Genomic DNA, 142853 nt, shown 5'->3' with positions numbered 1-142853 from the left:
CGTCCACGTGCACCTGTGATGCGTCCACAACCCCCGTCCACGTGCACCTGTGATGTGTCCACGACCCCCGTCCACGTGCACCTGCGGTGCGTCCACGACCCCCGTCCACGTGCACCTGCGGTGCGGGCACAGCCCCACTGGTGTCTGTCTGTGTCTGTGCACACTGATCTGGACCTGGATGTGCATGAACACATCCATGTGTTTGGGGCTGTTCTTGAGGTTGAAGCAGAACATAGAACTGTAAGTGGTGATTTTTTAAATGTGATGCTTTAAAAAAAATACCCATGTGTTAATTATTCCCACAATTGTGTCCTAGGCTGTTAATTACAAACAGCTTCTCTCTGCCTCAGGTCTTCTGAGCCCCTTCCTGCCTCTGTGCCCATGAGCATGGGAACTTTGTCCAGCGTGGATCACACATATGGCCCAAGACAAACCTAGAAACCTGGGGGACAGGTTGCTGGGTCAGGTGTTCATGGGATACAGCTGAATCCTCAGGTGGGTGGGAATCACGGTCAAGGAGGGTAGCGAGTGGGAGGAAGCCAGAGGGCGGGGGGGCAGGCTGTCAGCAGGAGGTAGGTAAGATCAGGGCAGAGCCAGTGGTCCAGGAAGAGGATACTCAAGACCAGCAGAAGCATCCTTCACCCCTCTGCCTGCACGCATCCTTAGCGGTCTAAATCAACCCAAGGGACCAGTGCCCGCCAGCTACCAGCTGACTTCATCACTCAAAACAAATGGCATTTTCTGGGCTCCAAATACGTTTGCTGGTGGGCAGAGGCCCAGAGAGAGGCTTGATTCTAGTTGGCCAGGGAGAGACTGAGTTTCCAGAAAGGAAAGTGGAGCTACTGTGCCTCTTGGTGTCTCCAATGCAGGCCAATCTCTCCACTCACCTTGTCCCCACGACTCCCTCCTCTCTCTCCTTCCCTTCTCCCCCCGCCCCCACGGCCCTTTCCCTGCTTAGCTCACTATGTCCATTACTGGCCAAGGTTCTCCCAGAGGATTGCTTGCCACTTGTTCCCACATGTAAATGTAAGTGTTCGTGTGCACAAGCCGTGTGCATGCCTGTGTGCACTCCTGTGTGCCTGGATGTGTACGAACACACCTGGGTGTGCCTACACCTGAAGGAATCCTCCTTTCCGGGTGTTACTTTGCCGGTATTCCATATATTACGTGCACTGTGCGTTAAAATGACAGTCACTTACAACCGAAAAGTCCCTTGGAAGGCATTTCATTCAATCCTACGGGTGCTTCTCAGAGGGTCATTATTGTGTTTGGGTGGGGACAATTCCTGGATGGAACCAGCTCCCAACCCCACTGGTCCCGGAGCTCTAACAGGCGCAAAACGTTAGGGGCACCCCACGTCACTGCAGCGACCAGAAATGGCCTCGCATGTCTCCAGCGTCTGCTGCAGGTGACGCAGTAGGTCTCCAGGTCTCGGTGGCTATTTTCTCCACAGGGTCCTGCCTCTGTCTTAAAGTCCCAGGGATTGTAGCTGGCGACCTCCTGAAGCCACCTGCCTCATCTACAGACAGAAGCACCTGAGAGAAAGCCCCACCTCACCAGTCCCTGTTCCTCGCTGGGGGGACCCCAAGCGCTGACCCCACAGCGCTCCTACGAGGCCAGCTCTGGAGGCCGGAACTGCTGCGTGCTGGACCCCACAAACCAGAGATGCAGGCGTGTCTGGGAGGCTGATGGGGTTCTCGAAGACTCAAGGGGCTCACCCCAGAAGAGAAGAAGCCTGTCTGACCAGCTAGAAAGCTGCAGAAACAAAGTGCACAGTTCTGAGCTTGGCCAGGTGGTGTCCACAGGTACGGAAAGCTTGCCTTTCCGGCCTGCTGTTCCTCCACTCAGGTGAGGGGAGCCCTGCAGCCAGCGGCTGGTGGTGGGGTGCTGGGCGGCGTGGGGCGGTGAGGGCATGGGTGGGGTAGGGTGCCCAGGGGGGCTGGGGATGCATGCTGGGCATGTCCTTTGGCGGCCCTACGCACTCTGTTGCCTTGGGTGTTGCTGAAGAGTGCAGGTGCGGGTTACGGAGTGGGCTGTGCATGGATGCTTCCCAGCGCGGTATGCTGGTCCCAACTCCACTCCCCACCGCTCTGCACAGTAGTCCAATGGCTCCTTGGCCCCAGGGCACCTCTTACAGATGAGACCCAGAGGACCCGGTCTCACTGTGCAAATCGTCCCAGGCCTCACCTGGGGCAGAACTTTGCGCCTGATGAAAGTCCTTGACCCTTCCCTTATTAGCATTCCTGATCAGAGGACCTGGGTGGTTTTAAGTAGGCTTTATTGAGATGAAGACTTCCTCTGGAAGTTAGAGCTATGCACAACTCTAGCCTTCCTTCTGGAAACAGGCCAATGATGCTTACCCAGATTTTTAACATCCAGTCTGACAATGATTATCTCATTGTTTTTTCCATATTAAAAATTTCTACTCAGAGGACATCCTTCGACTGAATCTTTCCAAAGCATCTCCCTTTGCAGCAGCTTTGAAATAAAACTGAAACTTGTGGTCATTCCAGTGTCCTCATGCACCTTCCCACGGGGCCACTTAGAGGACAGAGCGAGATAAGAAGGCGAAGTTACCAAACAGATTGTGCGGGAAGATGATGCACAGCCGCATGGCTTCGCTTGCTTGTCTATAGCTTTTCAGTAAAGTTCCTGGGTTCCTGGTGGCCTGAAGTACCCCCCACCCCACCCCCAGCTTCCTGTGACACATTAAAAGGAGAAGCAAAACTCAAAACTCACCTATTCAGCAGCCTCCGCCAACTGCAGGTGAGACATTGAGGTAAAGGATCTGAAAATAAGGTTCAATTTACTTAAGTCTCATTTTGACCAGATTTCTCAGGCCTTCCCATGCAGCCCTAACATGCCATGAAGTGTTGCCCACTGGGGGATTGCCCCCTGGGGTGTCCCAGGTGTAGCCGTGACCCCACCCTTTGCGGGTGGCTGGGAGCCTCTACCCCAGGAGTGTGAAAGGGGGTGGAGAAGGGAGGGGACAGGCCTGGGTCTCTACACCCGGAGTGTGGATGGAGGGTGAGGGGCGTGGGTCTCTACCCCTGCAGCAGGGCCGGTGGGAGGGGGTGCAGATCTCTACCCCAGGAGTGCGGATGGGGGGAAAGGGCAGGTCTGGGTCTCTGACCCAGGAGCTCGGATCTGGGGAGGGGGCAGGTCTCTACCCAGAGGGGCTGGCTTTCCAAATCACCTTGAACGCCCCAGTGCCACCTCCTGTCTGTTCCATGCGGGGCCTCAGACGGTTCGCCTTCTCCTCCTGCCTTAGCAGCAGTTGGAAACCTGGCCCTGAGGCCCCAATCCGAGTGGGTGCTGGCCAGGAGCTTAGATTCTGGAGAGGAGGGGCGAGGGACGAGACTCCCCCCAGAAAGGGGCGTGAAGGCCCCCCGCGGAGTGTGGTCGTGAGACCCGAGGACGTGAAGCCCTGGGCGCTCCCGTGAGGTGGCGGTTCCTCTAGAGGACCAGGCCTGTGAGTGGTCAGGCAGGGGTCTGTCTCCCCCCTGCTGTGGGAGGGCTGGCATGGTTGCCAGAGTTGGCACATTTCAGAAAAGGACACCCAATTAAATTTGAATTTCAGATAAGCAACTTTTTAAAAAGTATAAATATGTCCCATGCAATATTTGGGATATACTTATACTAACAGATTATTCATGATCTGAAATTGAAATTGATCTGTCAACCCTACCAGAGAGACTAAGGTGCTTATCGTCGGTGCTCCTTCATTTGGGATTGGGACTGTGGGAGAGAGCGGCGGCTGAAAGAAACATGGGCCAAAGTCAGAGAAGGATCTAGAACACAGAGACCTGGAATGGGCAACGGCCTCCAGGTCTGGTTGGCTACCTTCTGCTCTCAGGCGAGCAGCAAACACACCCTAGAATCCTGATTGGAGCCTGAGGTCAGTGGAGCCCCGTCTCCCCGTCCCCCCCGCCCCCCGACACCCGCTTCCAATTCACTGCTCTTTCTCCAGCTCCAGCTGGTCTGGCCACCAGGCCAGCAGCCCACTCCCCAGTCCACGCTTCCCTGAGCCAGAGGGATGGGAGGAGGTGCCACGGAAGCAGTGAGACCAGGGTGGTTGATCAGGAGTAAAGCTACTCTGTGTTCACTGTTCTCCAGGAAACCAGGAGCAGGACACACCCCAGAGATGCTTTAACCTGCTGTGGCCAGACCAGCTGAGTTAATCATCCCTCAGTTGGCCATGTGACCGCTCCAGTCCTGTGGCCACTAGGAAGACATTCACCCCACAAACATTTCCTCATCTCCTCCGTCCATACCACAAGCAAACTCCAGCTCACTCGTCTTCCGCCCTCACTTCCTCTCCCCTGACTGCCTCTCTCCCTCCTCCACCTCCCCCCATCAGTCCTGCATGGCCACCTCTGATGTATCTCAGCCTCTGTGTCCCCAGGCCCCACGGCTTGGCTCACCCTAACTGCTGCAGCCCCCTCCCCACCCCGTATCTACCCCAGCTCTACTTCCCATAAAAGCAGGTCTCATCTCACCACTCCCCTGCTGCAAATCCCTCCTTTGCATCTGAGGCCAAGTCCCAGCCCTCAGGGACAGAAGAGCAGGACAAACCAGGGTGCCTGAATAAAGCAAGCCTCTTTAGGCACCCAGGAGAAACTGTTACTCATCCCGGGTGAGGGGGCGGGGAAGCTGGCTCTCGGGAGGGCTGAGAGAGGGCCAAGCTGCTCAGCCACCTCGCATCCGCTGGGGCGGGGGAGGGGGAGCACAGTGGCGCAGTCTGGGGTGGGGGCCAGACCCGACTCCATGCACAAAACTGTCCTCTGGGTTTCTATCTTAGATGCTCAGCCTCATCCATAATATAAGAAATGTAAATTAAAACGACAAGGTACCATTTTTCACCTATCAGGTTGGCAAAGCAAAAAACAACAGAAGTGAATGCACAGGGGTCTGAAAACAGGCTCCACCACACGTTATTAGTGGGGAGTTACCGGTACAACCCTTTGGAGGGCAAATGGTGATTTCGATAAAACATATAAATTCTGTCCAATTCCAATTCCAAATTCCAGAAATTCACCTCAAACGTATACGGGTGCCCAAAGACATACACCGTCTGCAAGAGGATCTTCACGGAACCGTTTTTCTCAAGCTCAGAACCTAAATAGGAGGCTAGTCAAAAAAATTGTGCTCCAGTCATACAATTAAATATTATGTATTATTGGGGCGCCTGGGTGGCTCAGTCGTTAAGCATCTGCCTTCGGCTCAGGTCATGATATCAGGGTCCTGGGATCGAGCCCCACATCGGGCTCCCTGCTCAGCGGGGAGCCTGCTTCTCCCTCTCCCACTCCCCCTGCTTGTGTTCCCTCTCTCGCTGTCTCTCTCTGTCAAATAAATAAATAAAATCTTTAAAAAAATAAATAAATATTATGTATTATTAAAAAGAATGAGGCTGGGAGGTACTAAAATTAAATGATATAATCAAGATTTGTTATGTGCAAAACCAAAGCACAGAGCAGCGGGTCCAGCACACAAAGTTCGTGCTTTTTTTTCCCTAGATTTTATTTATTTATTTATTTTTAAAGCTTTTATTTATTTATTTGACAGAGAGAGACACAGTGAGAGAGGGAACACAAGCAGGGGGAACGGGAGGGGGAGAAGCAGGCTTCCCGCTGAGCAGGGAGCCCGATGTGGGGCTTGATCCCAGGACGCTGGGATCATGACCTGAGCCAAAGGCAGACGCTTAACGGCTGAGCCACCCAGGCGCCCCCAAAGTTTGTGCTTTAAAAAAAAGGAACCATGGCAGTGCATCCTGGGTTGGCGTAGCCAGGGCGGCTCGTGTCCTTTCCGCTGGTGTCCACTCACTGCCCACAGCCTTCGCGCCACTGCCCCGGGTCCCCACGCCGGCCGCTCAGCATCACCCGGTGCCCTGCAGGGGCAGGACGAGGCCTGGGGCCCTACGGCCAGCCTCGGCGCTCCCGCAGTTTCCAGGCACACAGTGGTACCGCCAGGATCGTGATGCACCCCCTTTGACGTTAGAGGGAATCATGACCGCGTTCTTTACGTCCTGAAACTCTATGACAAGACTGACCCAGAAAAGCTCTCGGTCAATTCCCACTTTGTGAAAGACCTGGGCTTAGACAGTTTGGACCAAGTGGAGATTGTCATGGCCGTGGAGGACGAATTTAGGTCTGAAATTCCTGATACAGATGCAGAGAAGTTAATGGGTCCACAAGAAATTATAGATCACATTGCAGATAAGAAGGATGTATATGAATAAAATGTCAGACCCCCTTTTTTCACTGAGAGAAGAGTCAGAAGATGCTGGTGGGTGTCTGGAAGTGACAACACGTTTTGGCATTATTGCTGCCTTTGACAGTAATTCTGTTTAGACTTGTATTTAACTTGTCTGTTTTTCCCTTTGAAAATAAAATAAATTTAAAAAATAAAAACAAGTAATTGTCAGAGCAGGTCAAACAAACAAATAAAAGTAACTGTTTGCTACGTATCAAATATATCCCTGGAGGGATAAATAAGAAACAGCCTGGGTCCTAGCCGGTGCTGAGAGATAGCAATGGGAAAGAGATTTCCTTTAGTATTTTGTGAAATACTATCAAATTAAGCAAAATATTAGAAATTCATATTTCATATATGTGTGTCGTGTATGTGTGTGTAAAATAATTTAAAAAGTAGGTTACTTTTCTATCACAGCGTGCCGTGACAGAAGGTGATGAGCACGTAATACTGCACGGCCCAGGGTAGGCCCTGTCTCTTACAGACCTCAGGTTCCCGTCTATACGGTGGGAGTTTGGGACCAGATGATGATTCCTGCACTATTCCTAAATCTGAAGCTAAGCAACCGAGTAAGTACTGGGGGACGGTACAGAATGGCCTTGAGGAGACCGGGATGCAGCGCGTATCAGCTGAGGGACAGGGCGGTCTGGCTCCAGAGCAGTGGACCGACAGTCTGCCTTCCTGGCCTGAGAAGCCGGCCATCTCCTGCAGATGTCAGTTCCCCAGGGCTGAGCAGCGTCTTCCCTCCCGTCACCTCTCTGCCCACCTGCCTCTGCCCGAGAGGCCCTGGGCGGGCCCTGGGGAGGAGCTAAAGACAGCAGCCTAACAGGTCCTGTGGGGCAGAGGGAAGGTGCTTACTTCCCCTTTGACGGAGGTCCTGGCCTCCCTGTGGCTCCCTCCCTGCAGGATTAGGCTCTGCCCCTTTATAGGTCGCCCGGGCCCTCCCTCGCTCCTCCCTAAGCCATTCAAAGGAGGCAGCTCTCCTGACTCACCCAGCTCCTTCCTCTAAGGAGGATGTCTGTGCGGGAAGCCGGGAGGCCTGAGGTGCCCTGTGCACTGAGCCTCCCCGGGAGGCAAGAGGAAGAAACCTGAGCTTCAGACTACTCTCAGAGGCCCCACCTCCCTCCACAGGCCCCTGCCAGGGCCAGTCCTGGGCTTTGCTTTTCTTTTACTGATGGGAACCAGACGGAGATGACAATAAAAATTAGGAGAGTCAAAGCCAGACTTGTTTCCTGCCCCGCATTCTCTCTCCTTTCTGTCTGGTTTTAGAATCGGAGGGCCTGTGTTTCTGTCCTAGGTCGGCCCTGGCTCCCTGACACAGTCCCTCTCCAGGGGCTTGGGTGGGCTGCATGCTCCCAGGTGCCCCCCGGGGTGTTCTGATGCAGGTGGTTGATGGACATTCCTGCTGAGTCTGCTCCCAGAAGCCAGGGGTCCGAAGGGAGCAAGTAGGAGGCTGGGAAATTGTCTTGGCACATAGAGCACGGGTTCTCAAGAGATGCTGGGTGACCACAACATTAACGAGGTCCACTATAAACCCTGTTTGGGAAAGATTATTATTTATAGCAGTTCACAGTTGAGCAAACTGAGGCTCAAGGAAATTGAACCACTTACCCGTGGTTAGCCAGCCGAGCCTCCCCCTGGCTTTGGAGCGGCGTCCTCACAGCGTGAGCCAGGGCAGGTGAGAGGGATGGCGGAAGCGGTCCCCTCGCCGGCCCCTGTCCCGTTCTGACATTGCCCTCTCTCTGACCCAGCAGGAAAACCCTGTAGCTGTCAGGGACAGGCTAGGCCGCAGCGCAGAAGCACCTGCCAAGTCAGCCACGGAAGTTACAAAAGGTGAGTCACAGTTCTCTGTCCCATGACGATGGGACTGTCACAGCTTTCTTTTAATCAAAATAGAAACTAGAAAATAAAGAAAATCAGCCTGTGTGCCTCCTGATGGAAGTTCCCAATACCCACATGAAGAAGTCTCAGAACAAACTTAAACCCCAATCTGATCAAATCTCTAGATCTGATCACCACTTTAGGGAACACAGAGGAACAGGAGCACGTGTGAAATGATACCATGATGACACGATCAGTGAGACCCAGACCTCAGGAAGTTTCATAGGAACAAATGACCACATTTCCTCAACAAGTAACTTGCAAGGAAAGACAAAAAGAGAGGGAGGGCAGCCTATCAACTGAAGAAGACTTGAGAGACATGTAACCAGTCAGAAGAGATGGATCTTATTTAAATTATAATTCAGCAAACTGTGAACTAGCAGTTTACAGTCTTACTTTATTTTTTTAAGATTTTATTTATTTACTTAAGAGAGCGTGCGCACGTGCACAAGCAGTGAGAGGGGCAGAGGGATAGGGAGAAGCAGTGGGGACACTGAGCGGGGACCCTGATGTGGGGCTTGATCCCAGGACCCCCGGATCATGACCTGAGTGGAAGGCAGACATTCAACCGACTGAGCCACCCAGGCGCCCCAATAGTTTATAGTTTTAAATAGTAACAATGAGAAACTATAAATAGTAGTAATGATAATGAGAGAGTTGGGGATGTTTGAACACTGAATATTTGGTGATGCTAAGGAACTATTATTTTTAGATACGATAATGATGTTATGCTTATGCTTATTAAAAAAAGAGTCCTTATGTTTTAGAGATACTGAATCCTACCGGTGAAATAATGTATTTGGGTTTTGCTCCAAGGTGATTTGAGGTGGAGAGGGGAGAGGTGGCTGGGATACAGACAAAATAAGTGTTGGCTATGAGCTGATCGTTGCCAAACCTGCTGCCGGGCACGTAGCGGCTCATCATCCTATTGTGTTTACTTTTGTTTATGTTCGGGATTTTCCACAGTGAGAAGTTATAAGCCAACAACGAACTTCGTGGCGTGGACAACGGCATTCCTATCAGTGTGCACTCAATGCTCACCCCCAACTTTAGATGTGAAATCCTGTCTCTGCCTAAAAGAGTCAAAACTAAGGGAAAGAAGTAATGAAGTGTGCACCGAATTTGACCTGTCGTCCCCTTTCCTCCCACGAGGTTCGTGAAGAGTGAGGACAAAAGGCTTCAGAGTTTACCGTGAGGCTGGATTATTTTATGGGGGTAGGAGAGAGACTGTCTCTGATAACGAGAATCAGTTGGATTTCCAGGGGCCTTTGTTGATATTTGGCGATATGCCCCGTCCTCGTTTGGATTTGCCCGAAGCAGACCGGAGACAAAGATTTGAACGCCAGAGGTTTATTTTTCAGGAATACCTCTAGAGGAACTGGGGCGTAAAGTGGGGAACAGGCAGAAGGCACGAGCCAGTAAAAACAATGTCAGGCAGGTTACCTCTGGGGGCAACAGGGCTGATCCTGGGGCCTCTGGGGCTGGCGTAGAACGGGCCCCCCGGGAGTTCTCCTGCCTGAGGGCTGAGGAGCCGGGGCAAACCCCATCTCCTGCCAGCCACCGCTGAGAATGGCCAGGGCTGGGAAGGCGTGTTTCTGCCAAGCTGGCCAGGCCGCCTGCAGCTGGAGGAAGCTCCCTGACGGGGGGATGTGGGGTGCTGATGCCATGCCTCACCCCATCAGCCAGCGGGGCTTGGAGCGTCTGCTGCACTTCCTTTTGGAAGAATCACTGTTCGTGCTCCGATCATAGAATTATATCAACATACAGTGGCCACAGTGTAGGTCCTCAGGGTAGCCAGGCGCCATGATGCCTTTTTTGGAGGGTGGTGTCTTCGCTCATGGAGTGTCTGGGGGACCCTGTCAGAGATGATGGACGTGAGCTTGCTGTTCCGGCATTCAGCCCGCGCTGCCCAGAGCCACGCACTGTGCGGGGGCTCCCACTCCGGACCAGTCCTGCGGAAGAACTGGACAAATTGCGATCGGTCAGAACCTTTTAGGCCTGGTTTTCTTTGGGAACGATAACCTCTTTTTTTTTTTTTTTTTTAAAGATTTTATTTATTTATTTGACAGAGAGAGACACAGCGAGAGAGGGAACACAAGCAGGGGGAGCGGGAGAGGGAGAAACAGGCCTCCCGCTGAGCAGGGAGCCCGATGTGGGGCTCGATCCCAGGACCCTGGGATCGTGACCCGAGCCAAAGGCAGACACTCAACAACTGAGCCACCCAGGCGCCCCGGGAATGATAACCTCTTAAGGGCACGATTTAGGTCTGGGGTTAGGGCAGTTCTGATGGCCTCTCACCTCTGCCCTGTCCTCATTTGCACACTCTGAATGAATGAGGAAGAAGTAAGTGAATGAATGAATAAACGTGATTGTCTGAAAGGCTAACAGAATGTTTAACTGTGTTGGGAATATAGTGGGGTCATTATCTATCAGCCTCCTCTGATCCCCTCGAAGTAAATGAATTTTTAAAATGGGTTCTTGTTTAGAGATGCTCAGTTCAGCTGCCACAGACCTCAGGTTTGAACGGTGAAGAAATCAGCTCACGGCTCTTCCTGGTCATCAAACTGTGTGTTTCCTTTATTCGTGTGTGTGTGTGTGTGTGTGTGTGTGTGTGTGTGTGTGTTTACCGCTGTCAAGAATGGGCCTTGGGATTCCAGGGAACGGTTGATTTTGTGTCCGGCGGGGGGTGAGGCATCGAGAGAGTTCATGCAGAAGACAACACTTGTGCTGGGCTTCCAGGGACCAAGCCAGCAGGGAATTTCTGAGCACCTCTGGTGTGCCCAGCCCCGTGCAGAGTTTTACCTGTGTTTTCACACTTAACCCGCACGGTAATCCTGTGAGCTTGCATTCCCTTTCCTGAGATGAGAAGATGCAGTTGGCAGGCAGGGAGGAAGGGGTCAGCTTTTCATAGCCGGCCTCTGGCCCCAGCACTGCTGGTCGGTGGCTCCTGCCCAAGTTCAGCTTCTCAGCAGATAGCTCCACGTGCCCTGGACAGACAGAAGCCCAGAGCCCCATGGGACGCCCCTCTGCCGGGGAGATGAGCCGCACCGCTGCTCCTTGGGCTTCTGTAGTCTGCGCAGACTCCAGGAGTCTGGGTGATTTTTCTAGTTCACATCGGACGGACGTTCCTGCCCACTGCAGTGTCCACAGCACATCTGTGGACCTGAGAGGTGGCATGAAATGCCGATGCCCCAGGCCACGGCCCCTGGCTTCAGTCCCTTGTCCCCCTTCAGAGTCAGACCCCCAGCCCTCTGGGAGCCACTGGCCTCCGTCATCTGCTCCCAGAGCCGGTCTTTGGGGGAGAAGCCGCGATTTCCTGCTACGTCCCCCACAGCAGGCACCATTGCCCAAGGCCCACATGTGCTGCTGGACTCAGGTCTGCTCATGAAAAGGCATGAAGATGTCTAGTAACCACCAGGAAATTGGTCAAAGGAAGCTTTGGTCAAGAATTCATACCGGGAGATTCACCGAGGGAGGAACGTTTTCCACATTCACACATTCATTCATGCAACTCGTATTTAAGCAGCCAGAACCGGGCATCGTTCCGGGCCTCGGGGATCCGCGGCGAGCAGGAAGGAGGACATGTCTGTGCCCCTGGAGACGTCCCTCTTCCTCGTGGTCAGCATCCCCAAATGGTCGTCAGCTGTAAATCATAGTACTTCTTGTAATGCACTTGAACAGGAGAGGACCTTATGGAAAGTTTTTGGTAGCTTGCTGGATGCCTGGGATGGCCAGACGGTCATGCTGGGAGGCCACTGATGGGCACTCTATCTGCTATCATACAGTGGCCACTGGCCACGTGAATCCCCGAACCGTGGCCAGTCTGAATTCAGGTGTACTTCATGCATTAAATACACACTGAATTTCAAAGATTTAGTGTAAAAAATAATACAAATGATCTCACGGATACTTTTTAATATTGAGTACATGTTGAAATAACATTTAGGATATATGGGGTTAAATCAAATATGCTATTAAAATGATCTCACCTTTAAAATTTTTTTAAATGTGGCTATTAAACAACTGAAAATTACTTCTGTGGCTCGCCCTCCCTGTCTGTTGGACAGCACTTCTCCAGAACTAGGGAGAATATGCCAATCACAGAGCTGGGCTGCTCCCAGGCGGGAGGTGGGTCTGTCCACCACTAGACATTTATCCGCACAGCGGCTCATGCTGAGAACCTTGCCAGCCCTGCCAACAAAGGGGGTCCTGCGAGGCAGATGGCACCTTCCTCATGGCTGTCTCCTGAGTTTAGTTCTGGAGGGTGGCCAGGTCCAACCTTTGCGGCCCTGGCTGCAAAGGAGGTCAGGCAGGCAGGTCCCAGAACCTACCTCTGGGAGGTGGGGAATTCCCAACATAAAAGTAGTGGGTTCAGAAGATGCTGGGGAGCTACCCAGAAAGCACACCCCATATGGGCACCAACAGCTTTCTGACGCAGTGTTCTATGCCTCATGGGGTCGTGAAGTTCCCAATCGTGGAAGGGGCACACACATTAAAAGAACCTAGTCTGGGGGCACCTGGAGGCTCGGTCGGCTGAGCATCCAGCTCTTGATCTCAGCTCAGGTCTCGATCTCAGGGTCGTGAGTTTGAGGCCCACGGTGGGCTCCACACTAGGCATGGAGCCTACTTTAAAATCAATCAATCACTCAATCAATCAATCATTCAGGCCTGGTCTGAGCTTCCCCACCAACCTGGAAGAACAGTGCCAACAAAACAGGTTGTTCTGATGTGAAGGCCGCTCATGTCCGCAGTAACTGGGGAGTCTGGTGAGTTACGCCCACGTGTGGGCGGGCGACCGTCTGTCACACTGGCCCCCGGTCATCCCCTATCTTTTCTGTCTCCATCTGGGCAGGTGAGCACCGCGGAGCAAAGTCTCACATCGGGGCACACCGGCACCGCTACACGTGTGTCCAGCGTCAACCGCGCTCCCCGGCGGCCTGGCCATCCAGCCTTCCTTGCTTCCCTGGTCAGCTGTCTCCACCATTCTCTAGTTCTTAAACCACCAGCACCCCATCCCCATCGTGGCCACAGCCGGGATCCTGCCTCCTGCCTCACACGGACAACCACCTGCTTGTGCTTCAGCTCCTTCTTCCCCTGGTTCCGAAGGAAGACCTTGTCTGCTTCCCGTGTAAAGCCCCTCCACCTGTGCCGTGAGCACACCTCTCCCCCCTCCAGGGCACCCTGCGCCGCCCACCGTCCTTTTGCTCTCTCCTTCACCGGCTCCTTGCTGTCAGCATCCAGCTCATTCTCAACTCCCTCATCCTAAGAGATAACACAACCGAAAACCAACAACAAACGCTTCTCCATTGGCCCCAGTTTCTAGCCACCGGCCGCGGTCTCTCAGCTCCCTGATGGTCATCTTTCTTGAAAAAGTCAGCTGTGCTCAGTCACTCTGCACGCTGCCTCATTCTCTGCGTGCCTGCTGGGATAAGCACCACCTTCCCTGTTGCTAAGGCTGGCAAACACCTGAGACAGGTGAGGGGGGCGGTCAGGCTTTCCGGAAGCTAGATCTGAGCGGGCTCTGAGACTCAGGATCACGTTTCTGGCCACAGTGTGTGTGCTCTGGGAGGACCGCGGCAAATCTGAGCCGAGCCTGACTCCCTGCGCCGGATTTCTCTCTGCCTCCTCGGGAGCTTGGGAGGCCCCTTCCCCTGTCCCATGGGACCGTCAGGGTTACTGTGAGGATCCCGGAGGGCCCTGAGGGTGGGTGGGCTGCTCTGGAGCCTGCAGGAAGCTTGGAGTCCTGGCAAACAGCTTCTCTGGGGGCCCAGAGGCCTTACACTCAGCACCTCCTGAAGGCACATAGGTTCCATGCCATTTTACACATGGAAGAACTAAGGGGTAAAGAAGCTAATTATCATTTAGGGGGAACTACAGGCGTCTATGTCATGATCAAACAAACAAACAAACAAACAAATGGGTTTGCCGCTCAAACCCGGGAGAGCAGCTGGGGGGGGGGGGGGGGGTTAAGGTGGGGGCACAGGTAACTGAGGACAAAGTCTCCGTCTTCTTCAGGGTTGTGCATACAGATTCCTTCCCCAAGCTCCTGTCCTGCCTCTTTTCTCTTTTATAGTCAAACTTCTGGAAAAAGAAGAGACTGCTCCAAACTTTCCACTGCAAGGAGAGTACAGTCCACTCCTGACCCTGTCCCGTGTCCCCTGTCCTCCTTCCTCGTGCCCCAGCCCCAAGCCTTCTTCATGGCCTTACACCACCAGCCTTGGGACTTCTCGCTGCTGCCTCCTCTTCTGGTCCCAGTTCAGATGTCGCTGCCTCAGAGAAGCCCTCCGTGACCCCCTTAGCTAGGGTCATCTCCAGGCCCATTGGCGATACCCCATCTTATTTTCCTCATAGCTCTTGTTAGTATCTGCAAGGATGTTTTGGTTGACAGGTCTACTGACTGTCAGGCCCCACTAGAACGTGAACTCCGTGCAGACTTGATTTATTTTTAAGATTTTATTTATTCTTGTGTGAGAGAGCAAGAGCGAGAGAGAGTGCAAACAAGCAGGGTGGGGGAGGAGCAGAGAGAGCATCTCAAGCAGGCTCCGTGCTCAGCGCAGAGCCCGATGCGGGGCTCGATCCCACGACCCTGAGATCATGACGGGCGCCAAAACCAAGAGTCGGACGCTCCACCGACTGAGCCACCCAGCTGCCCCTGTTCCTGCTCTTACACGAGGGTTTTCTGTGGTGGCCGTTTAATAGGTTGGGGAAGTTCCTGTCTATTTCTCGTGGATTATGACTTTATAAAAAGTGCATGTCCAATTCTATCAGATGTTTGTTCTGTGCCTACGTGCTTCTCCCCACCCTGCGCTTAATCTGTTAATGTGGCCGATTATACTTACTGACTTCCTGATGGTAACCCAACCTTACGCCCTGGACGAATCCATCTCAGACACAATGTACTGTTTTTTACATGTTTCCCTATTCAGTTCCCTAATTTTTTAAGGTTCTGCATTTATGTTCACGATTTACACTGATTTGCAATTGTTCTTTCTCAGACTGACCTTATCAGGTCTCGATACTCAGATTACGCTGATTTTATAACAGGTACCCTTGGCCCCTTACTTTCATTTGTGTAAGATTAGAATCAGTTGATCTTTGAAATTTGGTAAAACATATCAATAAAACCATCTGGGCCTCTGGTTTTCTTTGTAGGAAGACATTTAACTACCAATTCCACTTATTTAAAATAGCAATGGGATTATTTAGGCCTTCTGTTACCTTTTTTTTTTTCTTAAGATTTTATTTATTTACTTGACAGACAGAGAGAGAGAGCACAAGCAGGGGGAACAGCAGAGGGAGAGGGAGAAGCCGACTCTCTGCTGAGCAAGGAGCCCGACGCGGGGCTCAATCCCAGGACCCTGGGATCATGACCTGAGCCGAAGGCAGACGCCTCACCAACTGAGCCACCCAGGCGCCCCAGCCTTCTGTTACTTCTTTAGTAACTTTTGGTAAATTATATTTTTCTACGAAGTTATCCATTCCATCTGAGTTTTCAAATTTTTGATATAGAATTGTTCATAATTCTCTTGCTACCATTTTTTTAAAAAGATTTTATTTATTTATTTTAGAGAGAGAGCACGAGCAGGGGCAGTGGCAGAGGGAGAAGCAGGTTTCCCGCTGAGCAGGGAGCCCGATGTGGGACTTGATCCCAGGACCCCGGGATCATGACCTGAGCTGAAGGCAGACATTCAACCAACTGAGTCACCCAGGCATCCCTCTCTTGCTATCATTTTAATCCACGTGGTTTTGCTTCTTTTCATTCTTAATTTCATCTGTGCTTTCTTCTTTCTTTCTTCCTTTCTTCTTTCTTTCTTCCTTTCTTTCTTTTTTAAGATTTATTTATTTTAGAGAGAGAGAATGGGGAGGGCAGGGGGAGAGGGAGGGAGAGAATACCAAGCAGACCTCCTGCTGAGTGCTGAGCCCAATGCAGGGCTCGATCCCACGGCCCTGAACATCACGACCTGAGCCAAAACCAAGAGTCAGACGCTCAACTGACTACACCACCCAGGCACCCCCCTGCTTTCTCTTTTCTTGAGCAAGTTTGCCAGAGTCTTGTTAACTTTGTCAGCACTGTTTTTTGGCCTTGTTATTTCTCTTTACTGGTTTTCCTATTGTTTCCATTCTCTGTCTCATACTCTTGTTTCTGTTATTTTCTGATTTCTTTGGGTATATTTTTAATAACAGCTTTATTAAGGTATAATTTACATGCTATACAATTTATCCATGTAAAGTATACATAATCAAGGGGTTGTTAATACATTCACAGAGTTGTACAGCTATCACCACAATTACTTTTAAGACATTGTCATCTTTCTTAAAAGAATTCTCTACCCATTAGCTGTTCCTCTCCATACCCACCCTCCAGCCCCATCCCTAGGCAGCAACTCATTTACTTTCTCTCTATGGATTTGCCCTTTCTGGGTATTTCATGTAAATGGAATCATATAATATGTGGCCTTTTGTGTCTGGCTTCTTTTAGTTAGAATAATGTTTTCCAGGTTCATGCATGTTGGAGCATATAATCATGCTTTGTTCTTTTTTATGGCTGTATAATATTCCAATGCATGTATTTATCCTCTCATTAGTTGATGGACATTTGAGTTGTTTTCACCTTTTCACTATTATGAACAATGACGCTATGAACATTCCTGTGCAAGTTTTTGTGTGAACACGTTTTCATTTCTGTTGGGTATACACCTAGGAGTGGAGCTGCTGAGTCGTACGGAAATTCTATGTTGAACTTTGAGACTTGGCCTGAGTGCTGCACCTTTTCACACTTCTGCCGACCACGTACGAGGGTTCCGGTTTCCCCATATCCTTGGGAATGTTCGTTAGTACTTTTCTATCTGTCGAGGGGATGTGAGGCGGTATGTCCTCGTGGCTCTGTTTTGCGTTTCCCTCAAGGCTAATAATGTGGAGCTCCTTTCAAAGGGCTTATTGACCATTTGTCTGTCTCCTTTGGAGAGATGCCTATTCAGATCTTTTGCTCATTTTAAATTGGGTTGTTTATCTTTTTATTGAGTTGTAGGAGTTCTTTACATATCCTAGATATGAGTCCTTTAGTGGATATGTGATTTGTAAAATTTTTCTCCCATGTTTGGGGTTTTCTTCTCACCTTCTTCTTGGTGTCCTGTGAAGCACAAAGTTTTTAATTTATTTTTTTTGATGCTTGTGCTCATGGTGTCTAGGAACTGCTGTCTCATAAAAGATCACAAAGATTTCCTTCAGTGTTTGATAGAGTCAGCCCTTATCTTTACATGCCTGATCCATTTGGGGTTCATTTTCATATATGGCGTGAGGTAGGGGTCCAACTCCATGTGTTTTGTACCCGGGCTGTCTAGCTGCCTCAGTACCATTCTTTGGGTTTATTTTGCTTTTCTAACTTTTTACAATAAATGCTTAGTTTATGAAGTGTTCAGTCTTTCTTCCTTTCTAATATAAGCCTGTAAATTTATAGATTTATCTTTAAGTACTTTTTACTTTCTATCTAAAAAAAATGAGCCAGACTAACAGTCCAAGAGAGGCTTATTCTGTACCTTTAAGAACACCTTGGCACACCACCCTGTACCAGCCTGTGCCAGGCATACAAATCCGAACTTAATAAGCATCGGCCTAGAGTAATGTTGAAGGATGACCCTGTTATTAACTTAATAGAAAGAGGATCCTGTTGTTAACTTAATGGAGCCGACTTATCATCCAACAGATATTTATTGAGTGCTTACCATGCAGCGTTACTGCATTCAGTTCTGAGAACAGGGAAGAAACTGCCACCACAAGGCTTACAGACAAGTGAAAAGAAAAAACAACGCAAAACTGTATGATGACTGCTGGGATAGGACATGTAATACACGCTGGAAATAGGAAACAGAGAAGTAAGATTACTTTTGAGATTGAGAAAGGTTTTCTGGAGGAAATTGCTTCCTTCAGTGACTGAAAGATGACTTGGCAGGAGTTCTCCACGTGCCTAGCAGTAAAGAATGTTCTGGGCCCCTGCAACAGCAAAGGTAAAGACCCAGAGATGTAAAAAACAAAACCCAAACCCTTAACCTTTTGGAGGAAGGAAAAAAGTGTGGTCAGGAGCAGAGAGTGTTCACGAGAGGACCAGGCCTAACCCTAACCCTAACCCTTGGTGATCGGTCAGCTGTAGGGGCGAGGGGGGCACCAAGGCTGGCCTTCCTGTTTCTGACCCAGGTGAGTGAGCACCACTGCTCGTGACAGAGCAGGTCTGGGGAGGAGGGACTGAGCTTCAATCGGGGTGGTTCGAGGTACTTGTGGGTGCTCCTGTACCTCTGGGCCTCATGTACGGAGGCCTCGTGTCCCTCTCGAGGGAAGGCTGTTCCGCCGACACTCCACCAGTCTCTGTGTTGGCGGGCCTAGCCTCTGCTACTCCCATCACTGTTGTCCAGACGTTTCTCCTTTCCTTTCCCTGAACCCTAGCTCTTTTGAGGTCAATGCCATCTGGCGGGTCCACGGATTACTCCCTTCACTGCCAGTCCTGACGGACCCTGATGGATCCATTCACCAGTGACTTTGGCTCCTGCCTCACAGTCTGCCTTTCCATCCTCCTGCGGCCCTTGTCCTTGGGGACTTCATGACCCATGGCAATGACCTATCCAGTACTCTTGCCTGTCACCTCCTTGACTGTCTCCCTCCTTCCACCAGCCAGCCTGTCCCACATTCACGTGACACGGCCTCAGCGCCATTCACAGATCACAACGGAATTCTGGATTCCAAGCCGCCCACGCTGACCAGCATTTCCTGTCCTCCCAGCTCATTTGGTTTAGTGACTGCACCACACAATTCTTCAACCTCATCAAGACCCCATTATTTGTATCACTTTTTCACTACCCATCAGCTCCTTCTGGTTTTCACATCCTTCTCTACTCAGGCAAGATATAGTCACTCTCCTCACACACCCTCAACAAACTTGCCTGTCTCCATCTCTCTCTCCATTTACTGACGGATGCACCCAGCGATCATCCTTCTCCACGTGCACCCGAGCAGCTGAACATTACCAGAAAAAATATTACTGAGCTGGACCTATGGGCTCCACTTTCAGTTCATGACCACAAACTGCGTGTAAGCCCTCGGCACTGAGACCAGTGGCCTCGTGTCTCACTCAGCCTTCAGCCTACGGTGCTTGGCACGCTCTACCAAGGTTCTCCCAACAAGGTGAGCAACGGGTGCCCAGGTTTAAGATTCAGTGCACACTTCTCAGCCCACATCTTTCTCAGCAGCTCATGGCAGCTGACCATTCCTTCCTCCCGGGAACATGTCCTCCCATGTCGGGTTTTCTCCTTTTGTCCATTTTCTCAGCCTCTACTGCCGGTTCCTCCTTCTCTACCTGACCTCAGATGTCTGGGTGCTCAGATGTCTGGGCTTCTTTTTAGGCTTAAGAAAAAAAATCTTACCACATTTTCTCCCTAGGGAGCCTATGCTGCTCTCTCCAAATGTGTACCTGTAGCTTTGGCCTCTTCTCGCTCTTCTTTGCACACCAGGTGTAGGTATGTGTCTGCTAATTCAACATCTCTGTTTGGATGTCTAGTAAACAGCTAAAAAAGAAGTCATCCAAGTAGATACCCCTACACCAAAACCTATTTCCTCTTCCACCTTTTTCAAACCAACCCAGTTATTCCAGGAGTCATAAACCTAGGAATCATCTTACACAATAGTGTAAAAACTGTTGATTGATATAACAACTATTGATATAAAAGCTATTGATATAAATGTGATGATTTAATGATATTAGGAGAATAAAGGTTGGAAGGTAACATAAAAGTTAAATTCTCATCTGTTACAGCAAGAGTATAGAGGGTCTAAAATGGCTGAGTCAAGAAAAAGCATTAAAGTATCTTATTTAGAATAAATGGAGGTAACCACCAGAAGAAACTGCTTTGAGCGGTAAAGGCGATTGGCCGGGGCAAGCAGGATTTAGTGGTGGGGAAGGCATACACGAAGAATGTGTGTTTCCATAGAAGTCTTAGTACACTGAGTATGAACTATGTGTATTTACTACTTTGATAAAATCAAAAATTTATTTTAAAAGAAAGATCTCTAGTCCAGAAAGGAGGGGAGTTTTCGGACACTGATTTTTTTCTTTTTTTTAGGGTGGAGCTAAGGAAGCTTCAGGGCCCCCGTGAGGGCTGAAATTTCTTCTCGCTCTGTAGCATTTCTGAAAACCCGCCTCAAGAGATCCAGACAGAGGGGCCGCTCGCGGTGATTTACTTTCCCCCCTCTAAATAAATAGACATCTCCGAGCCTTCCTGGGTGCGCCTTTTCCTTAGGGAAACTGAGTCCACTTTAGGCCTCACCCAACCCGGTTTGTTCCCCTGGAGGTGCTGGAGTCAGGCTTCCCGTTCACGGTTCTAGGGGAGGGTGAGGCCAGTCTTCTCTGTAGTTCTTGCGATCCGGACGGAGCGGACTACCCGGAACCCGGAGACTAAGCCTTTGGAGGGGAGGAAGAGAGCTGAACATTCCCGCGTCTTCCCACGGTCCAGCTGCAAAAATCAGCGCAGGTTTAACAGGTATTCGTGGAATGCACAGGTGGATCCGAGCGCCCCGCGCCCCGCACCTCTGCCCCGCGGGCGCCTTTCTGGACGGCGTTTTGAGTTTGCTCATCTCAACTGCCCTTACTCATAGATCATTATCTGTGTTTGGTCGGTTCCTACTAGGAGAGGAGCAACATTTGTTGACTTCAGGAATCTTTTCGTGCATTCTTTCTGTAAAGTGAATTAGCAGCATACATTAAGTCTGTTTTGGGGGCTTACTTAAAATGGGGCACACCAGTAACTAAGTTCGGCTCTAACAACAACTGATTCGCAGCCGCCAACAACCAGGCATCCACAGGTGGCTCCTTCGGCTCCTGCGCTCCAGACCACCTGCTTCAACCCCGAGGGCGAAGTCCCGACGCTCCGCGACCTCTTCGTCATGGCGTCCACGGGGCGTCGGCCAGCGGCGGCCCCGCCCCGGCGTCTGTCACGCGAGACCTTCCCAAGATGGCGGCAGCCCGGGGGAGGGGAGCTGCGCGCAGGGGGCGGGGTTCCGCCGCTGGGGGCGGGGCCGGGCGGCCGGGGGGTCGGGCTTGCGGGCGGGCCGAGCCGAGGTGGGCAGCCCCAGCGCGCCTGCGCGGAGCGGCCCTGCGTGCAGTGAGGCAGTGGCGGGGGGAAGGCACCGGCGGGGCCGACGGGCGGCTTGAAGGAGGGAAGCGGGCTAGCGGAGTCCCAGTGCGCGCCGCGGCCGCCCGGGCGCCCTCCCCTTCCGGGCGTGAGGCGCTGTGTGGAGCCGAGCCGAGCGGACCCGCGCCGGCAGCGAGGCGCTGCTCCCGCCGCCCCAGCCCGGCCTCCCCCGGCTCCGGCGCTCCCGTCGCGGGGGCCCGCGTTCCTCAGCACACCCGGCTCCAGGCGCCCCCAGAGCCTGCGCTCGGCCCTCCGAAAGCCCCGGCGCTGGCCCGGGCCCTCGGCGGGAGGATGACGGAGCTGCAGTCGGCGCTGCTACTGCGAAGACAGCTGGCAGGTGAGCGCGGGCTGGCGGCGGGGCGCCGGCCGGGCCGGGCCGCGGGTAGCCGCGGCCGCCAAGTCCTCCCTCCTGCGGGCGGGCGGGCCACTGGCGAGCCCGGGGCGCCCGTCCGCCTGGGCCGGGCACTTGGCCGGCGTCGGGAGGGTGTCGGGGGCGGGGACGTGCCCCGCCGCGGGGACCGGGCCCGGCGCCCGCCCCCCTCCCCCACCGCCCATTGGGACGTTGCGGGGGAGGGGCCGCGGGTCCCCGGAGGGGCGGGCCCCGGGGCTCAGGTGCGGCCGGGGCCGGGGGCGGGGGGCCGCGGGACGCCGGGGGGCCGGGGGGGGCGTCTGGGCCCGCTGGCCGCGGGGGGCCGGGCCGGGCCGGGCGGGGCCCGGGCGGGTGGCGGGGCCCGGGCGGGCGAGGGGAGGCGGCCCCCCGGCCGCGGAGGGGAGGCGCGCAAAACTTCTGGCCGGCCGCGCGGCGCCGCGGAGTTGGGGCGGACAACAAAAGCGCCGGCCTGGGCGGCCGCGCCGCGCGGCTGTCGGCGAGGCGGGCGGGTGCGGGACGCCGCCTGGCCTGCCTCCGCCTGGCACGGGTCCCGCCGCCCGCCCGCCTCGCCCGCCCGCCGCGGAGGGTGGGAGCGGGCCGGGGAGCCGCTCGCGGCCGGCCCCGGGCTTTGTGCTCCGAGCGCCGCGGCCCCCCGCGCCGGCCTGCGGAGCCCGGGGGCTGCGGCCCACTGGCCTGGCCTGGGGCGGCGGCCCGGGCGGCCTCCCCGGAGGTGCCTGCGTCCCCCTCCCCCATTGTCCCGGCCTCCGGCCGTTTGCGGCTTCCAGGTTGACTTTTTAGGGGGTTGGCTCCGACTCCGCTAGGACTGTGCGAGCGGGGCATGCGCACTGGGGGCGGACGTGCGCGGAGTGCGCGGTGGGGGGGCGGGCTGGTGGCTTCACAATGCCGCCCCACGTGCTGCCAGATTTAAAGAGAAATGGGCCGGCGGCGAGCCCCGCGGCCCGCGCCCCGCCGGGTCCTCGCCGCCCCGCGCCCGAGCCCGGAGCGCGGACCTCAGCGCAGGAGGAGTTGGGCTGCTGCTTAAATCACCTTTATGGCTTCCTAAGGAAAAGGTTGTCAGCGGCTGTTCAGATTGTATAATTAGGTTTATTATTAGACCATGAGCAAGCAGGTTTGGACAAGTATAAAGTTCTGGGTGCTCATGGGGAATGACTTCAAGTGGATGGAGAAGTTCGGGTGATACTGATAATTCATCACGAATAATGTATCGGAAAAGCTGTGAAACAATAACCTTACTGCATCTTGTGTTTGCAAACGCATCTTATTTTTTGTGTCGCTTTTTCGTTTATTTTGTTTTGGAATTAAGATGTACTTTTGTCTCGCGAAGAATTCTTTAATGAGTTTTTATTATGCGGTGAACAGTGTTGGAATACTGAGTATGAAAACAGCATTCAGCTCTTACACAGTGGGAAACATACATTTTGAAAGGTGTAGAAGTTATAGGCAGTTACTAAGAAAGTATGACTAATAACAGTGTTAGCATTTCAAAAGTAGTTTCCTACTCAGCTCTGGATTTTGATGGCCCCTCGGTTCAATTTTGCACTTTTTGACAAGATTTATCTCAAATGTTGATAAAATATTTTCCAAAGTTTTCGTTCATGGTTGACTCTTTTAAGATTTTATTTTTAAGTAATCTCTATACCCCACATGGGACTCAAACCCACAACCCGGAGATCAGGATTCCTGCATGCTCCACTGACTAAGCCAGCCGGGCCCCCAGCGACGGGCTTTTTGATAAGGCCATTAGAACATGCTTTAAGCTGTGAGGAGAGAATGTATTGGTGTGTAATTTTTCAGGTCTCATTATAAAGTTACTTAACTGCTGATTAATTTTTCTTGCCTTCTTGATCAGAAACAATGGACTGGTCTTAATTTCTTAAAGATTTGGAGGATTTTAATTAACATGGACAAAATAGTACGCCAAGGCAGTGTATTAAGTGAAATGTAAAAATAACAACGTTCATTGGAAAGACTTGATAACTACTCACTAAAATAAAGGCCCTGTTGGATGTTAGTAGTACATTGTTTGAGCTTTGTGGTTCTTCAGATATCGTTTGAAAACAGGAAAGAATGGTAAACTGTAATCTCTTGAAATTTAGACTGAACTTTGAGAGGCTTAATGATAAATGCATTAAAAGTCCTGAAATGAATTGAATTGAGTAGACAAAGCTGTAAGCCATTCTAGGTGCTAGAATTTCAGAAACTTACAACAGCAGTGGTCCATAGTGGTTAGGTTTATTGAGGCTGACTTTTAAGGGTTTTACTTCATTACTCATTACTCCAGGGGAGAATTTATTGTGTGTGTGTGTGTGTCTGTGTCTGTTTTGTTGGTAACTGGAATGAAGAACCTCCTGGTTCCTTTCAGAGTGGGGCAGAATGGTTCCTTTGGTTGCAGAGTTTCTCAGACTCAGGACTACGGACATTTTGAAAATGGCAGATACTGTTGTGGGGGCCTATACTGTGCCTTATAGAATATTTAGCAGCATTCTTGGCCTCTACCCACCAGATGCCAGTAGTAGAATACCCCTTCAGTTGTGACAACCAGACACTGTTGCCAGTGTCCCCTGAGGGAGTAAAACCAACCTAGATTGAAAAATCACTGGTTTAAGGTGGTTGTTTGGTTAAGACCATGATGGCTATGGTGAAGCAAGTAAGAACACCTAACAGACTCACAAAATCAGATAGGCTGTGTATTTCTTTGTGGGTAGTATTAGACTCTGACTCCTTTGCGGGTTCAGCAGCAGTGCATAATACTAAACACTGAGAAATCCGACACACCAAATTTCACTTCAAAATTGTTTTATTTTTTTTGAGAAGGTATAAGCACTGGTTAAAAATACAGAGCACAAAATGGTATAGTCTTTCCACTCCCCCAAAGAACCCCAAGTTCTTTTCTTGGAAACAGCCATCATTGATAATTTCCTGTGTGCCTTTTCTGAGAGATTCCTGTATCTCAGTTTATGTGTATATGTATTTCCTGAGGACTAGCATGTACTGGGCCCTGTGTGGACTGCTTTACATGTATTATCTCATTTAATCCTCCTGATAAGGAAATCGTGCCTTCGAGATGTTGGGTTACTTGCTCAAAGTCAAGCTGTAGTAAGTAAGTGAGTGGTCCTGCTGCATTCAAATTGAGGGCCTTCTTATTTTGGAGACTTTGTTGTTTTTATTTACTTATTATTTTATTTTATTTTATTTTTGACTTTGTTTTTAATTGGCTATATTGCCTCCCAGGGAGCAGTAATTGCCACAAACATGAAATAGTATTTTATAAATTTTAATATTCAGAGTTAATTTATCCAGTAACTACCAAAATGATTGTGGAAATGTTCCTATCTTAATAAAATGTATCGTCAAAATACCACACATTAAAATCTAAGTGGATGGGGCGCCTGGGTGGCTCAGTCGTTAAGCGTCTGCCTTCGGCTCAGGTCATGATCCCAGGGTCCTGGGATCGAGCCCCGCATCGGGCTCCCTGCTCGGCGGGAAGCCTGCTTCTCCCTCTCCCACTCCCCCTGCTTGTGTTCCCTCTCTTGCTGTCTCTCTCTCTGTCAAATAAATAAATAAAATCTTTAAAAAAAAAAAAATAAATAAAATCTAAGTGGTCTTCTTCAGGTAATCGTAAAAAGATATTTTAGCCGTTGTGAGCTTAAGGCCAACATTCTGCAGAATCAGGGAATTAAAGTCATAAGCTGAAAGTATTGCTGAGCTTTTAGTGTTGGTGGTTAGCTATGAGAAAAATTTTGGACTAGTTGGGCTTGGAAATATTACTTATTTTTTTAAAGTAGTCTCCACACTCAGCAAGGAGCCCATTGGGGGGCTTGAACTCATGACCCTGAGCTCAAGAGTCAGATGCTTAACCAGCTGAGCCACCAAGGCGCCCCTTGGACTAGTTGGACTTACTCTACTCTTACCGTACTAAGTTTTATGATATGACAAGCATTTATAAGGAATACGAGGAAGTTTTTGCCCTTTTTTTTTTTAACATCGCTTGAGGGTGTTTGTTTTGTTTTGTTTTTTTTTAACATTGGTAGAATAGATTTTTCAAGAGTTAGGGTCTCGTAGGCACCTGTCATTCCAGAACTAGGAAGAAGAATTTTTTTATACAGTAGCAATAAAATAATTGAGCTTTTACTGTAGAAATTTTGATTGTGTATTTTAAAGTAATCTGGAAAATTCCCAAATCTTCATCTCCTTGACTACACATATAAGTAGGTTGTTGTGATGAGTTAGTTAAGTGTGGTTCTTAGACTTAATGTGCAGTGGAATCACTTGGGGAAATACAGATTCCTGGTCTCATCCCCAAAGAGTCTACGTATCTTGATGCCCAGGATAATCCACTTTTTAAAGGAGTTCTGTGGGTGGCTGTGAAGCCAGGGGCTCAGAGCCATACTGGAGTGGGTGCCCTGAGCTCTTTCCCCTGGAGGGCTCCCTGCAGTTCCTGGTTTTGTGCCGGGCTGTTTCATTAGCAGCCCTGGTGTTGGTAGGATATTCAAAGAATACGCTTAAAAGGAGGAGTTTGAAAGTTTTAATATTTCTTGGCCTTTCTAGAATATATTGACACTCTGACATACAATTCCATTAACAATTTTAAACAAGCAAAAATAGAATAATTGATTTTTGACGGGAATACCCTAGTGATAAAAGATTCTGGGTGATGAACATAGTGTTTATATATATACACACATATATATATATTTTTAAGTAGACTCCATGCCCAGTGTGGAACCCAGCACGGGGCTTGAACTCACAACCCCAAGATCAAGATGTGAGCTAAAATCAAGAGTTGGACGCTCCACCAACTGAGCCACCCAGGTGCCCCTTAATATTAAAAAAGATTTTATTTATTTATTTTAGAGAGAGAGTGCGTGAGAGCGTGTGTGTGCTTGAGAGCATGTGTGTGCTTGAGAAGCGTGCCCAGGAGCCGGTTTGGAACAGAGGGAAAGGGAGGAGGAGAAAGCAGACTCCCCCCTAGGGGTGGAGCTTGACACGGTAGATCTCAGGACCCATGAGATCATGACCTGAGTCAAAAGGAAGAGTCGGTCGCTTAACCAACTGAGCCCCCCCTTAATAGATGCTGTTAATATTCTTTTATTTTAAGATTAAAAAAATGTTTTTAAGGAATCTCTACACCCAACATGGGGTTCAGACTGACAGTCCCTAGATCAGGAGCTGTGGGCTCTACCAGCTCAGTAGGTAACAGGTGCCTCTTTTTTTTTTTTTTTCCTAAAGATTTTATTTATTTGACAGAGAGAGACACAGCGAGAGAGGGAACACAAGCAGGGGGAGTGGGAGAGGGAGAAGCAGGCTCCCCGCTGAGCAGGGAGCCCGATGCGGGGCTCGATCCCAGGACCCTGGAATCACGACCTGAGCCGAAGGCAGACGCTTAACGGCTGAGCCACCCAGGTGCCCCGGTAACAGGTGCCTCTTAACTATTAATATTCTTAATAGTTGTTAACTCATATGGAAGAAAATGTTTAAAAATATGGAAATGGAGGAGAAGTCTAAAAGTAAATTTATATTGCATCATACTAATAATCGTTTAACAGTCTGGGAATTTTTATATCCAGAAATAAATTCCTCTATTATAGAAATAGTGGAGCCTACTACATGTTTTACTGAATATGCTGTCAGAAAAAAAGCAAAGTGAGGGGCGCCTGGGTGGCTCAGTCTATAAGCGTCTGCCTTCGGCTAGGGTCATGATCTCAGGGTCCTGGGATCCAGTCCTGCAGCAGGGAGCCCGCTTCTCCCTCTCCCACTCCCCCTGCTTGTGTTCCCTCTCTTGCTGTCTCTCTCTCTCTGTCAAATAAATAAAATCTTAAAAAAAAAAAAAAAGCATAAATGAAACAAATACTGTGATTGAGGGAGGGGTGTTGGATAATTAACTACATTCCCTGTAGTGGAGAAATTGGATATCTGACATGTGGCATCACAGAATCTACAGTGTGTATATACGGCAAATCATTATGTTGTATGCCTTAAAAGTACACAGTGTTAGGTGTCAATTGTATCTCAATGAAACTGGGGGAAAGTCTGTGTTAATTTTTTTTTAAAGATTTTATTTATTAGAGAGAGAGCAAGTGAGTGCAATTTGTGGGGGAAGAGGGAGAGGGCGAAGCTGACTCCTCAGCTGGGTCCCAGGACCCCAGGACCATGACCTGAGCCAAAGGCAGGTACTTAAACTGACTGAGACACGCAGACGCCCCGATGGGGGAAAGTCTTAATATTTCAGTGAATAAGTGAATTTTCTTAACATTAGGGAGTAAATGATTTTTAAGTAAGAATTTGTCATTCAGTGAATATTTTTGATAATGCAATTAAATTTAGTTTTTTTATAAACAGCAGTAGTTTAATTTTCTATAAACTACTTCAGAATGAAACATACATTAGTCTTTTTTTTTCCTTTTTTAAAGATTTTATTCATTTGAGACACAGAGAGAGAGAGAGCATGAGCAGGGGGGGAGGCAGAAGCAGGCTTCCCGCTGAGCCAGGAGCCCGATGTGGGGCTTGATCCCAGGACCCCAGGATCATGACCTGAGCCGAAGGCAGACGCCCAACCATCTGAGCCACCCAGGCACCCCTACATTAGTCTTTTGTAATGGATGATCTCACTTTCTAAAATGCTGCTGAGCATATTAAAAGGTTGAAGTAAATTCTATAATCTGTAGATATTAGTATCTAGTATAGTCTGCATTTGCTGTAGTACTACCAGAGTATATAGTTTTATTATGTAGTTTCTGTGTTAATACACACTGTATTTCGGGATACTTCTGTAGTTGATCATGAAATGCAGATGCCTTGATTATTAATAGAGTGGTATCTGGTGTAGGAAACCTGGAAATTGGTCGACTATCACTATATTGCTGCTTTCTGATTTCCTTTTCTCAGGTGGAGTATTCGTTTACATTATCAAGATGAGTTTCAGTCCTTGGATTATTTGTTTTTGGGTCCTTCAGTGCAAGTTTTTGTTTTTTGTTTTTTTGAGGGGGATATACTAATTTTATGGTTAACTGTAGTGTGAATGTGTTCTTGCTTCAAGCAAGTGAATGCCAAGTATTCTTTTGTTTTAATGGACTCAGTTCCGTTCAGGATGAAAAGTTTTGCCTTTCTTAATTATTGAGAAATATTTTTGTTAGAATTTGAAACGTGAAATGACCTCCAAGGTTCTATTTAATGCCATCTTTGATTGGTTTGTAGGAAATAACTTCTCAGAGAAAAAGGCATAGAATATGCGTATGGAAACAGTCTGGCAAGGTAAACATAGTGTCGTTATATCAGGTTGGTGGCGTTGTTCAGATACAGTAAAGTACAGATAAGAAAAAGCAAACATTTTGCAAATTATGGTAATGAACAGATGAGAGGATAAGAATGAAATGCCTCTTTAGGAAATAAGATACATGCATGTTAAAATACAGCATTATAAAATTTTCCCCCTAGTGCACAGTAGTATTAGCCTTATTCAGGTAAGTCAGACATTTTTATCAGTGCTGTTCCCTCGTCAGATTTTGGCACTCCCGAGAAACAGCTGGGGGAAAATACCGTAATTTTTTGTTGTTGCTGTAGAGATATATACCTCTTTTTAAGATGTGCAGTTCTAGAAAATATGTGAAAAGTTAATTTGTTAGGAGGAAATTTTCCTTTTATTTGTTTTCTGTCGGTGCCTAATAGCTTAGAAAAACTGCTACTGCTCCTTCTCGACTCTTCTCCAGCTTTCTTGTCCATGTCCCTGTTGGTTAGGGGTCTGTTAAAAGTGTAAACAACAAAGAATCTATTTAAATTTTTACCTGGCAGTGAAAGTTTTTAAAGCTGTTTTTGCTTTAATCTTGTAAAGTAAGCATTGCTTTTAAAGAACAACTAATCACATTTAGGATTTTTTCCTAAATGTCCTTTATGTTAGGCACTGTGTGGATTTGCTTTTGAATGTGCTCACATCTTAACTGTGTGTGTTGTCATTTTCTTATTCTTATGTCTGGTGTACGTATTAGAGTTTCGGTTTCAAGACAGTGGGGTGCTAGGTGAAGAGTTTTTATGCACAGCACAGAAAGCACGGTCTATAAGAGGAATATTGGTAAACTGGGCATTACCAACTTTAAAAACGTAAGTTTGCGAGAGACAAATGAAAAGGCAAGCTACAAACTGGAAGAATGTATTTGCACACTACATATCTGGCAGAGAATCGATTGGTGTAGAATATATAAAGAACTCTCAAAACTCAGCAAAGGAAAACAGTCCTTTTAGAAAATGAACAGGAGATGTGAACAGACATTTCAGGTGGCGCATGAGCAAATGAAAAGATTATTAGACATTAGGGAAATGCACGTTTAAACCACACTAAGTTGTCACTCCATACCTACTACAATAGCTAAAAAAAAAACCAAACAAACCACCAAATGCTGTCCAGTGGATGCAGAGGAACTTGATCTGTCATACGTTGTTGGTGGGAATGTGAAATGGTACAGCCACTGTGGAGAAAGTTTGTAGTTTCTTGTAATACTGAGCATGCACTTACCTTACCACCCATCAAGTGCACATTTGGGCATTTAGAGAAATGAAACTTATGTCGTTGTAAAAACCTGTATGTGAACAGTCATAGTAGCTTATTAGTAATAACTAAAAACTGGAAGACGACGCAGATAGCCTTCCGTGGGTGAATAAACTGTGGTACATCCATACTGTGGAACATACTTCTCAGCAATGCAAATAAACACTACTGATACACAAAACAACTTGGATGCTCTCAGGGGAGTTACACTGAATGAAAGAAAACTAATCTCAAAAGGTTACATACTGTATGATTCCATTTATGTAAAATTCTTTTTATTGTGGTAAAAAACACAAAATTGGCCATCTTAACTATTTTTAAGTGTACAGTTCGGTAGTGTTAAGTGCATGCACATTGTTGTGGAATAGATCTCCAGAACTTTTTTATCTTGAAAAACTGTAACTGTTTACCCATTGAACAACAACTGTCCCTTTCCCCTTTCTCTTGCCCCTCGCTCGTAACCGTCATTTTACTTTCTGTTTTTGTTAATTTAATAACTTTACCTATCAGTGGAATCATACAGTATTTGTCTTTTTTTTTTTGTTGTTGTTGTTGTTCAAAATATTTGTCTTTTTCTGACTGACTTATTCACTTAGTGTGATGTCCTAAAGGTTTATCCATTCTGTAGCCTGTGATACGGGGTCCTTCCTTTTTAAAGCTACATCATGTTCGTCGTGTCTGCCTTATGTTGTTTATCCATTAGTCCATAGGTGTACAACTGGGTCACTTGCTGCTAGGAACATGGCTGTGCAAATATCTCTTCAAGATCCTGCTTTCAGTTTTTTTGGCTATAAATCCAGAAGTGGGATTGCTGGATCATATGGTAGTTCTGTTTTCTTTTTTTTTTTTTAATAGACTTTATTTTTAGAGCAGTTTAGGTTCACAGCAAAATTGAGCAAACACTACAGAGATTTCTCATACACTCTGCGCACACATATGCATAGTCCCCCTCCCCTGAAGATCAGCACCCTCCACGAGTGGTGCCTATTGTCACAGTTGATGAGCCAATGTTGAGTAGTTCTGTTTTTAATGTTTTTGAGGGACCTCCATATTTTCTGTAGTGGTAACACTATTTTACATTCCCACCAATAGTGCACAAGGGTTCCAAATTCTCCGCATCCTCGCCAACACTTGTTACTACCTTTTTGTTTGTTTTGAACTGTAGCTGTCCTGATGGGCATTAGATGATATCTTACAGTTTTGATTTGCATTTCTCTGATGATTCGTGATGTTGAGCCAACTTTTCATGTGCTCATTGGTCCTTTGAATAATCATCTTTGGAGAAATGTCCTTTCAAGTCTTTACCCATTTTTAACCGGGTTATTTGATTTTTTGTTAAATTGTGTGAGTTCTTCATGTACTCTTGGATATTAACCCTTTATTAGGTAATAAATATGATTTACGAGTATTCTCCCATTCCATAGGTTGCCTTTTCACTCTGGATTGTGTCCTTTGGCGTACAAAAGTTTTCAAGTTTGGTGCTCCATTTGTCTGTTTTTGCTTTTGTTGTCTGTGCTTTCGGTGTCGTACCCAGGAGTCCATTGCCAAGCCTGGTGTCATCAGGCGTTTCTCCTGTGTGCTCTCCTAGTAGTTCTATAGTTTCAGGTCTTATGTTTAGATCTTTTATCCATTTTGTACACAGTGTAAGATAAGGGTTCAACTTAAATCTTTGGCACACGGATATCCGGTTTTCTCATCACCGTTTTTTTTTTTTTTTTTTTAAGATTTTTTCATTTATTTGACAGAGAGAGACACAGCGAGAGAGAGCGCACAAGCAGGGGGAGCAGCAGAGGGAGAGGGAGATGCAGGCTTCGTGCCGAGCAGAGAGCCCGATGTGGGGCTCGATCCCAGGACCCTGGGATCATGACCGGAGCCGAAGGCGCCCCTCTCATCACCGTTTGTTGAAGAGACTGCCCTTTCCCACCTGAATGGTCTTGATACCCGTATAGAATTATTGAAATGATGCAATTATGGAGATAGAAAATGGATTGCTAGTGGTTTCCAGGGATTAGGGACAATGGTGGTGTGTGGCTATGGGGTTGTGGGAGCAGGAGGGGTCTTTGTGGTAATGGGACAGTTTTGTATCTTGTAGTGGTTACACAAATCTGCAAATGTGATAAAATTGTAAAGAGCTGGTAGAAACACTGAGTGATGAAATCTGTGTAGTGATGCAGGATGTCAGCACTGGGGAGAAAGTGGGTAAAGGGTATAGGAAGCCTTTCTGTATTTTGTTTTCTGTTGTCCTATAGATCTGTACTTCAAAATAAAAAGTTTTTAAAATGTCACTTGTAGCCAAAGCATTTTTATCAATGTTTTTTCATGTAGAGAACTCCCATTTTAAACTTACTATTCATAGTTGCAAGCAACAACATAATTGCCACATTAACACTTTCAAGGAACAGGAAGTTGAAAGAGAAATCTATAGCTTGACATAGAAATTCCATCTTAATTTTAAATAATCCTTACTTAAACGTCTTGTGCTGCCATTTGAAAATGAAAGAAAAATATACGAGTTGATTTATTGAGCTCTTGTGTGCAGTTGCGCTGAGAAATGTTGGGGGATGCAAAGACAATGTGGGATTCCTACCTTGAGGTGCTGTATGTTGTAGAGGTTGATGGACATGTAAACAAAAGTTTGTGGAAGGAAGAGTGATTAATTATGGGGGAGGGGGCACAGTGAGGTCAGGGAAGGCTTCCTAGGAAAAGGGCTAAATTTGGATACATCAGAATCAAGGTGTTCATTCCCTTACATTCTCTTAAGAGCATTAGGTTATACAATTTTAAGAAATCCTTTTTATCATGTAAAGAAAATAGTAATTAGAATAAATTGGCATGATGGGCTGAAATTTAAAGTTGAAAGATTTAAAACAAATAGGTGTTTCTGAGGGACAACTAACTCTGTTGACGATTTCCAAGAGTCTGAACACAACTTTCAAGGGATGGCAGCAATTTGTAATTTAAAAAAGCTTTAAAGGACCTAAGCCTGCTCACTTCACAGCTCTAGAAACTTAAATTTAAGAGAGGAGGACGGGAAGGAAGCAAATCATTGAGTGCTTGTCACGTACTCTTCCTGATCCCAGGACTTTCCATTTGTGGTCACATTCAGTTTTCACAGCAGATCTTTGAAGTAAATGTTACCACCTTTTTGAGATAAGGAAATTGAGGTTTATATTATATCTGGTAATTTCCTCAACTAACCCTGATGGAGCTGGGTGGCAGAAATAGGTCTGTCTGCTGATGAAACCTGAGCCCTTCCCTGAGCAGTGGCTTAAGACTCCTTTGACAATTTAATGAGTTAAAGACTATCTCCTGAGAGAAGTGTACCTACACAATTTTGGGTATAATTTCAGAGTATTCTGATCGCTTGAGTGAAGTTCATTTGTATATATGTAATGCTGTGTCTTAACATCATTCAGCAAATTTGATAACCTGTTTTTCGTGCTGTAGGGATGCCAGATGAATACAGTATTGTTCTTATGTTCCAGGAACTTGTATTTTGTAGAAAATCCCATAAGAGAGCTGCTTTAAAGTATTGGAGAATGTCAGGGAATGATTACTTCTGCCTGTCTGGTTCATGGAAGGGTTTGAGGAGTTGGCAGCATTTGACTTTAAAAGCATATGTAAAATTTGATGACACAGAAATAAGAAAGTATTTAACGTTCAGGGAAAAGAGCAAGCAAGACAGAGGTGTGTACTGAAAACAATTCATTGTGGTTGGAGCATATGATAAACTGATCTAGTGGGAAAACAATATCTGGAAAGCCTGGTATTTGTGGGAAATTTAAAAAATGTTAGAAGTTTTATTCTGTTTGAGGAGGGGCGAAGTGATGTGGTCAAAGTGCGTTGGACCCGTGCTTCTCAAATTATCTGTGATGAAAGCCCAGCTCTAAGGAAAATTCTAATTCATTATGTAATGATATTTAGAAAAATAATGAAAATGAGTTATTAGAGAAATTAAATTAAAAAGACATAAATTTGAGCCCATCCTTTATAATATTAGGTTCGTACGAAGTGACTGTCAAATTGCTGTATGAGTTTCTGAATCCTTGCTCTGGCTTCACATGTCACAGACCAGTAATGGTTTGGTGGATCGGCACCTGTTAATGGAGCATATTTTGAGTATCACTGCTCTGGAAAGGGTGCAGAATGATGTTGAGACTACATTCTCTCCATGAGGGCGGAGATATTTATTCAAGTGTAATTAACATACAGTGTTGTATTAGTTTCAGGCGTACAATATAGTGATTCAACAATCCTATACATTCCTCAGTGCTCATCAGGAGAAGTGTGCTCTTATCCCCAATATCTATTTCCCTCATCCCCCACTGAGCAGAGACTCTTGTTTTTCCTATTAACTGAGATCACAGGTGCCTACAAGGGTGACTGAAACTTAGCAGGCAACCAATAAATAGGTATTGAATGGACTAGAACTATTATACTAGATTTTTTTTTCCCCCTGAGGACTTAAGGACATGTGAACTAAATCTTTTAAGGTAGAAAGTAAAAGAAGGTACTTCCATTTAGTAAACATTTAATTTCTTCTGTATGCGTGGCCCTAGGAATAAATGATAGAATCCCTGGCTTGCCTTTCTAGTGGGGAAGGCAAAGTTTTATAGACAAATATTGGTTGATAATTAGAAGTAGATATTTCACACATCAGTATAGACACTGTTGCCCTTTTTACAAGTATAGCTTTGACCAAATGACTCTTGTTGGAACGCCTTCTGTGTCTCAGCACGGTTCTAATTTTTTCTCTCAAGGCAATTTCTTTAATGGACAGTTCTATCTACTATGGCTATAGTTTTCCGAATTCTTAATAATTTATAAATTGCCACAAAAATTAAAGGTTGTGCATCACCCCCCCCCCCCCCCCCCCAGCTTCTGGCTTTTCTCTACCTTTTTTTTTTTAATGTCTTCGGAGATTCTCTCTGGTCTTCTTTCTCCCTTAGCTATCTTAGGCTTTCTAACCCAGGTGGCTGACCACATTTTCCAGAAGAGGAAACTAGGTTTGACTTATTCACAATAGCAAAACCAAGACAACTAGATTTCATTAATCTCTGAGCCTGTCTTTAACAGTATTTAAATTAGATCTACATAGAGAATATAAAAATGAGTTGATTCAGTTATCCCTTTTCTACTTGAGTCTTAGGGTGTCTCTGGGGTCATATATTCCTTTGATTTTTTTACTTTTTTGAGGATGAGTCAGATGCATTTAAAGTAAATCTTAGGTAACCTAAATCAAGATATTAGAGGAAAATGTCATATGTATGTTTTAAAAGAACTTTACTAATTACAAATGAACATAATTATTGTAGATTTAGAAAAGATAAAACATATGTGATAGAAATATCAGCCATCCCTTTAAAGCTTCTGTTAACATTTGATTATTTTTCTTTTTGTTGTATTTTGCCTTTTTAGTAAACTGAAATTCTGGAAGGACCTTTAGTGTTAAGAATTTTAGCGAAAATCATACTCTTTGGAGTTGAGTTCATTGAAATTCCTTTTACATGCTTGATTCTCTTTAAGAAACCTAGCCCAAGATCAAGAAGATGTTTTTCCAAATTCATTTAGCAAGTAAATGGCAGCAATAGGTTTCAAACCCAGGTCACCTTATTACTAAGACTACTGCTTTTTAATGTAATAGCACGTTGTGTGTTAAATTCTGAAAACTGTGACTTTCGGAAGGTAAATTACTGTTGCTCATGGCCTCACCTGATATTTTGGGTTTGTTTCTCATCTTTTGTGTTGGAGGATTCTAAAACTAAAATGTCTCTTTCAAGACTTATGTAGAGAGGGATGTTACTCTGAGACTTTCCATAATACTCTTTTACCCTAGGTAAGTAGAGGATAATATATATATATATATTTTTATTTAGCACTGCATAGCGTAGTTTATATTGTCATCATCAGAAGTCTAGGACTTTAGAATGTGCTAACATCTTTTTTGAAACTGCTGTGAACATTTATGTTGTGGTGGTTCCCCTGGGAAATACTGTATTTTTCAGCGTCTTCTCTGGTTTCTACATCTCTCCCTTAGGATTATACCCTTGCTGCTGCTTCTACCCTAAGCATTTGCTTGGTGGAAACAGAACAAAACTGTCATCCAGTTTGGCTTATATTTAACTCTTGCAGGTGCAGCAGTGGCCTGGGTGAGAGTGCTGTATTTCCTGCCGCTCTCTTCGGGGTCCAAGGCATATGGTGCATGGCTGTTGGGGAAGCAATACCACTGTGATACGGTTTTTTCTTCTTTTTTTAAACTTTTAATTTTAGAACAGTTTTAGATTTATAGAAAAATTGCAGAGATAGTACGGAGAGTTCCTATATACTCTGTACCCAGCTCCCCTGTTGCTGACATCTTAGGTTAGTATAGTACATTTGTTACAGCCAGTGAACCAGTACTTACACATTATTATTAACACAAGTCCATACTTCAGTTTCTCGTCGTTTTTACCTGCCATCCAGGACACCACATTGCATCTAGTTGTCATGTCTTCCTAGTTTTCTAGGAAGTGTGCTCTGTTCTGTGAGTTTTCTGTTCTCAGAGTTTTCTTGTGTTTCATGGCTTTTACAGTTTTGAGGCATACTGGTTAGGTATATTGTAGAATGTCCCTCAAATTGGGTTTGTTTAATGTTTTTCTCATGATTAGACTGGGGTTATGGGTTTTCAGGAAGAATGCCTCAGACCGGTGGCCCATGGTAACCACATGACAGCACTGATTGTGTGGACCTTGGTCACTTGGTTAAGGCAATGTTGGTCAGGTTTCTCACTGTAAAGTTAGTTTTCCCCCTTTCCTGCCCTTTTCTTCGTAAGCTGTTCAGTCCAGCCCACACTCATGTGGGAAGGAGGGACTAGGCCCCCCACCTCATGTCAGAGAGAATATTTACTTAACGTTATTTGGAATTCTTCTATGAGGAAGACTTGTCACTTCTCCCCCATTTATTTGTTAATTCCGTCATGTATTGTGTATAGACCTGTGTGTGTGTGTGTTTAAATTTTAAGTAGGCTCCACAACCAGTGTGGGGCTTGAACTCCTGACCCTGGGGTAAAGAGGCACAGGCTCTACCAACTGAGCCAGCCAGGCGCCCACCGACTTGGATATTTTATTTCCTACTTTGGGTTAAAATCTGTATTAGTAGGGCTCTCCAGAGAAATGGCACCGATAGGAAGGGGATGTGTATGTGTATGTGTATCTGTATGTGACGGTAGAGGCCCACTCTTCCAAGATCTGCAGGGTGGCCTGGGGTTCTAGGGAAGAGCTGATGTTGCATTTCGACTCTGGGGGCAGTGTGCTGGCAGAATTTCCTCATGGGGGAGGTCAGTCTTCTAAAAAAAAATTAGAGCCTTCAGCTGACTGGATGAGGCCCACTTACATTATGGAGGGTAATCAGCTTTACTCAGAGTTGACTGATTTAGGGACGTTTGGGTGGCTCAGTCGGTTAAGCGTCTGCCTTCGGCTCAGGTCATGATCCCAGGGTCCTGGGATCGAGCCCCGCATGGGGCTCCCTGCTCGGCGGGGAGTCTGCTTCTCCCTCCCCCTCTGCTGCTGCTCCTGCTTGTGTTCCCTCTCTCTCTGTCAGATAAATAAATAAAATCTTAAAAAAAAAAGGTTACTGCTTTAAATTGTGATCGTGTCTGAAAACTACTTTCACAGAAACACCTGGAATAGTGTTTGATCAAATACCTGTGGCCTGGTCAAGTTGACACATAAAATGAACTGTCACATGTTTTGTTTCTTAGGTCATTTATTTTGTTCTCACATTGTTCCAGCGTTGGTCATTGAGAGTTCTTTCAGGTTGTCTGGTGTTCCTCTGACATGCACTCATCTTTTTAATTTTTGAGCACTTCCTTATTTTCTGATGACTCGAGAATGTATCAGATGTGTCTTGTATCTTCTCTAGCCCAGCCCAAGAATCAGCTGCTTTTCCAAGAATGTGAAATGTGGTATCTAGAAACCCAGGTCTGGGCGTTGGAAGTGCTTGTTGCTCCTGGAGGGTCATTTCTTTGTAGGAGGAGGTGGGCCCTCTGTGCGCATACACTTACCTGGGTGTGTATGTACGTACCTACAGTTTCTGTAGTCCATCTGTGTCTCTGCCAGGCCCCACCTCGCTTCCTCCTGATGTTTCCAACTCTGAGGAAGTACCAGCATGTCCCTTCTTGTTTCTGTCTAGCTCCCCTCTCTGACATCGAGAAACCAGCCCCCATCACTTAGGTGAAAGCAGTTCGAGAATTGCTGACTCTCCCCTCGTGGGGACAGATGGACAATAGGGGTGCAGCGCTTATGCACAGTTCTTGTCCTTACGTTTTCAGTTGAGAGTCACAACTTGGTTCCAGCGTTACTTAGGTCTGCTCCTTTCCCTGCCACCCCTTCAATGAGGTTTTGTCATGCATTAGTGATAGTTAATCATTCGTCATAGTCTCCATTCCATCCTTGTTGATTTTTCAAATTGATTTTGCATACGTCACAGTTCATTCTTTGAGGTAGACATTTCCCTGGGTTTGACAAGTGCATAAAATCACATATCCACCACTGCAGGACCCTAAGACTAGTTGTATTACCTAAAATTCCCCCAGATGTCCCCACTGCAGTCAGTCACTCCCCACTCCACCAGTCCTGGCTGACACTGATCTGTTTTCTGTCCCTATAGTTTTGCCCTTTCCAGAATATCATATGCAGCTTCTAGGGTCTGGCTTCTTTCACTTAGAAGTGTGCATTTAAAATTCATCCACGTTGGGCGCCTGGGTGGCTCAGATGGTTAAGTGTCTGCCTTCGGCTCAGGTCATGATTCCAGGGTCCTGGGATCGAGTCCCGCATCGGGCTCCCTGCTCAGCGGGGAGCCTGCTTCTCCCTCTGCCTCTCTCTCTGTCTCTTATGAATAAATAAAATCTTTAAAAAAAAAAAATTCATCCACGTTGTTGCATGAATCAGTAGCCTGTTCCTTTTTATCACTGAGTTGCATTCCCTTGTATACGCTTTTGCTGTGTGCATTCCTTTGGACCACAGTTTGCCTGTCCATTCCCATGTTGAAGGATATCTTGGTGTTTCCCAGTTTTTAGTGATTATGAATGAAGCTGCTGCAAACATTTGTGTACACATTTTTGTGTGAATAGAAGTTTTCTTCAGTTCACTTGGATAAATACCAAGGAGTATGATTGCTGATTGTATGGTGTAAGACTATGTTTAACTTGATAAGAAACTGCCAAATTGTCTTCTGAAGTCGCTATACCCCACATTTTATTTTAAACACGTACCATCTTAATGCTTTGTTCTTAATCTTGATTTTTCAGTGTAGCCATCTTTTTTTTTTTTTTTTTTTTTTGAGGGCGAGAGGTGGGTGAGGGGAAGGGAGCATCTTTTTTTTTTTTTTTTTTACAATTGATTAGAGTGCATGTGTGGGAGAGTGTGGTGGGGGAGGGGGAGGGCAGAGGGAGAGAGAATCCCAAGCGAACTCTGTGCCCAGTGCAGAGCTGGACCCAGGGCTCAAGCCCATGACCCTGAGATCATGACCTGAGCCGAAATAAAGAGTCGGACACTTAACCGACTGAGCTACCCAGGTGCCCCTCATGTATTTGCACATGGAGAACTTAATTTTGTTCTTTGAAATCTACACAGTATTCCACAGTATGGCTAAAACATAATTCTCTTTGTATTAAAACAATTCTTTAAATTATGAAAGTATTGCATATTCGTGGCAAAAAATTCGAGTTCTATCGAAGAGAGTTTATTGAAAAGTAAGTCTCTCATCCACTTCTCCTTTCTCCATTCACTGGAAGGGGATTTAGAGTTCATGTGCATGGTTACCACTATAATTTATATGAAAGATGAAGATTTTAATGTACTAACACTGCTTCCCTAATTCTTATTATATATTTGTAGCTCTTCTACTGGTTGTTTTTATTACTGTTAATGAAGTGATTTATCAACCTTACATAGGAGTCCCTGCTATGAAAGATAAAGAAATTAGCTCACTTACCTTCAAGTGATTTTTTTTTTTCCTCCTACAGATTTTGTTAATTATCTTATTTTTATATTGTTAGGGTTTATAACATTTATATTCTCTTTTATAACTGAAATAGTCTTCTGGGCTTATCTAGTCTCAAAAAAGGAAAACCAGGAAATAGCATTTATATGATTATGTTAATGTATTCACTGTAATACCAAATAATGACTCTGGATCTAAAGAGGGAGGTATAAACTCTCGTCAGTGAAACTTTGTTAGAGAATTTGTAAGTCCCCAACCCAAGTCTTCCTTCTGCTCTCACTCAGATGTTCGGCTCCTACTCAGCCCCCATTTCCTCCTAGCTTATGCTGTCCTCGTTAGAGTATTTCTTAATTTATTTTTTATTTTTTAGAGAGGGAGAGAGGTGGCAGCGGAGGGGGGAGGTGTGTGTGCAGAGAGATCGAATCTTAAGCTGGCTACGTTCCCAGTGCGGAGCCTGACGCCTGGCTCGATCCCACAAGCCCGAGATCATGGCCTGCGCTGAAATCCAGAGTCGGACACTCAACCAACTGAGCCACCCAGGCGCCCCTAGTATTTCTAAATTTTATAGAGTGTGTGGGTGGCAAACTGTGAGTCCTTGCATATTGAAAAATGCCTTTATTTTGTCCTAACATTTGATTGATAGGTTTTCTGGGAATTGTGCCTTCAACATCTTTTCTCCACAGAACTGGGCCGTCATGCCCCGTTGTCTGTGGTGACCAGAACTCCTCCTGAGCACACAGTCAGTCTCGTGTTTGTTCCTGTGGAGATGAGGTTGTCACCTTCTAAAGAGTTTCCTTTATACTTAGACTTACAGAATTTTACCCATGTGTGTCTCTTAAATATAACATTTTTTCATTCATTGTTTTAGACTCTCAGTGGGCTCTTCTGGGTTGTGGTCTTAGGTCTGTCTTTAGCTCAGAAATATCCTTGTTTTGCTCTTTTGTCATCTTCTGCATTCTCCAGCAGAACCCATTCTTTGGAACCTCTACTAGTCAGGTGTTGGAGCTCCTTAATCTCTTTTCTTTGCCTCTTTATTTTCATATTGTCCATTTTCTATCTTTTGTTAATATATTTTGGAGATTTTCTCTACTTTCCCCCCTATGTTAGTGACTTGGTTTTGTCATTTAGCTTGGCCACTTAATTTTTCATTGGGCAATTGTATTTCTAATTTCCAAGAACAACTTCTCTCCTTCCCCCCCCGAGAAGTTTATTTTTTAAACAGATTTATTTTGATTTAATTTGTGTGCCATAAAATCTCCTCGGTGTAGGTGTATAATTCTGTACTTCTAGTACATTTAGAGTTGCAACCATCATCACAATATAATTTTAGAATGTTTCTACCACCACAGAAAGAAACCCTGTGCCTGTGAGTGGTCACCTTCCCAGCCCCAGTCAACTGCTGATTTACTTTTTGCCCCTGTGAATTTGCCTTTTCTGGACATTTCATGTAAATGAGATAATATAATATGTGTTCTTTTGTATATGGCTTCTTTCACTTGCCGTATTATTTTTACGGTTGATCTGTGCTGTAGTATATTACATCTGTTGTTCGAGCATCATTTGTTGAAAACACTATCCTTTTGCTCTGAATTATCTTCGAACTTTTGTTGAAAATCTGTTGACCGACCTATTGTGCAGATCTCTTTGGGGATTCTCTAATTCTGTTACATTGGTCTATATGCCTGTCCTTCAGCCACTATCATAGTTTCTTGGATATCGTTATATAGTAAGTCTTGAAATTGTGTGGTGGAAGCCTTCCAACTTTGTTTTTCTTTTTAAAGATTGTTTTGGCGTGTTGAGGTCTTTTCAAGTCAGTTTGATGATTTCCACAAAAGAGCCTGCCGTGATTTTGAGTGGAATTACAGTGAACATGTAGGTTAATTTGCGGAGAGTTAACATCTTACCAGTCTGAGTCTTCCACCCTGCGAACGTGGCATATCTGTCCATTTATTTAGGTCTTTTTACATTTTAGCAAATTTGTTGTTTTCCATGTGTAGATCTTACACCTGCTTTATTGAGCGTATCCATCCATATTTCATGTTTTTTTTAATGTTGCCATAAGCTAAATCATCTAAGGGGCGCCTGGGTGGCTCAGTTGGTTAAGCGTCTGCCTTCGGCTCAGGTCATGATCCCGGGGTCCTGGGATCGAGCCCCACATCGGGCTCCCTGCTCCGCGGGGGACCTGCTTCTCCCTCTCCCTCTGCTGTTCCCCCTGCTTGTGCTCTCTCTGACAGATAAATAGATAAAATCTTAAAAAAGGTTAAATCCATCTAAAATTTTATTTTCCAATTATTCATTGCTTATATATAGAAATAAAACAGGGGCACCTGGGTGCCTCAGTTGGTTAAGTGTCCAATTCTTGATTTAGGCTCAGGTCATGATCTCAGGGGGTTTTGAGATCGAGCCCCAGGTCGGGCTCTGTGCTGTGTGTGGCACCTACTTAAGATTCTCTCCCTCTCTGGCACCCCCCTCTCCTCCCGCAGGCAATCTCTCTCTCTCTCTCTCTCTCTCAAAAAAAAAAAAAAAGTTTTTGGGCGCCTGGGTGGCTCAGTCGTTAAGCGTCTGCCTTCGGCTCAGGTCATGATCCCAGGGTCCTGGGATCGAGTCCCACATCGGGCTCCCTGCTCAGCGGGAAACCTGCTTCTCCCTCTCCCACTCCCCCTGCTTGTGTGTTCCTGCTCTCGCTGTCTCTCTCTCTTCAAATAAATAAATAAAATCTTTAAAAAAAAAAAAAAAGTTTTTGTATTTTGACCTTGTGTTGTGCAGCCTTGCTAAATTGAGTTAGCTTTTTCACGTTTTCTGTAGGGGTTTCTGCATATGCAATGGTCTGCAAATCAGCACGGTTTTACTTCTTTGATTTGTGTGCCTTTTATTTATTTTTATTTATTTTTTTAAATTTATTTTAGAGAGAGAGAATGAGCAAGAAGAGGCAGAAGCAGAATCCCCTGCTGAGCAGGGAACCTGATGCGGGGCTCGATCCCAGGACCCTGGGATCATGACCTGAGCCGAAGGCAGACGCTTAACTGACTGGGCCACCCACGCATCCCTATTTTTCTTATTACATTGCCTGTGATCTGCATTATAGTGTTGCAAGTACAAGTAATGTGGTGATTTCTCCTTGATTTCATCTTTCTGAATCCAGATAGCAGTTGCTGTACTCTGTTCTTGAACTCTTAGCTCCAGGGCTTGGGGGGGGGGGGGTCAGTTCTGTATTTCTCTGGTGGTCTTCCTGGAGGTTCCTTCTTTAACTCATTCTTTTAGCCCTTCTCGTAATTTTGTAAGCACCCAATTCCTCATTGAATTCCTTCTCCTTAAAACACCTAATCTATTTCCTGTTTTCTGCCCTGAACTTTGACCAATACACTTTAATTTACCATTTGGATCATTCTTAGGGCCCTTGGAAGACTATTTCTTTATGGGTCAAGTAATAATTAACATTAGAGTAGGAAAAATGAATGTGTTCTGGCCAGTGTCCTTTTTAATGGTTCCTGCATGATCTGATACCACTTTTGAGTGAATTATGTGGAAACATTTTCTCTGTAGAGAATGGGAAGGCAGCCTTATGTTGAAGATAGGTTATCTAAGAGTGGTTTAAATAAATAACAGTGTCCCTGCCATGTAATTATAAGTTGTTTCTTTCAGTCCCTAGGTGCACTTTTTACGAATAGATTAATTTGGAGAGTACAGCAGAAAGTAGCTGCTCAAAGCCAGACATTCTCTGAATGCTTTATTATTTATTTTGAAATGTTCAAGGTGGCATTTGGATTTAACTGCCTCGACCGTGTTCTCAGCTAGGCACCTGAGCCATATTATGTGAGAAAGAAGTTTGCTCATTTGTGTATCAGAAGGGAGATTATAAAATTTCCAGGTGAATTCACTTTTCACCGGAAGTAGTCTCCTTCTTCGGGTAAATATTTGAATGCTGACTTTAAATACAGTTGACCCTTGAGCAATGTAGGGGTTAGGGTGCCCACTCCCTGCACAGTTGAAAATCTCTGTGTGACTTTTCACTCCCCCGTAATGGCCTGTTGTTAACTGGAAGCCTTACCAATAATGTAAACAGTCAATTAACAGATATTTTGTATGTTGTATGTATTATATACTGTATCCTAACAACAAAGTGAGCTAAAGAAAATGTTACTAAGGAAATCATAAGAGAAGATACATTTATAGAACTGTATTTCTCCACGTTTCTGAAAAACATCCATGTGTAAGTGGACCTGTGCAGTTCAGGACCGTGTTGTTTAAGACCGTGCTGTCAGGCCTGGGAGACCCTGCAGAAACTGCTTCTCGTAGGAAGTGTGCCTGTTGAGCACGGAAGGTAGGCACGTTGTAATTGCCATAAAATGGTGAGGATCATACAGCAGGAGGAGTTGGGGACAGCATCACTGTGGAAGTGATAGCCAAGCTAAGACTAAAGAATGATTAATAGGAACCGGCCAGACCTCTGAAAAGGGTAGGGACAGGTGAAAAGCCTAACGAGCCTCATGATAGCTGGTTGCCCAGAATAGAATTTTAGTTCAGCTTTAACTAAGAGAGGTCCAGAGTGGTTGGGGCGGTGGTGGCAGTCTGGGAAGAGTATCAAGCTGTTGTAAGTGACCACTGAGAGGACATCTCCCCACGAGGGTTACTCTCCGTTGTCCACGTACAGTATACGTAACCCTAGGTTACGCGCTCTAGGTATTCAGCCAGTGTGTGCAGAGATCTGCTACCGTATTCAACTCTGCCTGGATTAAACTGTTTTTTTCAGGATTGACTAAAGGCTCTGCAATCCATCCCTTCTTCTGGAGGTCTTGGATGGACATTGCAGTCTGGAATCCCTTGAAATTGTATTCAAAATTGTGCATTTGGTGAAGGGAAGGGAGGATCTGTCCCTTTAATTAGATTCTCATAGGGTTTTGAAACCACCTACCTGCTGATCTCCCTTAACTGCCCCTGCCTCCTGCTGGGGTACCCTTAAGTGCTACTTCAGACTACGGAGAGCTGCACCCCTACCCTACATAGGGGGGTCTTGACTGATTTGTACTTTGGATGCCATCACTGCCATCTCCCACCTGGGGAGGTATGCTGTCAGCAGCAGTCCAGTGACACTCAGGTGGGTGTTAGGAAGATGTTGCATTACAGTGTCCTTTTTAAGGGGACCTTCAGGAGTAAATTCATTCTGTTTTTGCTAGCAATGCATATAACTCTTTAATCATTAAAATAATTTTTTTAACCTTAGTGGCACTTAGTTGTGGCTGTCCGATCATATTTCCTTTTTTTTTTTAAATAAAGATTTTATTTATTTATTTGACAGCGCATGCACACACAAGCAGGGGGAGTAGAGGGAGAGGGTGAAGGAGGCTCCCCTCAGAGCAGGGAGCCTGATGTGGGGTTCGATCCCAGGACCCTGGGATCATGACCTGCTTAACAGATTGAGCCACCCACGCCCTCCCCCCTTTTAAAACGATTTTATTTGTTTATTTGAGAGAGAGGGAGAGGGAAAGGAAAGAAAGAAAGAAAAAAGAAAAAAGAAAGAGGGAAGGAAGGAGCAGGGGGAATCATATGCATTTTTTAGAAAAATATTTATTTATTTGAGAGAGGGAGATCACGAGGGAGGGGAAGGGCAGATGGAGAGGGAGAAGCAGTCTCCAATCCCAGGACCCTGAGATCATAACCTGAGCCCGAGGCAGATGCTTAACCGACTGAGCCACCCAGGCGCTCCATCATATGCACTTTTAATGCATTTTTATAATGTCCATATTTCTGATTCCATTAAATGTCCTTCATGGTTTCTCTTTTTCTCATCTGTTTCTAACTTATTTTGTATTTTATGTAACTCTATAAAGCATATTCTACTTGGGGGGCAGGATAGGATATTTAAAAACACACCCCTCTATGTTCAGAGATTTCCTCTTTTGTTACATATTCCTTTCCCTATGTAACACATACTGTTTACTTGGGACTGTTCTTTTCTTTTTCCCATCTCTGCTTGGGAAAATAAACTCACCCTTTATGGTAAAGGACCAGTGGTTGAAATGTTTTTGCTGCTTGGACGTCTTCTCCAACACCCTAACCCTTGCGAAACAGTTTTTCAAGGCCGTTGGCATTGAGAATATGTCTAGATTAGGGCCTGACATATTTTTAGTGAACTTTTACCCTTTCTACTCAGTATTTTCTTTATCCTTAAGGCATTTATCATTTTGTACTTCACTATGATTTTTATGTAGGTGTTTGCCCTTGCCCCTTCGTGTGATATTAACTGGTTAGTCCATTATTAGTAGCCTATTTTGTAATGCCCATTCCTGTCCTCTCCTTCCTCAGTCATGTATAATCTTGGTAGTGATTCTACTAAAACACTTGGCAGAATGGTTCCTGGTAGCCAGTGAAAGATGGGATGCGTGTACAGTTGGACAGTTAAAACTGTCGTGGTGGTTGATTGGCTCAGATTAGTCACGATGGACATTCTGCTGGTTTGCCTCAGGGTTCCTGAACTTTGATTGATCAAATTCCAAAAAATAGTCACTTGAAGACATTACTGTATATCCTAAGTTTGTAGGAATCACAGAAATTGAATAGCCATTAGGTTAGTTGATAAAATTGGGATTTAGGAAGTTTTCTATAGTTGGGCAGAAAATTTGCTAAAATAGTAGATAGTAGTTACTTGTTTTTAAAAAAATTGCTAGTATGAGGTCAGGGAGACCTAGCTTAGCAGTAGGCAGCTTGTGAGAAAGAGACTATATTCATCACTTTTTATATTACAACGGGCTAGGTTATATTGTGGTTAAACACACATATACACACACACCCGAAAGTCCCAGTGGCTTAAAATACAAGGGTTTACATCTCATCGGCACAGGGCAGCAGAGGTCCTCCATAATAGTGCAGCCACCATCTCAGATGTTGCCAGGGAAGAAGGGCCAGCCGATAAAAGGTCTGGCCAGAAGTGAGTGGAGGCGCTTCCCTGTACAAGTCGTTGGCTAACTGTAGTCCCACGGTGCCTCCCGGACCGCAAGGGGGCCAAGAAAAGTCCTCTTACCCCTGTGCCCGACAGCAGGGCAGATGGCTGCTCCATCCTGTTCTAGTGCCCAGTACAGTAGTTGCTGGACAGGTATTGAGCACTCAGTCAATCTATGTTAGATGGATGCCATTGTTCAAGTCACTGCTAAGTTTAAATCTCTGTAAGGGTTGTTAGAAAGGGACTTCCTTGCAGATGATGTTAGAACTAGGCAATCTTTTTTTTTTTTTTTTTTTAAAGAGAGGGAGAGGCAGAGGGAGAGGCAGGGGGAGTGGCAGAGGGAGAAGCAGGCCCCAAGCTGAGCAAAGAGCCCGATGCGGGACTTGATCCAGGACCCTGAGATCATAACCTGAGCTGAAGGCAGACACTTTACCGACTGAGCCACCCAGGCGTCCCAGGAGAGAGAGAATCTTAAGCAGACTCCCCACCCAGCATGGGCTCAGCGTGGCCCAGGACTCCCTCTCACGACCCCGAGATCATGACCTGAGCTGAGATCATGACCTGAGCTGAGATCACGACCTGAGCCGAAACCGAGAGTTGGACGCTCAACCAACTGAGCCACCCAGGCGCGCCTAGGCAGTCTGTTCTTGAATTTCTGCAGTTGTGTTTGCTTCCTCATTGGTACCTTTTTCTCTGTTGATTCCTCCTTTCTTGACTCCTTTTGAAAGCATAAGCTGTGTAGATGAGATGCAGTGTCTTACTTTGAGGGACCATAAAAACTGTTTGACTATCCAATCCATATATTTAGGATTATTTTAGTTTAGGTCTGGATACATTGTTTATACTTACTCTTGACTAGCATTAATATTTGATGTTCATTGGGTTAGTATAAAGAGTGATTACATGTAAAGCCTTCTTTCAGTAGGTAGAAAATATACCTTAAGATGAGAATTAATGTTGGTCTTCATATTAATGGCAGTAGATGATATTTATATTTTAAGGGAAGTATAGTCATTTTTATAAAGAGGATAAATGGTAAGTTGCATAGCAATTCTGAATACTATGTTGTTGAAACATCAAGAGCAGATGTTACTGTCCTGTTAACAGTCCTAATCTAAAACTAGTTTGAAAAGTGCAGTCTTGAATTATTAAATACTTTGTATTCAAATTATGTGAAATACCATCCTTTTTTTGATTTTTGAGTAGTACCCTAGGTTGTTTTCTTAAATATGGTTTGCTGTGTTTTTCCTCCCCCTTCTCAATTTGAGTCTCTGGAGTCTGTTCTATTTTTACTTGTGGATCCTGCATACTGAAGCGGTCTCTGATTTCATGCTCTGTAGATCAACAGATCTCTTGTAAGATGAGAATTGGGTAATAGGTGACTATTAGCGGAGTAAACAGTTCTAGTAAGTTCGTAAACATTTATTGAGTGAGGTGTTTTCAGTAACAGCAATTCTTTACCAAATGTCTCTTGGTACTATGACTAAAGATAATTCCAGAATAAATGCAGTAGTTGGTTTTTTGCTGTGAGTAATTGCTAGAAGTGATTTTTTTTTTTTTTTTGGTAGTATTGTTGAAGCTCTATTTTTTATATGTTTAATTTTTTAAGTTTTTTTTAAGGGATCACTGAAAGTAATATATATGAAATATTTACAAATTGTTGGAAATAAGCCAGGACTGTTGAACTAAAAAAGTCTTGCAGATCAAACCACATCTTCATTATTAAATGAAAGTAAAACAGTACTGTTTAAAATTGAAATTGAGCAACATTTATTCTGTCCAAGGCATTAGAATCTGCTTGGGGCTGGGGTTGAATTATTTGATTATTTGTTAGATTCCCTTTGCTAAACATTGCAGAGAAGACCTAATGAGACGACCCCCCCCCCCCCCCCCCCAGCCAAAGTGATGAGCAGTAAGTTGCTTGTTAGGAGATTAGGGCTTTCTTGCATTTCTGGCCGTCTGGTGCTGTCATTCCAGTGGTTCCTTTTGGGTGTCTGGCCTAACAGGACATCGTATCAGACTTTAATTATGAGTCCATTTACTTTGCAAAGCTGATTTAAAATTTTCAGATAATTTTGTTTTCAAGGTGAAGTTTGATCTTTTATTTCTTGTGCACATGAATGCATATAGTAAAGCAAAACTTGTTTGTACTGGAGGAAATTTCTAAAGGCAGATAGAATACATTTTCCCACACTTGAACTCTTACCACTTTTACTTCTTAAATTCTGGTTTGTCTGTATATTCAGTTTGCTTTTTTTTTTTTTTTTTTAATTTATTTATTTGACAGAGAGAAAGAGAGAGAGCGAGAGAGGGAACACAAGCCGGGGGAGTGGGAGAGGGAGAAGCAGGCTTCCCGCGGAGCAGGGAGCCCGATGCGGGCCTCGATCCCAGGACCCCCGGGATCATGACCCGAGCCGAAGGCAGACGCTTAACGACTGAGCCACCCAGGCGCCCTCAGTTTGCTTTTTGACATTGGTGTACTCAGTCCTTTAGTTGTTTTTTTAAAGTTATGTCATTTTTTCCCCCTGAGTTTTGCCTGCTCCCCACTCTCCCTTTTTTCCTTAATCTGTGGTGAGTTAGACGTACTGGACTCGGGCAGATAGCCACATGGAACTTTGTCGGATAGGCGGTTGGTATTTATGTCAACACTGGAGCAACGTGGAGAAAAAGGACAGGGGATTTCAGGAGAAAGGCCCACAGGGTGTGATAACATATTTATTACTGGTTCTCACTACATGGAACCAGGGCTCCACAGAGAAATGGCTGATTTGTCTGGGATTGGAAATGTTCGGAACATCCTGTCTTCCGTACCAGAAAGCAAGAAAGCTATCAAAGGTCGATGGGCAGGCAACTTTATCACTGGGCAGGGTTCCCATTGGACAGATTCCTCTGTGGGACAGTTTGGGTGGATAAAATGAGTATTAATTATGGATTAAAACATAGTGTGTTAAAATCCATGACTTCATAATATGAAAGCCAGTGACAACAGCAAAACACCTTGACGGTCACCTTGGAAGGTGTGGAACCAGCGCACTCTAGGGTAAGAGTAAAGAATCAAGTATTTATCTTTCAGGACTTTCCCAGGTAACCCAGGAGTCGATAAAGAGAAGTTTTTGTTTATAATAGTAACCCAGCTAATAAATAAAAGAATTAGAATATCTCCATTTCACAGCCTAATGAAGTAGATAAAGGCAATGATCGTTAACAGCTGTGGAAGCCAGTAGGTTGAAGAGTGGCAGCTCCCACACCCAGAGATCGTAAGAGTAGGGACGGCCAAGACCTGCGTTTCCTGATGTGATGCAGTGGCACCAACCCGATTCTGAATCTGATCAAGCTTTTAGATCTGCCAATTTATAGGAAATAATAAGGTACAGAAGAACATGTTTAAAGACCCTGTGAGAGGATGCACTTGTAAAATCCAGAAATAAATTCTATAGGGCAGGTGTCTTGGTTTCAACAAATAAGTGTGACAAGAAAAGAAAACAGCTTAGGGAACCTATAAATTAAAGAGACATATTTACGTGGGGATCTTGTTTGGTTGGATCCTGGTTCTAACCGACTAATTGATTAGTCTTAAGGAGAGAAGGGAAAATTTGAGTGCTAGATAGGTGATGCTAACAAACTGTAAATCTTCCTTGGGATATGATAATATTGTGGTAATGTTGTAGAACTTGCATTGAAATATTGGTAGATGGGAGTATGACATCTGGCATTCCTTTTGTGCTGCGGCTGCAGCCGTGAGTGTGCTCAGGCTTCAGAAGAGGCTTGCCTCCAGTGCCCTCTGGTGTGGCAGAAAGAAGGTAGGGTTGGACCCCATGACACCAATGAAACCGCCAGTGCCCACTCGAGCCAGTAGATCTGGAAACCATTGCTGGCTCCGTGCTGGAAACCACTTCGGGCATTGGTAAGCAAAATGGTCCTGGAGTGCTCGAATGCCTGAGAAGGTGGCCTGGATGAGGAGGATGAGACCTCTGTGCTGGCTGCTCAGAAGATACTGTGAATCTCGGGCGCCTGGTGGCTCAGTTGGTGAAGCAACTGCCTCCGGCTCAGGTCATGATCCTGGAGTCCCGGGATCGAGTCCCATGTCGGTCTCCCCGCTCGGTGGGGAGTCTGCTTCTCCCTCTGACCCTTTCCCCTCTCATGCTCTCTCTCACTCTCTCTCTCTCCAATAAATAAATAAAATCTTAAAAAAAAAAAAAAAAGATACTGTGAATCTGAGAAGATAGGCTGCCACGTGTCGTAGCCCGTACCTGAAAGTGAAGGTCATGTGTTCAAAACAGGCAGACTCCCGTGGAACACATCCACAGTTGAAGGCGGACAAGGCTGGCTGAGGCCCACAGACTGAAGACCGAGGATGCCCATGAGCTCTGCAGGCCAAGAGGGAGGAGAGCATTAAGACTTTGTCCAAGAGGAGGGGACCAAGAAATGGAATCCCTCTCTTCTGTCTGTACGTAGTGGCCTCAGCGATTACTCAGATCAGTTATTCAATAAAACAAACATTTATCCCCCCCAATAAAGTATAACAGCTGGAATTTACTCTGAAATCTAGGTTGAGGTAGGGTTGGGGATATAGGTAAACAAGATGGGTCACATGCTGATGATTGAACCTGCATGGTGGGTACATGGTACATCATTTCACTATTCTACTTTTCTGCTGAAAATTTGCTGAGTTTTAAAAGTCATATATGTTGATGACTTGATCCTATCTGAATTGCATAAAATTCATTTACGTATGAGGAAAATTTGTTTTCTCAGTTGTTAAATTTTTTTCTTTTCTTTTTTGTTAAATTTTTTTCTTAAGCTATTTACTTGGACTAAGACCAGTAGAACTTTTTGGTGATGGTATTTCTAATTTGAATTATCTGTGAAACTTGAATTCATGCCTTATTTTTTCAAATGTAGGGTTACTCTAATTTATCATCAATTCCTGCTTGTCTAATGGTATACATTTTACTAGGGTATACCCAAAACTACAGGAAAAAAAATATGGTGTAAATATTCCTAACTATAGGTTTACCAGAAGATTCAAGAAAAACCGTGAATATTGAATTAAGCATGGACATATTACACAGTTAAAATGAAAACTTGCCCTAACATTTAAGATAAAAATGAGATTTGAAAGAAATTTATATTTGAGGATATTTATGTTCTCTGTAGTTAGAGTTTTTTATTTTGTCAACTTTCTAGTTTATTCATGGGTCTCCTGGTTGGGCTAAGGATTTTTTTTTTTTTAATATTAGGGTTAAAATTATTACTGAGACCCATTCCTTTTATTTAGACATTTGCTTGAGGTACTAGGGCAAGCTATGTTAAGAACCTTTTTCTCATATTTTTGACTGGGCTTCCTAGTTTTAAATTCTTTGAGGTACAAACTGTTAGGTGGTGTGCTCAATGTTGATAGCAGTAACTAGCTGCTCTTTATTGTTTATTTTCTTGTCATACTGTTTATTCCTCATAGTAACTTGCTTTAATGTTGAGGATAACCTCTACTCTGCCTTCAATATATGGAGGACTTAGTGCTGTTTTAGAAACTTGCTGGGGTACCAACGTATTTGTTTGCCTCAATTTTTTTCTTTTGGCTAAAAGTCTTTGCTACTTTTTTCCAGAGATGTCCCTGGAGCTTTAGTCTCCAGAGTTTATATCTGCTGCAACTGAAGAGAAATTTATGAGTAATACTTTTTTTTTTTTTTTTTTCCTTTCTGAAAAGTGGTTTGAAGAAGAGTATAGTATACCCTTACACAGGAAAAGAGGGCTTGACCTTGTTTGAAAATTTCATAGCTTTTAAGCCATAGGATCCTGTAAAAATTATATAACACTTAAAATGCTGACATATCACATTTAATTCTGTAGCCATTTAACAAATACTTGGGTACCTTTTTCTCTAAGAGTAATACTTAACATCATAGAACATAAAAGTCTTGCTGGCACAGCATTTACATTTAGTGTGGGAAGACAGATAATAAACTAGATAATTAAGTTAAAAATGTGGTGTGTTAGATTGTGATAAGTGCCCTGGAGAGAAAATAAGGCTGAGAGAGAATGAATGGTTGGGGGTGGCGTATTGATGTCTGGAGTGCTCTCCAGGCCTGTGGATTAAGGGCTGTGCTCTGAGGTGGGAAGAGAGTCTGATGAGGAGCACGGCGGGAAGTGGCAGCATAGTTTTTGTAGGTAAGGACTTTGGTTCTTACTCTGAGGTAAGACAAGCCATTAGAAGTTGTTCAGCATTGAGAGTGACATGATCTGGGGCACCTGGGTGGTGCAGTCGGTTAAGCGTCCAGCTCTTGGTTTCTGCTCAGTTCCTGACCTCAGGGTCCTGGGATCTGAGCCCCTCGTCGGGGCTCCATGCTCAGCGGGGAGTCTGCTTGAGATTTTCTCTCCCTCTCCCTCTGCTCCTGCTCTTGCGTGTGCGCGCACGCTCTCTTTCAAATCTAAAAAAAAAAAAAAAAAAGTGACATGATCTGACTCCTGTTTGAACAGGATCAGTCTTGGCTTGCAGTGTGAAAATATGGACTGCAGGGAGACGGGGGTAGAAATGAATACCTAGACTGGGTATGAGGCTTCAGCAGTAGGTCAGATGGGATGCCATATTGTCTTGGACCAGGATAGTGGCAGTGGAGATGATAAATGGTTGAATTCTTTTTCTACTTCTGAACAGAGCTGTCAGGATTTACTGGTGGATCAGATGTTTTTTGGAGTGGTGCATGTGTGAGAGAGAATGTTTCAGGACACCTTGGGGGTTGTTGGCCTGAGCAGCTGAAAGGATGGACGTGGCAGAGGGGTGGAAAGACATTACCAGAGGCTCCGTTTTGAACTGCCTGTTAGACATTGATGCAGAGGAGTCATGTAGACGGCTCGTCATGTATGAGCAGGAGTTCAGTGAAGAGCTTTGGCTCAGAGATGTGACTGGGAGTTGTATGTAGATTGTATATAAACCGTGAGGCTGGGTGGGGTCAGAGAGAAGAGTTTAGGTAAGGAGTAAGAGAAATTAGCAGAAACTAGTGAAGGGGGATATGAGGAAGAGTGGTCAGGGAGGTAAGTGAAAAACCAGAATATGGTAGCCTATAGGCCAACCAAAGAAAGTTTCAAGGAGGGAGGGAGATGACCTGTGTCAAACGAGAGGTCAGGTAAGATAAGGACTGACAGAGGATCACTAGAAGTGAATGGTGATTTTGAGAAGGACGGTTTCAAGGGGTGTGGTTGGGGCAAATGCCAGATCAGTGGGAGCTTGAGAGAATGGGAGGGGGTAATTGGGGGCATGGATACAGAGGAGCCTCTTAACATAGCCCACCTCCAAAGTTGGGCTGTGAAACGGGGGCAGAGAAATGGGACAGTAACTGGAATGTGCTTGGGCTTCATATTTCTTTTTGTAAAGGCTGGAGAAATGATAGCGTGTTTGTTGCTGGGGTTGAATTCAGTAGAGAAGGGAGCATTGATGACTGAGGGGAAGATAGGAATTTCTGGAGCAGTGTCTTTGAGTGGGGGAAATGAAATAGGATCTAATTACAGCCCGGTTTGGAAGCTTGCGCTAGGAGCATAGGCAGTTCATCCAGAACAACACAGAGAAGGTGGGGTGATAAGGTATATGGGCAGAGATTGAGGGAAGTGGGTGGGTCTGTGTAGTGTGGTAGATCTCAGTAATTACTCATAGGGTTTTTGTGATGATTGAATAGGTTGATACTTATAAGGGGATCATGATAGAACAGACTGAGTGCTGTGTTGACTACTGTCATCATCACTTGTAGAGAGAACTGTAAACGATTTGTGTATGAGACTGTTAAGGTGGTAATATTTGTTTATAAAGTTACAGTTATTTACATAACCAGTTTCCTTATATCTCTGTTTGGGTGACACTTTGGAAATACTGCCATACGGATCAGGCTGTAATTTCTGGTTATGCCATGGTTTCTTGTGAAGATGCTGGCCACCAGACGTGCTACTCACACAGCACATCAACTTAGAGCACATTCCAGAAAAACAGGATTTCCATACCTCAAACCAGAAACGTTGTAGTTTTATGTTGATGGTGTTGAGGGTGTTTGTTTTTTTAATAAATTAGTGAAAGTTCCTTTAACAAAACTGTATCATTGTGTAGTAGAAAACAGTTCTTTTTATACTTCTGTTAGGATAGAAGTAGCAGAGAAATCCACATGTATTCGTGTAAATTGTATTTGCAGCTTTAGGGCCAGTTGTGAAGCTGGGAGAGTGGGACCTGGGGATACTTGGGAAACCTGCTTAGACTCTCACTGGCTTTAGGTAATATTCATATTTTGAAAATGAGACCGAATACTTAAAATCTGTAAGTACATCAGTGTCATTTTAGGGTGACATGGGGGATGTAAGGGTGAAAAGGGGAGATAATCCACATCTGATAAGAGATGTCCAGAACTTCTGTTGAGAGACAGTGTTTCTCTGATGCAGAATAAGATCTTGAATCCCAGGTTCTGACTGGGTTGTTGGATAAGAAGTCATAGGACTGGAGCAGGTGGGTTTGGTAGGACAAGACCTAGGAAGGTCAGAACCCTTTAGGAAGCTTTTAAATGATCTGGGAGCACTGGAAACTGCAGAGAGGATGGTTAAAGAGGCCTTGATCTGAATCAAAGGTTGGTAATTGAAAATAATTTAAACTTTACTGTTTGAAATGCCTTTGGACCTAAGTTATTTTCGTATAATTATGTTTTCTGGCACCATTCATTGATAACCGAGTGTTCATCATTTGAAAACAGCATTCTAAGATACAAAATATATGTTTAGACCTGGATCCTATAGTCTGTCAACCAGGGAAAGTAATATTCCAAAAGGAAGGTTAAGCGTTGTGATGCTGTGGGTTTTCATCAGAGGAGGAGACTACCTTTAGTGAGAAGGGTTCATGGAGGAAGTGATGCTGTGAGTTGGAAGTGGAAGGTAGAAGTGTTGGTGAGGATGTTTCAGGTAACTGCATCATTATTGGTAGGAAAGAGTAGTGTCTGTACGTGGTATAATTAGTTCAGGTGAAAATGAAATCAGAGCATGCCCCCCTCCCCCTACGTGCTGGTTTCCTCCAGTGAATCCTTGTGGGTAGGTGGGGGGGGAAGAGTAGAAGGTGAGAGGAGGTGAAGCACAAGTAAGCTCTGGTAGAGTTATCAACCACATAAAGAAATTACTTTCTGTAATCGTGAAAGGGAATATCCTTGAAAAGCATAGGAACATAGAAATGAAAAAAGCTATAAGCACAGAAAAGCAATTTACTATGTTCTTAGTTTTTAAAATTAAAGTGAATTTTATTAAAAATTGCAACAACACAGGCAAAGTGTAATTAAAATAAAATTTCTTAAAATAAATTTCTTACAAATAAATGAGTACAAGGACCCAGTAGAAAAACAGACGAAGAGCAGGAAGTCTATGGAAGATTACACATGGCTTTGAGGAATATTGAAAGTGCTGGACTTCACTCTTGGAGGCTGTGTTAAAGCTACACTGAGATACTCTTTTTCCCCTACTATGAGCCGTACCATTTAGTGGCGAGGACCCTGCCACTCCTCAGGCCTCCCCGGTGGTGTCCAGTACCCCTCCCCCCCACCCCCAATTAGTCTCAGACTATTCTGGGCAATCACGTTGTATCCCATGAGGAAGAGCGTCCTTGCACAAAAGAAACCGACAGAAATGGAAAACAATTAGGAGGAAGTGCAACTCAGACAAGGAGAAGAAAACATTTAAAAAAGAAAAAATAAGACGCTATTGAATATTCGGTTTGTCAACAGGAACAGAACTCTATGAAAAAGGAAAGGAGCTCTTAGAAGATAAAACTGAAGAAATCTACCAGAGAGTACAACAAATAGGAAACTGCAAAAAAGGAGCACACACTTTTTAGGAAGAGTGAATAAAAGTATTTGTGAATATAATTGATGAGAAATTTTTAGTAAACTTTGAAGGTGTGGTGCATTAGGATAAGTTAAGTGGCAATTTTCTCAGTTGTGTCAGTTTTTCTGTAAAATAAGAACCTAAAAATGAAATGTAAACAAAAGGGTAAAAAAGAAAGTCCAATAATGCCAACTTGCTGTGTATAAAAATGTATCGGTCGGCATTTCCATTGACTGCTTGTTGGCCCATGTCTTTGCCAGTTCTGGTTAAAATTGAGAATGACTTCCCAGTCTTAAGATATGAGTGATGTCTTTGTATTTTTAGAGAAGGTTAACATGCATTTATTGGACATTTGTATTTACTCCTTTGTGCAGATGTTGGGTTTAATCTCATTGATTTTTTAGTGCTTTTTACCTGTTCAGGGACTAACTCTGTCACGTGTGTTTCTTCCTCAGTGTGTCCTTTGGGTTCCTCCTCCCCCTTTTTAAACCTTTGAGAAATTCAGAGTTTTTGTATCATCAAGGTTCATTCTTTTCATTTGTGGCTTCTAGGTTTTCTTTTTAAGATTTAAGACTTTTCCTAAACCAAGATCATAAAAATGTTCCCACCCCATCTTCCCATTTTTTGTTTGTGCTTTTATGGTTTTGGTTTGTACATTTAAATTTTTTGTATTTGGACTTCTTTGTTGTAAGGATTTAGGTAGAGATTGACTTTTTTCTCTGATGAACCAGTTGTCCTAACACACCATTTTTGGCTAATCCATTTTTTCCCCTCTCCTGATGTGAAATGCTGTAATTCATTATATACCAAATTTTCATACAGGTGCCTTTGTCCCTTATCACTTGGGAGGTTCAATTTTGAAATTTTGATTAAAAAGAAAAGTCAACTTTTTCTGTTCGTAAGCTTTTAGGATTTGGTGTTCTGAAAAAAATTTATTATTTTTTTTGATGTGTCTTACTTTGTATGAGCTTTTGCATTAAATGTCTTGGGCACTTTGAAGGCCTTGCTATAAACTTAGGTCTTGCAGTTCTCACAAAATTTTGTGTGTGTGTGTGTGTGTATCCCCTTTTCTATCTTCTGGGTTACCTCTTTCTGGAACTTCTGTTAATAAGGTTAAATTTGTTGGTCAGTGTGGGAAGGTGAAGCAGGAGAGGAATGGGTGATGGGGTCAGACAGCTGAGAAGGAAGGCGGCATGTGCCAGGTCCTGTTGGGCCTTGTGGGCCCTGGTAAGGACTGGGCAGAGACTCAGCTGGAGAACCACGGAGGGTTTCATTCAGCAGGGGAGAAGCCATCTGACTCTTACTTGAATAGTTTCATTCTGACACAAAAACTCACCTCTCGGCCTTACTGAAGGTGTACTTAGAATAGTAGTTAGAACACACTTTTTCCGTAGCTAGAAAAGTTTGCCCCCAAATACTTAAAAATTCAAATGGTATAATAGCTGTATTTTTTTTTTGATCAGACTTAAAATATTCTTGTGTGTGTGTTTTAAGTAAGTAAATTTTTAGTGCAGTGTTTTATTCTTGAATAGCTTGTTATCAGTTAATATTGGACTGTATGTTTAACATTTATTTTAATGTTTAAATTTTGTTGAAATTAACCCTTTTTTGAGTTGAGATTTTTAATTGGTCACTTTTTAATAGTTTTTATTTGGTTTGATCAGTTTTCCTAACTGTACAGTAATCATACTCGGATCTCTAATTATTTTTTTAACCTGTGTCCTTTGCCTAGTTGTTCTAAAACAGTGTTAGATATCTATATTATTTTTTATTAATAGTATATTAACTGTGTTTGTTTTTATTTTTTCTTTCCTCAAGGAACATCCATTTGATTATTTGTCTTCATTTCCTATTTTCCGTGGTAGTTGCCATGGCAGGCGACCTCGTTTTGTCTTGTTATCTGACTTTAATGGGAAGACTTGTGGTTTTTACCTCAGTGGCAGGATGTGTTATGTGTGTATACGAAATCCTTAATGAATATATGCATATTTGCAGCTTCATGTATATTATGTGTGTCTTTCTTAAAGATATTGGTACTATCTCTATCTCTGTTTTATTGGGATTCTATTCCATTTACTATCATAAAATAGATCATGTATACTACATTTTATGAAAGATTTTCAACAACAGTGAAAATGAATGCCTTTTCTCCTTGGACCTTGATGTGATGTCTGCTAAAAAGATTGAGCCTTTCTTGAATTTGTGGAAGATTGACACTTTTAAAATTTATTGCTGGGTTATATTGACTAATAATTTATTTTAGAAAGAGGTTAAGTGTGTTATCTCCAAGGCCTCATTGTGTGGGTTCAACACCAGCCTCTGTTACCGAAGCTCTCTTAGGTCGGCCTCCTCAACCGTGAAGTGGAGAAGAAACAGTCTGCAGCTCGTGGGCCGGGAGTGGTATCAGTCCGTTGGAACGAGCACTAATGTGATGTACTTGCCCCCTTTCTTGGCTGTGCCCTTCTTTCTTGTGGTCTAGCCAGTCAAGGGGTCATGCATGGCACCAAAAAGAGGGCCTTTAAGACTGTGCTCCAGCCGAGCTGAGCTCTGGTACCCTTCCGGTGGACAGCCTGGGGGTCTTCTCCACTTGCTCGGCAGTATTGGGACCCTCCAGCTTGTCAGATTGTTCATCTACATTGTTTATCTGGACGGGTGTCTAGAATATAGTAAATACTATATGGTAGTGTTTGCTGTTGTTATTTTGAGTTTTTGTCAGGAGTATTCTCTGTGCTATTTGTGCACAATTGGCTTCATGAAATAGGAAACTTTGTTTTTTGTATGGTTTAATAAAATTTAATAATTTTATTGAATAAAGTTGAATTTACTGTGAAAATGTCTGGGACTGGTGATTGGAGTGGTTGGGGAGGTAACTGACATTGCACTCAACCTTGTGAGGTCACCGGGGTGTTTGTCCAGTAGAATCAAGTGGAACTAGAGAACACTCTGGATTTTCCTTGAAAACCGCCTGCTTCATCTACATCACATTTAGTAGCTTCAGATTTATTGGAGACTTTTTTTTTTTAAAGATTTAATTTAATTTATTTGACAGAGGGAGGGAGAGCGTGCGTGCACAATCGGGGAGCAGCAGAGAGAGAGGGAGAAGCAGACGCCCCGCGGAGCAGGGAGCCCCACATGGGGCTCGATCCCAGGACCCTGAGATCATGACCTGAGCCCAAGGCAGACACTTAACCGACTGAGGCACCCAGGCGCCCCTCCTGGAAACTTACGTCATACTTATTTTGGTTTCCTCTGTTTCATCTTATTCCTTCTTTATCAGCCCTAATTTTACATAATTGTTTTTTTAGTCCTGCTAATACGGTTTATCTGGGTTTTTTTTCTTCTTTTCAAAACATAGCTTCTGGGTTTTAGAATTAAATCTGTTAGCTTCTGTTTTCTGAGTAACTTTGTGTTACTTTAATGCCTTTATTCTGATCTTTATTTAGTTGTATTTATTTTCTATTCTTGAGTTGAAAGCTTAATACATTTAATTTTAATTCCTAACTAAGTTGATAGTATTTAGGCTTGGATCTTCTTCTGGGGATAGCTTTATTTGTGTACCAAAGGCTTTTATCTAGGTAGTTTTTATAATTATTACTTACTAAGTAATCTGTATTAATTTTGTTTTCCATCTTTTTTTTTTTTTTTTTTTAAAGTAAGTTCTATGCCCAGTGTGGGGCTTGAACTCACCACCCCGTGAGATCGAGTCGCGTGCTCTCCCGACTGAGCCAGCCAGGTGCCCCTGGATTCCATCTTTGAATGGAGTCATTGAGGGAGAGATAGCTCATAAATGGTCAAGTCTCCTTCACCAAGTGGAGCAGTTTGATTGCTAAATTTTGAGGTGATGAGGCCTAAATCCGTGATCTGCTCTCATCCTGTCATGTGTTCAGCCATTTTATTATCTTCGTCTTTTGGTCTTTCAGGACTGAAATGGTGATTGCCTTTATGTTTATCCAGTTTCCTTGTATGTAAAGTTTTGGCTCTAAACATATACTTTTTGAAGGTTTTGTTGTATATTGTTTTATAAACATATCTTCCTTATAGACTGTGATCTTGATCATTGTAAAAAATGACCCTTCTCTGACACCTTTCATGTTCTTTACTTTGAATTGAATTGGCTTTAGGAGCATGTTGATATTTGCCTGGTATACTTTTGTCTTAACCTTCATTTTTAACCTCCCAGAATCTGGTTTTTTATGTTTGTTTTGTGGAGACCCCCTACTACTGGATGAAAGTTAGTCTTTGTGGACCTGTGTGAGATGCTTTGTATTCATTTACATTAATGTTGTATGTTTGGTTTTTGCTTCGTAATACTGTTTTCTTCATTGCCTTTTTTCTTTTTTTTTTAAATGAAAGCATTTTATTTATTTATTTACTTTTTAAAAGAGCTATTTATTTCAGAGAGAGAGTGAGAGGGTGTGCAAGCATGGGTGGGGTAGGAGCAGAGGGAGAGAGAGAATCTCAAGCAGACTCCCTGCTGAGCACAGAGCCCGGGCTCCATCCCAGGACCCTATCCCTGGACCCTGAGATCATGACCTGAGCCAAAGGCAGATACTTAACTGACTGAGCCACCCAGGTGTCCCTCTTTTTCCTCTTTAAAGTACATTGTTTATTTTCTTATTTTCTGTCCCCATCTCATTTTGTAAGTTATATATCACATTTCATTATGTCTAAGATGCCTCGTTATTCTAACCACTGTGGTGGTGAAGTGCTGCCAAAGAAACTGGGACGTTCTTTCAGTTGTGATACACTTGCTGCTTTCAGATACACTAAAAAGTGAAAAAAAAGTGCATCTTAGAATAGATGAGATAAGGTGGTTTGTTTATAGTTCTGTGGTTATTACAAAGTTGTAGCTTTAATATACTATCTTATGTTTATCAAACAGATTTTTGTTTGAGGAGTGCTTGTATGTTTAGAAATGTCTGTCAGTGGCTTTCACAAGTGAAATGATATTTCGGCTGATTATAGAATTTTGGAGCTACATTACCTTCCCTTAATACCCAGTAAACATGATTCTGTTGTCTTCTGGTATCTGGGGTTACTCTAGAGAAATGTAGGGCCAGCCTGACTTTTTTTCCCCTTTGCAGGTGACCTGCTTCTGCCTGGGTACTGGTAGGGTTCTTTCTCTATCCTTGAAGTCCAGTAACTTCTTCAGGATATCTCCGTCTGGGTGTGATTTCCTGTTACGTTTTCCTGTTACGCAATAAGCCACTTCAGTCTGTGATCCAGAATATTTTCTTACACATCTTTTACTGTGCCTTCGTTCTGACTCTTCTTTCCTTGGGAAACACCAGTTTCATGCTTGTTCATCTCCCTGTCCTACCTTTCATTTTATTACTTTTCTAAATGCTTCCTTTGTCCTTTCTGCTGTGTTCTGTGTAATTGCTTGAGAGTATCTTTCATTTCACAGCATTGTTTTTGTCAGTGTCGGGTCTGCTTCTAAGCTCATATGATGGTTTTCATGTTGCCGGTGGCTTCAGCACTGCATTCGCATGCATTTATTTACGTCTGTGAGCAGCCCTTTCAGTTTGTCTCGTTTATCTCCCTCTTTTTAAAAAAAGCCTTTATTACTTCTTGTGGTAAAAACAGGTAAAACCACATTGTTTTTGAGAAGATGGGTAAAACCAGTTACAAAGCAACTAATACCAAAATTTATTCTCCAGCGGGCACAAGCGTTATAATAGATTGTTTTATCAAGTCATGCTGTTAGATGGCTTTTGTTAATGACATGGAATATGGAAAAGCCATTATTCACATGTAGGCTTAAAGATGCTGCTTTTTGTACACGGCAGAAGTCTGTTTCTGTTGTGTGTGCTTTTGTGGGTGAGGGGGAAGTGTTCAAAGACTTTTTTTCTCTTTTTTCCTATTAATCAATAATTCTATTGATTCCCCTCCGCCCTGTGAGTTGTAGACTAGGAAAAAACTCATTGAAATCAAGACTGACAAGGGCGCTGTCCTCCATGTGGGCCAGAACAGACCTGGCATGTGGACTTGTCCTTCTGCTGACTTGTTCTGGTTCTATTCTGAAGAAAGGAAGGTGATCGACACTATGCCCCTTGACCTTCCTTCCGAGTTGAAGGACACAGTGAAACTGTGAGTGTGTGGGAATTGTGGTTCCTGAGAATGAGACTGTGCTGTGGCTTAAAAAAAGACACAAGACTTGTGTACTTGAAAGTATTTTAGCTGTTTAGGGAATAGGTTCCCCATGGTTTTGTTTGTTCGTTTGTTTTTAGCGATGGCCACCACACAAGCGTTCTTGATGTTACTGTGCATGTTAGCAACGGTTATCTTCATTAATTTTCGTAGACGCGCATTCAGTGTGGCACACGGGGTATGCCAGCAACGTATTCAGTATTGTGAAAACCCTGAATTTACTACTCCAGAGTCCAAATCATAACTTACCTTTGTAGTTATTAGAATGATCCGTGTCTTAAGGGTTCCAGTCCTAAAGCTCTGCTTGGTGGTCAGTATTGTGGCATCTCCTCAGACCTGTAGATTTTTAACTGCTGCCTTAATTCTCCGGAGAGTTCCCGAAGGCCCACTACCTGCAAGGGATTGTAGCATGGCTCGGATCAGATTGCCGGGGCTCCGTCAGTAACCAAACACCTGTGCCCTTTTAGAGCTGTGTTCTCGGGGGGGGGGGGGGGGACAGAGGGGAGGGGGTGGGGGAGGGGGGGGGGGGGGATATAAAACAGGGAAGGGGGTGAAATAGGGAGCGTGTACAAGTGTGGGGGTCATACTTTCAACTAGGCTGACACTGAAGAATTGAGTTAGGTGAGGGAGAGCAGTTAGCCGAAGCCAGCGAAGGAGGTGGAAGGTTGACGAGACATGCTGGCAGATTCTGAAGGGCCCTGTGGCCTAGGCCACCTTGCCGGCCTGATTCAGACTCACCCGTGCTGCCGGGTCGGGTCGAGGACACACACAGTAACAGTGTCACCCCCACACACATGTAAGTGAACATTCATGACTGAAATGAAAGCTTCACCAACAGTATCTCTGTTTCGTTGTTTCTTTTTATTAGGGAAAAGGTGCTGCTGGTGTCCCCCCAGGTTTATTTCAGGACTGCATGACTTGTGGTTGAGAAACACCTGCTAAATGCCATGTGGCCTCTGCCTTGGTGGGAAGGAAGAAAGATGTAGGGCTGTGTGTATTAAGGGAGAAAGGATAAAATGAAAAAGAATAAAAACTTCAAATCAACATTATACACACACTTAAAAAAATAAATATGAGGTATACAAAAGGCCTAATAATGAAGAGCTCCACTCCCCAGAGGCAGACAGCTACTTTTAAAAAACCTTTCTGGTGCAAATTTTATGGGGCGCCGCGTTTCTAAATAATATGTTTGTAGTGTTTATTTTTTGTTTACCAACTTTAGAGATTGTTGACTTCTTGCTGTGACAGATGTTTTCAGTCCTACTTCTCACTACTGACCTTCCTCACTGGCACTCGTGGAGTGGGCGCGGGTGACTCGGGGGTTCTTTTTTTTTTTTTTTTTAAAGATTTTATTTTATTTATTTGACAGAGAGAGACAGCTAGAGAGGGAACACAAGCAGGCGGAGTGGGAGAGGGAGAAGCAGGCTCCTGGCAGAGCAGGGAGCCCGATGTGGGGCTCGATCCCAGGACTCTGGGATCATGACCTGAGCCGAAGGCAGACGCTTAACGACTGAGCCACCCAGGCGCCCCATGACTCGGGGGTTCTGCCCAGAAGATTAACTACCACCTTCCTACCGCCCTCCTCCTCCCAGGCAGCAGCCCCTCTGGGCATATCCTGGGCTGCTCCCTGCACGCCGTCTGATCGGTTCACCTTCTCCCACCCATTTTCCATCTTCAGGAACCATGGGCAGTCTACCTTGTCTTTCAACAGAATAGTTTTAGTTAGATGGTTATTTTAAAATTTGTTTAGATAAATTGAATTAGTAGGAAGGAGAGGAAGTGAACACATGGGCTCATACTGGCACCGTGAATGGGAATAGAGATTGGAGGTTGGCCACAGCTTTTTGTTTTTTAGTATGTGCAGTGTGTGTTTGTTAGGAGTTAGAGATACACTTACGATATTTGATCTTTTTAAAACAAATTTTAAACATTTCCCCATGTCATTAAATGCTCTTTCAAAGTACTTTAGATGCATAGCAATTTTCCATATTCTGTTACCATAATATTCCCCAAATTTTGACTTTGAGGTTCTTTCTGATTTATAAATAATTATAAATTATTTAAATTATAGCTAATGCTTCTGTGGATTTTCCTTATGAACAATATTTACATGTTATCTTGGATTACTTTCTTTTAGGATAAATATCTAAGAGTGGTCATCATTGCATCAAAGAAGAACATTTTTTGAGGTTCATTTTTTCTTTCAGTTTTATTGAGATGCAGCTGACATACAGCATGGTATAAATTTAAAGTGTACAACATCATGACTTACATATATTGTGAACCTCCATCACTTTACGTAGTTACAAAGAAAAAAAAATTGTTTTTCTCCCCCCTTTTAATGAGAACTTTTAGGATTTACTGTCCTCGTAACTTTCAGGGATGGCATACAGCTGTGATGTTGTACATTATCTTGTAACTGGAAGTTTGTCCTTTTTGAGGTTCTTCATAAATATCACCAGTTGCCTTCTAGGAAGATTGTGCTAATTTACATTCTCACTGCCATTGTATTAAAATTCACTTTTTACTATGTTCTTAATACTGTCAGGGACTTCTGAAAATGTTTGATTCTGCCAGGTAAAAAGGAATTATTTTAATAATTGCTGAGAAAGTTGGAACACTTTTTTTTTTTAAGATTTTGTTTATTTGATAGAGACACAGCAAGAGAGGGAACACAAGCAGGGGGAGTGGGAGAGGGAGAAGCAGGCTTCCCGCGGAGCAGGGAGCCCGACGCGGGGCTCGATTCCAGGACCCTGGGGGACCATCACCTGAGCCGAAGGCAGATGCTTAACGACTGAGCCACCCAGGCGCCCCAAAAGTTGGAACACTTCTTGACAATTTTGAATTTTGTGTGTGTTTGTGTTGGTTGTTTTAAAGGTTTGTGAGAGCAGTTAGTTGTTTGTCTTTTATGACATGGAATTTTTTTTTTTTTTACTTGTCCAGTTACTTAGGCTTTCCTGTGTTTTCTTCCTTTTCTTTAACACTTAGAATGTTTGCTGTTTCCAGGATCAGAAAAGACTATGGAAAATCTCAAGGTCGCTTGGAAACGGGGGATGAGGGGAGAAACTTGACAGCAGTCTTTAAACACAGCGGGCCTTTGGCTTGTGTTGGGAAAATCCATCCTGGTAGTTTAATTTGGTTTGTGCCTTGTGCTATAGAGGTGTTGAATTATTAGATGCTTCCATGAAAGTACTTTATGATGTGGAAAGCTTTTTAGATGGATGAGGAGTTATTAGTACCAGTAGCTTGGAGCTCTGGGTAATCTGGCTAAACTAGTCTTCCACTCAAAGGGAATGATACTTAACCTTTTCTAATGAGTCATGGAATGTCACCAGGGAATTTGTCATATTTGGCATAAGTCCATTAGGAACTTCTGGTGTTAGTTTAGTCCTTTTTTGGGGAAAAGTGAACTTATTTAATTTTAGACTAAGAGAACTTCTACTGACATTTTAAGGTATTTATAAGTAGCAACATGTTATAAAAATGTTTAAAAATTACCTTTTAAAAAGTCTACATGGTAATGGGCCATGTAGCATAGTAAACTAAGTAATACTGGGAAGAGAGAAATTGGTTTACGAATTGGCTGCAGGAGATAGATCAGTATTATTTTGAAGGGATCCCTGTTTTCTGAGGTTGTAAATGTCCTGAAATTTCAATGTATTAAAATCTTTAAGCTGTAGAAGTAAATTCCTATGTCTGAGAAATTGATCGTAAAGAGAGGAAAATCTGTGTAATTGAACACAATTACTTATGCTTCTGGTGTATTTTTTTCTCCAACCTTTTTAATATGCATTTGCTTGCATATTTTATAATCGTATGTGTGTTGCCCTCCTTACTGAACAGTGCTTGTGCGGCTGTGCTGCTCTCTTCACTGTTAGTGCTGATTTTGTTTGCATATGTTGTGATGGTGTGTGTTGCCCTCCTTACTGAACAGTGCTTGTGCCGCTGTCTTCACTGTTAGTGCTGATTTTGTTTGCATATGTTGTGATGGTGTGTATTGCCCTCCTTACTGAACAGTGCCTGTGCCGCTGTCTTCACTGTTAGCGCTGATTTTGTTTGCATATGTTGTGATCGTGTGTGTTGCCCTCCTTACTGAACAGTGCCTGTGCCGCTGTCTTCAGTGTTAATGTTGACTTTGTTTGCACATGTTGTGATCGTGTGTGTTGTCTTCAGTGTTTGTGGGAATGCAGCACAAGAGCCCGTCACATCATTTCTCACTTAGACTTTTTTTGTAAACGTTTTAATTCCAGTTTTTCCTGTAGGTGCTTAGGTTTCCTGTGTGCATTTCAGTAACCGCAAGGATTTCAGAGTTGTGTCATGGGTTCTTGGCATGCCCCGGCAGTGACACTCCCCCTTGCCATGTGCCCCACCACCTTCCCTCCCTCTGGTCGTCAGGGCACAAGACCAGGAATTCAGGCCAAGACCTTAGGCTTTACTGAAATGTTTGTTCATTTCACGTTTATTATGCCCATTAAACCACCCAAGACAAGTGAGAGCTTTTGGTAGCATAAGGTACTAAAGTGCTCCTGCAAAAATAATTCAGTATGTCAGTTCATTGAAGAGCATAAAATACTAGCAGCTTTTCATGTACTTAAAAATGTTAGTTTGTGGAAAGTATTTCTAGTGTCTTTTTTTTTTTTTTTTAAACCAGCACTGCCTCATCTTCACATTCTGGTTCTCAGCTGGGAGACCCAGACTAGCCGTTAATTTTCTAGTCTAGGTTGTGACTTCCCACTCTGTAAAAGTGATGGCCCTCAACCTGGTGGGATTTGATATCTCTTCTAAACCCGGGCAGTCTGCGGACCCATCTAGGGTTGCTTCCGCCCTCTGGGTCTTTAGCAGCGATAGTGAGGGTGCTGGCTTCCTGGGACCTCGGGGACTCCAGTGGACTTGTCACCTACAGAGAACAAAGGAGAACCCTGTCCCACGCAGGAGGAGAAGGGCAGGTGTGTTTCAGAGGCACGTGTGTGTCTCATCATGTGTGTGTTCGGTTGGAGCAGCTGCTGAGTGTATGGCGTTGAGAAATCTAGAGTACCGTGACTGGGGATTGATTCCTGCAGGGTGGCCCACATCACGGGTTTGAGAGTGAGTGAGCGACGGCGCCTGCGGTCCGTGCCTCAGGATCTGTCACATGAGGAGGCGGGAAGATGCTCAGCTTCCATTTGGCAGGCTCCACATTGATCTGTTTTGTATATTGGGCTTTTACTGTTGTGATGAAATACACATAACAGAATTTATCATGTTAACCCTGCGTGCGTCATTCATTGGCATTAAGCACACTCCGCGGCTGTCTATATCGAGAACATTTTCATCATCTCAAATTGAAATTCTGTACCCATGGTACAGTACTCCCCATTCCTTCCTCCCCCAGCCCCGTGTAGCCACCATTCTGTTTTCTGTCTCAGTTGGACTGCTCTAGGTACCCCGTGTCAGAATCACAATCTCTCTTCTTTGGTGTCTGTTTTCAAGGTTTGAGCATATCGTGGCATGTATCCATTCGTATTCAGACGCAGCATAATATTCCACCGTGTGTATAGAATGCAGGTTGTTTGGCTGTTGTGAATGATGCTGCTATGAATGTGGTCTACCGGTGTCTGTTTGGGCCCCTGCTTTTAATCTTTGGGGTAGATAACCAGAAGTGTAATTGCTGAGCCATACAGTAATTCCACTTTAAAAAAGTTGTGAGGAGCTCCTGTATTGTCTTTACAGCGGCTGCACCATTTAACATTCCCACCAGCAATGCACATGGGCTTCTAATTTCCCTACATCCTCGTCAATATTTGTTTTGTTTTTATTTATTTATTTTTTAAATAATAGCCATCCTAATTGGTGTGAAGTGGTATCTTCCTGGATTTTGGATTTGCTTTTCCCTAATGATGAGTGATGTTGAGCATCTTGTTAAGTGCTCACTGGCTCTCTGTGTGTCTTCTTTGGAGAAGTGCCTATTCAGGTCCTCTGTCCGTTTTTGAATTGGGTGTTTGTGTGTGAGCATGTATGAACTTTTCCTGTTCTGGGTGTCAGGTGATTTGCAGATCTCTCCCATTCTGTGGGGAGTCTTTGACGCACAGGGTTTTCATTTTGATGAAGTCTAATTTACCTTTTCCCCCTGTGTTGCCTGTGCTTTTGGTGTCATATAAAAAAAAATCATTGCCAAATCTGATGTCTTGTGTTTTCTTCGGAGAATTTTATAGCTTTAGCGCCTATGTTTAGGTCTTTGATTCATTGTGAGTGATTTCTGAATACGGTGTAGGAGTCTGACCGGCTTTCCTAGCACTGTTTGTTAAAGACATGGTCCTTTCCCTGTTGAGTGCTGTTGGTCTCTGTGACGAAAATCATGTGACCATATATGTGAGGGTTTATTTCTGGGCTTTTATTCTAATCCATTGATCTCTATGTCTTTTTATGTAACTACTACCCTGTTTTGATTATTATAGCTTTGTAGGAAACTTTGAAATCAGAAAATATGAGTCTTTCATCTTTGTTCTTTTTCAAGATTGTTTTGGCTATTTTGGAGTCCCTTGAGATTCTGTATGAATATTAGGATGGGTTTTTCTTTGTAAAAAATGTTTTTGAGATTTTGATAAGGATTTTATTGAATCTGTATGTCTCTTTGGGTGGACTTTTTGCATATTTGAAAAAAAAATTTGGTTGTTTAAGGATGCCATTTAAAAAATATTTTTTTCAGTCTCTTTCAAGTGTTTGTCCTTTTTACTCTTATGCTGTATATATATGTAGAATATGGATGTGATACATGTGGTTTAAAGAGGCATATACAAGACAGCGTGTAACTACTACTCAGGTAAAGAAATAGTTACGTGAAGTGTTAAAACCATGAAAGCAGTATGGATAATCAGCTGATGTCAGAAAACAGAAGCCTGTTCCTCAGGATGCTCTAGGAAGAACACTGTATTAGGTAGAAGTCATTAGCTAGGAATGACTGGCTCCGGGGTTCGCAGGAGGACAGCGTTGCCTAGAGCCTGGGTCTAGAGTAGAGAGCTGGGAGTTTGTACGTCTGAGAACAGTGCTCCGGACACCAGGTACCAGTCTAAAGTTGTAGTCTGTTTGCCCCGGGTTAAGAGTAAAGGAACTAGAGAGCAGAGTCCTGTTGTGATAAGAATGAAAGCTGGTTGGAAACCCAGAGTAAGCTGATCTGGTTGTTGCTAATTACTGCTCTCAAACCCCACACTCTGCATAATTATAGTCAAATGTGATTGTGCATCCATTTGAATTGCCTGGATTTAAATTTGATTTTGGCAAACTGTAATGGTAGATACTTAATACAGATTTTCTATAAATCAACAAGTGCTGTCTGAAATGTGTGTTTAGCATGGTTCTTATTTTAAGTATAGGGTTTATACTAAAGGGTTCGTGTGTTCTAGCCATCAGGTGAGTTTTTGCATTTCCTCTCCCCTAAATTAATGGCTCTCCTTGAGCATTTACAATATAATTGAGTTATAAAAATAAACCTAAATTAATTTATATAGCCAGAATGTGGCAAACTCAGTAATACAAAGTGCCAGGGAGCAGATGAGAAAGTTAACTTAACATTCCTGGTTTGGCATGAGGAAAGGGGGTTGGATATGGTTTTGGAGGAGTTTAGCAGTTGTCAGCATGAGCACCCCTGTGGGTGTGTTCAGGGGTGCAGAGGGCGTATAATAAGAGATAAAATGGTGGAAAACTTCATTTTGAAGTCGGATCACAGAGGACCAGAATTATGTCTGAGAAAGAATAATCTGGTGGCAGTGTGCAGGGTGGATTGCTGGGAGGCGGTGGAGGCTGGTTGGAGAGAGGTCAGCCATCGGCTCCAAGGCTGGGTGACTGGGGAAGGGAGTGACGTCAAGTCAAAGGGAAGAATGGTTTGGGAGGGAGTGTGAGTCCAGGTTGAGCTCTGTTAGGACTGTCCAAAGCTCGTGAAAGGTAAATTTGGAAGTAATCCCCTACAGGAGGTAGAACTTGAAGCCTTCCTTGTGTGCAAATGCCCAGAGGAAAAGCGCAGATGATGGGATCTTCTTGGAGGGCAGATGGAGGGAAAGCAGGGGCGGAATGAAGGAGGAGAGTCACTCAAACCCGAGGGAGGGAAGTCTGGAGGGGAGGGAGGTTCGGGGGGAGCGTAATCCTTAAACCCAGGCCGTGTGTCCAGCCTCAGTGGTTGGGGGCACAGGCCATGAGGGGAGCAGGATGGAGGCTTTGAGGAAGCTGGCGATCTACCACGGGAGAGGAGGGGCTTAAGCATTTGGAAGGGTACGGTTTTGTGGTTGTACATCCATTCACAGTGTTGTGCAACCATCGCCGTCACCAGAAAGGTGTTTGAATGGGGAAGACTGGGAGATAAAGTGCTGTTTGAATGTTTTTTGGTTTGATGAGTTTTGGACTATTGTTTTTTTCCTCTCTTATTCAAAAAGTGGTTATCGTGGCTTATGGGGATTCTTGAAATGCCTAAATGTGTACATGTGCACCCACCCCCATGCCGTATCCCGGTCCTACTCTCCTCTCTTACGCGGCTTTATTTTTCTTCACAGAAGGCATCACCACTTGGTATACTTTATATTTGCTTGTATGTCTTTCCCAACCAGAATGAACGATCGGCAAGACTGTTCTCTCAAGGTCGAAGGGAGCAGCGACTGTTCTGCTCATTGCTGAATCTCCAGTGCCTACCACATACTCAAGTAAATTTTTGAATAAATGATTAAGTTTAGGCAAGTTGACATCAATTATTAAAAGGGAGAGCAAAGGGGGAAAATGTATACAGGCATAGAGTATTCACTAGAATTAGTTTTTAATAAAAATACATACCAAACAATTCTGTGTACTTAACTGCTGGTATAAACTGGCTATTAAATATTCTCACAGCAAAAATTTAGAGGCAGATTTGATAAGTTACACAGTTCATGGAATAGATAAGATAAAAAGAAAATAAGCCGTATGCTCTGAAGAAGCCTACACATCGCTGAGGTCAGAAAATTATTTCTCTTGAATGCCTTCCCTCATAAGGAAGGTACTATTTGAATATAATAAATAACATCCTCAAAAAACATCCTTCCAGTAAATACAGAAGACAGCCTTCAGTACGGGTGGAAAACAGTTGGGATAGTTTTATCATGTTTAAGGATTAAACCTAGGCTGATGATGTTAACAGTAGTAATGCTGGAAGAAGAGAGATGCTAGAGACATTTTGGAAGGAAGGAACATCAAGCGTGGGTGACTAGAGGGTCTTTTTTTTTTTTATGTTTTATTTATTTATTGAGAGAGAGCATGTAAGCGAGAGAGCACAAGCAGGGGGAGTGGCAGGCAGAGGCAGAGGGAGAAGCAGGCTCCCCGCTGAGCAGGGAGCCCGATGTGGGGCTCGATCCCAGGACCCTGGGATCAATGACTTGAGCCAAAGGCAGACGCTTCACTGACTGAGCCACCCAGGCGCCTCTAGAGGGTCTTTATTTACATTGAGGGGACTGGTCATAAATGGAAGGGGTGATGAGAGTAAATCCTGACCCTGCATGGTCCAGGAAACGGAGGTTGAGAAGGGAGACAATGTGTAGGATGAAAATAGACTCAGTACCCCTCCTGGCATGAAAATAGCTTTATTTTCAGATTATAAAAATATTCATAATGCTTTTTAAAAAGTGCCCCTCCCATTTTTTTCAAAAATACTAAAAAGCAGGATGCCTGGGTGGCTCAGTGGGTTGAGCATCTGCCTTCAGCTCAGGTCATGATCTCAGGTCCTGGGATCAAGTCCTGCCTTGGGCTCCTTGCTCAGCAGGGAGTCTGCTTCTCTCTCTGCTCCTCCCCCTGCTTGTGCGCCCGAGCTCTCTCACTCTCTCTCTCTGTCAAATAAATAAAGTGTTTTAAAAAAATACTGAAAAGCTATATATAGAAAAAACCATTTTGCAACATTTTCTCAAGTATTGTATTTTTTTCAAAAGGTTTTATTTATTTGAGAGAGAGAGCGCATGAGGCGGGGGAGGGGCAGAGGGAGAAGGACAAGCAGACGCGGCACTGAGCGTGGAGCCCCTCATGGGGCCGATCCCAGGACCCTGAGATCACAACCTGAGCCAAAATCAGGAGTCAGGTGCTCAACCGACTGAGCCACCCAGGTGCCCCTCAAGTATTGTATTTTCAGAGTTAAACCAACAGGTTTTAGGGTAGCCTCTCTGTCAGCTTTTCTGTATATAAGCACTGTCAGCCTGACATTTTTTTCTTGTTTTGTGAAACAAAAATATAAGATGTCTTTCATTTCCAAAAAAGGGCCTATTTTAGAGATTACAAATTTGCTTTCCACTATTACCATCTTTATTAATAGTTTTCTGCAGTTCACTAGGAAAATTGGTTGTAGCGTATCAGCAGAGGCTGTTTTACCAGTGATATTTAATGTACGTGGTCTTGCACCGTCCCTGAGCCTCTGAGACTGTCCAGGACCTCCTCTGTAAAACTTTTCTACTGAATCCTGGTCTTCTGTCTTTTCACCTTCTTCACACCTTTGAAGACACTGAATGCCTATTGCTGTATCCACATGGTGTTTGGTGGCATCCATGTTGACTCTGGTTATAAATCTGTTGTGCAAAGGGTTTCTCTACTTTTCAGAACAAAAATAGGAATTGCCATGCCGGGCCATCTGCATCTCCTTCATCTTTATTTCTCTTGCATAGAAACAGTCTTATGTGTGGTAGAGGGGGTGTGATCATAGTCAAGCTCTTGTCTTTGGTTTTGTTGGAAGGGCTGTGCTCTTCTGGGCCTCTTGCTGATGCTCACCTGTGTCTTCACAGACATCCCATTTTCTTAGAAGCCATGTTTGCTTAATGTGGAGATCACGGTAACGTATGGGATGCCTGTCAGGAAAGGGTATATTACACTCACTCCATTTCTGACCGAGCAGCAGGGTTCTCTCCTTTTGCCAGTGGGATTATAATAATAAAAAAGCACACACAAATAGTGATTAGAATTAGAAGAACATCATCTGTCGGTACCACCTTAGGGAAAGGTTTGAAGAGGAGTTGAAGGTGTGATGGGGGTGGTGCGCCAAAAAGTGAATTAATATATATGATTATATGAATATAAATGATATAGGTCAGTATAGCCATGTATCACTGCCGTCTCCGCCTCAGTCACACCTGTTATTCTCCTCTTTGGAAGAAATCTCAGCCCCGCCTGCTGCTGAGCTTGCTTTTCTCCCTCTGGCAAGGGTGTGGGGGGGGAGGATTGGGCTTACTTAAAGGAAGTCGTGGTAGAACCAGGAATCAACATTGTGTTTAATACGCATTTGTGACTTAGTTTGTATCACCCACCCTAGTTTTTACTTTGTACATTACCTTTTCTGGTATTTGTTATGTGAGTCCACTTACACATGCACCAAAAGCACATTAAAAGTTGGTCATATGTTAGTAATTTTTTTTTTTTTTAAAGTAAGCTCTACGCCCAACGTGGGGCTTGAACTCACAATCCTGAGATCAAGAGTTGCACGTTCTACCAACTGAGCCAGCCAGGTCCCCCTAGTAATTTTTTCCTATCATTCATTTCTGTGTAGACAAAGCTGAGTTTCATAATCTTGCTTAGTCCAACTAGAGAATTAAAAAAAAAATCAAAACTAAATTATTTTGGTAAAGTTTATATTATGTGTAAATGTATAATGTGATGTAAGTTTTGGACTTACTCCTCTCTTCCCCGATGGACAATTTTATAAATTCCCAAAGAGCCTATTTTTGTCTAGCATGTTATATTGACCTGTTTATTCTGATAGTCATCTCACTTTAATTACTCTATCATAAAAATTAGGAACTTTTCCTGTTTCATTTGAGCCCATTATAACCCTGATATCAAAATCTGACAGCATGGGAACACCCTGGGCCAGAGGGGTGGTGGAGGAGTGGGCAGAATGGGTGAAGGGGGTGGGAGGTGCAGGCTTCCAGTTACATGGAAGGAATGAGTCACGGGAGTAAAAGGCACAGCGTAGGGAATAGTCAGTGATATTGTGACCGCGTTGTGTGGTGACACACAACTCCACGTGTGGTGAGCATCGTATAAGATATGGAGAGGTCACGTCACTGTGTCGCACACCTGAAACCAATGGAACATGGTCAACTTGACTCAAAACATTTACTAAAAAAAGAAAATCACTTTGGACCAGTCCCAGTACAGATGCTGGAATCCTCAGTAAAACCTTAGCAAGTTGAAGCCTGCAGAAGAGTAAATGAGCAGTGGGTTCTACTTAGGGGTGCTGAGGTGATGGATTCCTGTCACTGCCAGCACTGTACATTAATACGTTAAGGAGGAAACAGCCCCATGTTATTGTGGGACAGTAATAACACACATACATGCCAAGAGGCATTTGAAAAAATCCAACTTTCATTCTTGTAAAGTTTTAAAAACAAAACAGCAACAACAATAAACCAATTTAGAGCCGTAGGAAAAGAATGAGATTGCCTTAATGTGTAAATAAAAGTTGTTGAAAATCAGCAGCAATTATATGTATAGTCAAGTCAGGAATAGTAAAAAGGTGTATACTGCCATTGTTGTTCATGTTTTGTTTTTTTTTTTAAGATTTTATTTATTTGCGAAAGAGAGAATGAGAGACACAGACCATGAGAGGGAGGAGGGTCAGAGGGAGAAGCAGACTCCCCGCTGAGCAGGGAGCCCGATGTGGGACTCAATCCCGGGACTCCAGCATCATGACCTGAGCAGAAGGCAGTCGCTTAACCGAGTGAGCCACCCAGGTGCCCTGTTGTTCATATTTTTAATAACATTCTAGCCAGTACAGGAAAACAAGACAAAAAGCAAGACACAAATAATGGAAACAAAGAAATCAAATGATGTGTTGTCAAAGGCAGATCTCCTTTAAAAATCCAGGAAAATAAACTGAAAGTTAGAAACGAGGGCTAAGATGGGTATCTGAATATAATATTTAAAAATTGATGATTTTATTTAATAAATGAGTTAAGAAAAATGAAAATCTTTTAAAATAAATGCAGGAATAGCATGTTATTTATTTGTAATTAGTGTATAAAATAAAACTCATCTCACTAATAATTTAACAGTTAATTTTTGTTTACCAGATCAGAATACAAAATACTGTTTGGAGCTGTAGTGAATTTAAAACAGCTCTAGGTAGGGACTTTACTAAGTAGAATTTAGCACATATCTGCAGTAACATATTTTAAACTCTGGGATGCATTCTACATCTATATAAACAATTAGTTTAAACAAACACCTGCTTCCACGTTCTTCATTTACGTGGAAGATCATGAGAGGACTTCCTGCTTTAGTGGACACCTGAGCACTGGCTGGACCTGGTGCAAAGGTTTCACTGATGGCTGAAAACTCAACTTGACCAAGCTGGTCCTAGGTTTTTTTTTTTTTTTTTTTTTTTTTAACATGAAAGCATTAAGGACACAGAGTTTGGCTTTTCTTGCATGCTGGTGTCTCAGCTTTGTATGCAAAAGTTGGCTTCCAACTTAAGTAAATGATGAGAGTTTGGGTGCTGTAAATATCAGGTGCCTTTGGCCCCAAAGCCCCCACCATTCTGTAACTTTTGAGTGTAGAGCTTATCAAGGAAATTGGGTGGGTGGAGGGGACATTACGCGGTTCAGTGGGTGTGTTGTCCCAAGCTTCATGTGATGGTATATGTTACCGCATCTCATTTCTTTGTCAGGTTGTTTCCTTTTGTCCTTTGAAAGCCGGAGGAATGCAGTGAAGCCAAACCACTGGTCAGCAGAGGAAAGAGAGAGTGTTTCCATTGGCTTTGGTTCCAGCGCCTTTAGAACTACCTGCCTTCTGGGTGGGTGGTCAGCAGCCATCTGCCTCGAGCCTCAGTACCTTTCCCTTTTTCCTTTCTTTCTTGTAATTTATTTTTATTTCTGTTTTATTTTTTTTACAATTTTTTTTTAAAGATTTCATTTATTTATTTGACAGAGGGAGACACAGCGAGAGAGGGAACACAAGCAGAGGGAGTGGGAGAGGGAGAAGCAGGCTTCCCGCTGAGCAGGGAGCCCGATGTGGGACTCGATCCCAGGACCCTGGGCTCATGACCTGAGCGGAAGGCAGACCCTTAATGACTGAGCCACCCAGGCGCCCCTCTGTTTTATTTTTTATACGATAGTTTATTTCCGTTTTTTTCTTTAGAGATCTGCTGTTCCCCCCCAGTTGGAAATAGTTTACATGTATGACTGTCACACATTTTACCTGGGCTTTGTGGAACACTTGTCTTAGCACTGAAAAGCTAGTAGAGATTTTAAGGCACGTGTGTGCACTCACACCATCAGCTTTTACTCCCTACCATTAAGTTCTCCCTTTTCCTCTTTGCCTGAAATAAAGCTTTTCTCAGTCATAAAAACAAGTATTACAGAAAATTTAGGGGTTTAATTATTAATAGTTTATTTGGAATCCTTTTTGGTGCTGTATAGCCAACTTAGAAGTTATGTGTATGTAGCACAGATGATGGAATGGGGCTCTCAGTTGGGGTTATTTCAGTTTCTTGGTAGATACTCAAGGGGAGTGAAACACTTGATAAGGAAATGCTGTTACGGATGGGTCCGAAGCCAAGCGGTGAGTTAGGGCTTGATCACCTTCCCGTCCAGGGTCCACCAATAACCTGGCTTCCGGATCCTGGGGAAAAGATGGATTATTTAATAAAATGCCCTGGAACACCTGACTAGTCCTGTTTGGGATAGGTAGACGGGAGCTGGATTCATATCTCATGTCCCAGGAAACTGACTAGTCCTGTTTGGGTTAGGTAGGTGGGAGCTGGATTCATATCCTAGTGTCTAAGGAAACTGACTAGTCTTGTTTGGGCTAGGTAGACTGGAGCTGGATTCATATTGTCGTTTCCAAGGAAACTGACTAGTCCTGTTTGGGATAGGTAGGCGGGAGCTCCATTCATATAGTGGGGTCCAAGGAAACTGACTAGTCATCCAGAAGATTCATTATCCTGGCTTGAGTCTGTGTTCACTCACTCATTATTAGGGCCCTCGGTATGGGGGCCTTGTTTGACAGCTCCTACTAGAAATAAATAGTGGGGTGTGGTGTTAGATGTGGGGTATGTAGTATTTCCCCAGGCCTCCCAATTCTAAAGAACATTGATAGCCCGTAGCCTAGTGAGCAGTTTTAAAGGAAGAAAGCAGGTAACTAACACTGTGCTCTAAGGTGGAGGGTCTGTTGCATACGCAGTATCTCCTCTGACTTGCAGGGCTGTCTGGGTCTTACCATACTTTACTGATGAGGAGGATGAGACTCCGAAGGAATGAATGAATGAGAGAGAGAGAAAGAGAGAAGCAAGAAACTACTTTTTCATGATGACAAGGCTAGTGAGAGAGTTGACATTCATACGCAGGTCTGACTGACATAATACTGCATAATATTGATGAACTAATGGAAGCTTGGAGAAAACGAATGTTTTCTCTGTTAATTTTGGTGAGTTGGTTTGTGGTGATTTAAATGTTTTAAATGAATATGGTAATTTATTCTTATAATGTCAAAATTATTTTAATAAACCATCTTGATACTTGGGAGGAGTAATTAGATAGTGTCTGGATAAAAAGTTCTTTTTGTAATTTCAAAAGTTCAAAAAGAAGCCAGTGTAAAAATAGCCCCTTTACAGAAATGCACCTTACGGCCAGTTATGTGTTACATAAATAAACTCGACAGGAATGCACATTCCTTGGAACAGGAGACCACAACCACCCAGACACAAAGGGAAATCAGTGCTAGGCTATAAATATCAGTTTGTATTTGGCTTTAGGGCAGTTAGACTTCCTCAACCATTGGTCTTGGCAAGGTATATTTATAGTTAAAGTAGCTTATTAAGAGTCAAGTATAAAATGATACATAGCTGGGTCTTTGAATGTTGTTCTTCTGAGACCTCTTATATTTGCTGAGGCTCAGTGGTGGTTTGTTTTCATGTGATTGATAAAGAACATTAGAGTCCATTAATGAGACTGCCTTTTTAGCTTTTTTCTAACTTACTGAGACAAATGTTAAACATACAATAACAGAGTAGATTGATTGGTGTAATGAGTCTCCGTGTACTCACCTAGCCTCAGCAGTTCGTAGTTGTGAGCAGTCCTGTTTTATCCAGCCCGTAGGATTTTGAAGCACATCACAAACATCATATATCACTGATCATTTGTCTGTGAACATTTCATTATATATCTCTAAAAACTGGGGTTAAAAGACCAGCAAATTGCTTTACCACATTTTAAAAAGTCAGCAATTGTTTAATATTATTAATGTTATATTAACATCTTAATATTAACTAATATCTAGTTAGCCTTCACATTTTTACTTGTGTCACATTTTTTTTAAAAGTCTGAGCTAGTCCTCTCTTGTTCCCCACGTGGTGTATTTATTGAGGGTTCCAGGCCCTGCCCTTTAGAATTTCCCTACAGTGTGGTCTTTGCTGATTGTGTGTGTCCCGGGGTGTCCGTAAACACATTTCTCTGTGTGTTCCTGAAATTGGTAATTGTGTCTGGGGGCGTGGACAGGCTCAGGTTTGTGAGGAGGCAAGATCACTTCCTGAATGGTGGTTTGTTTATCAGAAGATACATAATGGCTGGTTGTCTTCCTTTTTAAAATGCCTGGACTAAAATGACAGTATGACAATGTGTCCATTTTTCCTTTTTTAACTGGGCTATTTCTACAGAGAGATACCTTATTAGATCAAATTGTAATTACTATTTGATTACTTGGTAGTACAATTTTGTATAGAAAAGGAAGAATAAATCTTGACTCTTTTAATGTTTTAAATCGGTTTTACAGGGGTGCCTGGGTGGCTCAGTCAGTTAAGCATCTGCCTTCGGCTCAGGTCATGATTCCAGGGTCCTGGGATCGAGTCCCGCATCGGGCTCCCTGCTCAGTGGGGAGCCTGCTTCTCCCTCTCCCTCTGCTGCTCCCCTGCCTGTGTTCTCTCTCTGTCAAATAAATAAAATCTTAAAAAAAAAAAAATTGGTTTTACAACAAACAACAAAAACAGTTTATTAGCATCCCGAAACGGTGGGACTAATAGGTTGGTTGTTTTTGATACCACTGTTTATAGACTGTTAGTCATTATTAGCTTCATTGATACTCAGACCTTTTGTCCCATATGTGGCCAGTGGGAACCTAAGTTGGATGAGTCTTTTTAAGAAGACCATAGTATTATTTGACAGCTTCCTTTTTATTTGGTATATATAAGATGAGCCTAGAACGTGTCCTACCCCAGACCTGCACTCAGCCATTTCTCTGAAGATCCCTGGTCCCTGTAAGTAGTAAATGCTGTCTGGAGTCCTATTCTGGGCACTAGGGATGCTCATTTCTACAGGGTTGGTCACTTTTCCTAGACCTTTTCAGTGGACAGAGCTCAGAATTTTTAAAGCTGTATCATGAATTCATATTGAAACTTGCAGTTCAAATTCAGAACTACAGAGTTCTTATTTTTCATATGTTCTCCTCATTCCCATTCTCTTTTAGTCTTATCCTTGAGTTAACGATTCTGTCGTAGAAGTCTGCTCATGCATTATTGCCCATTACTTAAACCTATCCAAATTGTTACTCCCAAGGACATTTACTTATCCTTGGTTTGCTTTTGTTCATTTTTTATAGACCACTTTGGCCCACAGCGATTTCCAGATTCACTGCGGGCATACATAATGCTCATTTAACAGTGATGTGACACTGCAAGATTTACTGAGTTTTAAAAATTGAAGGATAACATAGACAAAAGTGCATAAATATATTGTGCAGCAAGCCATTACCAGCACCCCTGAAATCCCTTTTATGCCTCCTTCCAGATCCTACTCTCCTTCCCTTTCCAAAAGAAAAAGAAGAAAAAGACAACTCTTGTCCTGATTTCAAATACTAATCATTAATTTTGCCTGTTTTAGAACTTTAGAATTTTGCTTGAACAGTCATGATTTGTGGGAAAGAGTTCTTTCCGACTGAAGTTGTGTCCAGAAAGCTGCATCTCCATGTTTGTCCCATCGAAAGCCCCTCTGTAATACCTTTGGAATATAGGCAGAAACCCAGCATGACTGCACATTTGTCTTCAGCAGGCCAGAATTTTGTGTGTGTTAGCGGTTTCTACTTCCCCTTGTACTTGGACCCCTGCATGTTTCCCCTTTCTTTTGTATTCGGGACATTAGACTTTTACCTGTTGTGTTGCAAATAGTCTCTCCTGGTCTCTCCTTTTTATTGAAGCTTTATTGTGCTGGATTTAAAATATTTCGTGCAGTATAATCTGACTGTTGAGTTTTGACTGCTGGAGGTGGTTTAGGAAGGCCACCTCCAACCCAACATTATGAAAAAAAAATTCTGTATTTTCTTTTCATTAAGTTTTATTGGTTAATTATGTCTTATAGTCCATTCAGGTTTGAATGTAGTGTGAAGTACCCTTGTCAACATTTAAGTGTCGGTAGGATGTTTAAACATTTTTCTTTGGCCTTTTCCATTAAAAAACCTGCTGGAATTTTATCTTCGTATGGCTACCACACTTCTCAGTTCACAGACTTCTAGAAAAGGTTTCCACTTGTGTTTTTTTCCTTCACCTTTTTGTCAACTCAGTGTTGCCTGCATGGCCCCTGACTTGCCATTACACTGAAACTAGATGCCTGGGGCATCCTTGGCCTTCTTTCTGCTGAACCTGGTGGATTGATTTTAGACCTCCTTTTTCCTGAGTAGTGTCTATTTATTATTGTTGGCAACTTTCTCCGTTGGCTTCTTTGATATAATTTTTTCTTGGGTTACTTCCTCCTTCTCTGTCTTCCCGTTCTTAGTCACTTTTGTGACCCCCCCCTTTTTTTTAAGTCCTCAAAATATTGGTATTCTCTAGAATACATTCAGTTAGATCTTCTGTATAGGCTTCACACTTCATGCTCATCCTTGGGGGACGCCATCAGTCTTATGACTGCAGTTATCAATAGTATTCTGATAACCCTCCAAGTCTCTCTAGCTAAGAATTAAAAACAAAAAACAGTGTATTTATGCCCATAGGTTTTTTAAAACTAAACCTATATCATCAGGGGCACGTGGGTGGCTTCGTTGGTTAAGCATCCGACTCTTGATTTCAGCTCAGGTCATGATCTCAGGGTCCTGGGATCGAGCCCCGCGTGGGGCTCCGTGCTGGGCATGGAGCCTACTTCAGGTTCTCTCTCCCTCTGTCATCCTGTCCCCTCTCCCCACCCCGCTCTCAGCTCATGGTCTTTCTCTCGTACACATTAAACCTCTCATCGTTTCTTTCCCTCGTCCCTCAGATCACATCTTCTGATGCTGGCAGGCTGTGGTATCAGAAATCCAGTGTGAGCCGGCAGGAGGGGGAAGCGGAGTTTACTGAAGGGATGGAGGGGTGCAGGTGCAGACAGAGTGAGGGCCTGGGAGGCTTAGAGAGGAGAGTCCCCTCTTTGGGGCTGCAGGTTTTTATTGTGCATCCAGGAACAGGTTAGAACAAAGACGAGGGTCGTTATTCCTTAGAGCCAGTAGGCCCTGGCATCCAGTTGTCTAGTGCCAGTGGTCTGAAATGTGTATACGATGGCTTCGTCCAGTCATTTTCACCTGGTTGTTCCTTAGGTGTTATCTGTCCTGGAGAAATCACTAACTACTTATCCCTTACAAGGAGGACACACACCGCATTCTGAGGACTGTGTGAAGTGGGAGTGCAGGTCTATTCTTGCTAGAATAGAAGTGGGGAAAAAGCAAAAAGCAGGGTTTTATGGAGTCCTTCAGTTTCCCTGTCTCATTCCTATATGTCCCATTTCTGAGAATGAACAGACTTCTACTCAGTTGCTCTGCAGAGAAACCTGTGTGTTATTTTTAAATTTTGATATGAAATTAAAATGACATAGAAGTAGCTTTTTAAAAGTGTACAGTTCAGTGTATGGCGTGTAGTCACAGTGTTGGGCAAACCACTGTCTCTTTAGTTTCTAAACTTTTTTCATCACCCCACAGACACCCACCATGGCCATATCCCGTTTCCCCATCTGTTGGCAACTCTGTTCTGCTTTTTGTCTCTGTGGATTTGCCTTTTCTGGTTGTGTCCTATAAATGGAGTCCTACAATATGTGACCTTAGGTGTCTGGTTTCTTTCACTGAGCCTAGTGATTTTGAGGTTCATCTAGGTTGTTGCTTATACCAGTACTTCATTCCTTTCTGTGGTTGAGTCATACTCAATTGTGCACATACTCCATAATTTACCCACGGACGTTCGAGTTGTTTCCACCTTTGGACCATTACAAGTAATGCTGATATATAAACATTTTCGTAGAGCTTTTATGTGGACAGGTGGATGTCTTCCTTCCTCTTGGGTATATACCTAAGAGTGAATTACTGGGTTATATGGTAACTTTGTGTTTAACTTTTTGAGGAAATCTCCGTCATTTTAACCCTCACATCACCAAGTTTGATCGGTTGATTCTTTCCCCAAATGTCCTTGTTTCCCGTCATTATTCCCAGTGGCATCCTACTAAAGGTACACTTTCCAGGATTACCTTTATGGCTTCCTTTTTGGTTTCTTTGTTGTCACTGTGGCCTTATTCTGTGTCATCTTTCACACTCTGCAAGATTTGTTTTTTAAAATGTGAATCTCATGGCCACCTCATTGTTTTAAAAACAAAACAAAACACAAACCCTTCAAAGGCTTGTCATTGCCCTCTGGATACAGGGCTTACAAAGGCCCTTTGCTGCCCAGCTTCTGACCTTCTGTCTGCTCTCGGCTGCATGCCCTGCTTTGTTCTAGCCAGCTCCTGATCTCCATGTTTCAAGTTCTTGTATAGGCTCCTCTGTCTAAACCTCGCAGCAGCCATCCAAATACTTTGTCTTTTTTCCGATGTCTCGTCTCTTTTTAGAAGCTCTCTTCTGTCTCTTCATGATTATAAGGTGCCCTTCTTTGGGCCCTCCAAATTACTGTACTGCTGTTGGAGCATTTATCACACATGGTACTTTCCTGTTTACTTCCATGGGAATCAGGGGCTGAGATTCCACAGGAATCGAGTGTCAGGGATAGAGTACACACCAGAAGTATGATTACTGGGAACTTAGCAGAAGTCAAAAGACGATTATTTGGTAAATTATTTAGGGAAGACCTCACGGGAAAGGGAAACATTCGTGAAGGTGTGGTATCAGTTTGTCAAATACCTATGGGTCCAGGCCCTGGGGGACCCCTGCTAGGGGCAGAAGCCAGGACAAAAGTGAGATATCGGATATCTTCAGTATTGCTTTTGTGTTACAAGCAGTAGACATAATCACTCCTGTGGAAGAAAAGCATGGAGAGAATGTACAAAGTGTTTTAGAAATTATGGTGTATTGACAAAAGTGAGAAGCAGTGATGTACTTTCTGGGACATGTAAGGGAATTCTTAAGGATAATTTTGACCATATATGCTAATTGCAGAACTTAACCCACCTCCATTTATAAAACTGCACTGGACTTCTGATGGAAAATGCAGCAAGAGGGTGATTTTCTGGATAAATTATAGAATCCTCCCAAGAGGGGCGCCTGGGTGGCTCAGTCATTGAGCGTCTGCCTTCGGCTCAGGTCATGGTCCCAGGGTACTGGGATCAAGCCCCAATCAGGCTCCCTGCTCGGTGGGAAGCCTGCTTCTCCCTCTCCCACTCCCCCTGCTTGTGTTCCCTCTCTCGCTGTGCCTCTGTCAAATAAATAAATAAAATCTTAAAAAAAAAAAAAAAAAAAAATCCTCCCAAGACTTGAATACAGTGTTGAAAAAAATGGTCTGAGAAATATGATAATGTTCATCTAGGATAAAGAACATGACTGCCCTTAACTTCGGTGGTCTGGGCTCTGCCCCGCCCTGGTGGACTTTGGGGTAGGGCTCCGGGTGCCCTCCCTGCGCCCTGCCCTCCCCGCATGCATGCTGGCAGCTCAGGGAGTGTTTACATGCAGAAACAAAATGCAATTCTTATCTTCATGTCTTTCCATTTTCAGTATCCTTTTAAAAATGTCTTAGACTAGCTATTTAAAAGTAAAAATACATTTCTTGCATTTTGAAATACAGTACTGATTTAAAACGTTAGATAGGTCTACGTTGTCTTTTAGGCAAAAATTTAGACTTCTAAAAAATCTTTCAACTTTTGAGAAAAGTCATTCATATTTAAATATAAATAAAATTTGCCTTTAGGCTCTGTGTTTCACTGGCATGTTGGGGTGTTAAATCCTAGTTGTTGAGTAGCATCTCCTCATCCCTCAAAAAATTAAGATCTTCTCCATTACTAACACACTTTATTCAGTCCTCTGTAAAAACACTCTGGGTCGTATTATGCTTACTTTTATCATTAGACTGAACTCTTTGAGGCTGATTGCAGGAAGCATGTGAGAATCACACACCTGTTCAGGCCCCCAGCACATCCCTCCCAGACTGCTCTCTCTCCAGCGCTTGGCCCCCACTTCTCAGTTGGAGCCAGTCAGTGTTCCCTGTTTGAACTCCCTGTTGCTGATTTCTATATGCAGTGTGTGTGTATTTACTACCATGATAGTGTTGATTGCTTCACAGGCCTGTTTGTGTATTAATATGTGTCAAATTTTCTTTTTTTCTTTAAGATTTTATTTATTTATTTGACAGAGAGACACAGCGAGAGAGGGAACACAAGCAGGGGGAGTGGGAGAGGGAGAAGCAGGCTCCCCGCTGAGCAGGGAGCCCGATGCGGGGCTCGATCCCAGGATCCTGGGACCATGACCTGAGCCGAAGGCAGACGCTTAACGACTGAGCCACCCAGGCGCCCCGTATCAAATTTTCTAATTTAAATACGTGCAGTTCACTGAATGTCAGTTATACCTCATTAAACTGCTGTTTTAAAAAATCTGAGATAATACCCACCATCAGTAGGTCATTATTAAGCCCTGTGTGTCTAGGAACCATCAGACTGCACTCCTGACCTGGTCCACTAAGCTCCCTTGTTGGCCTACGTCTCCCCCACTCCCCCCACTAGTCCTTTGCTTCCATCATTTTCCATCCATGCCAGAGCACTCTCTCTGGAAGAGAAAATTCTCATGATACCACTGCCATTCCTGTAGGCTCCAGCTGTTCTTCTTTTCCTGTTCTTCCTCCTCCTCCTCCTCCTCCCTCCTCCCCCCTCCCCCTCCCTCCCTCCCTCCCGTCTTCCCCCCCCTTCCTAGTCCTTCTTAAAAAAAAAAAATTTATTAAGTGATCTCTACACCCCATGTAGGGCTCGAACCCAGGACCCTGAGATCAGGAGTCGCACGCTCTTCCGGCTGAGCCAGCGGGGCGCGCCTCTCGCTATTATTGTTAAGCCACTCCTGTGTGCCGGAAACTTGGCTGGCAACGGGGTCAACACACACAGGCAAGACATGAGGAGTCTGCTCTCTCCTTGCTGAGTCTGAGAACACCAGCTGTAGACGTGTGTCCCCAAGGTGACAGAGGGCTTGTCACACAGATACACACTGGTATAAATGAAGGTTGGCTAAGCTCAGCAAATTCCCACAGAAAGGTATTTAGGCTTCGGCTGGTGCTTCTGAAAGTGTACCCTAAAGACCACAGTGTAGGAATGACTGGGAGTACTGGTTTGACTTACTGGGGGCCACAGTCTGTGAGGGCTGGGCCTGGATATCTGCATCTTAACGAGTTCCATCTACCACCGTAGGGCTGCCTAGAATGCTAAGGGCCTAGCTGGAAACCAGGGTGGAAGTGAGAGGGGTTAGAACGTGATCTCCTGGACAGTTTGCTTCCACGTCACGTCCCTGTGGTACAGAAATGGAAGTGTTTTGGCCATCAGGTGGCATTTTACTAGTGGACCCAGGTATATCTGCTGAATAGTTTGGAATTTATAACATGTACATTCAGGTTCTGTAATTTATCTGTTGGGTGAAAATTATATGCCTAAAAGTTTTGATCAAAAAAATTTTTTTTTTCCACAGAACTCAACAAAAATCCAGTGGAAGGCTTTTCAGCAGGTTTAATAGATGACAATGATCTTTACCGGTGGGAAGTCCTTATCATTGGTCCCCCTGACACACTTTAGTAAGTACCATGGAACGGACACTAAAGTAGCTCTCTTAATTAATTCAAATGGAAACTGCTTTGGCAAACTGAAGTGAAATTATTTTTTAAAGCAGGTGAAATGGCTGTGTTTAGGTGAAATCATTTATACTAAATGATCATGTCTAGGGTTTTTGTGTTCTGCTTGAAATTCTAGTGTCTAAAACCTGTTGCTTTCTTAAATATATAATAGTTTCAGAAATACAAGCTATTTTTAAGGTGAGCCTATATATAAATAATGTATTTTTTACGTGGTTTTGGATATTGGGTTAATTTTGGCAGGATGGGGGAAGAAGAAAATCCTTTATTGAAATGTTTCTCCCCTTCCCTTCCCTTGTGCTTACTGTGCCTTCACCCCCAAAGGGAACATTGTCATTTCAAAGAGAAGTCTTCTCCATTCTTAGCACTTTATCAGTTTAATTAAAGCGTAGTATTACACCTGGGAGATTTTCATACAGAACACAGTTTCACACACCAGTGTCTCCAGGCTTGAGAACTCTCAAGGTCATCAATTTGAGGGCTTCTTTAATCGGGTCCCCACAGAATACTGATCCGAACCATGGTGTTCTGACCCTAAAATGAACTGATGTTTACCTTTTTCCAGTTTAATAAAAGTGATTGTTACAGCTAATCCCTTTTTTTAAAATTTTATTATGTTATGTTAATCACCATATATTACATCATTAGTTTTTGATATAGTGTTCCATGAAACAGCTAACCTCTTTTATTTTATTTTATTTTTTATTTATTTATTTATTTTTTATTTGTTTGAGAGAGAGAGAGACACAGCGAGAGAGGGAACACAAGCAGGGGGAGTGGGAGAGGGAGAAGCAGGCCCCCCGCAGAGCAGGGAGCCCGATGTGGGGCTCGATCCCAGGACCCTGGGATCATGACCTGAGCCGAAGGCAGACGCTTAATGACTGAGCCACCCAGGCGCCCCAACAGCTAACCTCTTTTAATTAATCCTTATTAACTGATGTAAAGTCAGACAACAGATGCAGTCGAGTCAAAGAGCAATAGAGAGAGAGCTGGGGTTTCCTCAGGGTCTTGTCCTACATTTTAGATTCAAAGACCACAGTCTTATTTTCTGCTCTGAGTGTTTGCAGACAAACTTAAACTTAGGAATGTTCAGTGTTCTGTAAGGTGGGTCATGACTACCTGGTGTTAGCGACTAGTGTAAGTTCCATCGTGTTTATAGAAGTGGAGGCATTGAACAGAATGCAGTGACCTTTTCAGGTCACCAGTGTGCCCCACACACCTGAGGGGCAGATCTGTATCTGAGTTTCTTGGGGACTACACTTGCTCACTCAGCTGTGGTCCTCGATGGCCCTAATAAGCAGGCAAGGATTTTGATATCGTAGTTTCATTTTAGGTGTTCAGAGATGGGGATCCTCCCCCCGCAGTAAAACACCTGATGGAAAAGAAAATTCAGGCTACTTGGTACCAGGGCACGCTGGTACGGGACATACAGAGTGAGTTGTGGTGTGGACTTCGGGTTTTCGAGCGTCTGGAAAGGTGATTCATGTTTTGTCACGATTGTTTCCAATCAGAATTTTTGCTGATGTATTTCTCAGTGCCATGTTTGTATTGGTGATGGTTGCAAACTAAAATAACTCAATTTGGTCATTCCATGGTGTGTGTTTGGGTAGATAATAGGAATTGTTGAAAACCATCTTTGAGGTATCCCCCCACAACCTTAATTACTTGAAAGCAAATTTCTTACTAAATTTTGCATGTAAAACCATACATATAACCTGGTTTATAAGCCTGATGAAGTTCAGGTTTTCCAAGCTAAACGCATTGCCCGAAGTTTTATTTGGGAGACACGGGGACATTCCAGTGACACAATCTTGTTACTCCTACAGTTGATAGGAGGTAACAGGAGGAATTCTTCTGAACTGGTGTCTGTCTAGAGGATGAGTTGGGCTTCCAGGCCTGAGCTCTGTCTCTAAGGACCTCACAGAACTCTCACACTTTCTTGTGCGGTGGTGGCACGTATCTCTAAAGACTGTTAGCTGGTACCTGTATTTAATGTGTACCTTCAGCTTCACCAAAGACAGCCACTTTTTAATACTCACCATACTGATTAATAGTCCATTCTTTCCACCAATTAAAAACTTACTTCTGGCCTTCAGTGTATGTTTAAAAAATGCTAGCTGCTGGTGTGAGATGTGGGTAGCAGAAGCAAGCCTTTGTGGCAGCTCCTCTGGAGTGTGACTTCCTGAGGAGACAGCTGGTGGCCACTTGCAGTCCTTCCTGATGGGACAGCTGGGCTGTAGTTAAACTCTGCCACACACGGGGAGCATCCTGTGAGTAATGAGGCCTTGTGGCATTGACAGACATTGTAATCACCATCCAGAATAACCTGGAAATGATTCCTTCTTGTTAAAATCTTTTCTAAAATTCACGTGTGAAAGTTATGGGATTTTTTTTTAAGCCCTCAAAGAGGTTTAAGATTTATTCTTTAATATTTACTGAGTCTAAGCCGTCCCTTGGGCAGTTTCCTACTTAGAATGGTTGCAAAAATAAAGCATTACACTGGCATTTACATTGCTCATTCATCTAGCTCAGCTGTTTCCAAGCGGTTTTACATTAGATGCTGGGAACAGGACCTTGGATTAGCTCAGTGTCGTCCCTGCCTACAGAGAGGTTACACTTTAGTCACCGCGTGGTCGCTTGATTGGCGATGGCCATGGTGGAGAAGGGCGCTCACTGGGGGTGTGGCAGGTTTGGGATGTATCAGAACTTGTCCCAGAGGAAGACCTATCTAAAATGGGAACTTAAGAGTTAGTGTAGTAGTTAGTAGACTTCTGGCTACAAGCAACAGAAATCTGACTGTAGTTGGCTTAGAGAATAAGAAAGTATGTTGTCCTGGCACTGGTAGCAAAATGGTTACAGGAGTTTTGAGTGTTTCAGAAGATCACCCAAAGGAAGAAGAGAGGCTGGTTTCTTCTTAGTTGTGTGTGTGTTGTATGCAATGGGAGCTCTCTGGCTGACTGGCTCTTGTCTCCTGTGTCAGAATTGAGTTACTAGCTCATTCCCACCCAGTAACTGGTAAGATGAATGAGGTGGCCGCAGGTGGTTTAGATTAGTTCTTCTGGAATGGAAGAGATTTGGAGCTGTTCGCAGCTAGGGTCAGCGTTGACTGGACAGGTATTCTGGCAGAGACCGGGGGGCGGGGGTAATGACAGAGCTTCAGCATTTCCGAGGGGAACTCTGGGTTGTGGGGCCCAGAAAACGGGACGGCTCCACGATGTGGTGGTGGAGTGAGGTGAGCACACGGGAGGTCAGAAAATGAGGCTGAACAGGGAGTGGAGGGTTACTTGAAGTTCATAAACACTGTTGAAGAGTTTGGATTTGTCTTCACAACCATTGAGGACAGGGGTCACCAGTTAGGTTTCTATTTTATAACCTGCGTATCCTAACTTTGGGTTTATGGATTTCATTTTCCTTCAGCTTACTTGCGTTTTATCTCTGCAACAAAAATTTGTTCATAACAGTGTTATTCTAAAAGTTTGTCTATAGTGAAAAAGATGGGCTGGGAGCTGGGGGCTGAGCATGGCGACCTGCAGGACGGAGTTGCACACACAGCCTTTGCTCGGGGTAGAGGACGAGAGTGTGCCCGAGCACGGGTCCCTGAGGAGGGAAGGGAGGAAAGTGTGATTAGAAGTAAGCTCCCTGTTTCATGGTGAATCCAGTATTTCATGGTGTGTGTTGCTTTAACAGTAAGGATGTTACTGGTGTGAAGAGGGTAGAGGCCGTGTTGCAGTTGTTGGGGGGGGGTCTGTTGGGTGTGGGTGTGCAGACCTCAAGTGTAAATCCCTGCCCAGAGCGGGGGGGTTGGGGTTAGAAGTAAGTGGAAGTTAATGTGGGCTTTGATGGTACCCAATTTTTGAGGACAGGGATTCCAGTCAGCTAATACGAGGTGGATCAAATCTGTCGAGATGAAGGGACCCAGGGAGGCTGCTTCCAACCGAGGAGCAGCATTACCAGCAGGTGAAGTGTGAGGGCCTGTGGCAGCTCTTTTAATGTCCTAACTGATTAATTCACTGCTTAATAGTTCGATCATTTATGTAGTGATAGCAAGAATTAATAATGTACAGACATTCCTGAAAAGCTGTTGTGTTCCTTCCTGTGATGTCCTTAGCGTTCATGTAGTCACTAGAGGGCACTGTACCCTCTTCAGTTTAGGTAATCAATAACCAGCATATTCCAGCTTGCTTGAAGACTGAGCGTTGCCTGAGTATGAATGTAGCCATTTTATTCATCTTTACATGGTATTAAATGTGTATTACTCCTCTGCCCATTAGTCTGTTAAGAACAGATTCTCTAGGCTGTCTTTCTGTGAGAGCTGAAACTGGTGTGCGTACCTGCGTGTTCAGCTCGCCGATTATCAGGTGGTGTCCACAGAAGTAGACTTTTCAGGCAGGAGCGGCAGCACGTTTTTCAAGAAGTTCAGGAGCCTGGATATCACCATGTAATTACAAATTTTATAAATTCGTGTTAGTGAATGGTGAATGTGCACCTTCTTTTATCCCTTAAATTTTTCTTTCATCATCAATGGCTAGTCTGCCCAGGAAGTACGGTTTATTTTATTCCTTACCACTGACAAGGGTGTGGAAAATATGGAGAATGTTAAGATTACATGCGTTTTATTGTTTTGCCTTTTTCCTTGAGTGGATGTAGAACATGTAGAGTCGGTTAACCAAACTCTGGTTAATATTATTTTACAGTAACAAAATCCTTTTACAGTTCTACGCCATATATTCTGTAACGAGAATTTGGAAGGAAGGAACCTTGTACTGCCATTGCTTGGCAAGTGATGCGTTGGCAGCCAGGCCACATCCCTTCCTGTTCAGCGCTTCAGAACATGGGCTCTGGGGCCTCTGCGCAGCTCCCCAACTCTGCTTCCTGTGTTAGCTGTGTGACTTCGACCAGTTACTTAAACTCTGTCTTAGCAGTTCTGTCTTTAGGGTAGAAACCCTGTGCCAGGAAGTGTCTGGGATGTTCAGTGTTCTGTTGCATGTAGCAGCAAAGAAATGGGAAGCAATCAAATATCTTATGAGTGTGATAAATAAATTGTGAAATGCGTCAGATAAAATGAATGGACAAGAAACAGGTATCACCAGGAATATTTTTAAAAGAACAATGTTGAGCAGAGTTTGAGACGGCAGCATACAGTGTATCATTTAGATAAAGTAAATACGGCAGAGTGGTAGGATCTGACAAAATGGAATGATAGAATCTGGTCCTTGTAAGATTTTTGCAGTTTAATACAAAAACAGTGAGGCTCGTGGAAGACAGTTGCTAGGCTTAGGTTTCTCAGCCTTTTCTAATGTGAAACTTCTGGTTTCACACCTCCTTTTAACATCATGCCGATAATTGTACTATTAGTATTGTGTGTGATGAAGAGAATAGTGGAAGTAGTGGAAGATATTTTTAATTCACAGATGCTTTTTATTTTATTTTTATTATAAACTGTCATTTTACTCATCACAGTAACATCTTTGCATATTTGAAAAATAGTGAATATGTGACATATTAATGTTTAGTTTACAATATTTCATATCCTGGGGGTTTTGCACTCATCTTTGCTAATTTGGCTGTTCACTGGAAGCTTGCACCCACAAGTTGGGACCACTGAGCTTGGTTTAAAAAACAGGTGGGATTCCCCAGGTGAAAGAGATGTCAAGGAGTCCACTATAGGAGAAAAACTATACGGAATAAAGTGATTGGTTCAGAGTGGGGAGGGCGCTGTAGACAGAGTGAAAATTGTGTGCTTTAAACCCTTTGAGATAATTCTGTTAATAAAATTTGATATTTTAAAGATTGAAAATAATTTAAGAGATGGAGGCAATTTTTGAGGACAGGGATTCCAGTCAGCTAATACGAGGTGGATCAAATCCGTCGAGATGAAGGGACCCAGGGAGGCTGCTTCCAACCGAGGAGCAGCATTACCAGCAGGTGAAGTGCGAGGGCCTGTGGCAGCTCTTTTGATGTCCTTTTACGTAGATTCTTAGCTGTTTTCTGTGTTTCTGGCTTTTTTCCACCACAGCCCATCATCAGAAGTGTTCTACATCCTGACCTGATGTAGACTATGTGCATACATTTTAGTGAGTAGAAACATGCATGCAGATTACATAAGTCAAAGAGACTACCTGTGAGAAGCGCCTTGTTTTCTATTTGATTTTTATTTGTTAAACAAGAAAACTGGTTAGTGAGTCACCCCCAGTTTGAAAAGCGAGTCCGTACAATCAACGGTCCCAGGGCCACTGTGGCATTAACCCGCACAGTTGGGGTAGCCGGGGCAAGAAGGTGCCCACCAGTGTGGTGTGTCCTTCCCAGCGTCTCCCTCAGGTGTCCAGGTTTTCCTCTTCAGTAAATCATTCTGTAAGTTACGAAATGGAGGCCATATGGCAGGCATAAAACTGGTCATTTTTCTTCCTTTTTACCCCTGGATATCTGTCCCACATTCAGTCTGTTTTTCTTCCAGTGCAAAAGGAAAAGATGTTCTTTCTTTTTCTTGGTGAGGCCCCTCGCTCCCCTTTCTTTCTTTCTGCTTCCAATGGCTCAGTTCTTTTTCTGGTGTCCCTAGTCTTTCTACCAGCACCTTCCCATCTCCTTGTAAACAAATTAGGGTATTTTTTTTTCTTCCTTTTTAAAGCCTTGCATTTGTGCTGTTTCCCCATCTAATTATCCTGTTCTTTAACTGTCAAACTTTTTAAATTGTTCTGCTCATCATGCTTGTCCTTGACCACCCCATTCTCTCTTTCACCCTGTGTGGCCTTCTCCTGTTGCTTTTACCACAATTGTGTTACCACAGTTACCCTGTGTGCTGGGAGCCCATTGGCCTTCCCTAGGTATTCAGAGGTATTTGGTATTAATGATCTGCCTCTCTGTTTTTAAGTCCCCACCCTCCCCCCGCCCAAATCCTTTATGATCAGAAAAAGGCAATAAAAATTAATACTTGCTTGTGGTTAAAAATTCAGTCTATATTGAAATGTACAAAGCAGAAAGGAAAAGATCCCCGTAATCCTGGCTCCAGAGTTAACCACTGCTATGTACGGGGGCTGTATTTGCAACAGGTTTTCTGTCTGTATAGAAGCATACCCCCATTTTTCCTTCTTAAGGACAGATGGGCTTATTCTATGGATACTTGTTTTTTTAAAAGTTTAATATTAGATTGCTCATATCATTTCAGTAGCTATTAGTGATGTTTTGCTTGATAGTTTCTTCTGCCACCAAAATGGTAAGTGCTTGTGAAACCAGTGATCTCTAATGTTGTTTTCTGTTTGATTATTTTACGTAAAACAGTGCCTCACACAAGTAGGTAATCAATGTATATTTGTTCAGTGAATGAAAACCATTTAAGGAGCTGAGAATTACATTTCTCGCTGGCCTGACACAAACATCAGCACGTGACCCTGCTCTGATGGAGCGTATACTGAACTGTAAAAGAATCAGATGTGCAAATAGATGTTGGAATAAAGAAATGAAAGGTCAGTGTGACAGAGGGACACAGCGGAGAGTTAAGATTGGGGAGTCAAGGGAAGTCTCAAGAGGTAACGTTGAAGCTAAGTTCTTTTTTTTTTTTTTTTTTTAAGATCTTATTTATTTATACAAGTGAGCGAGTGAGCATGAGCAGGGGAGAGGCAGCGGGAGAGGGAGAAGCAGACTCCCTGCTGAGCAGGGAGCCCGATGCGGGGCTCGATCCCAGGACCCCGAGATCATGACCTGGTCCAAAGGCAGACGCTTCACCGACTGAGCCACCCAGGCGCCCCAAAGCTGAGTTCTAAAAGATGACAAGGGGAGAAGGGTATTTCAAGCACAGGAAATGGCTAGTACTAACGACCTAATGCATGAACTTAGTTATATGCCCCATGAGGCTGACTTGATCTCATTGGTTTTTGTTGTTAACATAGTACACCTCATTGTACTGTTTTGACAGTTCTTCAAGAACAGTTCCTAAGTAAATGGCACTGATCTAAGACTGCACTAATACAGCAGTTACTGGCCATATGTGCTATTAAATTAAATAAACTTAAAAATTCAGGGGCACCTGGGTGGCGCAGTCGGTTGAGTGACTGGCTCTTGGTTTAGGCTCAGGTCATGATCTCAGGGTCATGAGATCGAGACCCACGTCGGGCTCTGTGCTCAGTGGGGAGTCTGCTTGAGAATGTCTCCCTCCCTCTACCCTGCCCCTCCCCTTGCGTGCTTGCTCTCTCAAATAAATAAATAAATCTTTAAAAAAAAAATTAAAAACTCAGTTCCTCAGTTGCACCAGCCGTATTTCAGGGGCCTGGTGGCTACCATCTTGGACAGTCTGCCCGTAGAACATCTCCAGTGTGCAGAAAGCTGTATTGGACGGCACTGCTCTGGAAAGTCACTGGAATGTAAACTCCTGGAGAGACTTTATACCTTGTTCACTGCCAGTGTCTGGCATGTAAAGGCTGAAGAAGTATTTGTTAAATGATGAGATGAATGGACGATTGGAAGGTCAGCACATCTTTCCACACAGGGAGCAAACAAATTATGTGTAAGTTCTGAGTGAGAAAGAGCTTATTGTGCTTGCAGAACAGAAAGAAGACGGGCTGGAGTGGAGGGAAGGGTGATAGTCGGAGAGCCACATGGAGAGCTGACGGGCAGTTAGCCTCTGGACTTAGATTAGTGCCCTGGGAAGGGATACAGGTTGTTAGCACAACAGTCATGTGACCTGATACGGATGCCGGTTTAAGGCCGGCCGTTTCTTTCATTTCCTACTTCTCGGGAGTTCGGTAAGGTTGTAGGTGTTGCCCGTCTATTAAACTGAGTGTAAATGATCTGCTTGAGACCCAGGTTATTAATTCACTTCATATATAGTGTGAGCGCTAGCACCCTTGCTTTATGTTTGTTTTAATAATTGTCAATATGCAGGAATTTACAGGCAAGAACATGTTTTTGTTTTTCTTCCAGTGAAGGTGGTGTTTTTAAGGCTCATCTCACTTTCCCAAAAGATTATCCCCTCCGGCCTCCTAAAATGAAATTCATTACAGAAATCTGGCACCCAAATGGTAAGTTTATCTAGTTTTACTTTTACATTTGCTAATATGATGCCTGTCACTGAGGTTTTCAGGGTCCATAAGAAAGATGTAGTTCTCAGTGAAGTTACTTTGGGATTTTTGTACTAAGTTCACTGTGTTCATTATGCACTTGGCCTTGTATTAGCTTGTTTAGAACAGCAGGAATAGACATCATATAAAAAATATTTATTTACTTAGATTTCATCTCTTTTTGAGACTCCTGATGTTCCAAACTAGAGGCAAGGCTATTGGGTGATACTTGCCATGAATACAGCTCTTACAGTTGAGATAATTTCCAAGGTATTAGGTGACTCATTGTCTACTACAGAGAGTATAGGAGTAATTAAACCTGGTTTTAAAAATTGGTATTTCTCATCTTCACTCTTAGACCATGGGCAGCTCTTAACTTTTTACCTATATTAGCTGTTAAAAAGGGAGTGTCCTGCCTGCCTCATAAGGTGACTGACAGGGTCACATTAGATGCTGGACTTTGTGTTTGAAGCTTTGGAAAGCATCCAGTCCTGCTGTGCCTGAAATGTGGTGACTCTGAATTTTTTTTACCCAGAGATGTGCTACCATTTAAAATCCACTTTGAGTCAGAGGTTAGGCTAGATAAACTGTGTTTATACACAGTCTCCCTGAACTTTTGGCCTTGTTTTTTGTGATAGAGCTTGCAAGCATTTCTTTCCTAAGTATTTTGACTGTCAGTATTTTGTAATCAGAGTTGTCGTTTTTTGACTCCTGCGCTGTTCTGCATTCTGCTTCTCATAGTCAACTTTGCATTGCCAAGGAGAGAGGCTCCTGTATTAGTCTGAGCAAAAGTCTGTGAGAGAGGAGTGAGTGAGTGAGTGAATGAATGAATGAATGAAGGCTTTATTACAAGGGTGTGGAGAATATATTAGAGCCCAGTGGCTTGAGAAATGGACGGGTCTTGAGAGACTGGAACTGGCCCCGTACTTGTACTTGTGCCCCCTTGTATCAGTGCCGAGGGAGAGAAATATCTCCTAACAGTCTGTCTGTGGTAGAATGCATTAACGATAGTCCTCCATGGAGCGCGGATGCCTGAATCTACCGCATTCGCCTCTTCTTGCTTTGCTCTTTGTTTCCTCTCTTCCTAGGCTTTGGCAGTTTCTCTTACCCGTCACTTGAGTTATTTGAATTGCACCTATTTCAAAAGAAGATGTAACAGAGCTTCTGAGTGTTGGCGTCACCACACGTTAGCTGTGTGATTGTAGGTGGAGCCTCTCTGGGCCTCAGTTTCTCTGTGAGAGCACGTATGTGAGCAACACGTGGGACTTCTCTTCTTTGGGGAGGAAGGAGAAAAGTGGCCTAGGTGGTTTAAGAGGACAGCTGATGAAATGAGGATTTGTTTTAAGGTTGAATCATTTTTCAGGCCATGAGGGAAGAGGCATCAGTGAAATAATGAAGACTTGACTGGAGAGAGGAGGTGCTTTGTGAAGGAAGGGAACCTGAGGAGGTGGTGGGGCGGGGATGGCAGACACACGGAGAGTGGGACTCAGGAGGTGTGTGAAGACATGGGACGAACGGAAAACCCAGCCGGGAGTGTCTGCAAGGCACTGGAGGTGAAGATGATTCGTCAGTCACGGTCCCTTCCTGTGAGGGTGTCCAGGCCTGCGAGGGGGGAGAACGGACACGCAGATGTCACAGTGACGTTGAGAGGACCAGTGTTGCTGCCACATGGTGTTGGGTAGTGGAAGAGAGGGTCAGGGAGTACTTTCTAGAGAATGTGATTCTTACACAGAATTTTGACTGTGTGAACGCCTGGCTTAAACTTTGTTCCTTAGGCTGTGGTTTCTCATTAAATTCTGGCACTTTAAAGCTGTGTGGTAGCTTCACGTTGACTGTGTCTCCTTCTGGAAAGATGACACCCATGGAGGAAAGATTGGAAGGGAAAGCCAGACCGACCGCCAGGAGACATGGAGAGGGTTTTGTCAGTGCTGCGGATAAGAGACCATGGAAGCTTGAACGGAGAGTCGTAGCAGGAAGGGAAATTGAGTTACTCTCATTTGTGGACTAGCAGATGTGGATGGTGGTGATGAGATAAGAATTTAGAATTGACGGAACATCCACAAAACAATTGTAGAATCAAAACCACAGCAAAACACCACTTTACACGGGCCAGGGTGGCTGTCATCAAAAAGGCAGATGATAAGCAAGTGTTGGCGAGGACACACAAATTAGAGCCCTCCTATACTCCTGGTGAGATTGTAAAGTGGTGCAGCCACTGTGGGGAACGAGTCTAGCAGTTCCGTTCCGAGATAGAAAAGCAAGAACGTTGAAAACACGTCCACAGGACACCTGTCCTTGAATGTTCCTATCAGCAGTGTTCATAATGGCCAAACAGTAGAAGCAGCTCCAGTGTCCATCATTTATGAGGAGAAAACCTGCTCTTAATATATACACATTATGGAGGGCAGCCCCGGCGCGCGTCACCGACAGGATGAGCCTTGGAAACATGACACTTGGGGAGCGAAGCCGGTCACAGAAGCCCACACCGTGTGGGACTCCGTTGAGGTTGGACTGTCAGGATCGGCAGACCTAGAGCTACAAGGTCGGGTTCGTGCTTGCCTCAGGCTCGGGGGAAGGTTGTGGGGAATGGGGAGTGATTGCTAATGCATATGTGGTTTCTTTCTGGGGTGACGCGTGTATTCTGAAATTGATTGTGGCAACAGTTTACAACTCTGTAAACATGCGAGAAGCCGTTAACTGTGCACCTCCGTCTCAGTAAAGCTGTTAGAGATGCTGTTCTGAGGTAAAAATTCACTTTGTGTGGCTTAGATGCATTCCATTTTGGATTTGCTTTTCTTGAGGTATACTTGCCATTTCCACTTAGATAGTTAGATAAAGGTGAGTGTAGGGCCTTGGTATTGATCCGCGTCAAGGTGAGCGGGAGCGTGTATGAAATCACTGTGTGCTGCACCTCACCTTACACCATGTTCTCTGTCAGTTACAGCTCAGCAAAACTGGGGGGACAGAGGGGACGGGGAACATTGTGATGGGAAGAATGAGTTAATTTCCCCGCAGAAAAGATGGCTAATGCCGGAGAGTGGGGTAACATCATGTAATGTCACAAGTCAGACTAAGGAAGACTGGAAGGTGAGAGATCGGCTCAAGAGCCAGTGAAGAAGTGTGTCACGGAGGCCGAGGGAGCTGTCCTCAACAGTGTCCCTCATTGTGACCCAGAAAGGGGGACTTTAAAAGCACCCAGGAGAAGGTTGTTCAGACCATTTTGTGAGCAGTCGTGGCATCCTGATAGGGAGCAGAAGCCAGTTTCCAGTGAGGAGAGAGAGAGAGAGAACCCACTTTGTGGGCGTGTGGAGAGGGTGGGGGTGGGGGTCAGTTGGGCTTCTGTCACTTGAGACACACAGCTTCCAGGGAGGGGGTAACTGGGAGGGTACATGTGGTTTGGGTAGTCGAGGCCGAGGCTGGTGGCTAGCTGTGTATGGGGGAGTGGATTTAGAAAAGGGGATTAAAACTCCAAATGGAGTAAACAGTTTCAAGTGGCTTTAAAAAAATAGTATTAGTTATTTGCTGGGTGTTGGGGGCAAGAATTTTCTAGTTTCACACATAACCCATCCTGAAAGACTAAACAGAGTGAAGATAAATGGTGCAACTGAATGCAGAATAAGGTTTGTAAATGAACCTCATGTCAGTAAGGGCGGCAGCGAAGATCACTGTTGGGGCGTGAAAGTGAGAGGAAAAATTTACGTGGGGAAAACTAAGGAAGCAATTTGGCAAGAAAAAACTAGACATTTGAGTGTATAAATGAGTAAAGAGTAAGAATGGACATTGCACCAGAGGAAATACGTGTATTTTCTATACCTGGAGAAATTTCACCCCCAAAAGCATTTAGGAAAAACCAGATTATTTTTCACCTTTTTAATTTAAAGATTTATTTATTTATTTTAGTGAGAGAGGGAGAGAATCTCTAGCAGAGTCCCCACTGTGCACGGAGCCCAACACAGGGCTTGATCTCACAACCCTGAGATCATAACCTGAGCTGAAACCAAGAGTCGGATGCTTAACCCACTGAGCCACCCAGGTGTCCCACCTGTATTTCACATTTTAAACTGTAATTTGGTAATAGGTCTGAAGCCTAAAAACCTTTCATTTAAGAAAATTATGTTTAAAATGAAAGGACTCGAGGTTAAAAATTTAAAGATGCTGGATTATAACAGTAATTTCCAAAAAAGGAAAATGGATCTTAAATTGATTCTCTCTGAGAGAGTTTTATAGAAACATTTAATACCATGTTTTCAAAGAAAATGACTTGGAAAAAATCCTTTTTATGTAATGTGTGAGGAAATTATCTAAAGAAGATGGTAAAAGCATTTTGTGTTGAACTTTGCAGTGTGCTTACAGTTTGTTGTTACTTTTCCTGCCTCTAGATCTAGTTACTGCACCCAGCAGATTTTACCGGGAGGTGGGGGCCTGGGACATGAGCGCGCTTGTACAGCCACGTGCACAGCACGCATTCGGGAAGGGTTTGCTGGAGAGCAGCAGTATGTGTAGACTCCGGCGCGGCTTCCCCAGAGTTTTTAACAACAGGGGAGGTGCCCAAGTCAGGAGACGAAAGATAACCTTGAGAATTACACCAGTCACAAATCTGGGGGCGCCTGGGTGGCTCAGTCATTTAAGCGTCTGCTTTCAGCTGAGGTCATGATCCCGGGGTCCTGGGATGGAGCTCCACGGGGAGCCTGCTTCTCCCTCTGCTGCTCCCCCTGCTTGTGCTCTCTCACTGTCTCTCTCTCTCAAATAAATAAAAAAAAATCTTTAAAAAAAATCTGTTAGACTTAGGAAGTTAGGAATGAAGTAGACATTGCCATTGATTTTTTTTTTTTTTTTGATGGGATTTGGAAATTTGGTTGAAAGACTTTTTACACCGAAAATTCTTTTTTTTTTTTTTTTTTTAAAGATTTTTTATTTATTTATTTGACAGAGAGAGACACAGCGAGAGAGGGAACACAAGCAGGGGGAGTGGGAGAGGGAGAAGCAGGCTTCCTGCAGAGCAGGGAGCCCAACGCGGGGCTCGATCCCAGGACCCTGGGATCATGACCTGAGCCGAAGGCAGACGCTTAACAACTGAGCCACCCAGGCGCCCCTACACCGAAAATTCTTATATTTTTTTGTCTTTTCTAACATTTTCCAAATAAGTATATTTTACTATTATTATTTTGTATTTTGCAGTGGAGAAAAAAACTTCACCATAAAAGATTAGTGATGATTTTGGTAGTTTCACCAATAAGGAGTATTTGTGTGATATAAATGAGCTGGTGGGTTCGAAGTTCACCTTTGTTTTGATCAACAACTAATTTGTGACTTGGATTTTAAATCCTAGTTTTATAGAAAAGATGCCTCATGACTGTCATTTAACGTTGATGAATTTTCACTGGCAATATGACATGCTCCTTTTGTAAATTTGGGTGCACTCCTTTTCCTGAAAATGTAATTTTGCCTTTATGTGATTTAAAAAGTGCATTAAGAGGTTACTTCTTATTTTTTTCTTAGGAGAGTCTCTGGATGTTTGACTGTCACCAATTTAGATCAGCAAGTTAGTGAGGAATCTAGGAAATCATTACATAGAGACTCAGTTCTGGTATTTGGATCGTATACTTTATATACAAACAGAGCAGATTCACTGTGTTTACTGCGTGTAAAATGCTAGACCCCATCTATGTGCCAGGTGTCCTGAAGTTCTGCACAAATGGGGGAGAGTCTCTTGGCTCTGACATATGGGTCCTGTTTGGTAAAATCTGTGGTCTTCCTAAAAAGTGAACAGGTTCCATTTTTGGAAATCATCTTCTGTATATATTCAGTGTTTGATAAAGGACCGTGGGAGCCAGGGCCACATCCATAATAGGCACTTTATGTTTAACCATGTTATTTTAAATACTTTAAACAGGACTCTTACTCTCTAATTTTGCAGTTGATAAAAATGGTGATGTATGCATTTCCATTCTTCATGAGCCTGGGGAAGATAAATATGGTTATGAAAAGCCAGAGGAACGCTGGCTCCCTATTCACACTGTGGAAACCATCATGATTAGTGTCATTTCAATGCTGGCGGACCCTAACGGAGACTCACCTGCTAACGTTGATGCTGCGGTAAGGCCCTCGTGCAAATCTCCCCTCCCCTTCAGTTACACTTGATTAGAACGACAGTGTGTGTGTGTGTGTGTGTCTACAGATCGATTTGTATACATTTATGTTTCTCCTGAATCTGTACAAAAATGAGTTACAGACATAACTAAGCTTTACTCCTAAATACTTGAACCTGCCTCCTTTAAGAATAAGGACCTCGTCTTTCATAGCTATAAACACGCTTCACCTAGATTCACCAGTTGTGGCGATTTTACATTTCCCCCCTAAACTATTTGAGAAGTCTTTATCGATGCCCTGACTCTCCACGTGTAAACACTTCAGTGGCCTCTCCTGAGAACAAGAGCACCCTTTCTCATACCCACAGCACAAGTCTGTCATTGATTCAGTACTGTTCCATGCATACTCAGCTCATACTCAGATTTCTCCAGTATTGTTCCTCATACCTGCTTTTTTTTTTTTTTTTTAAATCCAGAATCTGGGAACCCACATTTTATTTTGTATTTATGTTTTATTAGTCTCCTTTACTCTGGATAGTAGTCTAGTGTTCCTCAGCCTTCTCTTCTCCTTTGAAAAGCCTTTCATTGTAATTCTTATTCTTAGAACTTTTGTTAGTATATATCAAAGCCAGGAGATTAAATTCACTTTTCTATTTAGGTAACTTTTATATAGGTAACTAATACAAAAACTTGGGTGATAGTATATAGTCTTTGTAGAAAAACACTACTTTGATAAACCTTTTTCAAATGTATGCCTTTGCATTTTTATATTTAGTGATCAAATTGAAGTAAAAAATTGACAGAAAACCATCCTAGCTTTTTATTTAGTCGAGTGTCAGTCCGAGAACTCTAAGAGGCGGGAGAGGAGAAGAAATCCTGTGGAATCATTTTGAGGGAGAACTAATTCTTGTTTATTTTGATTCATGCTCAACTATAACTCTCTCTAGTAAGATCAGAACTGACAAATTGTATCTTAATCTTCATAAAGGTTAAAATTAAGGATAAATTAAGAGCAAGTACCTGAAAGTATGAATATGCAGAAGTTATTAACTCTTCAGAGCAGCTGAGTCCTGGCACCACAAGGACTCCTGAGAAAGGGCAGCCCTTGCCCGATGCTGCTTGAAGCTGAACTATGCAGATGGGCCTCAGATCTGCACACCATGGGCCGTGCATCGTCATTCTGATTACCGCTTGAAATCCACTGCTGCTCTTGCTGATTTAACCAGTTGTCTCCTATTTAAGCCACAGGTTGCACATAGTTGCATTTACCTTTCACATCTGCTCTTCCCTCTCGCATTGTACACCTTGCCATGTTTTCATAGGTGTTCTGTTTGTTTGCTTTTCTGACCTCTCAGTCAGTGATAGCTATTCCAGGAGACCCCCATTTTTCTTGGACATCCCTCTCCTGGACCCCTCCATCCTTGGGCTTCGTATTAGGTTGGCTCAGACTGCTGCATGTCTATCTTCCTTGGACTTCCCCTTCCTGCTCTTCTGGATGGGATTATCTGTTCCCTGGATCCTCTTTCTTTTTTCTTGGTTGACTTCTTCCTGTTGTACCTCATCTGAGAGTCATGTTTCAGGAAGGCTATGTAGGAATTAAGACCTGGGTCCTTACCTGTCTCGGAGGGTTTTTATCCTACCCTCATACTTAAGTGACAGTTTGTAGAATTCTGGGGGAGGAATGCAGATTTCTACAGAATTTATCTTTTCGCATTTATTGTTGCCGATGAGGAAGTTGATGCATGGCTGACTCTTCTGCGTTTGTGGGTGACCTTTTCTTTCTTCCTCTGTTTTCCCTGTTCCCTTCAGGTTCTTTTCTGATTCTTGGTCTTCGAAATTTCACGTTGTTGTGTAGAGTTTAAGATTTTTCACTTCTGTACAGTACTCCCCCTTCTTCATCAGTGGTGTGTTACCAAGTCCCCCAGCGGATGCCTAAAACCGGGGATCGGTACCAAACCCTATGTGCATCAGGTTTTTTCCTATATGTACATACACATGATAAAGTCCAGCTTACGGGCTCAGTGAGAGAATTACAGCGATAACTAATAATAAAATAGAGCAGTTTTAACAGTACACTGCAATAAAAGTCGTGTGCTGTGGGGCTCTCAGTACCTCAGTGTCCTGTGCTCACCGTCCTTATGAGGGGATCATGTGCCCTCACGACGAGATGAAGCGGGGTGAGTGACTCTGAGGCTCCTGTTGACCTTCTGGTGTTATGTCAGAAGGGGGACCGTCTGCTCCTGGACAGACCAGGGTCGGCCGTGGGCAACTGAGCCCACAGAGAGCGTAGCCGTGGCTGGGGGTAGTGGGGGGACTCCTGTGGTCGGCGTGTACTTGCAGGACTTCAGCTCTGGGAAGTTTCCCTCATGTATAGTATTCTTTCCTTCTTGTTTTTTATTAATTTTTTATTTGAGTGTATATCCCTTCCTTATTTGGATTTGTAGCTGCTGCCCAGATTGATTCTTGTGCTCTGGTTCATCTAAACTTGTGCTGATTCTGAGTTCCTATTGAATTCTCATTTTGGCGGTGTTACTCTTAATTTTAAGTAGCTTGTTCTTTTCTGCATTAATTTCCTTTTTCATAAAATCTTGTCACTGTTTGATGAAGTTAATAGTTCTTCCATCTTGTGCGAGTTCTAATTAGATTTTTCAAAGTTAAATTCTGGTCATTCTCTGAGGCCAATGTTTTCTTTTGTGTTTCTTTTGTATTTTGAAGTCTGTGCCAGAACCCTGTAGGCTTTCTACACAGCTGTGCATGCATGACTCCAGATGATAGGACATGCAGGTCTAGGAAAGCACGTGCACACACATAGCGTCAGCTCCACTCCAGTGTGCGGGCAGTGAGCCAGACCCTGAGCTCCAGACTGGAGAGGCGGTTCCGTCCTCGGCCCCACGCTAGTGGCCCTACATCGAGAGAGCTCTTCATATAAGTGTCTCTCAGTGTACCGAAACGGTCATCACTCTTTCAGGAAAGTGTTAGACTTTTGGATATAGGTGGGAGGAAAATGCCAAACTGCTGGGCTGTATCTCTGTTTTCGTTCCTGCATCTTAGTGACTCTGTCTAAACTGTGCCTTCTGTTCGGTCGGCCCTGTCCCTCCCTTGCTCTGGTTCCAGGGAGACTTCTCTCCTCTGCTCCATGTTTCATTTCTCTGCCATCTGCTTTTGGTTTTCCAGAAGAAATTTCGCCTTTGTGTCGGCTGTAGTTTCTGGAGCCTCCAGAGGGAGCCGGCAGTCCTTCCCGTGGCCTGAATAGCTTACCTGTAAGGCCTTTTCCAGTAATATGAAACTGTCCTTTTTTTTTTTTTTTTTTTAAGATTTTATTTACTTATTTGACAGAGAGAGACACAGTGAGAGAGGGAACACAAGCAGGGGGAGTGGGAGAGGGAGAAGCAGGCCTCCCGCTGAGCAGGGAGCCCGATGCGGGGCTCGATCCCAGGACCCTGGGACCATGACCTGAGCTGAAGGCAGACGCTTAACGACTGAGCCACCCAGGCGCCCCTATGGACTTCTTTTTTAAGAGAATTGTGCCTGTACAGGTTAAGGGATTTCTGCTCTTGTGTCCCAGCAGAGTGCCTGGCAAAAGTACTTTTTGACTACTTTTCTGACTTATCAACTTCTCAGCATTTTAAAAGTGTGCATGATGCCAAAGCATTAACATTCAAAATTAAAACTAGTATTTGAGATTGTAAGAAGAGCTTGGATAAAGTCACTTCATGTTACTTTTGTATCTACAGAAAGAATGGAGGGAAGACAGAAATGGAGAATTCAAAAGGAAAGTTGCCCGCTGTGTAAGAAAAAGCCAAGAGACTGCTTTTGAGTGACATTTGTTCAACAGCTGTAACTTCATTATTTCAGGGTGAGTTCATTTTAAAATCCTACTCTTTTGCCTTGTGATAAATGGCATATACATTTTTGGAAGTTGTGTGATTTGGATTTTTGAAGTGCCTGATTTTACTAGCTTCATTTCTTTAGTGGGAGTGTCCAGTGATCTGTTGTTTTCTCAGCAGAAACCGTGTGACCCACGTGTGTTCTGCTCCACTAGACTCCGCGTCTTGCACTAGATATCTGTCTCACTGGCCAGTGTGGGGTCGTGATCTCTGTCTTCTCACTGATGGTACTTGCTTCAGTGTGGCTTATAGTAAAGGGTGACACGAAGTTTCACTTCCTAAGTTGTTTTTTTAAAGGAAGATCATATTTTGTAATAAACTGGCAAGACCATTAAACATCTATCTTCCATGTCTTCTTTCTTAATTTCTTTTTTTTTAAGATTTTATTTACTTGAGAGACAGGCAGAGAGAGAGAGCACAGAGGGAGAGGGAGAAGTGGGTTCCCGGCTGAGCAAGGAAGGAGCCTGTTGTGGGGCTCGATCCCAGGACCCTGAGATCATGACCTGAGCCAAAGGCAGATGCTTCACCGACTGAGCCACCCAGGAACCCCTACCTTCCATGTTTTCATTGGTCTTTATCTCCCTGTTCATAACTAATAGGGCCAATAGGAAAAATTTCCCTTGTATTGTATACCATCTGTCCGAAGGTTTTTATTACGTCCAGTAGGGAGTCAAGGATAGAAGGGGACATGGTGTGGGCCACTGACCAAATGTGTGACATTTTAGTTACTTGGTTTCTTTTCTTTCTTTTTTTCTTCTTAAATGTTGGGGTGATAAAATTATTTAGGACATGGAGCATGTAAAGGAACACAAGTCATGGTGCATCCTGTTCCTGCCACCTGTTTTACCCTGTGTTCCCCTCTTCTGCCCCAGCCTCTTCTCATACGCTCAGTTCTGTGTTCACCACAGTTCTTCCTTCATCATTTCATCAGTTTGTAATATCCTAAATAGCGTGCTGTAGGACGCTGCACTGTGTGTTCGTGGACTACCGTGTATGCGTTCCTTTGTGACTTGGTATTGCTCAGTGTTATATTCTTGAAACTGGTTTGTGTTGTGTCTGGTTGTACCCATCTTTTGTCACTGTCATGTGGGACCTCATTAGATGAGTCACTGTCCTGCTCTTGATTCGACTGCAGTTATCCTCTGATGTGGGGAGAGGTTTCTCATCTGTGTGTTTTGCTTTGTGTTTGCTGACAGAGTGAGTGTGGCTGTCTCATTTCTTGCTGCATGTTCGCAGGGAGAGCCCCTCCGGGTGTGTTCGTGGGGTTGGAATTGTTGAGTGAAGGGTCTGTGCACATCACTTGGACTGGGTAATGCCAAGTTGTCTCCAAAATTCTGCATCTATTTATACTCCTTTTCACAAGGAAACGGATTCCATTTACTCTGGATCCTTCCCTGCATTTGATCCCACCAGACCTCTATGAAGTTTCCATCTGGAAGGGTGTGGAGTGAGCCCTTGCTCTGACGTGTGTGGCCGGCCCAGCTGACTATCATTTCATGTGTTTGGCCCTTTCCCTGGGAAATTCCTGTTCTTGGGCTGTTCTTCTGTTAGCTTCTGGATTTGTATCCTGGTCAGTTCCCTTTCTTTGTGGAATCTCTGGATGAACAGAGATTCTTTTTTTTTTTTTTTTTGAGAGAGAGAGAGGGCATGTGCACTTGAGCCAGGGGAGGGGCAGAGGCAGAGGGAGAGGGAGGGAGAGTCTCAAGCATGCTCTGTGCTGAGCACGGAGCCCGATACAGGGCTCAGCCTCATGACCCTGAGATCACGACCCGAGCAGACGTCAAGAATCACACGCTCAGTTGACTGCGCCACCCAGACGCCCCGGTGAAAAGAGGTTCTTAACTTTACTGCAGTGGGATTAGGCCTCTCCTGTGCGGGGTTGTGTCTTGTGTTCTGGCTTTTCTCTGCCACCAGAAAGCTCCTGTTACATCTTGTCTTGGGAAAGTTGTATGGCTTTGCCTTTGGTATATGTGTTGAAGCCCCTGAAATTGGTTGGTGTGCAGTGAGGCCCTGCCCGCACCCCAGGCCACGACCATTGGCTGCTGCGATTGTCGGCAGGTTCTTTCACCACCGATGCTCAGGGTCGGTTATACTAGGAAGTTACGTTTCCAGGTATGTGTCGATCTGTTTCTGACCTTAATGTGTTTTATTAGTTGGCCTATCTTACCCCTAAACTAGCATCACATTGTTTTCATTTTTATTTATTATTTTTATGATGAACTGTATCAAATGCAAAGGTGCAAATCAGAAGTAAGACTGAGTCTACCCACCACTTGCCCTGTTTCCATGTTTGATGTCCCTGGTTTCTGATCTCCTCATAGTGACCAGAAATGCCGGCTGTCAACCTTACTTCTCTCTGTTACGACCAAGGATAGCAACAACCTGCGGTCTTCAGATTATTTCTGTTTTCCACCAGCCTGTTGTGTCTAAGCTGCTTATGTTTTGTTAATAATCCTGTCCTTATTTCCCTCCCTCACCCTTCCTCCCATCTATTCCGTGGTCCTTGCTTCCTACCGTTGTTCATAGACCACGTCTCAGTCTGCTGGGACTGTGCTTTCCTGCCTGTACTTCATCCGGATGCTTGTCCTGGATGCCCCCGCTGTGCCCGGTGTCCACTCTGCTCTTCGCATGGGTTCTTGCGTGGATGTGACCATGTCCTAGGGATCTCTTACCCACATGGTTTCAAAGTCAGAGAGTTGGACAACGACAGAGAATTGCAGATACTGAAGCCAAGGGTACACGTGATTTTATCTCATAAGTAGTACTTCATAAATTTAAGAAATAACCAAGAATTTTATTATATTTACCTTGACAGTATATTGCAAATTAGTTAAATAAATAAAATACATACTACTGAGGGGCTACAAACAAATTTTGTAAGGGATTATATATTCTCTCCTTTGCTAGTGGGATTAGAGTTAGTTTATATTGGAACATAACACACACGTGTGTTTAAAGTATACTTCCCAAGAGTAAAGTGCACTCATCAAAAAGATAGAGGCAGAAAATAATGTTGATTCAAAATACCTCATTGTATGGAATAGGTTAGTTGAAAATATGATCTGTGAATGATGACACTGAACTGAGAACGTCCAGTTAAAGAGTAAAGAAGCAATAATTGGAAAGTCAGTAACAGAACATCCTCCTCACGTGTTGCTTGTCCGCCAGCTACGTGGTGATGGCTCGCACTGCTGCAGAGCACGCGGCAGCTGGAGTCCTTGATAGAGTGGAATTTTAAATAAAATTAATACACCAATTTTGTGAATGATTCATTGTAGTTACTGTTTAAGCTCAGGCTTTTGTGTAAAAAATGATCGTCCTTGAAGTGTGTGTGTCTTTCGTTGATAAGAACTGAATAAAGGAATTAGTATTTTGTTGTCAGTTGGGAGCTCATCAGGAGGATCCTTTCTCTCACCTGTGGGCAGAGATGGACATTCCCTGGGAAACACTGATTGATGCATATTAATGCAGACTTGTTAGACCAGCATGCAAGTACCCAGTCCCACCTGTTGTGTGTTAAAAACTATTAGTCATTTCCCCCTTTGTTCCTGTAGCTCTTCTCTCTCTGGGCTGCATCTCCCCATCACTCGGGAAGTGTTTGAGTGCCGGCCGGGAGGGAGCTAGTTTCCACGCCCGGGCTCTGGAACGCGTCTCCTCCTTGCTCTGCCACGTGCTGGGACAAGGCCCATCTCCTCTCCTGAAGCAGTTGCTCTTCAAACAGATGCTCCACTCACCCGCCCGCCAGCCTGACAGGCTCAGAGCCCTTAACTCGCAGTCACTGATGAGTGTTTTCTTACTCTTCTTGTTGCCTACAGTACGTTGCCATGATAAGCACCCGAGCCCAGTCATCTATCTGGATTAACTAAGAGTGAAATCCTTTGAAAATTGGACTTTAAAAAATTCACATCAAAATCCATGACTTAACTCATGTCCTCTAAAAGCAGGTCTGTGTTGTACTCACCCACCGATGCACGGAGCTTGGTACGCTGCTGTTGGATTGAGGAGCCTGTGTGATCTTCACATGCCCTGTCCTTACATAATTGTCACGCATGAGGCGAGGCCACAGAAACCCGGTTCCTTGCCGCCGGTATAGCCAGGCTGGCCGGTCACTCAGACTCTTCGTAAGGCTGGTTCTCTTGATGGCTCGTCAGCATGCTGTTTCTGTGTGTCCTCAGCAGCTTTAGTCATGCCATAGGGTGTAGATGTGAAATAAAACTCCTGAGGTTCAACAAAAATAGATTTAAAATTGTTTTAAAAAAGTCTACATCCAAATCCATGACTTGTGTTTTCTAAAAATGGAAGTATTACTATTCAGGAACTTGATCCAGACTTTATTTCGTTCACTTTTTAAAAAACTGTGGTAAATGGGGCGCCTGGGTGGCTCAGTTGGTTAAGCGGCTGCCTTCGGCTCAGGTCATGATCCTGGAGTCCCTGGATCGAGTCCCGCATCGGGCTCCCTGCTCAGCAAGGAGCCTGCTTCTCCCTCTGACCCTCCCCCCTCTCATGTGCTCACTCTCTCTCATTCTCTCTCTCTCAAATAAATAAATAAAATCTTTAAAAAAAAAAAAAAAAAAAAAACTGTGGTAAAAAAACGTGAGGGTTTGCCCTCTTCCCAGTTCTTATGTGCACGTTGCAGTATTGCCTTTATGCACACTGGTGTACAACAGACCCCTCGAACGTCTTCCTCCTGCCTGACGGGAGCACTCTGCCCTCCCCCAGGCCCTGAGTCTAGGAGTTTGTCTCCTTATTTCACTTTTTCTTGGTATTTATACCTCATCCTCCATAAAGACCTTAACAGCCTTATCTGTCTTCTCATTCAGGTGTGGGGTGGGAGGAAGAGAGGACACAGCGGGGAGAAGTGAATCCTTGCATCCCACAGATCAGCAGCAGGACCACATTCTGGGCCCCCAGACGAGAAGACTATCTTATTATTCTGCGTTAAGGCTAGAGGGATTATTTTATTTTTTTTTTTATTTATTTTTTTTTTTTAAAGATTTTATTTATTTATGTGACAGAGACACAGCGAGAGAGGGAACACAAGCAGGGGGAGTGGGAGAGGGAGAAGCAGGCTTCCCGCTGAGCTGGGAGCCCGATGCGGGGCTCGATCCCAGGACCCTGGGATCATGACCTGAGCCGAAGGCAGCCGCTTAACGACTGAGCCACCCAGGCGCCCCTAGAGGGATTATTTTAGTTCTCTACTTCTGTGTTACAAATTGTCTAAAATCCTGTGGCTTAAAACAACATTTTTTAAAAAAGATTTTATTTATTTATTTGAGAGAAAGCGAAAAGCACAAGTGGGGCGGGGGCTGCATATTCTCTCCACTGCTTAGTCGAGACCATGTGTGGTATAAGTGATGATCCCAAGCAGACTGCATCCTTGGTGGGTTTCATGCTCGGGTCACTGAAGGCTTAGCCCCCGCGTCTCACGCAGGCTTCTGAACATCAAGGCTCCTGCCATGTTAAGCCTTTCTGACCTCCTGAAACACTCCACCGTATCTGCTGCAGGGCTGTTGAACCGCAACCCCCTGATACCAGCAACCTGCCCGACCTTGTTAGCTGTCCCCAGTAAGTCCCAGAACAGAAGATTTAGTATGAAAAACACAACTATTTTAGAACAAAATAAAGGAGAATATCAAGGTAGAGAAGGACTTGTTAGGCACAGAAAACACCTGGAGAAGGGAAAAATCAATAAATTGGACTGTGTCAAAACCGAAAACTTAAATATTATGACAAGACAATAAACTTAAAAACAAGCAGCAGACTGGGAAGAGATTGTCTATCTGGTGTTCAGGATTTGTATCTAGAATGTCCACCAGCTTGTGTAAATCAGTGGGAAAACAAGCAGTACAAAGGAAAATGATCTGCGTAGGTAATGTGAAAAATGACTGCGTTTGTAATCAGAAATACGAAGGTACAGGAAGGTGGCATCACATTGACTGGATTGTCAAAAATCAAAATGTTTGAGAAACCCAGATGTTGGTGAGGATTTGGGGAAACGGTGTCCTTGATTGAAGTACGGGACGAGTGGAGGCGCGTCCGCGTTGGAGAGCAGGTTGGTGATTCGGGGTCTGAACCGTGCACCCCCCGCGGGGTCGGGCTGTGGCTGGAGACAGGCTGGCTCGTGTGCGCTTGCAGCACGTGTGTAGTTTCTAAAAGGCCCCGCAGCAGCATTGGTCAGTTACGATTGATACAGTGGAATATTACCCAGCAACTAATGCGTGTGTAGTGTAGACTTAGTTATATGTAACCAGGTGGTTAAATCTCAAACAACAGTCTTGAGTAGGAAAAGCAATTTGCAAAAAAGAAAAAACAGCATCGAGTAGGGTACTGTTCATCTGAGTTAAAAAGTACAACTTACTCGCTGTGTGGTGAAGAGCTTTTTTAAAAGCCGGGACTTGAAGAAATACATAAAATTCATAAAATTTGCAGTGGTCCTTCACTTTGGGAGGAAAAGGGCACTGGGAAACAGAGGGCTTTGCCTTTTCCCCTTAACTGTCTGCTTTGGAGCACATTGGGCTCATCTTCTTTCCTCCCCGCAGGAGGGTAGACTGATCGGGATAGTGGGGACCGCCTGTTGGCCACGTCCACAGCTTAATGGAGTTTTGACTCTTAATCTGTTTGATTTGACACTGTTGGTCATCCTTCTGGAAGCGTCTTCCGGTCTCACCCGTGCGAGCTAGGGCTCTGCCTCTGTCACTGCTCCCTGCCTGCCTCTTCATCGCTGCCCCTCCTCTGTCCTCACTCCTGTCCCCAGCTGCAGGGACAAAGCAGGCATGACGACACTCTGGAAACAGAAGCTTCTCCGTGTGAGGAAAAGGTCTGTTCCCGGAGGTGACCACTGACACACGGTAGCTTCATCCTCAGAAATCGGACTCCCCCCAGCACTCACGTACACACAAGTGATGTCCGTGTGTAGATAGTAACACGGGCAGAGACGTAGGGTACTTTTTAAAATTTTAACGTGGACTTTGCTAGTTCAGTAGGATTTATGTGTATTGATGTGATAGTACAGGTCTGCTTTTTAACAGTCGCAGATCATTAAGGATGAAGGTTTGTATTTTGAAGTGGGAGCTGACACCAAGAACAGGTGACCCTGAGCATTTCAGTTCTTGTTGATGATTCTGGTTCATTTCCTGCCATTTGCACAGGTGGTGGTGTCTCAGGAGAGCATGCCGTATGTGGCACATGGCACACCGCGGATGCGGAATGGCCCTGCCAAGACTGGGGGTCCCCAGAGTAGAGACAGAGGTTCACTTAGAAGGGCCAGGGACAGCCTCTTACGCGGTCGCCACATTTCAGGGCAGAAGGAAGCAGCAGCCCCGTGGGCTGGTGGGTCACAGGAGGGGAGCCAGGCTGTGAGGTGCTTCGGGCCTCAGCAGAGAAGTGGCTGTGGACGGTCATGGGTGCCCCGGCACGGAAGAGGAGTGGGCTGCTGGTGGGGAGCTGCCGCCTCGAGGGGCGCCGGGGGCGTCTGTGTGGAAGGTACGGGAAGCTCCCCCACACGCAGGGACTGCTCTCGGTGAAGAACGGTTGAGATTACTGGAAGCACTTACTCCTGAGTGAGGAATTACTTTTGTTATTATCCTTAACATCAAAAGTGTTTTTTATTTGGAAGCATGCTTGCCTGATATGTATTTTTTTAGACTTTAAAAAAAATTGAATTGTGTAGCCACATAGGAAATTGATTTGATTCTAGTTTTAGAAATAAATAGACCAAGATACTGATGTCCTTTAGAGGTGAACCATCTCCAGATTTGTAGGTTAAAAATTGGGAATAATATGAAGTTTTGAGGTAAAAAAAACCCAGATACTTAAGGTTATTTCATAAAGACATACAATTGATATAATTTCAATTAATATCAAGTGTATGTGATTTTAATAACAGGCAGATGTAGTTTAAGTTGGAAATGGGACACACTTACAAAACATAAATGACTGTCAGAGGTCAGGACCATCAATGTAAATAAATAGGGTGTGACCAGGAGATTCAGTTGCACATTTATCTTGCTAGAGAAAAGACTTGACAGACTTGCTTTTTCTGTACTGAGGCTTTTTCCCTGTTTAGAATACATTTTGTTCATGGGAGAAAACAGATTTTTCTATTCCTGCTGAAAAAGTTAATGCTATTTAAAGCTGGGTTGCCTGATTTTAGGTGTTTAATGACTGAGCAGTCAGTCCCCTCTGGAGTATTTTTCTTTTTAAAACCTTACACAGACACAGTTTTTAAAATGATTGTTTCATGGCCCTGAAATTTCTTGTTTGTATCCTCGGGGAATGATTATAGAATCTCTGTACCCAGCTCTGTTTCAGCCCTGAGAGATTAAATGGCCAGGGACTAATTTGGGTGTGGTTGGTCTAGTCTTTGGAAGAACATTCAAGTAACATCACCTAAAAATTATATAACGCCTATTCTGTAATGATGTGTCTTTGTTTCAGTAATGTCTTTAGATTTTCCAGCGAAACATCCGTGCACATTTTGTGTGTTTGTGCACCAGTGGAAGAGCTTGCTTTTGTGGAAGGTGATGTGTGCATTTCTGGTGCGCTCCTGGCTTTGCCAGCGGCCGAGAGCGTTGACCAGCACAACCCCTTTGGAAGGAAATAGAGCAGTCATTCTGCCTCGCAGGCGCTATTTTGGGGAGGTGGTCCACGTCAGGGAAATGGGCACATGCAGGGCCACATGTGGGTAGGCCCACAGCTTGCTTTCTACCCACAACAGAGCTTTGGTACGGTTGAATTTGGGTGATGGTGAGGTTGATAAATTCGTTCAGGCCTTTAGAAGACACACTCTGATGTGGCTTAAATATTTGTCCTAACTCTGAGTATGCCTGGCTTCTTTGTTAGGAGCTTAACGTTATGTCCTTTGACTCTCCAGTCATCTTCTGTTCAGGTTCTTTGTGCCCAGCACTGTGCCTGGCAGGCAGAACAGGTGTGTGAGTTTCTGGAACATCTGGACCTGATAGAAGAACAGGATTCTCCTCCCTGCTCCCCTCCCTGCTCCCCTGTGTACTCAGAGCACACAGTAACAACAGCTCTGAAGGAAAGTCCAATCATTAACTTAGACTTTTTTTTTATGATTTTTTTTTTTTTTTTTTTGACACAGACACAGTGAGAGAGGGAACACAAGCAGGGGGAGTGGGAGAGGGAGAAGCAGGCTTCCCATTGAGCAGGGAGCCCGAATGCGGGGCCTGATGCCAGGACCCTGGGATCACGACCTGAGCCGAAGGCAGATGTTTAACGACTAAGCCACCCAGGCGCCCCTAACTTAGACTACTTTTTCTTTTTTTGAACTTGAACCTAGTGTTTTTCTCACTTTTTGAGCAAGAAACCCTGCCCCTTATTAGCTGTGCCACCGTGTCTCACTTTTCTCTATACAACAGGGGGGAACGCCTTCGTGTGGTGCTTATGAACACTGCCTGAGATAAGTTTGTAAACTTGCTTGGCACATAATAAGTGCTTGATAAGATAGTAGTTGCTTTTATTTAGATGGGGTTCTTGACTTCTAGGCTGACTGAGGGCATGAGACCGGCCAGATGCAAAGTAATAGAAGTACCTGTACTTGGAGTAGAGGGTCCGTTGGGGGCAGCTTCACGTAGAAAATGGGTTTGGACTGAACCTATAGGGTTGGATAAAATTCAACAAGTTGGGAAGTATGGCAGTCTTACGTTGTTTCTCTGAATATCCTTAAATACTTAATAAATTTCCAAATCACTTGACTTGTAAGTAGTTCTTCTGTATTTGATTCTAGATGCAATATAAGTTGACAGACATTTGGGATACTGAAAACAATGTAAAGTAGGGAAGTACAATAGAACTTTCTGCGCTGATAGGTAGAAATATTCTACATCTGTACTGTCCAGTATGGTAGTCACTAGCCATATTGAGCACTTGAACTAAATTGTAAATTTTATTTACTATAATTTAAATTTGAAATAAAATGGGCCTATGTGGCTACCATGTTGGATGAGCACAAAAGTGAGCTGAAAATGAAATTAAGAACTTGTTTCCAAAGAAATAGAATACAAATAAAAATTTCTAATCAATTAATTCTTCTGTAAATTCATTATGTGATGCTGTTTGTTTTGTCGCAGGTCTCCAATTGAGAAACATGGCACTGTTTTTCCTGCACTCTACCCACCTATTGCTGGACTTCTGTTGTAACAAGTTGGCGACACTGGCTGGAGCGGGGCTGCAATAGAACATGCCAGTATCAGAGCTGACAAGAGCCTAACAAGTGCCAACTTACAGAGGATTACGCATTTTGAATTCTAATGAACTGTTTTAACCTTCAGGAAGAATTGTAAAGACCTGTACATAGCACAACATGATCCGGATAATATATATACTATTCATGTACATCCACAAATACACCTTGTACCAAATAATGCTTTCTTGTAGTAGAATAAGAATCGTGTAAATTCTAAAAGATTTTAGCAGGTTTTCTTTCCCTATTCATTGTTTCTTATCAGTTTTAAAAGACTCCTTAAAGCATGTCAGATGAAAAACAATTAGGATTAAAAGTTTCCATTTAATTTCCTTTAAACCATTGAGGCTTCATTAAACTCTTTTCACTTACTAAACTTTTGTATCTTCTTTGTTTTGACACACTCCCCTTTGCTTTTCTCTCTTCTCTCTGCCAGAAAGTTTTCAAATCATTTAGTTCCAGTACTGAAATACTTAATAAGCAACTACTTGATTTTTAACGATGACTTCAGAGGAGTGGTCATCACTAGGTGCTTGTCGTTTGGTACTCTAGTTGCACCATCTCTTGGATCGGGTGTAGCAATACCACATTTTGGCTGTTGAGAGTTCTTGAACTCAGTCACCCCTGAGAACTAAAAAGAGTTGGTTCAGAATTCAACTTACTGAAATTTGCCCCAGACAGTACAAAATTCTGGTTTGGTTTTGCTTTTGCCTTCCCGTTCGTTCCTGGGCGTTCAGGTTGGATGGATTAGTGTGCACAGCTGCAGGCTTTCTGCTTAACTTGTGGGTTTGCTCTTACAGACGTTGTTGACCTCCCGCCCCTTTCTCCGTGGCCCTCCGTATTTCTTTGCCTCTGTTCTTCTATATTGCAGATTTTTCTCACTTATTGTACAAAGAAATTGCGATGTATATTTTCATGTAATTTGATTTTGGAATTCTGTCACCTTATGTAGTGAGTTCTTCCAAAATATAATTTTTTTCCAATAATTGTCAAGTTGTTGGCTTTTATTGTATTGAATGAAGGTTATAATACTGAATGCCAGAGAAGTGCAGTTTAGAAAAATCTCAGGTTGATTCCTTATGCAAACAGACTTAATACTTGAAAATCCCATGGCCATGGCAGTGTATGTATTGGGCTCTATCTAGGTTCTTATGTGGATCTCAAAGCATTATAGGGGTGTGAATGCTTTGCTATTTGACACATAGATTCTGTCACTGACATAGTGCACTTGGATTTTATTAGTGTTTGAGCATAAGTATATTTCATATCATGTTTTCTAAAACAGCTTCAGGAAATGACGAAGTGAACGTGTGCAGTGTTAATGGCAGGCCCAAGTTCCCCTGTGTTGGGTGTGAGGTTGGGATTGGGAAGTGTAGTAGTTGGCCTGTAAGGGACAGAAACGGAGACAGTACCAGATGGGACATGATTCCGTGAGAATCTGCGTGTCTCTGCTCTGTGGGGCTTGGAGAGATGCTTTGGCAGAGAGTGAAAGGGTCCCTACAAGTAACCCATCCTTGTGGACTCTGCATGTCCTTCTTTAAGCAAAAGTAAAATGGTTGAGGATGTAGACACAGTAGAGAGTGATTTTTCTAAATCCTTGTCTGTTCTTTACTCTGAAGCATTATAAAAACCCATAAATGTGTAATGACTGAATGTGAAAATTGTTTGATTTGATTCATTGCAGCTGGTTTTCTTCAAGAAGTTCATTTGTGACTTTTTTTTTATTCAAAGACTGTAAAACTCGTTGCCCCAAAGTGCTGGTACTGCACACCTGCCTGGGATTTGAATGCAATCCCTTTTACTCTTAAATCAGAAACTGTTCACATGGTTGCTGGTGGCAGAACGGAGACTGGATTTTGCTCTCCTCTTGCTGTGATTCTGCTAGTGATCTGTTGAGTTAAAACCTGGGATTTGACTCTTCAGGGAGCAGCAAATGACCTACTAACTCAGGGACAACTCTTACTGAACTCTAAGTGCCACTTTCATGCAGGTACTTTGGTGTAACCATGTGTGTTTTGGGGCTAGATCTAGGGGAGTCGAAGGGAGAGCCAGGAACCAGTGCCCCTCCCTTCATGCTCCTTTCCACCTGGCGCCCTGGCGTGCTACATGGGGACACACAGGCCTTGGGAGGTGGTGTGACCTGTTCTCCTCTGCCAGGGGCGTCACCTGTGCCTTTCCCCGTGTTCATCTGACAGTGTGAACTTCACGCCTCCACGTTTGATACTAAACCACTCTCAGGTGACACTGATCCAGGTGGCTTTTGTCCCACCAGTGCCTCATCACTAGTGTGAGGTGAGTCCTCTCTGCTTTAGGAAAAGGATTTTTCTCCCTAACTCTGTGCCAACTATCAACAACATCTATACAGTCTTATGGGTTTTAGAATTGTTGGCTGTTTCCTAAATTGATTCCAAGTTCCTGTAAAGGCTTATAGATTTCAGTCTGTGCTCATAATGGGATGGATGATCTCAGTGGCTTTCTGGCCTCTTTTCTGTGAGTTTAAAATCCACGTGAGATTGGTTTCCTTGTCATTACAAGGCGGTCTCTTTGTGAGGCGATTCCCCTGGTTCTCTGATCACTTGGGTGTCCTGGTATCTTTAATGGCCTTCATTCTCGGTTGTGAAATTTTATTCTATATGCTCACTTACCCTCTACAAATCTGCACATTTTGGGTTGTGGTGCCTGTGTATCTATTTTTGCCTGTCTGGTCTCCAGTTGGTGGAATTACCTTCTTTGTACCTGCCACTTCTCAGCATCTTTGAAATTTGACATAATGTTGCTTCATTCCAGCTTTTTTTAGTTCTGTAACTTGTTGATTGTATTTAACTATGAGTTCTGTTGTGATGTTTGCTGTATTGTAAAGCACCTCCATCATGTGGTGGGTGCTCTGTAAATCAATAAATGATGACTTAGAGGCTGTATCACGGAGCTATTTTGGTTTTAGGATGCAGGTCTCAAAAGCAAGTTGTGGGATTATTTCTAAACAGCACATGATACCAAAAGGTCCACAGGGGAATCTTGATAATGAATTCTTAAAACTTCATTTAAAGAAAGAACCAGAGGGTGGGAAGTTGACTTCCAATCTGATGTAACAGTCTTAAAATTTCCAGTATGGGACCAAGCACTTTTCCTCACCAGGGTTGTGTGCCTGCTGACTTAGGGCATTTTTGGGGATTTTGTCTTCGGCCTGAATTGGCTCTACCACAGACATAATAAGCTAGAAGGTTAAGAACCCAGACTTGAAAGTGAACTGGAAGAGACCACACGCACCATCTCAAGCATCACCCTCCCTCCCTCCACACAGATGGGCAAATGTGGCCCAAATACCTGCCCAGGATCACTTAGTAAGTTAGCGGCGAAAAGAGGCAAGACTGAGTACTTTTTCTTTCTTTCTTTTTTTTTTTTTTCTTAATAGGATGTCACTGCCTAGCTTTCCACCATGTGGATTTACAACTGTGAGGGGGTGTTTGCTGGGACATACGCTGCCTGTGGCTGTGAAGGTCTCCTCCTCCCAGAGAAAAGAACAAGAAGCCAGATCTCTAATCAGAACCGAGTTAGAGAAAAGAAAATCCTTGAGAGCAGATGGGAGGTCATCATCAAAATTTAATTTTCCTGATAAATACATTTGAAATAAATTATAAAAGGATCCAGATGATGTCCCTGAACATTAGATACCAGTTTTATGCACAATCATCTGCCCAAGGTTATAGCAAACAAGCTGCTTCAAATGCGAAGAAACAGGTGTTGGACTAGGTCTACTGTGTGCAAGGCTCTGGGCTTTAAAGAAGGACCCGCTGATTTTCTCCCTCACCCTCATAAAGACAGGCCTTTTCAGAGGACTGCAAACCCCAGCAGGAATTCAGTTTGCAGAGCAAACTATTTTCAGGATAAGGCATTTTTGGTTGCTCAGTTTCAGGTGTGTGTAACAGGACTGCCAAGGTAGGGTTAGGGTTTATGGTTTTGTTTCATTGAACCAGCATGCCCCCCAGAGCTGTAGTGAAATGATAAAAAATTTTGAATCCTATTCACACAGATGGAATAAATCAGAGGAGAAGGAAAAGGCTTTCACAAAAAGCAGACACATCTTAGACCTAGGAGCTGCACAGAAAGTCCTAGGCAAAATACTTGGTTTTTCTCCCTTCCCAGCAGTATCTCATTAGGAATAAGCATGATCACGCTGTGTGTTCCTTAGGAGCCCTAGAAATCCTATTTCTATTTATCCAGCTTCTACTTTGTGGCAGGCTTGTACAGGTGTGTCTCATAAAGGATGTAGTCCCATTCTTACAAGGATCCTCCAAAGTAATGGTTTCTCATAAGGAAACAGGTTCAGGTCAGTGTGTCAAAACTATAGAGCAAGTAAGTTTCACAGCCGGGATTCAGTTCCACGGCCTCACTTGCATAGCGGGTGCTGTCATCCCTTACTTCAGGGACGGTTTCCCCAAAGTCAGAGCGTGCGTATGTTGAGGCTTGTACCTGAACCCAATTCACTGGTCTAGTGATTCCCTCTCTTCCCCTTTCTACCGTGACATGGTGCTTCTCCCCCAGGAAGACCCTGTTCCCTTGTGCCCTTAAGGCAGTCAGCATTTACCATTCACGCACCTCATGCTCCCTGTCCCGGATAACTCCACACCAAGTTCCTCTTCATCTGAGCAAAACCCTAACCAGGTCTATACTGAGCCCTGTTCTAGTGCTCAGATTTTTCAAAATGTCTCTATTTCCGGTCGTATCTAATGTTGGGATCTCCACTGAAGCCTGCTGGGTGTTGTTAGTTCGTCCAGTACTAGCGATGCTTTGTAGGCCTCTCCGTAGCTCAGGGCTTTCAAACCAGTTAAGAGTACACTCAGAAAACAAGGGCCCAGGATCGGGTTCTATCCCGGGCCCTTCTAAGAGAACTGCGCTTGCGTCTGAGGGAGGTTGTGATGAGGAAGTACTCAAGCCCTTGAGTGAGCTTCCATTTGACTGTGGGCATCTAGTCCAAGCAAGCTGGAAGGGAACAAATTTGTTTCTTCCTGCATGTGTCCTGCTGTCCCTGGTTTTCATCACATTCTCAAGGGGTCATGACCCTCCAAATCATTAAGAACTGTAGATTCCAGTCCAGCTCCCTGTTGAAACTGCTGTAGAGTCTGAGATGGGAGCATGAGCTTGCAGGGACTTGCCTCCATCAACGCAGCACATCAGCGGCTGAGCCAAACTTGAACCTAGTTCTCCTGACTGTCGGTATAGCTCACAGAGGTAACAACTCATCAAACATTAAGCACCTGCTGTATGTCAGATACCAGGCTGGTGCTGGTGAGACCAAGATAAATGGTCTGATGCAAAACAGGCATCAGCTTTGATGGTATTTCCCATACACTTCCACCTCATTTCTGTTATGCCCCAGAAAATGTTTGCAGGGTGCTCTTAAATGGACAAAGCTGCTTGTGGCCAAAGGAGACGGGCTTGCCAGGCCACACTGATGACGCCAATGGCTCACCATTTGGCACACCTCTAAGCCATTCTTGACAGACAAGGAAGCTCTGGGCTATGGCAGCTCCGTTAGGCCAGGCAAGTCCTCCCCTAATCCTCCTTAGTCTAAGTGCGGCTTGCTCAGCCCAGCTTCGCCAGTCTGCCCCTGCCCACCTCCCGTGCATCTTTAGTGTCCTGCCACAGCTGGAACATCATTTCCCTGAGCAAACCATTGTCCTGACACATTTTTGACAACCTCTTCTCTTCCATCTCCCGCGTGTCCCTCCCTCTTCTCAGAACTTTAACCCCATGATCCAAACTCCGAATTCCTTCTCTACTCCCCCTTACTACCCACGAATGCTTACCTTTGATAGCACCCACGGCTTCTCCAACTTGGGATCCCCCCCTCTGCTGTTCTGACCCCTCATCCTGTTCTCAGGCCCTTTCTTCAATCTCTACCTTCTCCCAGCCACCACTTCCCCTGCGGCCCTCATGCTTCCAGAAATGGGTGCCATCACCATTCTTTTGCTTCTCATTTGAGTACAAATCTGTTTTGAAAGATCTCCTGCTATTTGATTATATTACTCGTTAAGCCTGTTTTTTGCTATTAGACATCCCCAGATTCACTGAAGGTTTTGGCTCCTGCCTTAGGGTCTCCTTCCTTCCCTACTTCTCAATCCCAATACTTAATTTTCCTGGCTTCTTAGGTTCACTGCAGCGGGTGTGTTTCACTCCCTGTCCTGGACTTTATCATGACCCAGTGCTATCGAACTTAGGAGCTTCCGGTTGCCACCCTGACCACAGGGCCCACAACGGCCCTCGATATGACAGAGACCCTCCACCAGCCCCTACCCAGGCAGCACCTGAGCTGTCCACTCATGCCCTCTGTCTCTGTCTGACAGGAAATCCCAAGGCCTGGCCAACACTATCATCCATGCTCTCAGCCAGGTGGGGATTCTGCTCGGAAAGCGCCTGGTTCACACGCACAGGAGACACGTGACGCAGGCCCTCCAGCCCAACGCCTCTCCCCAGATCTCTCGGCTCTCTGGTCCGTGAACTGATGTCATCAACTGATCTCCTGACACCTCTCTGCCCCTTCATGTCCACTTGCATGGGCTTTAAACGACTAAGTGACGGCCTCTGGTCCCTGGTGGGGTTTGCAGTGGGGTCCTGGGGTGTGCACTGAGGTCCACAGTGGGGTGTGCAGTGAACTCTGCATTGGGGTCATCGGTGGGGTCCACAGTGAGGTCCACGGAGAGGTCATTGGTTGGGTATGTGGTGGGGTGCATAGTGGGGTCTGCAGTGGGGTCAGAGGTGGGGTGTGTGGTGGGGTCCTCGGTAGGATGCGTAGTGGGGTCCGCGGTGAGGTCCGTGGAGAGGTCCACGGTGGGGTGCGTAGTGGGGTCCACGGGGGGGTCCGTAAGTGAGGTCCGTGGAGGGGTGCTTAGTGGGGTCCACAGTGGGGGGCATAGTGAAGTCTGTGGAGGGGTGCGCAGTGGCGTCCGCGGTGAGGTCCGTGAGGGTGCGTAGTGGGGTCCCGGGTGGGGTGTGCAGTGAGGTCCGTGGAGGGGTCCGCGCTGAGGTGCGTAGTGGGGTCCAAGGATGGGTGCGCGGAGGGTTCTGTAGTGGGGTCCGCGTAGGGGTGCGTAGTGGGGTCCCTGGTGGGGTGTGCAGTGAAGTCCGTGGAGGGGTCCGCGGATGGGTGCGCGGAGGGTTCTGTAGTGGGGTCCGCGGAGGGGTGCGTAGTGGGGTCCGCGGTGAGCCCCGGCCCCGGTTCCTGTCGCCTCTGCCGCCGCCTCAGCTCCCCGGTCGGAAAAGCGCCTGGAGAGCACGGAGGCCCTCTCTCGGCCGTCTCCCGGCCAGGTTTCTGCAAGGAATAGCGTTGCCCGCTGCGTCCATCCCGTTCAAGGTCCTGCCTGGGCCGCGGCCACGACCCCTCCGTCGGCATGCCGCACGCCAGCGCCTCGAAGGCGCGAGGGGAGCAGAGGCCACCGCGCGCCGCTTGTGCCCGCCTCCCGCTGGCGCTCCTTCCGCCCGCCTCCCGAGACTCTCGCGAGACCCGCGGCCTCCGGGCCGCGCCGCCCTGGCCGCGGCGCTCTTCTCGCGAGGTTGCAGCAGGGCCGGCCCGACATGGCGGAAGGTAGGGCGTGTGAGGGGCCGCGCGGGAAGGCGCGGGGCGGAGCGGGCGCTGCCGGCCGGGTGTGGCGGCCCTGCGGGGGTCGGACGGCCGTGGTCGCACGGGGCGCGGCGGGTCTCGGGGCCGTCCGGCGCAGCCCGTGGGGGCCCCGCGGGCCGGCGTTCTGAGCGCGGCTCCTGAGGCGACGCCCCTCGGGCGCCCCTCACCCCGCGGGCCGCGGCGGCTGCGGAGCCCGGTCCGGCTGTGCGGCGGGGCGCGGCCGCGGGCGTGCGGGGGGCGCCCCTGGGGACGGGCCGCGCGGGCTGGGGACGTCAGCTCCTCGGGAAACCGAAACTGCTGTCCTGGCACGTCCGGCGTCCGGACGGGCTGGGCCCCCGCGCGCCGGCCGGGATGCTGCCCCCAGCGTGGCGGAGGGGGCCGGCCAAGGTCGCCTCTCCGTCCGGTCCTTGCCCTCGCCTGGTGCGCTCTTTGTGACGCTGCAGGCGGAGGCGATGGGGCCTCTCCAGCCCTGCCTCCCTGCGCGCAGGGGTGCTGGAATCCGCACTGTAAAGCCGAATTGTGCAGGGGGAGGGCTGGAAGGCCGGCGGTGGGGAGTTCCCTGCGGGGACGGCCGGTGTGCTTCTCCCGGTCACCCCGCTGTTGGAGGAAGATGCTCCTTTGACTTGGTGCTTACCGAGGGACCGCAGTGTGCTGGCCACGACCTGCCCTGTCGGCCTTGAGCTAAGCTTTGTCTGAACCCGTCTTTACTTGGATCTTAAAATTGGGCGGCACATGACAGCTTGCAGCGTTTCCTCATTTGGATTAGCCTTGGGAACAGCCTTGTGAAGGAGGCCTGCGTGTCTGTTCCTTCCACTTCCTGGGTGGAGGAGTTGACGCCAAAGTTACGGAGGTAGCTGGCGTTGGCACCCAGCGTTTCCCTCTGCTCCTCACCGAGTTAGACCCCCTGGAGGGGGAAGCCTCGGAGGAATACTGCGTGAAAGCAGAGGAGGAACAGAAGGGACAGGAAGAAAGCTGAGGCATCCCATGAAGCTCGTTTTGGGGTAAATCACAGGATGTTGTTTGACGCGGTTGAGCGCAGAGCCAGCCAGTGAAGGGGAGCTTGTTGCTCGGAGCGGTGAGGAACGGCAGAAGGGAAGGAAGCAGGAAGGCCTTCTGCGAGGCAGGAGGTAGTCTGGCCCTTAACGTATTACCGAGGTAGAAATTGCAGAGGGTGGCTGGCTTATCGCCCCGCGCTTCTGCGCCGCACCTGCTTTGCCTTGCAGGCGGGTTCCAGGCATGAGATCTCATGCAGGCTGCGTGCAGTGATAGTGAGTTATGCTGCCAGGCGGCTGAGATGTGTGTTCGGATAGCCCTGGGACACGTCTAGCCAGTGGAGCATGCGCCTGAAACCCAACATCCTCGAGGGTTAATTTGCTGAGGGATCGTGGGTAGGGAAGCACACTCATGAGCTTCTGGCTTGACAGTTTTTCTTTTACCTTTTTGGTGTTTGAGTTTCCTGGCCTGTGTTTTAAGATTTTGGGAAACAATGTTGCAAAACTTTGGGAAGAATTGAGTGGGGCATTGAAGGTGTTATGGGAAGGAAGGGAAGATTAGCTCGAAAGTGTTGGTGTTATTTAATGCTGCTTGTACTTTAGTCAGAATTTGTCGGAGCTGGCTACACTTGTTCTGAAATACTCACTTAAATATAAAAAAATCGCAAAAATCTGTGTCATGGAACAATTGGATTATCTGTGAGCATGTCCTGTGGGAACTTGCTGATAATGGTTTTGTTTGGTGGTGCAAATGTGTGAGCATGTGGGAAGTAGTGTCTAGGCATATTAACACTCTGAAGAGACTGAGTGGACAGTTCACTTCTAATGTGACTCGTTTAGAAATCAACCTTTTTTCCCCTTCCATCTGTCCATGGGTATTGGTTTGACCTGATGTATTTAGCTAAAAACTTTCCTAAAATTAGTTTCCATTTCCACTCTACATGTGCAGCTATCCTACTAATTTAAACTTGTTTCATCACTAAAGAAAGTCCTTCCTACTTGGACTTCCTGCTTTTACTTTTTCTCTTTGATTTTGCTTCCTCATAGCCTATTTTTACAGTTCCAATGTTCCCTTGATAACATAAATCAGATTATGTCTCTTTCACTCTTCTCAGTACACTTACCCTCCTGCACCTGCACTGTCCACTCTCGTGGCTCTCCGTGATCTTAAAAATATATTCCAGCCTTCCAGTGACCTGCAAGTCCCAACAGGGCTGGCCACTGGTTAACTGCAATCGTATTTCTTACTTCTCTTTTCATTTGCCGTGCTCTTGCCACGCTAACTTCCTTGCTGTTCTTTGTACATTCCCAATGCTTCTACCTCTCCGTCTTTGTCCTTGCAGCTGCCTTGGCCTGAAACAGTCTCTTTCATTTTCTCCATAGAGCTAACTGACTCATTTGGGTGTCTGTTCAGATCTTACCACCTTTAGAGGTCTTCCTAATTATTTTTTTTAATTCCTTTACTGGAATATAAACCTCACAAGGGTGGAGACTTCCATTTTGTTCACTGCTGTGTATCCCAACTTGGAATCATACCTATGGTTGAAGGAACGGTTGAGTTTATTGAGCATCATTTACCAGACATCAACCAAGTTGCCTGGATACATCCTTAGTCTCTTGTCAAGTAAGCTGGCGGGACCAGCTTTTAATGTGCTCTGAATAACAGTCTCCTGGGAGCTCCCTAACCTACTTTTCATTCTGCCCGTTTTAGTATTAGCAATTCAAGTGTAATGCTTGGGAGCTCAGTCTGCATTCAGACGAAGATTTGAACCCTCGTCCCAATAACCTGTTATCATCGGCAAGCCAATTAATTGCTCTCCATCTCTGTTTCCTCAGCTTTAAAAGAGGGATCATCTCTATCTCAGGAGTAGCTGAGGGGGGGATCAGAAGAAATAGTGCACGAAGAACACTTCTAGCACAGTGCCTGACATTTTGACCCTAGCGTGTACCCTTTTCTTAGTCTCCTCTTCAACCATGCTCTCCTTCCCTTCCTCAGTAAAATGAAGGTGAAAATTGGAAAAAATGTAATGGTTTACTAAACAGAAAATTGACCGTGGACTTTTATTAGCTTACTGGAATTTGGTCGGGAAAATACTTCTGACAGTTCAAATATAAGGTGAATACATTCCATATGCTGGACAATCACTGGTCAATACAGTAGCTGCTAGCCACATATGGCCACTTCACTTTATTTATTTATTTATTTATTTATTTATTTATTTATTAAAGACTTTTTATTTATTTATTTGACAGAGAGAGACAGCGAGAGAGGGAACACAAGCAGGGGGAGTGGGAGAGGGAGAAGCAGGCTTCCCGCCGAGCGGGGAGCCCGATGTGGGGCTCAGTCCCAGGACCCTGGGATCATGACCTGAGCCGAAGGCAGACACTTAACAACTGAGCCACCCAGGCGCCCTGGCTACTTCACTTTAAATTTAATAAAATTAAAAATTCAGTTCCTTGGTCACACTAGCCCAGTTTCAGTTGCTTTGTAGCTGTGTGCTTAGTGGTCCCCATACTAGCAGACACTACAGATTAACAGAACACTTGTATCATTCCAGAAAGTGCTGTTGGATAGCACTATTCCAGAAAATGCTTCATCAATATAGGCTGGTAGAAAGAGGGAAAGAAGAAACTTTGCTCTCTTTTCAATTTTCAGATTTATTCCTTTGCTTATTATTTCACTCATTGAACAAATACCTGTCCTAGGCTTTTGACAATTATGTATTCTCCGGAGACCTCTTGACCACTATCCCTTTCTCTACCATTGCTGCCTTTTTTTCTGCCATTCCTTTTGTTCACTTCTGTCACCAGTGGTACCTGTTCACTTTCTCCTTGAGGATTTTTTTTTTTTTTCCCCCACAAAGAAAGTTTATCCATTCACTGCAGTGACTGTGGATGTGCAGGAAGAGAGATGCAGGGTTCTGTCACTGGGAAGGCAAGTGAGAAATTCCTAAGTGTTAGTCTCTCTTGAATTGGAGTAGGCCAAGGATCTGGGGTATTTACTGAACTCTACCTAGTAAGGCACTGTGGGGTAGAGGAAGGGATGAGTATGGAGTGGGAGGAGGGAGAAGTAGTGGTGGTTAAAACAAAGTAGCCAGACCTAGAACTTCTTCACAGGGAACTCTGCAGTCTGTGAGAGGAGGTAAAAAGCATGTGTATAAGAAACTGTACTGTAAGAGAGAAGGAGAAAAATGCTAGGAGTTACTTTGAAAATTCAGATGGGAAGAGGTTTTTTAGGAAAGTGGTAGGGAGTATGTTTTGGGTGCCAGGGAAGGCCTTTGCTGCAGGAGATTGTGTTTGACCCGTGATTTGGAAAATAGACCTCTTTTGGACATGGGGAGATGGGAGTGGGAAGAGATCACTCTTCTTGATGGAAAGAATAGTGGGATATGCGGTTGGAAAAGTATGTTAAGGGGCAGATTATGAAGGGATTGGTTAAGCATTTGGAGTTTACTCTGTGGACTGTGGAGTGAGACTGCTGAGTCATATCAGCCAAGGTAGTGACATGAGTAGAGTCGTTGGAGGCATGTGGGCATGTCTACAGTGTAGAGGGTGGATCTGGGAGGAGGAGGCTGTCGCAGTTGGTGATGAGTTCCTTGGTAAGGAACATTGGGCTGGTGACTGATAGGAGCAAGACTTACAGAAGGTATAAAAGACAGGACTTTTGAAACCTGTTTACATGTTGACAAGAGAGATATCAAAGATGACTCAAGGGTTCTGGGTCTGGATGACTCAGATAATGGCTGGGAGGAGGAGAAACAGATTCGAGAACAAATATCTTGACCTCCTTTTTGGATATACTTTGCCGCGACCAATGGTTCTGTCTTAGCAGGCAATTAGAAGCATTTCCAGTCAGACTGGCATTTGGGTAAAAATTAGCTAGTTAACTAATATTTATTGAGTATCTCTTATGAAGCCAGCCCTATGCTCAGGGCTATACAGAGTGAGGTTTTGAAGGATGTGTGTCATGCCACTGACTTATGGACAAGACTTCACAGCGTTGGGTTACATTCAGGAAAGTGTATTTCATTTCTGTTAGGTGCAAGCTGCTGTGCCGGGGTGACAGAGTGACCAAGACAGTCTCAGCCTTGATGGGGCCTTGGAGCAGACAGGGGAGGCACAGTTTCTCAGAAAAGCATGTGTATTGTGCTTTATAGTCACAGATTTTGTCTTGCATTGGTGATCGATGGCACCACTGTCCAGCCACACTCTCAAGTCAGTGACCTGCATTCAGTCGCCAAACCTGTGGGGCCTGTGAAGCTAGCTCTCACATGTGTTTTTTTCTGTCCGCTGCCTTTCCAGATTCGGACTGGTGGCTGTCAACACGGAGAGCCCTGCACATTAGAGTCACCTGGGGAGCTTTTAAAAACCCAGATTTATGCATCACTCGGCTTCAGTGAAGAGCAACATATCCCACAAAACATTTTTTTTTTCAAACTGAGCCATTACTGAATAAAACGTGGTTTTACTGAATCAGTTTTTTAAACAAATATGTTTGGTTTATGTATATGTAAATATATATCTGTCTATGTGTATGTAGATATAGATATGCATAAAATAAGGTAATGTTTCCTACCTAAGGAAGGAGTCCTGGGTAGTAAATTTTTTTTTTTTTTCTAAAGATTTTATTTATTTGAGAGAGAGAGAGCGCATGAGCAGGGGGGAGGGACAGAGGGAGAGGGACAAGCAGGCTCCCCACTGAGCAAGGAGCCTGATGTGGGACTCGATCCCAGGATCATGGCCCGAGCTGAAGGCAGATGCTTAACCGACTGAGCCACCCAGGTGCCCCCTGGGTAGTAAATTTTATCTGTAACTAGAGTAAAAGGATTTTTTAAAGCAAACTTTGGTTAAACAATGGCTTTTGTACTTTGTCAAAGCATTCAAGTTATGACAATTACAATTGCTAGGTTTTTAAAAGGGCAAGAAGTCAAAATATGAAATCTCTCTTAGCACCATCATATTTTTAATAATATCCAAATGGTGAGAGAGAGAAGCAGGGGGGTGCAGACTGGCAGGGGTCCTGTGGCCCTAACTGATCCTTTGCATGTTCCAGATGGTATCGACCTCCTCTTTCCCTTTTCCTTTCCAGTAGGGTATGTTGTGAACCAGAGTTCTCAATAGTAAATATACCCACTATTTCATATTCTCCATTAAACGGTCATCCTAGGGGTGCCTGGGTGGCTCAGTCGGTTGAGTGTCTGCCTTCGGCTCAGGTCCTGGTCTCAGGGTCCTGGGATCAAGCCCCGCATTGGGCTCTCTGCTTGGCGGGGAGTTGGCTTTCCCCTCTCTCTCTGCCCCTCTCCCCTGCTCCTGCGTGCATGTGCTCTCTTATCTCAGATGGATAAATAAAATCTTAAAAAAAAAATAAACGGTCGTCCTACATTTAGCATTCTTTTTTTTTTTTTTTTTTTTTTTTTTAAAGATTTTATTTATTTATTTGAGAGAGAGAGAGTGAGAGACAGAGAGCATGAGGGGGAGGAGGGTCAGAGGGAGAAGCAGACTCCCTGCCGAGCAGGGAGCCCGATGCGGGACTCGATCCCGGGACTCCAGGATCATGACCTGAGCCGAAGGCAGTCGCTTAACCAACTGAGCCACCCAGGCGCCCCTACATTTAGCATTCTTGATTAATGAATGGATATGAACTGCTGTGAAAGAAAAATTTTATTTTATTTTATTATGTTAATCACCATACATTACATCATTAGTTTTTGATGTAGTGTTCCATGAGTCATTGTTTGCATATGACACCCAGTGCTCCATTCAATACGTGCCCTCTTTAATACCCATCACCAGGCTAACCCATCCCCCCACCCCCCTCCCCTCTAGAACCCTCAGTTTGTTTCTCAGAGTCCATAGTCTCTCATGGTTCATCTCCCCCTCCGATTCCCCCCCTTCATTTTTCCCTTCCTACTATCTTCTTTTTTTTTTTTTTAACATATAATGTATTATTTGTTTCAGAGGTACAGGTCTGTGATTCATCAGTCTTACACAATTCACAGCGGTCACCGTAGCACATACCCTCCCCAGTGTCTATCACCCAGCCACCCCATCCCTCCCACTCCCCACCACTCCAGCAACCCTCAGTTTGTTTCCTGAGGTTAAGAATTCCTCATATCAGTGAGGTCATATGATACATGTCTTTCTCAGATTGACTTATTTCACTTAGCATAATACCCTCTGGTTCCATCCACGTCGTTGCAAATGGCAAGATCACGTTTTTGTTTTTGTTTTTTGTTTTTTGATGGCTGCATAATATTCCATTGTATATATATACCACATCTTCTTTATCCGTTCATCTGTTGATGGACATCTTGGCTTTTTCCATAGTTTGGCTATTGTGGACATTGCTGCTATAAACATTGGGGTGCATGTACCCCTTCGTATCACTACATTTGTATCTTCGGGGTGAATACCCAGTAGTGCAGTTGCTGGGTCATACGGTACCTCTATTTTCAACTTTTTGAGGAACCTCCATACTGTTTTCCAGAGTGGCTGCACCAGTTTGCATTCCCACCAACAATGTAGGAGGGTTCTCCTTTCTCCGCATCCTTGCCAACATCTGTCGTTTCCTCACTTGTTAATTTTAGCCATTCTGACTGGTGTGAGGTGGTATCTCATTGAGGTTTTGATTTGGATTTCCCTGATGCCGAGTGATGTTGAGCACTTTTTCATGTGTCTGTTGGCCATTTGGATGTCTTCTTTGCAGAAATATCTGTTCATGTCTTCTGCCCATTTCTTGATTGGATTATTTGATCTTTGGGTGTTGAGTTTGAGAATTTCTTTATAGATTTTGGATACTAGCCCTTTATCTGATATGTCATTTGCAAATATCTTCTCCCCTTCTGTCGGTTGTCTTTTGGTTTTGTTGACTGTTACCTTTGCTGTGCAAAAGCTTTTTATCTTGATGAAGTCCCAATAGTTCATTTTTGCCCTTGCTCCCCTTGCCTTTGGAGACGTGCCTAGCAAGAAGTTGCTGTGGCCGAGGTCGAAGAGGTTGCTGCCTGTGTTCTCCTCTCGGATTTTGATGGACTCCTGTCTCACATTTAGGTCTTTCATCCATTTTGAGTCTATTTTTGTGTGTGGTGTAAGGAAATGGTCCAGTTTCATTCTTCTGCATGTGGCTGTCCAATTTTCCCAACACCATTTGTGGAAGAGACTGTCTTTTTTCCATTGGACATTCTTTCCTGCTTTGTCGAAGATTAGTTGACCATAGAGTTGAGGGTCCATTTCTGGGCTCTCTATTCTGTTCCATTGATCTGTGTGTCTTGTTTGTGTGCCAGTACCGTACTGTCTTAATGATGACAGCTTTGTAATAGAGCTTGAGGTCTGGAACTGTGATGCTAACAGCTTTGCTTTTCTTTTTCAACATTCCTCTGGCTATTCGGGGTCTTTTCTGGTTCCATACAAATTTTAGGATTATTTGTTCCATTTCTTTGAAAAAAGTTGATGGTATTTTGATAGGGATTGCATTAAATATATAGATTGCTCTAGGTAGCATTGACATCTTCACAATATTTGTTCTTCCAATCCATGAGCATGGAACGTTTTTCCATTTCTTTGTGTCTTCCTCACTTTCTTTCATGAGTATTTTACAGTTTTCTGAGTACAGATTCTTTGCCTCTTTGGTTAGATTTATTCCTAGGTATCCTATGGTTTTGGGTGCAATTATAAATGGGATCGACTCCTTAATTTCTTTTTCTTCTGTCTTGTTGTTGGTGTATAGAAATGCAACTGATTTCTGTGCATTGATTTTATATCCTGCCACTTTACTGAATTCCTGTATGAGTTCTAGCAGTTTTGGGGTGGAGTCTTTTGGGTTTTCCACATAAAGTATCATATCATCTGCAAAGAGTGAGAGTTGGACTTCTTTGCCGATTCGGATGCCTTTATTTCTTTTTGTTGTCTGATTGCTGTGGCTAGGACTTCTAGTACTGTGTTGAATAGCAGTGGTGATAGTGGGCATCCCTGCCGTGTTCCTGATCTTAGGGGGTTTCCCCATTGAGAATGATAGATATTCGCTGTGGGTTTTTCATAGATGGCTTTTATGATATTGAGGTATGTACCCTCTATCCCTACACTCTGAAGAGTTTTAATCAAGAAAGGATGCTGTACTTTGTCAAATGCTTTTTCTGTATCTATTGAGAGGATCATATGGTTCTTGTTCTTTCTTTTATTAATGTATTGTATCACATTGATTGATTTGCGGATGTTGAACCAACCTTGGAGCCCAGGAATAAATCCCACTTGGTCATGGTGAATAATCTTTTTAACGTACTGTTGGATCCTATTGGCTAGTATTTTGGTGAGAATTTTTGCATCCATGTTCATCAGGGTTATTGGTCTGTAATTCTTTTTGGTGGAGTCTTTGTCTGAATTTGGGACCAAGGTAATGCTGGCCTCATAAAATGAATTTGGAAGTTTTCCTTCCATTTCTATTTTTTGGAACAGTTTCAGAAGAATAAGTATTAATTCTTCTTTAAATGTTAGGTAGAATTCCCCTGGGAAGCCATCTGGCCCTGGGCTCTTGTTTGTTGGGAGATTTTTGATTACTGCTTCAATCTCCTTAGTGGTTATAGGTCTGTTCAGGTTTTCTATTTCTTCCTGGTTCAGTTTTGATAGTTTATACATCTCTAGGAATGCATCCATTTCTTCCAGATTATCTAATTTGCTGGCATAGAGTTGCTCATAATATGTTCTTATAATTGTTTGTATTTCTTTGGTGTTGGTTGTGATCTCTCCTCTTTCATTCATGATTTTATTTATTTGGGTCATTTCTCTTTTTGTTTTGATAAGTCTGGCCAGGGGTTTATCAATCTTACTAATTCTTTCAAAGAACCAGCTCCTAGTTTTGTTGATCTGTTCTACTGTTCTTTTGGTTTCTATTTCATTGATTTCTGCTCTGATCTTTATTATTTCTCTTCTTCTGCTGGGTTTAGGCTGTATTTGTTGTTCTTTCTCCATCTCCTTGAGGTGTAGGGTTAGGTTGTGTGTTTGAGACCTTTCTTGTTTCTTGAGAAAGGCTTGTATTGCTATATACTTTCCTCTTAGGACCGCCTTTCCTGCATCCCAAAGATTTTGAACAGTTGTGTTTTCATTTTCATTGGTTTCCATGAATTTTTTAAATTCTTCTTTAATTTCCTGGTTGACCCATTTATTCTTTAGTAGGATGCTCTTTAGCCTCTATGTATTTGAGTTCTTTCTGACTTTCTTCTTGTGATTGAGTTCTAGTTTCAAATCATTGTGGTCCAAAAATATGCAGGGAATGATCCCAGTCTTTTGGTACCTGTTGAGACCTGATTTGTGACCTAGGATGTGATCTATTCTGGATAATGTTCCATGGGCACTAGAGAAGAATGTGTATCTGTTGCTTTGGGATGGAATGTTCTGAATATATCTGTGAAGTCCATTTGGTCCAGTGTGTCATTTAAAGTCTTTATTTCCTTGTTGATCTTTTGCTTAGATGATCTGTCCATTTCAGTGAGGGGAGTGTTAAAGTCCCCTACTATTATTGTATTGTTGTTGGTGTGTTTCTTTGATTTTGTTATTAATTGGTTTGTATAAGTGGCTGCTGCAATGTTAGGGGCATAGATATTTACAATGGTTAGATTTTGTTAGATAGACCCTTTAAGTAGGATATAGTGTCCTTCCTCTTCTCTTATTACAGTCTTTGGTTTAAAATCTAATTTGTCTGATATAAGGATTGCCACCCCAGCTTTCTTTTGATGTCCATTAGCATGGTAAATGGTTTCCACCCCCTCACTTTCAATCTGGAGGTGGCTTTGGGTCTAAAAGGAGTCTCTTGCAGACAGCATATCGATGGGTCTTGTTTTTTTTATCCAATCTGATACCCTTTGTCTTTTGATTGGGGCATTTAGCCCATTTACACTCAGGGTAACTATTGAAAGATAGAAATTTAGTGCCATTGTATTGCCTGTAAGGTGACTGTTACTGTATATTGTCTGTGTTCCTTTATGGTCTATGTTGTTTTTAGGCTCTTTCTTTGCTTAGAGGACCCCTTTTAATATTTCTTGTAAGGCTGGTTTTGTGTTTGCAAATTCTTTTAGTTTTTGTTTGTCCTGGAAACTTTTTATCTCTCCTTCTATTTTCAGTGACAGACTAGCTGGATATAGTATTCTTGGCTGCATATTTTTCTTGTTTAGTGCTCTGAATATATCACGCCAGTCCTTTCTGGCCTGCCAGGTCTCTGTGGATAGGTCTGTTGCCAATCTAATGTTTCTTCCATTGTAGGTTACAGACTTCTTGTCCCGAGCTGCTTTCAGGATTTTCTCTTTGTCTTTGAGACTTGTAAGTTTTACTCTTAGGTGTCGGGGTGTTGACCTATTTTTATTGATTTTGAGGGGGGTTCTCCGTGCCTCCTGGGTTTTGATGCCTGTTTCCTTCCCCAAATTAGGGAAGTTCTCTGCTACAATTTGCTCCAATATACCTTCTTCCCCTCTCTCTCCTTCTTCTTCTGGGATCCCAATTATTCTAATATTGTTTCGTCTTATGGTATCACTTATTTCTTGAATTCTGCCCTTGTGATCCATTAGTAGTTTATCTCTCTTTTTCTCAGCTTCTTTATTTTCCACCATTTGGTCTTCTATATCACTAATTCTTTCTTCTGCCTCATTTATCCTAGCAGTTAGAGCCTCCATTTTTTATTGCACCTCATTAATAGCCTTTTTGATTTCGACTTGGTTAGATTTTAGTTCTTTTATTTCTCCAGAACGGGTTTCTCTAGTATCTTCCATGCTTTTTTCAAGCCCAGCTAGTATCTTTATAATCGTCATTCAGAACTCTAGTTCCAACATCTTACTAATGTCCGTATTGATTAGGTCCCTGGCAGTCGGTACTGCCTCTTGTTCTTTTTTTTTGAGGTGAGTTTTTCTGTCTTGTCATTTTGTCCAGAGGAGAATAGGTGAATGAGAGAACAAAATGGTAACATGGTAACAATGACCCCAGAAAAATATACACTAAACAAATCAGAAGAGACCTGAAACCGGGGCAAAAGAAAGGGAAAGAAAGAAAGAAAGAGAAGAAAAAGTTGTAGTGGTGGTAATTCATTACCAGGGAGGAGCTTTTTATCTGTTCCGATGCCGACAAGGAAGATGGTATTTTCTGAGAAGTTGATATTGTAATGAAATATTGTTAGGTGGAAGACCCTAATACATTCCTGAAACAACAGTTATTCTTGTAGTTCTCAAAATAGAATGTTGTCACAGCTTTTACAATTATTTTTTTCTTTTATCTCAGGGACACAGTTAAAACAGAGTGAGGATAAAGTCATTTAGTCAGTAAAGAATTCTATGAAGAACACTAATTCACTGGTAAAATTGGGGCTGGAATGCAAGAACTAGAGAAGTGGGAAGAAAGGAAACATCAAGATTTTGTTAATCTAAAAAGACTTGATGAGTCAAGTTTGGGTTAGAATCGGAGTAAGCAGAGGGGCGTAGAAATCCCATTTAGGATGGGGAATTGGTAGAACACATTTAATTCCGGGTTAATGAATTAACAATAAATGTTTGTTTGCTGTCCTGATATTAGAGCTGAAATTTGGCAGCATGGTACAATGGGATGAGCATGGGCTTTGGCTTGATATCTTGAATCTTGGATTGGTCCTGCTAATTGTATAATTTTAGACCGTCCGTTGAACCTGAGTGAATTCTGTTTTGTTAAGTGCTGTACTGTTTGGAATATGTTGGTTAGGATATGAGATAATGAGTTAACTGCTATAGGAGACATCAAAAAATATGAATTCCTCTTTTTTATTGCAAAATGTTACAAGAAACTGTACATTTTATTTACTGTGTAAAACTTGTGTGTGAAGCTTGTGTGTAAAGCTGTTGACACTAATCCAGCAAGAAGCTGCTAGGACTTAAAAATCTTCTACTGTGCATGATCTTTTGCTTGTAAAGATAAGTGTATTAGTTTTCTAGGGCTGCTGTAACACATACCCGCAAACTGGGGTGCTTAAAACAACAGAAATGTATTCCTCATGGCTCTGGAAGCCAGAAGTCTAAAACCAGTGTCACTGGGCTGAAAGGAGAGTGTCACTCCCCCTGGGAGAGAATCTGTTCCTTTCTTCCAGCTTCTGGGGCTGCTGGCATTCCTTAGCTTGTCAGTCTTCAAGGCTAGCATCTTCAAGTCTCTGTCTTCATACGGCCTTTCCTCTTTGTGTCAAAGCTACCTCTGTCCCTCCTCGTAAGGATACATGTAATTGCACGGGGGGCCTGCCCACCTCAGCTCTTCAATGTAATCACTTTTCTTGCCATATAAACATTCACAGGTTCCAGGTATTAGGACATGGATATTGATGGGGGTATTTTTCAGCCTACCATAGTAGGCAGTGTCATGTAATTTGATCTATTAAGTCGTAAGATTTCTAAAATTCTTCTGTTTGTGCAGTTTCTCAATGCTCAGAGACCATGCCATGCAGTTCATAGTACGGCCAGTGGAATACAAAGATAAAGAAGACATTTCCTGCCCTCAAGAAACTTCTTAGAGGAGCCAGAACACCTCAGTAGGAAGCTTGTACTTTTCTAGACAGTGGAGAACTGGCTGAAAGTGTTTGGCTTGGTTAAGCCATGTTTTAGGAAGATCATTGATGATGTGTGTGGAGTACAGTGACGAGGGAAGTATGAGAAGGATGATGGCTGCGTGTGAGTGAATGATTTAAGACCTCAAGAAAATGTTGGTGTGATGGTGTTCAGAAAGAAAGAGAAGGATGTCAAGGTGCATCCCAGAGGGAGTGTGCTGTTAGTTTTATTGAGCCATAACTGACAGTAAGATTTCACTGTTTTTAACTTGTCAGTTGACAAATATTTACAGTAGTGTAAGCACCACTGCAATCATGATCTAGAACCTTTCTGTATTCCTAAAAAGTTCCCTTGACCTCCTTTGCAGTCAGTTCCATTCCTGGACCTCTGGCAACCACTGATATGCTTTCTGTCACTATGGTTTGCCTTTTCTACAGTTTCATGTGGAATTATATGGTATGCAGTCTTTTGTGTCTGGCTTTTTGAACTCAGCATGTTGCTTTTCAGATAGTATGTTGCATGTGTCAGTAGTCTGTTCCTTTTTACAGAGGAGTAGTATTCCATTAGATTTCTGTACTACCGTTTGTGTCCATTCACCAGCTAGAAATTTGAGTTGTTTCGTTTGTGTGGACATGTTTTCATTTCTCTTGGGTAAATACCTGGGAGTGGAACTGCTGGGTCACGAGGCAGGTGTGTGATTAACTTGGAGAAACTGTCGGACTCTTTTCTAAAGTGGCTGTGCTGCTGTGTAGTTCTCACCTCTACATCTTTGCCAGCACTTCCATTTTAGCCGTCTAGCAGGTATGCACTGCCACGTCAGTGTGGTTTTAGTCTGCATTTCCTTAATAAGTAATGATGTGTATCTCTTTATTTGTGTACTCTATTTGCCATGCATTTGTCTTCTTTGGTGAAGGGTTCAAATTTGTGGCCCTTTTTTATTGAGTTGTCTTATTATAGTGAGTTGTAAGAGTTTTTAATATAGTCTGAGTAGAAGTCCTTTGTTGGAAATACACATTCCACATATTTTCTCCTTGTCTGTTGCTTGCCTGTTCATTTTCTTATGTGTTTAAAGAACAAGTTTTGAAATTTATAATGTCCAGTTTATCAATTTTTTTTCTCTTACTGATTCTTTTTATCCAGTTTAAGAAATCTGTGCCTCATCTGAGGCCACTAATATGTTTTTCTGTTTTTCGGTCTAGAAGTTTTATAGTTTTAACCCTTACATTTAGATGCATGAACTTTGGCATAGAGTGGTGCATAAGGGTTGGGGCTCACGTGTTCCGTATGGATACTCAGTTGTCCCCACTGTCCTCTCCTCATTGAAGTACCTTGGCATGGTTGTCATTCCACCTGGCTGTGTATGTGTAGGTCCGGGTCTGGGTTCCAGGCCACCCACAGCTCTGGATGTCTATCTTGATGCCGATAGGATGTTGTCCCGGTTACTGCAGGCTTGTAACAGGTTTTCAAATTGAATCACGGAAGTGCGCACCTTTCTTACCTCCCCCCCACCCCCAATTGTTTTGGCTGTTCTTTGTGTTACCATATAAGTTGTGGAATCATCTTGTTAAGTTCTACCAACAAAAATCGGCTGAAATTTTTATTGGGATGATGTTGAATCGTAGATCAATTTGGGAGAATTGAAGTCTTTTTCTTGGTAAGATTTATTTATTTGAGAGAGCGTGAGTGAGCATGCATGGAGGGAGGGGCAGAGGGAGAGGGAGAATCTCAAGCAGACTCCCTGCTGAATGCAGAGCCCAACGCAGCCTTGATCCCAGGACACTGAGATCATGACCTGGCCGAAATCAAGAGTTGGACACTCAGCCACCCGGACACCTCAGAATTGATGTCTTAACAACAGTGAGACTTCTGCTCCACGAGCATAGCATAACTCTCCATTTATTGAGGTTTTTAAAATTTCTGTCAGCAATGCTTTATGGTTTTCAGTGTGCAGGTCTTGCATATTTTTTTGTTAAAATTTATCCCTAAGTAGTTCATGTATTTGTTATACTATTGTAAGTGGATTATCACAGTTTATACATAGATAACCCAGAGCTTTCAAATCTGGGTAACAGTTGAAATGGAAGTAGCAAGAGGAGTTTGATTTGAGGAAGATGTGGTTTGATTTGGGGCTTGTTGAGTTTGTAGTACTGGGAGGTTATCCTCCAGGAGGGACTTTTGAGAGATTTGGAGCTACTTACAGGGACGTGACGGTAAAATATGGGTGTGCATGAGACCTTCAGGAAAGAAAGTTTAGAGTAACTTTAGTTCTAGGTCTGAACCTTGCAGGGCTGCTTCCTCTTAGGGAGTAGGTAGTCAGACTAGTCGCCAAGAAGGCTGTCTATAATAAAGGCAGGGGAGACCTGGGGTGCAGAGTTCAGGAGCCAATAACAAAGGAATTTCAAGAAGAATGGGCTGATTGAGAGTTGGACACTGCAGAGAGGTGAAGGACCTTGAAGGATAAGGAAAAGGTAATTGAAGTGGGTTATTTTACATTCTAAGACTGCTTCAGTAGAGTGGTGTGGGCAGAAGCCACATTTCGGAAGACTGGGGAGGTGTGGAAGGAAGCAGTGAGTAAAGCAGACTCCCTTCAGAAATTGGTGCATTCAATCAAGAGTGTAACAGTGTGGCAAAGTGTGTTTGGGATAGGCTGTGAGAGCATGTTTATAAGGGTAGGAGATGAGCCTGCAGAGAAGGGTGTCTTGAAGATGCAGGGGTGTCTTCCATGGCACAGGGCTTGGTTAGGGGAGGTGAGAAGACAGATTTCTAGGCATTTAGGGCAGATTAACGCTTCTCTTTTATTTGGCTCTGGGCATCATTTTGATACACTAATTCTTTAAAAATCATCTAGAACAGGGGTTAGTCAACTATCGCCTGTGTGCCAGATCTGACCTGAGACTTATTTTTGTACAGCCCTTGAACTAAGAATGAATGAATGAATGAATAAATAAATATTTTTGTAATGGTTGAAGAAAAAAATCAAAAGAAGACTGTCTCATGGCATGTGAAAATTGGATGAAATTCAGTTTTCAGTGTCCATAAACAAATTTTGGGGGAGAACAGCCCTGCTTGTTCATTTATGCTTTGCCATTACAATGGCAGAATTGAGTAGTTGCCCACGGAGCCCAAATTACTGTCTGGCCCTTCCCCCAAGAGTTTGCCAAGGCCTGACTTAGAAGGAAGAGTCTTATGCAGACCATTGCTACTTGCTTTTCGGAATTTCCCATGGCTTGCTGATTAAATATATATATATGTATAGGCTAGTCATCGAGAACTCAAGTTTTTGTGTCTTATGCATTTTTTATTAAGTCAAGACTGATGAACTGTCAGCTCATTGAGATGTCTGACCTCAGACTGCACTGGTGAAGAGCACATGGGTGTTTATTATCATGACAGAAACATGATAAAATTATAATGCAAACTGCTGACAGTCTTCACTGATACTTAGCATAGCCATGTTGGAACAATAGATTGTATATGTTATATAAATTTCCAGGCTTGTTTTTCTAAAGCAAAGTTGGAGGAAGAGGAGGGAACTCCAGCTGAAACCAGCCACTTGATGAAGTAGTAGTAGTTAGAAACCAGACACTGCTCTAAATGATTTAACGTGACTTAATTCCTCCTTGGCAAAACCCTGAGATACTATTATTATTTCCATTTCCACCGAGAAAACCGAAGCACAGAGAGCAGTAACTGCCCGAGGTCACATGGCTAGTAAGTGGGCAGGCTGGGTTCCAGCTCAGGCAAGTGAGGCTCCAGAGTAATGCTCTCGAGGACTAGATTCTGTTGCCTCTCTAAGGATTGTAATAGTAACAAACATTCGCTGACCACATACTGCAGGGCAGGTACCCTTCTAAGGTCATTATATGTATTAGCACATTTAACACATTTACAGATGAGAATGAGGCATTTGGTTTTAGGTGTCCCAAGTCGAAAGTGTGGGGCCAGAGTCTGATCCCAGTTAGCCTTGCTCCAGAGCCTGTGGCTTCACCGCCGTCACCACTGCACCGTGCTGTAGGTTCTGTCTTCGTTATTGCTCCGAATGGTAACCTTATGCTTTTTCCTATACAACTCTTAACAGCTTGATGACACTTCAAGGACACATTTGCGTTGTTTGCAAGCAGACAGTATTCCCACTGAAGAGCATCTTGGCCGAGCGTGCTCTCCCCGTGATACAAGAAATGGTGTGATGGTGGTGGTATCACGGAGAGGTGCACTTGTGATCTGGGTTTCCCTAGAGAGATGCTGCGGAACATCTGTGATTTTGCGAATAAGAGCCCTTAATCACCCTGAAGCCCTTCTTTTATCTTGCCTCTTCTCTGATGACAATCTGTGTGTCTTCTGTCAGTGTCCAGGCAGCCAGAATTTTGTGTCAGCAATTCTGGAGAGAGATTAGGGCTGCTGCAGTAGATTTTGGAATTGTGTGTGGATAACTGATAGCCAAAGAAATTTATATGGATTCCTTGAGAAAATGATTGAAACAGAACTTTTATGACCTCCTCATTTTAAGGGTTAGATAAAGGAATCAGCGACTTTTTATTCTGAAGGCAAATGTGCTCATAATTCAGGATCCAGATTCTTTGTGACTGTTTTGTTTCACCCCTCCTGTTAGTGAGCTCCCTGTAGGTACTAGGTTGGTGCTACATTGTTTGCAAGGGGTGCAAGCTAGACTGTCTTTTTAAAGAAACTCTCCAAGAGGCAATTCCTAATATACTGTAATGCTTAGTGCATAGTAGGTGCTTCATAAATAAAGATTGATAGTTTAAGTGAAATGGAAATGCACAGTTGTTTACTGATGCCACAGTCTTGATGGCTTGGAGCTCTGGAGGAGCAGAATACTTAGGTTGGCTAGAATGTGGCAGGGTTCAGTTTGCCTCGTGGAAGAAGAATCAGCGGTCCAGGGGCACCCGGGTGGCTCAGTTGTTAAGCGTCTGCTTTCGCCTCAGGTCATGATCCCAGGGTCCTGGGTTCGAACCCTGCATCGGGCTCCTGCTCGGTGGGAAGCCTGCTTCTCCCTCTCCCACTCCCCCTGCTTGTGTTCCCTCTCTCGCTGTGTCTCTCTCTGTCAAATAAATAAATAAAATCTTTAAAAAAAAAAAAAAGAAAATTAATCCTAATTGTTTTCCATAATCTTTAAAATGTGTATAAAACTATATATTTGCTTTATAACTGCAAATAGAACTAAAATTCAAATATTACAAGGCTTATAGCAAAAAATAAATTGTGCCATCCCTCAGTCCTCCCCAGACCACTTTCTTCTCTCTCTGGTTACCTCTGTGTGACATTGCTTATGCTGCCATTTCTAGATTGATCAGTGGTAGTGACTTCTTACTGTAGTATATTAG

The 142853-nt window shown here is 44.1% G+C and overlaps 2 protein-coding genes and 1 pseudogene across 4 annotated transcripts in view; all 3 read left to right on the top strand.

The window, feature by feature from the left end:
- Nucleotides 1–1958: 1958 nt before the first annotated feature.
- Nucleotides 1959–6238, top strand: LOC116649137 (annotated as a pseudogene).
- Nucleotides 6239–21239: 15001 nt separating this feature from the next.
- Nucleotides 21240–119283, top strand: UBE2G1 (ubiquitin conjugating enzyme E2 G1). The gene is made up of 6 exons (XM_032431655.1): nucleotides 21240–21645; nucleotides 86979–87081; nucleotides 96052–96149; nucleotides 102106–102284; nucleotides 106012–106133; nucleotides 116253–119283. The coding sequence occupies exons 1-5, from the start codon at nucleotides 21600–21602 to the stop codon at nucleotides 106096–106098; spliced, it is 513 nt and encodes a 170-aa protein (XP_032287546.1). The 5' UTR covers nucleotides 21240–21599; the 3' UTR covers nucleotides 106099–106133; nucleotides 116253–119283.
- Nucleotides 119284–123872: 4589 nt separating this feature from the next.
- ANKFY1 (ankyrin repeat and FYVE domain containing 1) overlaps nucleotides 123873–142853 on the top strand; it is an 84640-nt gene continuing 65659 nt past the window's right edge. Inside the window, exon 1 of one of the 3 annotated variants that reach the window (XM_032432023.1) lies at nucleotides 123873–123947. In XM_032432023.1, the coding sequence (XP_032287914.1) occupies nucleotides 123938–123947 (10 nt within the window). In that variant the 5' untranslated portion in view covers nucleotides 123873–123937. Of the gene's footprint in view, nucleotides 123948–124300; nucleotides 124985–125006; nucleotides 125111–142853 lie in introns of those variants that run through there. The other 2 variants (XM_032432024.1, XM_032432025.1) reach the window with 2 other exon arrangements.

Source organism: Phoca vitulina, unplaced genomic scaffold (genome assembly GCF_004348235.1).
Source record: "Phoca vitulina isolate PV1807 unplaced genomic scaffold, GSC_HSeal_1.0 scaffold47, whole genome shotgun sequence".
Classification (NCBI taxonomy): domain Eukaryota; kingdom Metazoa; phylum Chordata; class Mammalia; order Carnivora; family Phocidae; genus Phoca; species Phoca vitulina.
Note: the sequence above shows the minus strand (reverse complement) of the source record. Positions and strands in the feature narration are given on the sequence as shown.

Bases quoted from the DNA above. Each gene is read 5' to 3' on its own strand.
- UBE2G1 (XM_032431655.1), top strand. From the start codon at position 21,600: ATGACGGAGCTGCAGTCGGCGCTGCTACTGCGAAGACAGCTGGCAG. The intron at 87,082-96,051 runs GTAAGTACCATG...TTTTTCTTCCAG, and splicing joins GGTCCCCCTGACACACTTTA to TGAAGGTGGTGTTTTTAAGG. The intron at 102,285-106,011 runs GTAAGGCCCTCG...TTGTATCTACAG, and splicing joins CTGCTAACGTTGATGCTGCG to AAAGAATGGAGGGAAGACAG.